At 36.1% G+C, this 121,896-nt stretch overlaps 4 protein-coding genes across 7 annotated transcripts; 2 read left to right on the forward strand and 2 right to left on the reverse strand.

The window, feature by feature from the left end:
- Positions 1-33,597: 33,597 nt before the first annotated feature.
- On the forward strand, positions 33,598-35,581 carry LOC127831532 (uncharacterized). The gene is made up of 2 exons (XM_052356515.1): positions 33,598-33,604; positions 35,196-35,581. The coding sequence occupies exons 1-2, from the start codon at positions 33,598-33,600 to the stop codon at positions 35,579-35,581; spliced, it is 393 nt and encodes a 130-aa protein (XP_052212475.1).
- On the reverse strand, positions 34,476-90,489 carry LOC127880970 (trifunctional purine biosynthetic protein adenosine-3-like). Of its 3 annotated transcripts, none has more exons than XR_008049834.1 (23): positions 90,380-90,489; positions 89,750-89,896; positions 85,255-85,377; positions 82,192-82,339; positions 80,087-80,198; positions 77,213-77,281; positions 75,885-76,010; positions 74,822-74,909; positions 73,653-73,738; positions 67,108-67,276; positions 61,629-61,845; positions 61,424-61,528; positions 60,185-60,299; positions 57,992-58,190; positions 49,685-49,933; positions 46,502-46,704; positions 45,346-45,499; positions 43,062-43,172; positions 41,896-42,032; positions 40,173-40,290; positions 37,494-37,633; positions 36,096-36,353; positions 34,476-35,941 (listed from the first exon to the last, which is right to left on the reverse strand). XR_008049834.1 is itself a non-coding variant. In XM_052428488.1 (22 exons), the coding sequence occupies exons 1-22, from the start codon at positions 90,402-90,404 to the stop codon at positions 36,168-36,170; spliced, it is 3,027 nt and encodes a 1,008-aa protein (XP_052284448.1). In that variant the 5' UTR covers positions 90,405-90,489; the 3' UTR covers positions 34,476-36,167. The 3 variants fall into 3 exon arrangements, 1 of the variants encoding a protein (XP_052284448.1); XR_008049835.1 differs by having other exon boundaries at positions 34,476-35,938; positions 36,093-36,353; XM_052428488.1 differs by having other exon boundaries at positions 34,476-36,353.
- LOC127880972 (uncharacterized) lies at positions 90,467-103,784 on the forward strand. The gene is made up of 5 exons (XM_052428489.1): positions 90,467-90,729; positions 94,566-94,711; positions 95,536-95,643; positions 98,154-98,260; positions 98,903-103,784. The coding sequence occupies exons 1-5, from the start codon at positions 90,580-90,582 to the stop codon at positions 99,073-99,075; spliced, it is 684 nt and encodes a 227-aa protein (XP_052284449.1). The 5' UTR covers positions 90,467-90,579; the 3' UTR covers positions 99,076-103,784.
- An 820-nt stretch (positions 103,785-104,604) lies between these two features.
- Positions 104,605-118,852, reverse strand: LOC127881847 (SUZ domain-containing protein 1-like). 2 transcript variants are annotated; one of them, XM_052429998.1, is made up of 5 exons: positions 118,770-118,852; positions 115,528-115,583; positions 114,022-114,138; positions 111,866-112,003; positions 104,605-110,295 (listed from the first exon to the last, which is right to left on the reverse strand). In XM_052429998.1, the coding sequence occupies exons 1-5, from the start codon at positions 118,818-118,820 to the stop codon at positions 110,181-110,183; spliced, it is 477 nt and encodes a 158-aa protein (XP_052285958.1). In that variant the 5' UTR covers positions 118,821-118,852; the 3' UTR covers positions 104,605-110,180. The 2 variants fall into 2 exon arrangements, with proteins under 2 accessions (XP_052285958.1, XP_052285957.1); XM_052429997.1 differs by having other exon boundaries at positions 114,022-114,141.
- Between the last annotated feature and the right edge of the window lie 3,044 nt (positions 118,853-121,896).

Below are 121,896 nucleotides of genomic sequence, written 5' to 3' on the forward strand. Positions count from 1 at the left end.
TTAATTTTATTTTATGAAATATTCCTTGATTTTAAGTAGTTTTTGCTTACCAGAACAAATACATTCTATATCTCTACGCATGGTTACATTCGTAAGATATAGATTTTAAGCGCTTTTAAGAATGAATTAAAATTATTGTTAAGGTTATTAGATTTATTTATGTAAAATGTCACGTTGTAAAAATCAATGGGATAAATAGAATACTAGGATTAGCGTTGAAGAGAAAGAAGTTTATGTTGCTCGGCTCAAACACCGAAAGCGCTTGCCAAGGCTCGCGCTCCCAGTGTTCTAAGCCTCGCAACATAAACTTCTCTCTATTCAACGCTTACCTAGTATTCTCTATATGCACAGTACATATAGTCGCTAAAACAAAATCGTTACGCAAGCACATGTCAAAGTATGTTGAGTCCATGCTGCTAAGATGCACAAAGCGGCAAACAAATCCATCTAAAACGATCGGTTTTCTCATCTGAAGGGTTTTAATCAGCTGCGTATACACATTATACACATTTACTTATAGGAGTGGAATATCAAATCATTACCGAAACGTATTAAACTGAGTTAAACATGCAGTAAAAGTAACGTATAATTATCATAGATACACATTTTAGCAATTGCACATTACTGTGAACGCCTGAACGATATTCAAGTTACTAGTGTTTGTGTAAGTCACCAAATAATTCTGATAGTTTCCAGATTTTTGCTTATGTGAAGTTTTTGTTTCAATTTGTTGCGATCGACATTTTACTGATATGTGTATGGTAACCGGAAACAAAATGCTCAATTAAAACGGGCAATTAAGAGAAAGCTTCTTTAGTTATAAATATACATATGCTAACTCGCATGTGACTTCAAGGAAATAAACAAGTTTACGCTTTTTTCGCCCCTTCCCACTTAATCCGCATAAGGCAATTATATATAGTTTATAGGTCGTTTACAAGATGTATGCATGCATTTTACATTTATTAATACTTTGTTTAACTATTCCCAGCGCACCAATATTTTTCAATAACCGAAACTAATGAGTAAACAGCATCTGGTTTGTTTCTTTCTAAGAAATGCATTAGCCACATTAGTCAACCTCATTGTTTCTAGATTCCGTTCGCTAACACGAGTTATTCTGAACAATCTCGACCCAGAAACGTGGTTAGGATTCTGTTTTAAAATTATACAAGCGTGATAAATTTTAGTCCATTTTGGTAAGATTGTTTCAGTTTGAAATGTTTATTTGTGTTCGTCTTTAACATAGGATAACTGATTTTTTAATCCTTGACATTTTGATATTAGTACAAAAAATGTATAAGTGTATACCACGTTTTAACGAGCTTAACATGTTTTCATTTTAATCGGTTCAATTTTGATATATAAAATTTACAATGAGTTGGCACCAAAGTGGAGTTTAATGAAACAAAAGGCGTTATCATTTAAAATCGGTAATTCTAAAGTGGAGGATTGTACGACATAATTTAATCTCGTTCTTACGTAATCAGATCAACAATAACTTGCAGGAAACAAAGACAATTTGAAATTGTATGTCGTTTCCCTTGTCCTTAATAGCTGTAAATCCGGATTTAAAAGGTGTTGGAACGAGAAATTTTCCCCGCTTACAATGGTAGTTTCCCCCAACAAAAACGGTTGAAATGGTATGCGATTTTTAAAAGATTATAAATAAATAAGTGCGTTTTGTTTGAACCTGGAGAATAGTGTTGTTTTGCAAACTCTAGTAAAAATGTAGTTCAAGTATTTCTACAGTTTTATTTACGCATAGCGAACTGAAGTCATCATATTTTCAAAGTGAAAACTGTGAAATGTGATGAACGATTTAGAACGTCATAATTGTTTAAATATAAAATCTTAAATTTCAATGGAAATGAAGTAAGTTGCTCTTACTTTGAAACTGCATCTAAGACGTTGATTATCTATTCACTATATATTCTTAATAATTATTTTTCAACAAGTGCATATCCAATATGCGTCATTTTTGTGACACAAAAACAGTATTTATTCAACAAAATGTCCAAATTTCATCAACACGATAAAGGGTGATGATTACAATATAAAGGGGAAATATAAATACAATGAAAACGACTTTATAGGGACGAACATGATTTTGTATAATAATAGATGATGTTTGACACCTAGAAGACTTTATCTTTTAAAAATTAAGTGGACATTTAAGAAAAATAAAATGAAGAAGTATTTTTTAAATAGTAACATAATTATTATTTAACTAACCAATAACGCGACATTCTTTCATCACGGATAATGAAAAGATCGTGGAAAGGTGGGACAAGCACTTCGACAACATTCTGAACTGCGCTTCCAGCATAAATGACACAGCCATTAATCGCCTTCCCTAAGTGCCTATCAACGAGGGACTATATTACCTCCAACATTGCTTGAGACCCAGAAAATTACGCCTAGTAGTCAATAGCAAAGGCTCCGGGCACTGGCGCAATCCCAGCTGACGTGTACAAGAAGGGAGGGAAAGCCCTTACTGCCAGGCTCCATCAGATGTTTCTTCTCATGTGGGAGCAAGAGACTATTCCCCAAAGAAATCAAAGAACCTTCCATCATACATCTGTACAAGCGTGAGGGCAACAAGCAGGCATGCATATCTCTGCTCTCCGTTGTAGGGGAAATGATGACAAGGATCTTGTTTAAACTCCGGATTGCTTATCTTGAAAGTCAGTGTGGATTCCGCAGGGAACGAGGCACCATTTTCATGGTGTTCGCTGCCAGGCAGCTCTAAGTGAAGAGTCATGAACCAAACACTGATCTGTTCTTCACTTATGTCAACGTAACCAAGGCTTTCGCCACTCTCAGCAAAGAGGGTCTGTGGAGGATCATTGCTAAGTACGGATGCCCAAGGAAATTCATTACGCTGGTTCGACAGTTCCAAGGTGCAGACCAGACTTCAGGACAGCGAAAGCTCTTCTGACCCATTCAAAGCTGAAACCGGGGTCAAACAAGGCTGCGTCCTGGCCCCAACACTGTTCAGCCTCATGTATTCCGCCATGCTCACAAATGCCTTTAGAGACTGGGGTGTTAATGTCAACGTGAGATACCGCATACATGGTAAACTGTTCAGAGTTCGAAAGCTCCAAGAAAACAAAAACAAGGTTAAGACATCCATTTTCAGAAATCTGCTGTTCGCTGATGACTATGCTTTTAAATGTTCTCTCAAAAGCCGATATGCAACGCTGTGTTGACATGTTTTCCAGGGCCTGCACACATTTTGGTATTACGGTCAGCACAAAGAAGACTGAAGTCCTCCATCAGCCCGCGCCTGGAAAGCTGTACGTTGAGCCCAAACTTACTGGCAATAACCAGAGACTCAACAAAATGAATCGCTTCATCTTTCTTGGCAGCGCACTCCGTACTCTCACAGAATGTCATCGTCGATCACGAAGTGTGCATCCGTTTTGCTTGAGCCAGCTCCGTCTTTTGCATACTATACCCAAAAGTTCAAACAGAAGAAGCATCATCACCCAGACCAAGCTGAGTAGTGGTGCTCCCTACGCTGCTCTATGCATCTGAATCATGATCAGTGTATAAAGTATCAGGAAAATACTCGGCATTAAGTGGAAAAACAAAATACCTGACACTGAGTTATTTGCTTAGGCTGGTCTCCCAGCATCTTCACCATCTTGATATCTTGATGCAGTCCCAACTTTGCTGGGCAGGGCGAGTTGCTCTCTTGCCTTACGAAAGGATACTCAAACATATCATTTATTGCGAGCTTAAACAAGGCAAATGGTCTCACGCTGGGTAAACGAAACGCTTCAAAGACACTCTTAAAGCCTCACTGAAAGCGTTTTTTATCAACCCAGCCACAAGGAAACATTCCGGAAAGGATGGCACCACCCGGCACTCTTCCATATACAAAGGCAAACAAAGAAACTGCCGCAGAGAATAACAGGCAAGCCCGAAAGGCCCGTGCTACCAACGCACATGGAAACTTTCCGCTAATACAATAGCCGATTTGCTCAAAACAATTTTGTGCCAAGATCGGTCTCATTAGCCATTGCGCACATACAGACACAGGCAGACTAGACCAAGGGTTTAGATGACTTCAGTCGTCCGCGTCGATTCGACGGACGATCGACTGCTTTTCAAAATGTGTGTGTTCCATTATGTTGAGCATATCGATGATAAGTATCTTTTATTCTAACCTCTTTTAATAAAGAACTATGTATACAAAAGGTTCAACAACTGCAGGAAAGATATAATTATTTAAAAAAGAAATAAAATGAAATAAAGGATCTTCTTGTTTTAACTGAAAATATACCAAAGAGAAGAACATAATGCAGAATTAATTTGTTGTATAAGCCTTTACGTTTCGAATGAATTTTCATGTTGCTGAATGATGAACTTTGCCCTTTTTAATGAAGAACGTTCGATTGTTTATAAGAAAATAAGTAATAATGATGTTAGATTTATAGTTATTTTGCTTTTTAATATATGTTTTGATAAAAAGGAACCTTACACGCATTTAGTAATGGAAAAACATACCATAAAAATATATGTCGAAATCATTCTCGAGTAGCAATATACATCAAACAAAAATAATCAATGTCCGGACATCAACTTTAACACTTTATGTTGAACAGCTTTTCCATTTTTTTTTTATTTCTCCTTAAAGTTGTTATTGTTTTCTTCATCTAATTGTTGGATGACAATATTAAGAAACACTGACAACGAATGTAACATCATGTAATTAGCCGGTGAATAATCGTGTTTACATTATTAAAACTTGTTCAAAATTAAAATGGGATTGTGACACAAATGTCGGACTGGGGTCTCGATTGGAATGTGGGATTTTTTTGACGACATTTAGGAAACAACGGTTTAAGTTCTCTAGCAACCAGTTTCTCTTCATTTCTGAAAGTAAGAAATAACAAGTTATATTATGACTCGAGAGAGAATGACTCGACCAGATGCCTTGATAACACTTAGGCGTCTGACTGATTTAATAAAGTAATTTAAAATTCTATCCAACATTTCTCATTTGCGTCAGTTAAACAAACGCGTGATTACTATAACTCTCCTACATACGGGATAGGTTTTTTTTGCAAAGAGCGAACATGAAAAACACACACGCGAGAGTACGTGAACGTGTTTTGGGGGAATTCATTCAACTGAGAAATCTACATTATAAAATGCGAATGTCGAATGAAGGTGCAAATGAATGTACACATATTGTTAAAATCGATAGACAGATTCATTAAACGATACAAAACATCATATAAACATGTTACTCCTTTTGTTTTGTGAAATACATTAATATACATTCAATCGCATCGTGATGCATGTATTATCAAGTAGTTGCAGTTCCCTGGTTACCAATATACAAGACGAAATATGGAGATACATTTATTATCGAGTTGTTGTTGTTGTTGTTTTCAATTCAGGAAACAAACTGTGATATGAAGAAGAGGGAGCAGCAGAAACCAACGAAAAGCAGACATGTTGGACAAGTTGGAAGAAGGCATGTTCCTCTTGTGCTTACATGGCAACACTGCTCACGTCTCGGTAGGTGTAGTAAATGTAGTTATCGCTGTATCACGCTGTGTATTGGTCTTTTTATGTCGTAATAATTATTGTTGTCATAGTATAACGTTTTTATGGTAATTATATGGTGTAATTAGTATAGTCATCTCTGTATCATATTATGTAAGGGTACTTTTATGGCGTAATAACTATTGTTATATCGGTACCACCGTGTGTTTGGTATTTTAATGGTATAATAAGTTTTGTTTTCTCGGTATAACGTTGTGATTGGTCATTTTAGTCGTAATAAATATTGTTATATGGTATCACGTAGTATATGGGTACTTTTATGGCGTAATAGTTCTTATCTCAGTATCACGTTATATATGGGTTTGTTTTTTTACGTAATAAACCAGCATGCATGCTCGACCCGCCCATATCGTCAACAAATTAACGGTATTTCTATTATCTGCCAGTCAGTTAAAGCCACACACCTTGAAATGATGTACATGTAAATCAATATATATAGATGCAATTTGATAGTGTGCAAAATTGTCATTAAATATATAGCCTAGTTAGCAAGTAATTTATTATTTTGTTTGAATTTTAAAACCACAAGTAGGATTTCTATACTTATCCGTCCATTTCGACAAACGCGATTATTTTTAAGTTTTAAAGCGCAAAAAGACGGAGTTTATCTTGTAATCACCAGATATAATTGTAATTTAGATAGATAAAATTATATCTAGAGCCTAGTTAGCATGTAACTTATTATTTTTCAAACGGTTTCGAATTTAACACCGAACGTAGGATTTCTAGACGTATACATCCATTCCGACAAACGCGATTATTTAAAGTTTTTAAGCGCAAAATAGACCGATTTCTACCTTGTAACCACCAGATATACTCTAATTGGTATATATAAAATATGATTCTTATTTATACTTAAATTAACTGTGTCATGTGTTTCATTTCAGGGTGGGTGTCTTTAAGCAAAGCTAATTGTAATTACATTCTCAACCTGCCGTCAACTGCCTTTGTGTTGTCAACATGCCGAGTTTGTGTGTGTATGCTGTTGCACTCATGCGTGATCTACGCTCGAAGAATGATTGTTTGTGAATTTAAACATTCACAATAGCCGCATGGTTCTAATCGTTAAGCAACCATTCTTTTTCCATGATTTTAGTGCCTTGGTTTATAACCAGAATTGAAACTATCGATATTACCAAGCAAGCAACTATCTTTCTGGAAAATAAGCTGCAAACACGCCGTGTGCAAAACTCATTGCTACACCGCACACTTCCGACCAACAACCAATCGTAAATGTATGTACTACTACTACCCCTACCCTTGCCCATATTCCATTCGATATGATTTTGCAGATCTCCTTTGTTAATATTACCGGACGTTTATACTTTACTTAAAAATCTTGCTTTGTTATATTGCCCTTGTTGTATATTGTGTATACCTGGGTGAAATAAATAATCTGTTCTGTTTTGTTATAACTGAGATTTTTAGCTCGCACGTTAATTTTACAAGCAATCGGATTAATAATTTACGGATTTACAATGAGTAGTAAACGATATTTCTTTATGTCAGGAGAACGAGTCAGGTTGAAGAACGTCGCTATAGCTAAGCATATCATAAAGATGATCAGAAAGCTGTCTCAGCTTGAGGATTTTTGTTGATATCGTTTTGATTGAGAATGAGTGTATGTGGTTAATTAAAGATAATATGTGCAAAGCTTGTGGTTGTTTAAATGAAATTATGTTTGTGCACGACAGAAGCTTTCTAAGCTGTTGGTGTTTGTTTATAAGAATGAGAATAACACTATCAGGGATCAACCATCTAAAAAGTGATCACTTGACTGAAGCAGTCACTTTCCAACAGCAGCAACTTTGACCTGTTCCCATGACTGGCTGCTGTTAACAGGTTTGACTGCACACTTAAATACTCGCAAACCGAGTCTTTCAATAAAAGCTTATGCAAAATACAAAACATTTAGCTGTGAAATTGTACTTACACTCCTCAATTGCTAGTAGAAAATATCGACTACTGGCAAACACAGTACTCATGTTGTTACAGAGATTCATAGATTTGATCAGTGTGATCACCTGACATGGTATTTTCTTGATTTTTATACGCTATTTATAAGCTTTCTTGTCGTTATTTCAAAACTGTAAGCGTGCAGTTCCCAATTAATATCTGTTCATCAAATGCATGTGAGTACCTTTACTTCCAACAAAACGTAACCCGGTTGCGGGAATGCCATTTAGGTCAAGAGACAACAAATTGTATAACAGTACATACTCTGCGGAAACGCTAATAATAGTCAATAGTCAGCAAAATTGATGCCTAGTGGCAATGTATATTGCTTATGTTTAGTAGACAAGTCTATTTGATCAAGTTTTAAACCGGATACATAACAATTAACACTTTGCATGTCTTTTAGCGTTGGTTGGCTGTAAAAGTCATGAATGGCAACCGTTCTGCATAAATTGGCCTTTGAAATGATAATTGATAGTGTAAATCAGTTGAAGCAGATAGTTTGATTACTTTTCGAATAGATACTTGCGAATGTGTATTGTTCATTGACACGAACGTGCAAATTACTTGCCAATTAACAAAAGGCTGAAAGCTTACGAAAATATATAATGTCATAGAAGTAACATACAGTGTATGGAGTATAAAGATGTAAACATACAGTGTATTGACTCTATTTGCTTGTTTCATCAACAGTTTATTTGGAAAAATAGGTACTGGTCTATTGTTCAATAACATAAACATGCTTTTCGGTCAAAAGAAAAACGATCTTATCAAATCTATATTCAACTCCTACCAGTTTGTCAAATGAAGTTTACGTATATAAGTAATAGCCGTGTTACAATTCCCACAATGATTACGTATACCGTGTACGTGATTGAAATGGTAATTTGACGCGAAAAATCATGTTAATAGACTATAAGACTCATCTAAAGAATATAACCATCTTGTTTTTATGTTTCAACTATCAAAATGTGATTCAAGTTTACTTTAGTGAAAGCGCACAACCACGCTCATCGTCCGATGCGTAGAGTAGACCGATATTTGTTAATGGACTTATGCTGTGTTTCAACAGTTATACGTGAAATATTACAAAAATAACCTTATTAGAAGTAACCGATATTTTAATGGACTGTTTAATTATATTATGCGGCACGTTATTTATTAATTGCGGTAACTATATAACCATAAACCTTTCATGTGGAATGATAAATAAGAACTGCACGCATGTCGTTCAGATGCAATTTGAATCGATTTACGGTTGCTAACACTGGAGCCTTTCTTAATGATATTAATACTGATTGTTTGGATAGACAAACCCAATAGTCAGCTTTTGCAAAATTTAGTGTAATTTACTAAATCACGTCGATTTAAAAGAAAATCAATGAGATATTAGGCATGATACATTTCTAGTACAGTATAAACATAAATTACGGAAACACTTTTTTTATAAAACAGGTTCTCTTTTTTGGGGGGTAAAAAAATGACGAGAAAAGTGGCTTTTAGTCATAAAAATTACAACAGAATTACAACAGAACATTATTATACGTTACGTCAGAATAAGTTTACATAAAAAGGAATTAGACATGGTATGTAGAGACTTTATATTGACGTTTTGTTAACAGATATCAAAGACTGCGTTCTGGTGAAAATAACGTGTTAATATATAGCAACTGTCAAGTTAAGCATTTTTTGTTTGAATCTTTACCAGTTGACTTAATATTTGCTCAATAGGAATTGAATCATATTAGTAATTTACGTCATCAGCGATGCCACCACCGTCGTCAGAGACAAGTTTCAATTAAGAATGCAAATTAGTAATTCATTTTATTTTTTTGAAAACAAACAAATAGTTACTTAAAAAATAAATCATTAAATTTAGTATAAACGTATTTATTTCAAAATTGCGCAGTATGGTACGTTAAAACATAAGTATTTAGCAGAGTTTGGGACCATAAACATGTACTTGTAAACATCCCAAAATCATTTGCATTGTAATATTTTATTTTCATTTCGTTAAATATTAGAGTGAAAAAAAAACTATATACTGAATAAATTTTGCATTATAGAAAGTTGAAACGAAATGAACAAAGAAACGCAACATTGTTGTAAGCAATACAACAATACAACGTGAAAGGGACATAAACAACGCCAACCAAAATAAAATAATGACACATGAAATGCGCATTTTTTGTTTTTGATCATCTTTTAGCAAAGATAAATAAAATTAACAAACATACATTTACACATCTATTTAAATAAATTGTATAATACATCTTTATCAATAAACTGACTGGCCGCTCATGTTATCAACGACAGCCATCTTAATTAACTTACGTATTTAAAAGAGTACGTATAAGAGCAATTAGACATTTTAAAGTGGACTCAAACTTGTTTTAGGTTTTGCCAGTAAACGGTTAATCAATATAATGCACGCCGTGGAACGATTTTTGGAGTAGAATAAAATATTTTGAACGTAAATGTGGTTTGAACTATTAACAGTGTAGATCGATATGTGGCAACATGAATATGAATATCATTGACATAGTTTTTAAACAAAATGGTTGTTTAAAAATATCAACAAATTGCTCAAATTGAACATAACGGAGAATAAATAACTTGACTCACATACAAATTTCCCTCATTCGGGTATAGATATCTATACAGGTTTAAGTGCATAATATAATCGAGTTTACCGGTTGTAGTTTACTCTACGCACTATAGCTAGAATGGGTGTGGACGCTCAAGAGCTACATAGTCACTTTCAAACAGGACAGACTCGGTGCAATACTATGAACATACAAAACGTTTGCTGTATGTTTCAAATGATTGTGATTGCTTAGCAAATGAAAAACCAAACAATAAATAATGATATAATAAATATAGTTAAGATAATTAAGATAAACGTACGCTATAGAATAATATATAATTGTGTCACACCATAAATGTGTATATATATGTAAATAAAAAGTAAACATTGGATTTCTGTTTCCATGATGTACATGTATTTTTCTTTCATTTCTCAATCTAAGATAATTAGTTTTCTCCTAATGGAAATAATTAAGTAATTTAGTATTCTAACAACTAAGATACTTATTTTGCTCCTCATGGGAATACGTTAGCAATTTAGTCATGGGTAAACAACAAAGGAGCTGTGGTAAAGTCAAAAAACATAGCGAAAGGGTCAAATGAAAATATCGCGATTTTTCAGTCAAATAAACACATGTTTCAAGTGCGTAAATATAAAACGAGAAAAATTCAGAGACTTAAAACTTTTTGTATTATATAAGCAGAAGATCGCTCGTATGTTTAATACTATTCTCTGTTTGAAACCTATAGTTGTTTAATAGAAGCATTTATTCTAAATTTATGTTACATTCGCATATAGGGTATTTACAAATACTTACGTTCCAGCAATATTGACAAAATTGTTTCAAATGAACGTAACAAAAACTATAACATTACATATATATTGTATACGCCTGTTGAGGCGAAGTCACTTAATAAATGAATATTTAAAAAAAATGTTTCGAGGTCGTTAGATTCAGTGCCTTCCTCACATCAGGCTAAGCACGTATTTGCTTCCTTTTTAATTACTGACCTATTTATAAGCATTGACATACATTCATTATTGCATTATGTTTATGTTAATTTGAAACAAATTTGGATATTTTGCGATGTTGTTTCTTATAATGTATTAAATAAAGTGTAATTAATATTAATATTATATTGGCAATTATTTCAAGCGTTTGGTGTTTGGTCGTCAAAATATGCCCATGTGTGCGATACTCTTGACGGAATTGAGATCAACGATAATGTCAGTTACAAACCTATAACATGGTGCGCCTGTAATAGTTGCAAATGATTGCATAAGCCAGTCGGAGAATGGACGACGTTTAACGTAGCAAGCAAAAAAAATGATTAAGCCATAAAGTAATGATTAGGCGACTTATGCTAAAAGTTATTATTTGTCTCTCAAAACGATGACATACGTTGAGCATTAAACACCAACACTGAAAATTATAATAATAAGTTTCAAATGGACATTAAACAAACTGGAAGTTTTTTCATAACAAAAATGTATTATATTTCTAGATTTAGAGCTTGTCTATTTTATGTTTTAAATTACAAAAATATTAAATTGGTTTGCCCCTGTAGGTTTTTTCTTGCTTTATATATATGCCAATATTGCGTTGCACCCTAAGCTGGGCTTTAGAACATCGCAGAAAGTAATATTGCAGTGTTTCGAAATAAACGTCAAACTTGTTAGGGTGGAAGAAGATATAATTGAACACTAGATTTACGAGTCCCTTTCATCGTGTACAAACAAAGCCTCTTTGTTTAGGATTGAACACTCAACGCTAAATATAATATCTGGAACAAACTGTTATAAAATGAATTGCTTTTTTAACATAAACTGAATTGTATTAAAAAAAATTAATAGGTAAATGTAAACACGCATCATTTAATCGCCATCATTGAACAAATTACTGCGATATTTCCATTTTGGTTATGTTGCTGTCGAGTTGAAAAAAGACGTATCGATATTGTGTTATTGTATTCTATATACCTCTTTGTTTGAATCATACATTTGTACCAAAAGTGAAACACCGTTTTCATTATGTTAATATTCATTTAGATCATATGAAATCACTCAACAATAAGAACAGCAGAGCTTTTTTCTAAAGTCAGATCTTATGTATAATGCGACTATAAAATTCATCTGTGTTAACACTGCAGAATGCGGGAACATACATAATAAATTACTAAACTGTGGTACGACAACTAGCTTGGGTATTTGTATACCGTCGCACCTCTTCATTTCGAAGTCGACGAGACCGAGAAAGATACTTCCAAATAACAAATATCCAGATTAAAAGGAATAATAGTTTTCAACATAGATATACCAACTGTAAAGACATCTCGATAGTGGTCTTATTACACTGTATTTTAAAAATAATAATAATTATTTATTGGGGGCGGGGACATTTTAAATGCCTGTCATTACAAAATGTTTGATTTAACCTGTTTTATTAATATTATTTTATTATAAGATATTGGCGTTACATTAAACGATGTTGTAAATGAGTTTCATATTGCGAGCAATAATTGTTACACTTCTATAAATAAACAAACTCGAACAATCAAGTCAAGCTATAGTTAGAAACAAAAGTAATACATTTAAACTTAAATTCGCGATTTGATAAATAAGCATTAAACTCGTTATGGGACCCGATTAACTTGTTCGAAAGGGTGTTATTCAAAATAATGGAATTCGATATATAAATATAACAAATATAAATAAATTAACGAAAGGCACATTCGGGACCGGAAAAATACTAAAAAAATCAGACATTAAATGAGGAAGAAACATTGTGTTCTATATATGTGTGTTAAGCAAAATACATATGAATTTTCTATAATATAGTTTTCTGATCATTTCTGAGGTACTAGTCAGTTTGCAATGCATTAGATACTCTGCGTGTCCTTCAGTTGCAATGTAACATAAGTGTACCAAGCCATTCCGTTTAAACGTTTATATGATATATTTGCTTTGTATGTAGTGTTTGCTCATTAATAACTAATCTTTACAAATTGTTTCACTTCTTTTAGCGCAATAAGAATTGTCTACAACCGAAACTAATAAGTGAACAGCACATTTATTGTTTCTTAAGAAACGTATGTCAGGAATAAGTCACTTTAGTAGATTTCATTTTAAAAGAGCGCGATTGATAACACGCGCTGTTCTTAATTATCTCGACCCAGACACAATGTTAGGAACGGACTATTCTCTTGAGAAATTATACGAGCGTGACCAATATTACAAAATTCAATTTCGGTTCCATTGTTTTAATAGGAAATGTTTATTATTTTTCGTCTTATGCATGGGAAAAATGCATGTTTAATCCTTGTACATTCTAAACAGCTTAATTTTGACATAAAAAATAAACAATGATTTGACTAAAATGACATAAAAAAGTAATATTAGAGTGTATCATAACTTAACATGCAGATAATTCGAACATTAACGAATGTTTTGCATAAGCTCGCCCCGTTGGTGCAAAAAAAGTACCATGTGCCATTAAATTTTAATTACACATGGTACTTTTTGATGGGGCGATTTTATCTCTTTCTAAAGAAATTAGAAACAAAATACTGCCAAAAACATTCTATCTTTTTAAACTCACACTTTTCGAAACACTTATATGATCATTTGCGTTTTAAATCACTGAAAAATAACTAATTGCTAATTTAAAACAACTGTGAAGCATCGCTCGGTAAACTCACATTGACACCTCGCTGATGCGACATTTTATCTCCTCGTGTCTTTCAAAGCTGTTTACTCCGATTATAAACTTCTTTGGAGATTTGTTAAAAACATCTAGTCCATTCCGGTCTTATTACATTACACGGTAATGTCACTAATATATAATTTAATGTTGTACATATAATTCATATAGCCCAAGTTTTCGAATCAAATGTTTGTAAAGCCATAAGCGTCTTGATGAGAGTCAATAACTGTCGTAATGAATCGCGTAGTTTTCATTCACGTTTTAATTATTAATTAGTGCAATTCTATTAGCTTTCATTAATCCGGGGAATTGTCTATTTCTTCCTAATGCAATCGTCTTGTCTTAATTGGGGCCGATGTGCGATTGACGTTATTGTATTTGCCTTAATCCGTTTAAGAGTCCTCTTGTTCATTTTCTCTTTAGCCTTCGGATATGTTAAAAGGAGACATTTATTGCCGGTATTTGTAATCAAACTAACCTATTACGCACCTTAAAAAGAGGTCATTAACTGCGACATGCTCCTGAATTCAGCGCGAATCCTTAAAGAGCTTGATGAATCGATTTACTAGATTTATTTGGCGTACCGGTACATCAAAAGATGCTCCAAACCATGATATGGAGCGGATTGTTTCAGTCTTCACGTGCGCATTCGATCATTACCTGAAATATCGAAAAGGTGATTTCTGAATTGGTCCCTCCCCTTTGAACATTCCATAAAACTTATGTCATATATAATTGCGATGACTTCATTGAATTCCTGCAGCTCAGTCGTGTCATTGACTATAATTCAGACGTACAATGCACGTGTATTAAGAAAGACGAGAACAGAAGTATTATTGTATTGACTGGTATTGTAGATCAAAGCGCTGTAGGCGCTGAAGATGTTCGCTATTGCATAATTTAACACGCAATTCATTTTTTCAAAATCAATCGCAAGTTTGAAATGAACACATGCCATTCAACTTTATAAAGTGTGTGTCATAGCGCACGGGTCGAGTTTTTGTGCACTTTTTATCATCCTTATTATTTCATAGAAATAACTTAGACAAAATAAAAACAACATGCTTTTTGTACGTTCTGAAAGCATAGAAAGTATGATGAAAATGGTAATGAAACTTAATATAATGAAAATTTGCAGTCACCATCATATTTAAGGAATATTTTTCTAATATCAAATAACTATCTCACCAAGAATATAAATTCATAATGAAAGTTCCGTGTACAAAACTTTTGATTTTTGACACCATATACATATTCAAGATATACATTAATCTTCGTATCTTGTATATGGAGGAATAAAAGTATATAAACATTGCTGTTCATGCTTTACTTGTGACCCGAGCAGTTCACACGGTGTCAACAACGCTGACATTAACATAGGTATAGAGCACTAATACGCTTTTAGGCGTAGCTGTTTTACTCAGTTTTCATTTTAGTGACTTTTACATAACGCCAACAGACACGCATGAATATTTTCGAATATTTAATAATCTGAATCGAGATACAACCTCTGAATTTTTTGCTACATCACTGCGTATGTGCTCAATTCAAAGGATGTAGCACTGTTCAGTGTAAGGAATTCCGGACTACTCTCTGTATGCTCAAACGACACAAATTATGGCCCTGTTACAATTACGCGTTACAATCCATCTCGCAGAATTTCACTTTCGCCTCCAAGATGAGAAAACAATCATTAGCGAAATAGTATATTGTCACGATAAGAGAAAATCGTTTAATTATCATACCATAATGTTTGCCGTACTTGGTCAGCACGTCTCGAAATCATTCCTTAATGTGTGGATAGGCTGCCATTATTAAAAAGTTTGCTATTTTGAATTCAATTTTGTATCAAAAAGCATTGTTCTTAAATGTGGCAATTTCAATTCGCAATGAGATTTGTAATGACCCTCGTCATGCGAAAATGGGTCTTATTCCATATGCGCCCATCATATAAAAAGCCCACTCAGCTATCTCTCCTTCTGGTAAGGAGAAACATAACATATTGAGTGATTTTATAGCGAACAGCATCGCCTATGGCCTGACTGCGCAAAAGCACATGTTGATTTTAACAAACGCTTGCCGAAAGGCATTAGACCCATTTTCGCATGACGGCGCTATTGACGTGTGATTTAAATGTGTCGAAAAAAAACTGCGTTTAAAGCAAATATCAACATACGATATATTTCGATAGTGAAGAAAGATACTAATAACAAGGCATATGAGGACAAATATAAAGTGCTCTCCCGTAGTATATTTTTTTTTATTCACACGTATGTGTGATTTAACAATGCTAACACACATTTCATGCGATGAATATGCAACTTACAAGTGAAAAACACATTGTATTCTGTTTAATTGTATTTATTTATTTAGAAAAGTAAATTGCAAACTTTATTTCAAAGTCAGCGTATACGCCGACTACATTTTAAAAGATATTTATTGTTATAAATATATTTAATATAATATATTTAGTTGATTTCGGTTTAACCGATTATAAAGCATTTTCGAGGTTGCCTATAGTACGCCTGTAGTAATTGATGAACTCATATCTAACTCTCTATGTATTGAGAACTGTGAATATAAACAAGCTAAAACTTCTACTAACCATCTACTATTGCGTTGCTAGCACCCGTAAATACAAAAGATCGCCGCTATCTGTTGAGAACCAAAGGACGTTTTCCATAAATACCCGCTGTAGTAGCATGAACGAGGTTACGAAACAGGTCATTTGTATTATTATTATAAATTGTTTGTTATATTCGGGTTTAGCAATTATGAAACATTTTTTTGTTTTTGTCTATCGTATCGCTGAAGTTATTGTTGAACTTATGTTCAACGTTATAAATTGAGAATATAAATAAGCGTTAACTTTTTCCCGAATCTATTAATAGCCTCAATTTACGAATAACCTGTACTACGTCATTGAGGTGTATGTGAGAGCGTAACCTATTGCGTTGTTATCGCCCGTGGACTTGCCTTTGTTTATCGACAGGCGCATCTATTAATAGCCTCATATTATGAATGGACTGAGCAAAAATACTACGTCATGAAGACGCTGCAGAAAGTGGACTTTGTTATTCATTAATAAACAATCTCCTCCGCGACACGTACAATACGATCATTGTTTATTGATTCTTTTCTATAAAAGCACCGTTCGAAACTATTGCATTTAACACGATATTAATATCATGTTTCCATTTGTTAATGAATATAATTGGAGAACTCAAACCTCTTGCATAAATTAAACAACTCTTTCTCGCACGGATACGCGTAGTAAGCGGGTATTGGGCTCCTAGTAGCTAAGGCGGAGTGGAATATTAAATCATTACCGAAACGTATTAAACTGAGTTAAACATGCAGTAAAAGTAACGTATAATTATCATAGATACACATTTTAACAATTGCATATTACTGTGAACGCCTGAACGATATTCAAGTTACTAGTGTTTGTGTAAGTCACCAAATAATTCTGATAGTTTCCAGTTTTTTGCTTATGTGAAGTTTTCGTTTCAATTTGTTGCGATCGACAATTTTCTGATATGTGTATGGTAACCGGAAACAAAATGCTCAATTAAAACGGGCAATTAAGAGAAAGCTTCTTTAGTTATAGATATACATATGCTAACTCGCATGTGACTTCAAGGAAATAAACAAGTTTACGCTTTTTTCGCCCTATATAGTTTATAGGTCGTTTACAAGATGCATGCATACATTTTACATTTCTTAATACTTTGTTTAACGCACCAATATTTGTCAATAACCGAAACTAATTAGTAAACAGCTTCTTGTTGTTTTTTTTTAGGAAATGCATTAGCCACATTAGTCAACCTCATTGTTTCTAGATTCCTTTCGCTAACACGAGTTATTCTGAACAATCTAGACCCAGAAACGTGGTTAGGATTCGGTTGTAAAATTATACAAGCGTGATAAATTTTAGTCTATTTTGGTAAAATTGTTTCAGTTTGAAATGTTTATTTGTGTTCTTCTTTAACATAGGATAACTGATTTTTTAATCCTTGTCACTTTGATATTAGTACAAAAAATGTATAAGTGTATAACACGTTTTAACGAGCTTAACATGTTTTCATTTTAATCGGTTCAATTCTGATATATAAAATTAACAATGAGTTGGCACCAAAGTGGAGTTTAATGAAACAAAAGGCGTTATCATTTAAAATCGGTAATTCTAGAGTGGAGGATTGGACGACATAATTTAATCTCGTTCTTACGTAATAAGATCAACAATAACTTGCAGGAAACAAAACCAATTTGAAATTGTATGTCGTTTCCCTTGTCCTTAATAGCTGTAAATCCGGATTTCAAAGGTGTTGGAAAGAGTAATTTCACCCGCTTAAAATGGTTGTTTCACGAAAAAAACGGTTGAAATGGTATGTGATTTTTAAAAAATTATAAATAAATACGTGCGTTTTGTTTGAACCTGGAGAATAGTGTTGTTTTGCAAACTCTAGTAAAAATGTAGTTCAAGTGTTTCTACAGTGTTTCTACATTTGCATTTACGCATAGCGAACTAAAGTCATCATATTTTAAAGTAAAAACTGTGAAATGTGATGAACGATTTAGAACGTCATAATTGTTTAAATATAAAATCTTAAATTGCAAATTGAAATGAAAGTAAGTTGCTCTTACTTTGAAACTGCATCTAAGACGTTGATTATCTATTCACTATATATTCTAAATAATTATTTTTCAACAAGTGCATATCCAATATGCGTCATTTTTGTGACACAAAAACAGTATTAATTCAACAAAATGTCCAAATTTCATCAACACGATAAAGGGTGATGATTACAATATAAAGGGGAAATATAAATACAATGAAAACGACTTTATGGTGACGAACATGATTTTGTATAGTATGATGTTTGATACCTAGAAGACTTTATCTTTTAAAAATTAAGTGAACGTTTAAGAAAAATACAATAAAGCAGCATTTTTTTAATAATTTACATAATTATTATTTAACTAACCAATAACGCGACATTCTTTCATCACGGATAATGAAAAGATCGTGGAAAGGTGGGAAAAGCACTTTGACAACATTCTGAACTGCGCTTCCAGCATAAATGACACAGCGATTAATCGCCTCCACTAAGTGCCCATCAACGAGGGACTATATTACCCCCAACATTGTTTGAGACCCAGAAAACTACGCCTAGAAGTCAATGGCAAAGGCTAAGGTTGCCGTAGTGTAACGGATATGGAGTTCGCCTAGCGACCGGGAGGTCAAGGGTTCGATCCCCACCGTGGGAGCGTTCTTTAGATCTCCTCCAAAGACACAAAGTACTGGTTCTAGGTCCAGGAAACGGACTCGAGAGCATTTATATAAGCCTTAGGCTTTCGATGCAATCGAGCTAAAATAAATAGGTTTAAATGGCAAAGGCGCCGGGCACTGGCGCCATCCAAGCTGACGTGTACAAGAAGGGAGGGAAAGCCCTTACTGCCAGGCTCCATCAGATGTTTCTTCTCATGTGGGAGCAAGAGACTATTCCCCAAAGAAATCAAAGAAACTTCCATCATACATCTGTACAAGCGTGAGGGCAACAAGCAGGCATGCATATCTCTGCTCTCCGTTGTAGGGAAAATGATTGCAAGGAGCTTAAACGCCGGATTGCTTATCTTGAAAGTAAGTGTGGATTCCGCAGGGAACGAGGGACCATTTTCATGGTGTTCGCTGCCAGGCAGCTCTAAGTGAAGAGTCATGAACCAAACACTGATCTGTTCTTCACCTATGTCAACCTAACCAAGGCGTTCGCCACTCTCAGCAAAGAGGGTCTGTGGAGGATCATTGCTAAGTACGGATGCCCAAGGAAATTCATAACCCTGGTTCGACAGTTCCAAGGTGCAGACCAGACTTCAGGACAACGAAAGCTCTTCTGACCCATTCAAAGCTAAAACCGGGGTCAAACAAGGCTGCGTCCTGGCCCCAACACTGTTCAGCCTCATGTATTCCGCCATGCTCACAAATGCCTTAAGAGACTGGAATGTTAATGTCAACGTGAGATACCGCATAGATGGTAAACTGTTCAAAGTTCGAAAGCTCCAAGAAAACAAAAACAATGTTAAGACATCCATTTTCAGAAATCTGCTGTTCGCTGATGACTATGCTTTTAAATGTTCTCTCAAAAGCCGATATGCAACGCTGTGTTGACATGTTTTCCAGGGCCTGCACACATTTTGGTATAACGGTCAGCACAAAGAAGACTGAAGTCCTCCATCAGCCCGCGCCTGGAAAGCTGTACGTTGAGCCCAAAATTACTGGCAATGGCCAGAGACTCAACCAAGTGAATCGCTTCATCTTTCTTGGCAGCGCACCGCACTCTCACAGAATGTCATCGTCGATCACGAAGTGTGCACCAGTTTTGCTTGAGCCAGCTCCGTCTTTTGCATACTATACCCAAAAGTTCAAACAGAAGAAGCATCACCACCCAGACCAAGCTGAGTAGTGGTGCTCCCTACGCAGCTCTATGCATCTGAATCATGGTCAGTGTATAAAGTATCAGGAAAATACTCGGCATTAAGTGGAAAAAACGAAATACCTGACACTGAGTTATTTTCTTTGGCAGGTCTCCCAGCATCTTCACCATCTTGATATCTTGATGCAGACCCAACTTCGCTGGGCAGGGCGAGTTGCTCGCTTGCCTTACGAAAGGATACTCAAACATATCATTTATTGCGAGCTTAAACAAGGCAAATGGTCTCACGCTGGGTAAACGAAACGCTTCAAAGACACTCTTAAAGCCTCACTGAAAGCGTTTTTAATCAACCCAGCCACTAGGAAACAATCTGAAAAGGATGGCACCACCCGGCACTCTTCCATATACAAAGGCAAACAAAGAAACTGCCGCAGAGAATAACAGGCAAGCCCGAAAGGCCCGTGCTACCAACGCACATGAAAACGTTCCGCTAATACAACGGCCGATTTGCTCAAAACAATTTTGTGCCAAGATCGGCCTCATTAGCCATTGCGCACATACAGACAAAGGCAGACTAGACCAAGGGTTTAGATGACTTCAGTCGTCCGCGTCGATTCGACGGACGAACGACTGCTTTTCAAAATGTGTGTGTTCCATTATGTTGAGCATATCGATGATTAGTATCTTTTATTCTAACCTCTTTTAATAAAGAACTATGTATACAAAAGGTTCAACAACTGCAGGAAAGATATAATTATTTAAAAAAGAAATAAAATGAAATAAAGGATCTTCTTGTTTTAACTGAAAATATACCAAAGTGAAATACATAATGCAGAATTAATTTGTTGTATAAGCCTTTACGTTTCGAATGAATTTTCATGTTGCTGAATGAAGAACTTTGCCCTTTTTAATGAAGAACGTTCGATTGTTTATAAGAAAATAAGTAATAATGATGTTAGATTTATAGTTATTTTGCTTTTTAATATATGTGTTGATAAAAAGGAACCTTTTTACACGCATTTAGTAATGGCAAAACATACCATAAAAATATATGTCGAAATCATACTCGAGACAGTAGCAATATACATCAAACAAAAATAATCAATGTCCGGACATCAACTGTAATACTTTATGTTAAACAGCTTTTCCAATTATTTTTAATTTCTCCTTAAAGTTGTTATTGTATTCTTCATCTAATTGTTGGATGACAGTATTAAGAAACACTGACAACGAATGTAACATCATGTAATTAGCCGGTGTATAATCGTGTTTACATTATTAAAACTTGTTCAAAATTAAAATGGGATTGTGACACAAATGTCGGACTGGGGTCACGATTGGAATGTGGGATTAATTGACGACATTTAGGAAACAACGGTTTAAGTTCTCTAGCAACCAGTTTCTCTTCATTTCTGAAAGTAAGAAATAACAAGTTATATTATGACTCGAGAGAGAATGACTCGACCAGATGCCTTGATAACACTTAGGCGTCTGACTGATTAAATAAAGTAATTTAAAATTCTATCCAACATTTCTCATTTGCGTCAGTTAAACAAACGCGTGATTACTATAACTCTCCTACATACGGGAAAGAGCGAACATGAAAAACACACACGCGAGATTACGTGAATGTGTTTTGGGGGAATTCGTTCAACAGAGAAATCTACATTATAAAATGCGAATGTCGAATGAAGGTGCAAATGAATGTACACATATTGTTGAAATCGATAGACATATTCATTAAACGATACAAAACATCATTTAAACATGTTACTCCTTTTGTTTTGAATACATTAATATACATTAAATCGCATCGTGATGCATGTATTATCAAGTTGTTGAAGTTCCCTGGTTACCAATATACAAGACGAAATATGGAGATACATTTATTATCGAGTTGTTGTTGTTTTCAATTCAGTTAACAAACTGTGATATGAAGAAGAGGGAGCAGCAAAAACCAACGAAAAGCAGACATGTTGGACAAGTTGGAAGTAGGCATGTTCCTCGTGTGCTTACATGGCAACACTGCTCACGTCTCGGTAGGTGTAGTAAATGTAGTTATCGCTGTATCACGCTGTGAATGGGTCTTTTTATGTCGTAATAATTATTGTTGTCGTAGTATAACGTTTTTTTATGGTAATTATATGGTGTAATTAGTATAGTCATCTCTGTATCATGTTATGTAAGGGTACTTTTATGGCGTAATAACTATTGTTATATCGGTACCACTGTGTGTTTGGTACTTTTATGGTATAATAAGTTTTGTTTCATCGGTATAACGTTGTGTATGGTCATTTTAGTCGTAATAAATATTGTTATTTGGTATCACGTAGTATATGGGTACTTTTATGGCGTAATAGTTCATATCTCAGTATCACGTTATGTATGGGTTTGTTGTTTTTTTTTACGTAATAAACAAGCATGCATGCTCGACCCGCCCATATCGTCAACAAATTAACGGTATTTCTATTATCTGCCAATCAGTTAAGCAAAGCTAATTGTAATTACATTCTCAACCTGCCGTCAACTGCCTCTGTGTTGTCAACATGCCGAGTATTTGTGTGCGTGCTGTTGCACTCATGCGTGATCTACGCTCGAAGAATGATTGTTTGTGAATTTAAACATTCACAATAGCCGCATGGTTCTAATCGTTAAGCAACCATTCTTTTTCCATGATTTTAGTGCCTTGGTTTATAACCAGAATTGAAACTATCGATATAACCAAGCAAGCAAATATCTATCTGGAAAATAAGCTGCATACACGCCGTGTGCAAAACTCATTGCTACACCGCACACTTCCGACCAACAACCAATCGTAAATGTATGTACTACTTCTACCCCTACCCTTGCCCATATTCCATTAGTTATGATTTTGCAGATCTCCTTTGTTAATATTACCGGACTTTACTTAATAATCTTGCTTTGTTATATTGCCCTTGTTGTATATTGCGTATACCTGGGTGAAATAAATAATCTGTTCTGTTTTGTTCTAACTGAGCTTTTTAGCACGTTAATTTTACAAGCAATCGGATTAATAAGTTACGGATTTACAATGAGTAGTAAACGATATTTCTTTATGTCAGGAGAACGAGTCAAGTTGAAGAACGTCGCTATAGCTAAGCATATCCTAAAGATGATCAGAAAGCTATCTCAGCTTGAGGATTTTTGTTGATATCGTTTTGATTGAGAATGAGTGTATGTGGTTAATTAAGGATAATATGTGCAAAGCTTGTGGTTGTTTAAATGAAATTATGTTTGTGCACGACAGAAGCTTTCTAAGCTGCTGGTGTTTGTTTATAAGAATGAGAATAACACTATCAGGGATCAACCATCTAAAAAGTGATCACTTGACTGAAGCAGTCACTTTCCAACAGCAGCAACTTTGACCTGTTCCCATGACTGGCTGCTGTTAACAGGTTTGACTGCACACTTAAATACTCGCAAACCGAGTCTTTCAATAAAAGCTTATGCAAAATACAAAACATTTAGCTGTGAAATTGTACTTACACTCCTCAATTGCTAGTAGAAAATATCGACTACTGGCAAACACAGTACTCATGTTGTTACAGAGATTCATAGATTTGATCAGTGTGATCACCTGACATGGTATTTTCTTGATTTTTATACGCTATTTATACGCTTTCTTGTCGTTATTTCAAAACTGTAAGCGTGCAGTTCCCAATTAATATCTGTTCATCAAATGCATGTGAGTACCTTTACTTCCAACAAAACGTAACCCGGTTGCGGGAATGCCATTTAGGTCAAGAGACAACAAATTGTATAACAGTACATACTCTGCGGAAACGCTAATAATAGTCAATAGTCAGCAAAATGGATGCCTAGTGGCAATGTATATTGCTTATGTTTAGTAGACAAGTCTATTTGATCAAGTTTTAAACCGGATACATAACAATTAACACTTTGCATGTCTTTTAGCGTTGGTTGGCTGTAAAAGTCATGAATGGCAACCGTTCTGCATAAATTGGCCTTTGAAATGATAATTGATAGTGTAAATCAGTTGAAGCAGATAGTTTGATTACTTTTCGAATAGATACTTGCGAATGTGTATTGTTCATTGACACGAACGTGCAAATTACATGCCAATTAACAAAAGGCTGAAAGCTTACGAAGGTATATAATGTCATAGAAGTAACATACAGTGTATGGAGTATATAGATGTAAACATACAGTGTATGGACTCTATTTGCTTGTTTCATCAACAGTTTATTTGGAAAAATAGGTACTGGTCTATTGTTCAATAACATAAACATGCTTTTCGGTCAAAAGAAAAACGATCTTATCAAATCTATATTCAACTCCTACCAGTTCGTCAAATGAAGTTTACGTATATAAGTAATAGCCGTGTTACAATTCCCACAATGATTACGTATACCGTGTACGTGATTGAAATGGTAATTTGACGCGAAAAATCATGTTAATAGACTATAAGACTCATCTAAAGAATATAACCATCTTGTTTTTATGTTTCAACTATCAAAATGTGATTCAAGTTTACTTTAGTGAAAGCGCACAACCACGCTCATCGTCCGATGCGTATAGTAGACCGATATTTGTTAATGGACGTATGCTGTGTTTCAACAGTTATACGTGAAATATTACAAAAATAACCTTATTAGAAGTAACCGATATTTTAATGGACTGTTTAATTATATTATGCGGCACGTTATTTATTAATTGCGGTAACTATATAACCATAAACCTTTCATGTGGAATGATAAATAAGAACTGCACGCATGTAGTTCAGATGCAATTTTCATCGATTTAAGGTTGCCAACACTGGAGCCTTTCTTAATGATATTAATACTGATTGTTTGGATAGACAAACCCAATAGTCAGCTTTTGCAAAATTTAGTGTTAATGACTAATGTTCATTGACTTAATACTGTCGATTTAAAAGAAAACCAATGTGATATTAGGCATTATACATTACTAGTACAGTATAAACAGAAATTACGGATATTTTTTGTAATAAGACCAATTCTCTTTATTTTTTGGTAAAATAAATGACACGAAAAGTAGCTTTTAGTAAAATAAAAGAATTACAACAGAACATTATCATACGTTACGTCAGAATATGTTTACATAAAAAAGGAATTAAACATGGTATGTAGAGTTTTTATATCGACGTTTTGTTAACAAATATCAAAGATTGCGTTCTGGTGAAAATAAAGTGTTAATATATAGCAACTGTCAAGATCAGCATTCTTTGTTAAAATCTTTACCAGTTTACTTAATATTTGCTCTATACAAATTTAATAATATTAGTAATTTACGTCATCAGCGATGCAAGCACCATCGTCAGAGTCAAGTTTCAATTAAGAACGCAAATTATTAATTCATTTTTTTTAATCAAATAGTTACTTAAAAAATAAATCATTAAATGTAGTATATAGGTATTTATTTCAAAATTGCGCCGTATGGTACGTTAAAAACATAATTATTTAGCAGAGTTTGGAATCATAATACTTTTTATGGTTACACTTTAAAATAATTAATTTTCATTTCGTTAAATATGGAAGAGAAAAAACACCTCTATACTGAAAAAAATTGCATTATAGAAAATTGAAACGAAATGAACAACGAAACACAACATTGTTGTAAGCAATACAATGTGAAAGGGACATAAACAACGCCACCCAAAATAAAATATAATGACACATGAAATGCGCATTTTTAGTTTTTGATAATCTTTAAGGCAAGATAAATAAAATTTACAAACATACATTTACAAACTTATATAAATAAGTTGTATAATACATCTCTATCAAGAACCTGATATTGACGTTCAGGTAATCAACGGCAGCCATCTTAGGCAAAAAAATAGGTCTGTTTCTAGTCTCTTTGGAAAAAACAGGGTAGGTAGGTAGGGATTTTTTTGTCTTTCGAGTACAAGAATGGAAGGCTACTAAGGCTTATAATAAGAAATACATGTATATATATGCTTTGTTTGCTTGATATTACATATTTTATTGAGAAATATATGTGATCCAACACCATCGATATTCGCTTCATAGTCGAAAATACTCGAAATATAGCCTAGTAGTTGGAAACGGGGACACCCGGTGTTCTTTCTCCTGGCACGAAAGCTGGAAGTGGTTCAACATGCCATGTTACAAATAAGTGACTATCCAACAAAAACAAACAACACTGTGCTGAATACAATTTTATTGAAAGTGTCACGCCTTTTTAGAGACGAAAGTATGGTATACCCCTCTCATTTATTATTTATTCTTTTGCAGCAAATACTGTAATTAAAGCAACAAATACGTTTTGATGCGAGCATGGTATAATTTTTAAAGCCAAAACCGAGGTGGCTAGCAATTGTTGCATGGGCGCAGCCATTTTGTCAAATAATAATAGTATTAGCCAATGAAATCGCCGGAAAGCACAATATACGAAATTGGAGCGGAAAGCTATTAGAAATAAACCGAAATAAACGAAATTGAACGATTTTTGTTGGCGACCCCAATAAAAAGTTGAGGGTCGGTGCCGATTCGGGAGACACGGTCGGGCGACTGGAAAAGGACCTTTTTTGCCTTAAATAACTTACGTTTTTAAAGAGAGTACGTGTACGAGAAATAAGACATTTTAAAGTGTACTCAAAGTTGTTTAGGTTTTGCCAGTAAACGGTTAATAACTGTAATGCACGTCGTGAAACGATTTTTGGAGTCGAATCACTTATTTTGAAAGTAAATGTGGTTTGAACTATTTACAGTGTAGATCAATATGTTGGGAAAATGAATATGACTATGATTGACATAATTTTAAAACAAACATGTCGTTGTGAAAATATCAACAAAATGCTAAAATTGAACATGTCGGGGAATAGATTACTTGACTTAAATAAATATTTCCCTCATTCGGGTATAGGTATCCTTACATGTTTAAGTGTATAAGATAATCGAGTTTACCGTTTGTAGTTTAATCTACGCACTATAACTAGAATGGGTGTGGACGCTCAAGAGCTACATAGTCATTTTAAAACAGGACCGACTCGATGCAATACTATGAACATACAAAACGTTTGCTGTATGTTTCAAATGATTGTGATTGCTTAGCAAATGAAAAACCAAACAATACATAATGATATAATAAATATAATTAAGATAATTAAGATAAACGTACGCTATAGAATGATATATAATTGTGTCACACCATAAATGTGTCTATTTGTAAATAAAAAGTAAACATTGGATTTCTGTTTCCATGATGTACAAGTGTTTTTCTTTTATTTCTCAATCTAAAATAATTAGTTTTCTCCTATTGGGAATACTTTAGCAATTTAGTATTCTAACAACTAAGATACTTATTTTCCTCTTCTCGGAAATACGTTAGCAATTTAGTCCTGGGTAAACAATACAGGAGCTGTGGTAAGTCATAATACATAGCGAAAGGGTCAAAGGAAAATATCGTGATTTTTCAGTCAAATAAACACATGTTTCAAGTGCGTAAATATAAAACGAGAAAAATTCAGAGACTTAAAACTTTTTGTATTATATAAGCAGAAGATGGCTCGTATGTTCAATACTATTCTCTGTTTGAAACCTATAGTTATTTAAAAGAAGCATTCATTCTAAATTTATGTTACATTCGCATATAGAGTATTTACAAATACTTACGTTCCAGCAGTATTGACAAATTTGTTTCAAATGAACATAACAAAAACTATAACATTACATAAATAGTGTATACGCCTGTTGAGGCGAAGTCACTTAATAAATGCATATTTAAAAAAAATGTTTCGAGGTCGTTAGATCCAGTGCCTTCCTCACATCAGGCTAAGTGTAACGTGTCTACCGTTCCTTCGGGATATATATATAATGGCTTTTCCTCGGGCTTTCCTTAGCCGTGCGATTTGATAAACAAATAATATAATTTGCCTCTTTACAAGCCGGTTCCGTATGCCCTGTGCGACTTGGATTGCTTTGATCACTTGGATTGACTTGGGTCGACTCGGGTTGACTTGGGTCGACTTGGGTCGACTTGGGTCAACTTGGGTCGACTTGGGTCGACTTGGGTCGACTTGGGTTGACTTGGGTCAACGTGTGATGACTTGAGTCAACTTGGGTTGACTTGTGTCGACTTGGGTTGACTTAGGTCGACTTGGGTTGACTTGGGTCAACGTGTGATGACTTGAGTCAACTTGGGTTGACTTGGGTCGTCTTGGGTTGCTTGAGTCGTCTTGGGTCGACTTGCACTTATACCAAAGAGTATGCAGTGTCTCCCCTCTGCGTTACGCAAGGAAGACAATCAATGTCCCCCCTCTGCGTTATGCAAGGAAGACAATCGGTCAGTGTTGTACAAGCGACAATCAGTAGCTTGACAGACTCAGGCTGACCTACGAGACCAGACTCGTGCACTGTCTTATATTACCAATGGAGACCTGTGCCCGGACTAGTATGAGTCTCAAGCTTACCCAGCAAGCTATGGTATGTTATGCGCAAAGTTGCTTGGGTCACCCCCACTCAAAAGTATCCAAAGTCACAGATACTGCCAATGGTAAATGGTCTCTAATTACTGCAACGTATTTAACGATGTGCTCTGATCGGCAATCGAACGCAGACTGCTCGCTCCCTTTTTTTAGATCAGAGTTTATTTACAGGTCCTACCGGCCTCTTCACGAAGTCTTTGAGGTCCGACCTGTACTGCTCGCTCCCCATAAGAGCAGCGCTTTATATCTATACTGATATATATACCACGTGACTCGCTTGCTAAAGACATCACCCTACTATTTCATGTAAACACAACCCTACCGTTTCAAACAGTAATTGTATAATACTGTGGCTATATTATGAAATACATATTGTGCATCTTAATAACCGACTTGTATAATTAAATCATCCAATTATGTACATAAAAATACAATGATCAATCTTAAATGCACATACTATGTTCGTGGAACTTAACGAAAAGTTAACGATTTGCCAGCGGGAAACGTACTTTCGTTTTGATGTAAACAATATGAATGTACTCAAAGAATAATGAACCTAAAGACAGTAATATTGCAGTGTTTCGAAATAAACGTCAAACTTGTTAGGGCGGAAGAAGATATAATTGAACACTAGATTTACGAGTCTCTTTCATCGTGTACAAACAAAGCCTCTTTGTTAAGGATTGAACACTCAACGCTAAATATAATATCTGGAACAAACTGTTATAAAATGAATTGCTTTTTTACATAAACTGAATTGTAGAATTTTTTTTAAATAGGTAAATGTAAACACGCATCATTTAATCGCCGTCATTGAACAGATTACTGCGATATTTCCATTTTGGCTTTTTTGCTGTCGAGTTAAAAAAAGACGTATCGATATTGTGTTATTGTATTCTATATACCTCTTTGTTTGAATCATACATTTGTACCAAATGTGAAACACCATTTTCATTATGTTATTATTCGTTTATTTATTATATGAAATCACTCAACAATAAGAACAGGAGAGCTTTTTTTTCTAAAGTCAGATGTTATGTATAATGCGACTATAAAATTCATCTGTGTTAACACTGCAGTATGCGGGAACATATATAATAAATTACTATACTGTGGTACGACAACTAGCTTGGGTATTTGTATACCGTCGCACCTCTTCATTTCGAAGTCGACGAGACCGAGAAAGATACCTCCAAATAACAAATATCCAGATTAAAAGGAATAATAGTTTTCAACATAGACATACTAACTGTAAAGACATCTCGATAGTGGTCTTATTACACTGTATTTTTATTTTATTTTTTTATTTATTTATTGGGGGCGGGGGCATTTCAAATGCCTATCAATACAAAATGTTTGATTTAACCTGTTTTATTAATATTATTTTATTATAAGATGTTGGCGTTACATAAAACGATGTTGTAAATGAATTTCATATTGCGAGCAGTAATTGTTACAATTCTATAAATAAAGAAACTCGAACAATCAAGTCAAGCCATAGTTAGAAACAAAAGTAATACAAATGTACATTAAAACTTAAATTCGCGATTTGATAAATAAGCATTAAACTCGTTATGGGACCCGATTAACTTGTTCGAAAGGGTGATAAATAATGGAATTCGATATATAAATATAACAAATATATATGAATTTACGAAAGGCACATTCGGGACCGGAAAAATACTAAAAAATCAGACATTAAATGAGAAAGAAAGATTGTGTTCTATATATGTGTGTTAAGCAAAATACATATCAATTTTCTATAATATAGTTTTCTGATCATTTCTGAGGTACTAGTCAGTTTGCAATGCATTAGATACTCTGCGTGTCCTTCAGTTGCAATGTAACATAAGTGTACCAACCCATTTGCTTGCTCATTAATAACTGATCTTTACAAATTGTTTCACTTCTTTTAGCGCACCAAGAATTGTCTACAACCGAAACTAATAAGTGAACAGCGCATTTATTTTTTCTTTAGAAACGTATATTTCATATCCTTAATATAAGTACATTCTAAACAGCTAAATTTTGGCATATAATATAAACAATGATTTTGCCTAAAATGACATACAAAAAAGTAATATAAGAGTGTATCATAACTTAAGATGCAGATAATTCGAACATAAACGAATGTTTTGCATAAGCTCGCCCCGTTGGTGCAAAAAAAGTACCATGTGCCATTAAATTTTAATTACACATGGTACTTTTTGCACTGATGGGGCGATTTAATCTCTTTCTAAAGAAATTTAAAAAAATCTGTTAAAAACATTCTATCTTTTTAAACTCACACTTTTCGAAACACTATTATGATCATTTGCGTTTTAAATCACTGAAAAATAACTAATTGCTAATTTAAAACAACTGTGAAGCATAGCTCGGTAAACTCACATTGACACCTCGCTGATGCGACATTTTATTTCCTCGTGTCTTTCAAAGCTGTTTACTCCGATTGTAAACTTCTTTGGAGATTTGTTTAAAAAATCTAGTCCATTCCGGTCTTATTACATTACACGGTAATGTCAATAATATATAATTTAATGTTGTACATATGGTTCATATAGCCAAAGTTTTCGATTCAAATGTTTTTAAAGCCATAAGCGTCTTGATGAGAGTCAATAACTGTCGTAATGAATCGCGTAGTTTTCATTCACGTTTTAATTATTAATAAGTGCAATTCTATTAGCTTTCATTAATCCGGGGAATTGTCTATTTCTTCTTAATGCGATCGTCTTGTCTTAATTGGGGCCGATGTGCGATTGACGTTATTGTATTTGCCTTAATCCGTTTAAGAGTCCTCTTGTTCATTTTCTTTTTAGCCTTCATATATGTTAAAAGGAGACATTTATTGCCGGTATTTGTAATCAAACTAACCTTTTACGCACCTTAAAAAGAGGTCATTAACTGCGACATGCTCCTGAATTCAGCGCGAATCCTTAAGAGCTTGGTGAATCGATTTACTAGATTTATTTGGCGTACCGGTACATCGAAAGATGCTCCAAACCATGATATGGAGCGGATTGTTTCAGTCTTCACGTGCGCATTCGATCATTACCTGAAATATCGGAAAGGTGATCTCTGAATTGGTCCCTCCCCTTTGAACATTCCATAAAACTTATGTCATATATAATTGCGTTGACTTGATTGAATTCCTGCAGCTCAGTCGTATCATTGACTATAATTCAGACGTGTAATGCACTTGTATTAAGGAAGACAAGACCAGAAGTATTATTGTATTGACTGGTACTGTAGAAAACCATGTTGAATGGAATTCAGTTTGTTCATATGATACAACGACCACTTGACATATAAATAATTATATATTGTTTCCGACAGTATCTGTCTTTTTTAATGTTGGTGTTTGATTATGTTTTGTACTTCTAATGATGAGTAAATTCTTTTTGGGGACTTATTTAGCATTTTATGCTAAAACGGTATAAAAATGGTTTTTTTTATTCAAATATTTTAAATTGTAATAATTACATTAAACAGATCATCATCTTGAGTTTTCTGAAAAGGTTACAAAATGATAAAAAATAATTAAGACAAGACAAAACAAATTAAGACTTAATTTGTGTTAACAACTTCATTTGCTCATTTAAAAAATAATGGACCTTCTAATTGCTGAATAATGCTATTTGCCCCTTTTCAATTGCAAATCTTTGGTTGCATAAAACAATATTTGTAATATCGATGTAGCTTGATTTCTTGTTATCGGATTGTTATTATAGTATTTCAATGGATGGATTATCGACACTTAGGAGAGCACGAGATTAGTTCTCTAGAACCCAATTTCTCGGCATGTCTGGAAGCTACCGATAAGAATCGGTATTCTCCAGAGAATGTCTGGACCAAATGCATTGATAACACTCGGGCGTATGTCCCATGAAATTATTTACCATTCCTCTAAAAATGTATAATGCTCGTAATAACTTATTACTATACTATATATGGGGTAGTTGAATAAGACATTGCTACGTGCGTACCCGAACACACACAAGAAAAACGTATATTTAATGTTTTTTAATTGAATGTTCACATCAGTGGAATCGAATTATCTACCACACTAACTGTTTTAAAGTTATTATGCGACAAGTCGTATTGTATACAGTATTTATTTTGTATATAGGTATATGCAATCGATGTTTTGCCATAAACGAGATCTTAGCTTTTATCTCCATTCCTTTGAAATGTTACGTAACAATGCAACGCTATTTTAATAAGTGTTCAATTGAACACCTGTCACCAAAATATCAATACGGTATGACATAGCGAAATTTGTTATTTTGTGTTTCAACAGATTTGTCTAGTGTAGACAACACTATCGTGGAAAACTGTTGAAACCGTCATATCCAAACATCTGTTACTGGTGTACCATGTACTCGTATGCAGACAGGACCCTTTGCTGAGAGGGGATGAAAACTCGAACAAATGCGCGGATAACGATTGCTTCAATATCTTCACGATGGCGTGAGGCTGATAAAATAAAGAGAGTGTTTGCTTTAGATTACATCGATGTTGGGACATTCGATATTAAAACAAAAACACCATCTGAACACTTCTGATACGTCGCTGCGACCAATAATTGTTGTAGTACATGAACACCAGACTTTGATCTTCTTCGTTTTATTGGTTCATGATCACATCTTTAATCAGAAACATGATCATACATAACATGTTTACTTCATTGTTGGTCCACATAGTTTTTACGATATTTTCCGTTCATTTGTCAAGACTTACAACACGATATGCCTAGGATGCGCGTAAACAATCAGTGTTATGTGCATATACTAGTACGCACGTATGCGCCTAACAAAGTTCATCATGAGAGAAGAACGATTCCAGTTGAAGAACGTCGCTATAGATAAGAATGAACATCAATAAGATGGCCAGTGAGCTTTAAATCTCGATGTGATGTATTGATATTGTCTTGATGAGAATGATTGAGTGAAGTCCGAATGATTGAGTGAAGTCCGAATGATTGAGTGACGTCCGAATGATTGAGTGAAGTCCGAATGATTGAGTGAAGTCCGAATGATTGAGTGAAGTCCGAATGATTGAGCATGAGGTGATATGTTAAGAGTATTGTGATTGTAAATGTTCAGGTATCGTTTATTTAAGATAATATGTGGTATGCGTGTTATTGTTTGAATACAAATATGTTTTTGAGAATATATATATATATATATATATATATATATATATATATATATATATATATATATATATATATATATATATATATATATATCGATCCTTACATGCAAAATGTAAACACATTTAGCGTTGAAATAGTAAAAAAAACTCACTACTCCATTGCAATTAGAGGATATCGTCTATGATAAACCTGACTGTCACATGTTCTTACAGCGTTACAAATAGGTTGTGTGGGGCGGGACACAAACGGCCATAAACTTAGCAGTAAACTTAGCATTCTATTAGTTTGAGTGTTCATTCATTCGTTTATTCAGCCATCCATTCAATCAACATACATGTATCATGTTTAGGCACCATTCGTGATTCTTTAAATTACGTCCAATGGCTTATTAAGGGTGTCTAAAGCAGCAAAGCTGACCAACATAAAAACAAACGCACACATCAAAAGCTACTTCTTCATATTTCGAAGTAAATGTAAAATTTTACAACTTGATTTGCTGAAAAGAAAAAAAAGGTGCAAACCAAGTCCATTAAGTATTCCTTTTCAGCAAGTGATAAAAACAGTAGAAACACAATTATAAGCGGAATATTTAAGCAAATGCAAACTTAATACATCAGTATTTTTATTCAATAACATCAAAACAAATGATAAACCGTAAAATAAAAGCACTTAAAAACAATACACATAACACTGGCCTTCTGCGAATAAAGGCAACCTTGCAAATTGCACAATCTGCGATCAACTTGAACGCCATTTATTTCAAACCATTATGGTCAATAAACAGACAGATGTTTTAAATCACCAACAATTGTATATTCCTATATACATGAATTCATTAACAACAGCAACATTCAGCATACACATATTCGTCCAACTGAGTCTCACAAAAACTATGTGATACTTTTCAGACTGATTTGTTTCAGTTTTATATAAAACTGATTTGAAGATCAATTAAAAAAAGACAATAAGATTGCAGCAGTGAACAACTGTGAACACCAGCAGGTAACTTGACCTGCAGTTTATGAATTTAAATCAAACATAACTGTTGAGGTTATCCCTGAGGTTATTTGAGTTTATAACTACAGTACAATAGTAGTTTAGTGCACCAAATCATGAGTAATATAATTGAAATGCATATGTTCAGTTACATATATATATATATACATGTATATAATATACATGTATATAACATGTTATAATATATATATATAAACAAGCAGAATGAACAGTTTATTATACAAGTAAGACAAAACAGTATTGTGATATAGTAATCTCAGTAACACGCAAACATTGCCAGCTTCAATATCCCACTGCATTGCTCCCAGCTTCGCTTGCAAACACCCCTCAACTCTTCCACTGGTCCCATTCTTCACTTGCAAACACCACTCAACTCTTCCACTGGTCCCATTCTTCACTTGAAAACACCACTCAACTCTTCCACTGGTCCCATTCCTCACTTGCAAACACCCCTAAACTCTTCCACTGGTACAATTCTTCACTTGCAAACACCCCTCAACTCTTCCACTGGTCCCATTCTTCACTTGCAAACACCACTCAACTCTTCCACTGGTCCCATTCTTCACTTGCAAACACCCCTCAACTCTTCCACTGGTCCCATTCTTCACTTGCAAACACCACTCAACTCTTCCACTGGTCCTATTCTTCACTTGCAAACACCACTCAACTCTTCCACTGGTCCCATTCTTCATAAAACATACCTCTCCAACATTCCCCTGGTTGCCAGCTTCACTCACAGACACACAACCCAACCTTCTTACTGGCAGCAAATTTCAGTAACACCATTCCGCTTCCCCCCCCCCCCTGGCTTGCTTTCTGGCTCCCAGCTTCACTCATACACACCCATTCTGGCTGCCAGCTTCACTCATACACACCTTTCCTGGCACCCAGCTTCACTCATACACACCCGCTTCACTCATACACATCCCTTTTGGCTCCCAGCTGCACTCTTACACACCCTCTCTAGCTCCCAGCTTCACTAATACCCACCCTTTCTGGCTCCCAGCTTCACCCTTCTGGCTAACAGCTCCATTTGCTCACTGGCACTCAGCTTCACGCACGCACGCACGCACGCACGAACGCACGCACGCACGCACGCACGCACGCAGGCACGCACGCACGCACGCACGCACGCACGCACGCACGCACGCACGCACGCACACACACACACACACACACACACACACACACACACACACACACACACACACACACACACACACACACAACTCCATTCTTCTGCTCCACTGTCTCCCAGTATCACAAGCTGCCAGCTTCACTCACACACACCACTCAACCTTCCCGCTTGCTCCCAGTTTCACTTGCTCACTGGCTACCAGCTCGAGGGCCCTGGGGAAAGCCTTGTGTTCCTGTTGTTTGACACGCTCTGACAGGCGGCTCTCAGTGTCATCATGGTACACTGGAACAGACTCCTGCAGGAGAATCGCCCCTTCATCAACCTCTTCCTGCATGGGAAAAAGTTCAAAACTCAGCATTACAAAAGGAAAAGTTTAGTATTTGCTCTTCAACAAATAGTCTCATAGAGATGGTCTTATGATATACATGTTTAAAATCTTAACAAACCACAGGTTTTATCAACCGATAAAATAAATGTTGACAGAAATAGAAGTACGTTGATTGCTGTTTTCCAATCATGTTTGTAGACGCTAACAAGACATCTTTTTTGGCAAATAATGTTGTCATCATACAGAAAAGAGGAAGTTGGAAAGCAATTGTTCTATTATTATACAAGCAAAACAATGGAAGTGACTGTTTTTGTCACAACAAATAAAACTAAGTCATTGTAAAATTATAATGAAAGGAATATTACACAAACTGCACATATTAAAAAAAGTTGTATGGCGTACATTTACTCAAGTGTGACCTTGCCTTTTGAGGCAGGGAGATGCGTGATTCAGTCATAACTCAGCCTCCTTATGGTGGTTATTAGTAGTAAGTTTGGAGTTCATAGGTGGCAAGTTATTGTTAAATGGCATAAAGCAAGTCAAAACCCACACAAGATTTTAAAAAGCCAACTTTGAACTTTGAACTCTAAGTGTGACCATGACCTTTAAGGAAGGGCGACCAGTGTTACACACAATATATAATCTTAAGATGATTAACATTTATTTAGGCTCTTTATTCTAAAATCCATCAACGTTTGGCAAAAATTTGGTTTTGACAGGAATTTTTTAGTTTTGAAATATGGCAAAATTTGACCTTTGGCCTTGATTTTAATGAATGAAGACAGGCGTTACAAGCAACATGTGGTCTTTAGATGCTTCAAGATAGTATAAGTCCATTAGAACAATCAAAATAACTGTCTTAATAAAACTTAATATATACAAAGGTTATCAAGATTTGTAAATGCCAACTTAAGTCAATGACTAGAAACCACCAGTATGATGCTGATAGTCTGCCCACATGCAAACCGGACATACATCAATCTTATAACCTGGATTTTCAATGTTGTTAAAAAGCTGGTTAAAATTAATACTCAACAATCCATATGACTAAACACAGAGAAACAGATGTTGCTAAAAACACTGAAACTGCATGTTCGAACGGACTAGTTCAACAAGCCTCAGTTATCAGTTATAACTTACTGTAACAAAATGCACGGTGCAGCCAGATATCCTCACTCCTGCTTTAAGGACTTGTTTATGGGCATCTGACCCTTTGAATGAAGGTAGAAGGGAAGGGTGGATATTCAGCATACGTCCTGTCCACTTCTGTACAAACCCACCTGCCAGTTGATCAATGCTTATGTAAGTAAAACCTATCAACATTGACATAACAAACTACAGAGGGTAATGTCTTGAAGTGATAGACAAAGACACAAACAAAGATGGTTTTGTAATACCACACCAAGGGGCACGATTTAACACTTCAACCTACGCGCAGAGATATGAACTTTTCCAGACACAGTTCAACATCAAATCCTTGCCATGATGATAATAATCTGGTAAAATCTGTTTAATTTATATGTAGGTATGAGATCATCATATTTCTAATTTACTTATCATTTTTGGAAGAAGACAACAGATAAACAAGTATCTGTGTTTTTTAAACATTCTTACCCTTGGTTGGTGCTTAATAGCCCATTTCTAAAGGCAAGAGGACTAAAAGGCCCGAGGGCGCTCACCTTGGACACAAATGACCTTAACTTTTCTGAGCAAGAAGTGTTCACTAGCTTTCACTTAGTCCTAATCCCTGGCAATCATGTTATGCAATCAACTGAAACCTTTATAACTTTAAAGCAAATATTCTCATACAGTTTTTATACAATTGTTTCTCTCATGTAACTCTATAATGTTCACAAGGTTTCACTACAGGAGAGCCATTCCATCGCCTGGCAGCCATGTTTCTTTTTCACAAATCAGAGAAATGTACTGAGCCAGTTTTATGAAGACTGTGAATAAATGTAACTTCTTTTTGTGTTTAACAAGTTTTCACAATGAATATGTAAAGAAGTCTGTCCTTATCATAGGCTATATATAATTATATATTATATATCATATATGATTTTTTTTTTTTGATTTTTTGTGCCGGGTCCCTATGGTCCTAATCACTGGAAGAAATGTTTTTTAATGGACCAGAACTCTCTCAAAACTTGGATGAGATACTTTAAGATCAATAAGAACTTAACAACATCCAGTTCTGAGCAAGTGTCATGATACTTTAGCCAACATTTATGCATTGTAGTGTTCAGAGTCATTTTCATCAAGATTCTGCAGGTTCAAGAACAAGTTATGTTGAAAACAGCACAGAAGTAAAATAAGCTTATAACTAGTTTGACACCTGGAAATATTTGTTGTCTGATGCCATTGGTTACTGTATATATATATGGAAGACAACTATTGCTTAAAAAGTGCTCAATATACCTTACAGATCCCACTTTCAATTTACCAGACATACAATCTCAGCACCCACTGCCTCCATATATAGGGGAGGTAACCACTGTGAGGAGTGTGCTCCCCTTACCTGACAGTATCCTCATGAAGCCTGCCAGACACACAATCTCCACACCCACTGCCTACATATATAGGGGAGGTAACCACTGTGAGTAGTGTGCTCCCCTTACCTGACAGTATCCTCATGAAGCCTGCCAAACACACAATCTCCAAACCCACTGCCTCCATATATAGGGGAGGTAACCACTGTGAGGAGTGTGCTCCCCTTACCTGACAGTATCCTCATGAAGCCTGTCAGACACACAATCTTCACACCCACTGCCAACATATATAGGGGAGGTAACCACTGTGAGGAGTATGCTCCCCTTACCTGACAGTATCCTCATGAAGACTGCCAGACACACAATCTCCACACCACTGCCTACATATATAGGGGAGGTAACCACTGTGAGGAGTGTGCTCCCCTTACCTGACAGTATCCTCATGAAGCCTGCCAGACACACAATCTCCACACCCACTGCCTACATATATAGGGGAGGTAACCACTGTGCGGAGTGTGCTCCCCTTACCTGACAGTATCCTCACGAAGCCTGCCAGACACACAATCTCCACACCCACTACCTACATATATAGGGGAGGTAATCACTGTGAGGAGTGTTGAAGCCCTTACCTGACAGTATCCTCATGAAGCCTTCCAGACACACAATCTCCACACCCACTGCCTACATATATAGGGGAGGTAACCACTGTGAGGAGTGTGCTCCCCTTACCTGACAGTATCCTCATGAAGCCTGCCAGACACACAATCTCCACACCTTCTGCCTCCATATATAGGGGAGGTAACCACTGTGAGGAGTGTGCTCCCCTTTTCCTGACAGTATCCTCATGAAGCCTGCCAGACACACAATATCCACACCCACTGCCTACATATATAGGGAAAGTAACCACTGTGAGGAGTGTGCTCCCCTTACCTGACAGTATCCTCATGAAGCCTTCCAGACACACAATCTCCACACCCACTGCCTACATATATAGGGGAGGTAACCACTGTGAGTAGTGTGCTCCCCTTACCTGACAGTATCCTCATGAAGCCTGCCAGACACACAATCTCAGCACCCACTACCTCCATATATAGGGGAGGTAACCACTGTGAGGAGTGTGCTCCCCTTACCTGAGAGTATCCTCATGAAGCCTGTCAGACACACAAACTCCACACCCACTGCCTACATATATAGGGGAGGTAACCACTGTGAGGAGTGTGCTCCCCTTACCTGACAGTATCCTCATGAAGCCTGCCAGACACACAATCTCCACACTCACTGCCTACATATATAGGGGAGGTAACCACTGTGAGGAGTGTGCTCCCCTTACCTGACAGTATCCTCATGAAGCCTGCCAGACACACAATCTCCACACCAGCTGCCTCCAGACTCTGGTGAAGGGCCTCATCAAACTCCTCACGACTGCTGTACCCAGTGTGACTGATCACCTGACATTGAATATACATACATAGTGCTCCATGTCAATATGCAAACACATGGCTCTATGTGAATATACACACACATGGCTCTATGTGAATATACACACACATGGCTCTATGTGAATATACACACACATGGCTCTATGTGAATATACACACACATGGCTCTATGTGAATATAAACACACATGGCTCTATGTGAATATACACACACATGGCTCTATGTGAATATACACACACATGGCTCTATGTGAATATACACACACATGGCTCTATGTGAATATAAACACACATGGCTCTATGTGAATATAAACACACATGGCTCTATGTGAATATACTAGGGATGGCAAAATTATTCGAATATTCGAATATTCGATTGAATGGTCAGCATTCGAATAATAAAAATGATATTCGCATATTCGCATTTTTATACAACCGTAATTTCACCAATATTTAATGACCTGCGATCCGCTTACTAAAAGCAACCGAAATCATCTGGGAGTAACATGTTTGACGTGACGTTCTTCGTGTCAAACTGATAACCCGGCCCGTATCAGTGTTGATTGCGCAATGCAATATACACGCTCTAAGAAAGGCCCCGACTGTTTTCGCCAATGGGGTGCCAATTAACGGTTTCAATTGACTGGCGAATAATAATTAAGTTTTGTGATCACAGTATGTACAGCCATTAAAATGTGTGAATAACTCAAATCGCGCAATGCAATATACTTAATATAAGGAAGGGCCCGAACTGTTGTTTGTCAATTAGGTACCAATTAAGGGCTTCAATTTACTTGCGAATAATAATTTAGTTTTTGTGATCACAGTTTGGACAGACATTTAAATATGTGAATTACTCAAAAGGAACAGATGATATAAACTAAACAATCATCAAGGAATCATAATTCAAATCTGAAAATGCCACCAGCCCCTTCTGCAGTATGGAATACTATACACGGTCTGAGGATAAGAAGTGTAATGTGTAATGTGTGTAAACTTAGTTTTACATATGCGCGGTCTGCTACAAATCTGTGGAATCAATAAAAAATAAAATTCTATGACACGATGTTTTTCATTCTATTTGTGCCCGATCACAGTATCGGTCATAGTATTAGTCGACAGCGTACATTTTTTTTAGATAGCAACGTTAATAAACAGCCTCGTATATAGTAAACGGATATAACTTACAAACCAATGGAAATTAACACATAACATGGTAAAATCAATCCAGCCGTTTTATGCGAATATTCGAATATTCGATTGAATGAATTTGCGAACATTCGAATACCGATATTGGTATTCGATGCCATCTCTAGAATATACACACTTATTGCTCTATGTGAATGTACACACATATGGCTCTATGGGTTGATTGAATAATGGACTTATCGGGATGCAATACTTTGGGCCTAGTAACCAAATGTGACTGAAATTTTACAGTTTAAGTGTCATGGACCTTTGTCAATGACCTGACAATATTGACCACAGGACATGCTTGGGGATTACCATTTATATCTTATGTAAATGTAGCTACATATATATTGCCTGTGTAACTTTTCTTAATTAATATTTTCTCATAATCAAACTATACAAAAGGGCAGAAGTGTCCACAAACCTTTGAAGCAATTCCAGCTTTCTCAGCTCTGACCAGTCCCTCCACCCCGGTCTTGTTGGAGATTACCAGCACTATCTCTGCTGCACTGAAGTTGAGGGGGTCCCTTGTGAAGTCTATCAGGGCCTGCATGTTGGTGCCTGTACAATAAAACAGTGCGTCTGGGATGAGAAGGGGGTCAATAAACATGTATGCCTATAGAATTAATCAACCTGTTTGTGGTTAGAAATGGATAAATACACAGAGATTCCGGAACAATGAAATAGCATGTCTGAGGTTAGAAAGGGGTCAATACAAGGAGGTGCCTGAACGATGAAACAACATGTCTGTGGTTAGAAGAGGTTCAATACATAAAGTGCCTTCATAATAAAACAACATGTCTGAGGTTAGATTTGGATCAATATACTGAGACAAACATAATGACAAGCCGAGTACCAAGTGTGAACAACTTTAGGATCCAACGTTAATAAAGCTCGTCACAAAAGTGAGAAATTCCTCCCTTGGTTTTGAGGAGAATCTTTTTTTTTGCATTTACAAACAGTTACTTTCACTGTTGACAGAGACCAAATGTGTCTCATTTAAAACATAAATGATGTTTCACACCATGTATTTCTATGCTTGCATAAAAATAAATCAATTCATTTGAACATCTTATTCCAAAACCATGTTTCTATATTAAAAAACAAAGACTTTGACCTTGATTCAACCTTTCCCATGTGCTAACAATTGACATCAGGAATTGATGAATCATATTGGAAATATGGGTTTACTCATTTTTGTGTTATCCTTGGTGTTGGTGTGTATGTCATGGTATTTTTTTTTTCTTGTATGTGATTTTTGTATATATTGTACATGGTGTAAATGCCCATGTATGCATTCCTTGCCAAAATAAATCTATCTATCTAAGTTTAACTACAAATGCTAAATTTGTTTTCAAATAAGTACAAACAATTCTTTAATAATTTCTTTCCGCGACCTGAGATTGACTCTGAATATGCAATTCCATGCTAGATTTGGAACTTAGACATTTATGCACATAGTTTCATTTGTTATTTAGGTGTATAGACAATATATACCTATCCTTTCATTTGGCATATACTGTGCTTTGCAACCCCAGTGAGAAATATAGTGGTTTGCAACCCAAGTCATAGAAAAGAGTGATTTTTCACCTGAGCCAGAAATGAGGACACCCACTCTCTTCTTCCTGCTAACCCCAGGGATGTGACGCCATGACTGGATCAGGGCAGACTGCAGCTTGTCAATTACCACACACCTCTCCCCTGAAAAAAGCACCTTGTTTCATTAACATTTAATTTAACTGTGCTCTGGCATAGTGCCTGAGCTTAAAGTACCGCCCCAAGTTAGCCTTGCAGTCTACACAGGCTAATAAGGATTGACACTTTCTCCTTTTATGGAATTTTTGTTTAAGGAAGTCTCTTCAAAAACGAGAATCAAGTCTAAGCAGAAAGTGTTGCCCTGATAAGCAAGTGTGGACATCACAGGCTTATCTTGGATAACAATTAACGCAGATCCGTTGAGCCCTTATTTCCCAACCAGGCCCATATGTACCGGTATATAATTACACAACTCCAGAGTGGGATTTTAACTAAAGAGAATTCACGAGAATAAGGTATATATTGGCAAGCTATTTATCATATTTTCATAGCAACATGACCTGCACCTCATATTTTTAATTGGACATCTAAAGACCCCAGCAAACAACATTTTGGCTTCATAGCTGCTGTAAGTACATGTATTGGGATGGTTTATTTTTAGTATACATTTATCAATGAATTCTACAAATTGAGTGAGGTTAAAAATATATAAGCATAATTATATACGCACAATTGGAATTTAGGTAGCCCCTAGGTTCTGGACATTGCAGTAATTAAACAAGATATGTGTTTGTCAGAAACACAATGTCCCCTTTTGCGCCGCTTTGAAGCTATATATATGTCCTTTGACCTTGAAGGATGACCTTGACCTTTCACCACTCAAAATGTGCAGCTCCATGAGATACACATGCATGCCAAATATCAAGTTGCTATCTTCAAAATTGCAAAAGTTATTGCAAATGTTAAAGTTTGCGCAAACAAACAAACACACAAACCAACAGACAGGGCAAAAACAATATGTCCCCCACTATAGTGGAGGGGGACATAAAAACCAATTATTTTAAAAATGTGTTGCGGTCCCTAGATTTCCTGTGAAAACTTGTATGATCTCTTTATACAAAATATTACATTCAAAAACAAAGGTAGGCTACCAAAATGTTTGTATCCTTACACGGTATTATATTGTCAGCAAACCATTACACCACATCTGCTCCAGTAAAGAGATACAACATTCATATAACAACAACTAGAAGTAAACTGGATTTGCACAAATTTGGGAATTAGTATACCATACAGTGTGTCGTTTTTTGGTCAAATTTTTGGACCCATTCCAAATGTCAAAAAGTATTATTTTTTTTTCAAATGACTTCCATAAATTCTCCATGGAAGGTTTCAGAAACAAGGGACAAAATTGTCACAAAACCAGGTTTTCATTGTGGAAAAAAATCTGATAAAGGGAGAAAACTCAAACTGAACTTTTGAAATGAACAAACAAAATTAACCCCCTTTGTAAGTTTGTTTTTAAAAAAAATCTATTTTTAGTCGTGGCGACCTTGACATTGGAGACATTGACGTGATTCTTTCTTGCGACACACCGATGGTGAACAAATGTGCCAAATGATTTTAAAATCTCACAATGAATGACATAGTTATGGCCAGGACAAGCTCATTTATGGCCATTTTTGACCTTTGAACTCAAAGTGTGACCTTGACCTTGGAGATATTGACGTAATTATTTCGCGCGACACACCGCCCAATGATGGTGAACAAATGTGCCAAATGATTTTAAAATCTGACAATGAACGACATAGTTATGGCCCGGACAAGCTTTTCCGCCCGCCCGCCAGCCAGCCCGCCAGCCAGCCCGCCCGCATTTGCCAATCTAATAACCAGTTTTTTCCTTCGGAAAACCTGATTAATAAACAAGAGCACCGCATAACAGGTGCTAACACTCGGCTGCTGGTGCAGTTTTGAATAAATGAAAGATTGTCAGAAGTTTATTTTTTATTATTTTTATTCAGAGGTAAGTGACCTTGACCTTTGACCTAGTCACCCAAAAATGGGTGTGGTGTGTAGAACTCATCAAGTTGCATCTACATATGAAGTTTCAAAGTTGTATGTGGAAGCACTTTGAATTTAGAGACAATTGTCAAGGTTTTAGCACCACGCGGAGTGCGGAAGGCAGACGCCGGGCGGCGAGCTGGCTATGACAATACCTCGGGTTTTCGCCGAAAACAGCCCAGCTAAAAAACCACTGATTTCCCAATTTTAGTTAAAACTATCTGATTCCCAAAATTGTTTTTTTTAAACAACACTGAAATATAAAACCTCAGCTTACCTATTTGCTTGACCACATGACCAATCACAGATGCAGCCTCCCCGTTTTCCAGCAGCTTCTCAGTGATGGGCCCAGCCAGAGCCGCGTCCACTATGAGCACCGCACCGACCCCACAGTTGAATGTACGAGCCATCTCACTGTCAGCTATGTTGCCCTGTTTGTTATATAATTAATAGCTTTGATTTGTACAATTACATTCTTCTTTAAAATGTTAAACGTGAACGCTTCAAGCGAAAATTAGTATTATGCCTGTATGCTATTATTCAACATTACATATAAATTGCATCATGTGAAAACGGGTATTTTGATTTAGCGACCAGCATAGCGCCAGACCAGCCTACACATTTAGCTCACATAAATTGATTGCCAGTTTTACACAAATTGATTGCCAGTTTTACACAAATTGATTGTCATTTTTACGTAAATTAATTGCCATTTTTACATAAATTGATTGCCATTTTTACATAATTGATTGCCATTTTTACCTTCATTGATTGCCAGTTTTACACAAATTCATTGTCAGTTTTACACAAATTTATTGCCAGATTTACACAAAATGATTGCCAGTTTTACACAAATTGATTGCCATTTTACATAAATTGATTGCCATTTTTATGCAAATTGATTGCCATTTTAAGTAAATTGATTGCCATTTTTATGTAAATTGATTGCCATTTTTCCATAAATAGATTGCCATTTGTACATAAATTGATTACCATTTTTAAAAATACAAACATCTTTGTACAAGACCCTTTAAAAGTTGTCCAACTTTAAGAATTGTGTTTGCCACCCCCCCTTTCAAACCTCCCATTCTCCCTCCCCCCACACACACAAACTAAATCAACAAAATTTCTTTGACAAACAAGCAATAACCCTGGGTAGGGATTGCCAAACAAACAAGTGTTTAACCCATTCAAACTCATATGAAAAGTGAAAATGGCAATATAAAACTAGCCAAAAACCAAAATAGCCTGCCAGTAACTCGCAGTATGTTCAGGTTTTATGCTGTTTGCTGCTCATCAGTATCTCAGGGTTGGAAGTGAAGCCTTTGAAACTTGTGTCTAGTAAGAGAGTCTTCAATTAAATTTGATTTTCTTAGTGACTACAATGCGTAAAAATGCGTACATGAGCATTCAGGGGTTTAACCAAGCCCTACCTTCTCTGCCAGCCAACCAAAGACTGAGTGCATGTGCCAAGAGGTGGCGTCCAGCTTCACGCCAAGCCCCTCGGGCATAACGCGAGGAATGTTCTCCACAAGACCTCCCCCTGTGATGTGTGCGAAGGCTTTCACATCACCATTCTTCATCAGCGGTAGCACAGAGCTCACATAGATCTTGGTTGGAGTGAGCAAGTCCTCGCCTTTGAGATTAACAAACAGAATACTCTAAAATCATTTATAATCATCTGCATGAAATGTTAAATTTAACAAGCAAATTCGTTAAATTGATATCCTCACCCAATTTTGTGACAGACAGAAGGACAGAATAACAAATGGACAGACATCTTTTATACTGTATCCATTCACCTGTAGGAGGGGGGGGGCGGGGGGGAATAGAAATTCATTGATTTCTACCTTGAAGAAAAAAAGAGGAATTTGCTGAGGTCATTTTCTGATGTCTTTGTTTTAAAATAGAGGATCGATAAACACACAAATGAGCGAACATTCCAAGGATAAGAATGCTTAACAACAGCATTGCATAACGGGTGACACGCTCAGCTGCGGGTGCAGTTGTGAATAAATGAAAGCTTGTCAGATTTTATTTTTTTTAAACTAATCAAGGTGCAGCTTCATACCAAGTTTCAAAGTTGTAGGTTGAAGCACTTTGATTTTAGAGCCAATGTTCAAAACCTTGACAAAATGTAAAGGTTTTAGCACGATGCGGACGGCACGACGACGGACACGACGAGCTGGCTATGACAATACCTCGGGTTTTCTCCGAAAACAGCCAAGCTAAAAAGGGTTTTCTCCGAAAACAGCCAAGCTAAAAAGTACTTTAACCTTATAAACACTCCAGCAGAATGTTAATCAATTGCAAATGTGGGGTGTTAATAAAGATTAGTAGGAGTGAACATAGTAACATTTTATTATTATAGTATACTTAATATTATGTTATGGAGAACTGTATATTTTTTTACTGTGTAGCTGGTAACCGAAACATTTCAGTAAAAAAAACAAGAAATGTGTTTGTCAGAAACACTATGTCCCCTTCTGCGCGGCTTTGATTTTTTTTTTGGGCAGGTTCAGATAATTATCTCCCTTTAAAGCTTATAACTTCCCTTGGATTTGTTTTTTTTACCTTTGATCTTAAAGTTTCAACACTCAAAATGTGCAGCTCTATGAGATACACATGCATGCCAAATATGAAGTTGCTATCTTCAATATTGCAAAAGTTATGGCAAAATGTTAAAGTTTGGGCAAACAAACCAACCAAATTAACCAGCCAACAGACAGGGCAAAAACAATATGTCCCCAAACATATAAAAATGCATTTAGCAATAAAGCAAGATAAAGCATTAATTTCGTATGGACTTTCATGAGCTATTTAGCAAAATGTATTTATTAAGGAGTGTACAGTGAACATATTTGTAATGACTCTGTGGTACAAATGCGAAGGAAGTCTGAACCTCAACTATGCAATTATCTAAATATATTGTGCAGTAATTTTCTTTTGTGCAAGCATGATGTCATACAATAACAGCAGCTGAATCTATTTATCCAGATCTTGCTTAAGATATGTATCTGTTATGTAAGTTTTGGCTCAAAGTTATCAAAGTTCCAAGTCAGACATGACATGTCCAAACTTAAAAACCATTAATGTAGAGGGTTACAAGTATATGCATCTATTTCAATTGTCATGGATGGGACATAAACAAAAAATTGGAACTTGTGCAGGTTCATAGTAGCTTTTGATTTCCTATTTAACTTAAGTTTTTCAACACTGCAACTCAACAGATGAGCAGTTTAATCATATCATGACCCAAATAAAACTTACTAATAAACAAAAGGGCCATGATGGCCCTGAATGGCTCACCTGACTAATCAAATACAATCAAAACCCAGATTTCATCAAGATAAACATTCTGACCAAATTTCATAAAGATTAGATGAAAACTGTAACCTCTATTGTCTACACAAGGTTTTTCTATTATTTGACCTAGTGACCTTGTTTTTAACCCCTAGTGACCCAAATACAATCCCAACCCAGATTTCATCAAGATAAACATTCTGATCAAATTTTATAAAGATTGGATAAAAACTGTGACCTCTATTGTCTACACAAGGTTTTTCTATTATTTGACCTAGTGACCTAGCTTTTGACCCCAGATGACCCAAATACAATCCCAACCCAGATTTCATCAAGATAAACATTCTGACCAAATTTCATAAAGATTGGATGAAAACTGTGACCTCTATTGTCTATACAAGGTTTTTTATTATTTGACCTAGTGACCTAGTTTTTGACCTAGTGACCTAGTTTTTGACGCCAGGTGACCCAAATACAATCCCAACCCAGAATTCATCAAGATAAACATTCTGACCAAATTTCATAAAGATTGGATGAAAACTGTGACCTCTACTGTCTACACAAACAAATTGTTGACGGTTTTTCTATTATTTGACCTAGTTACCTAGTTTTTGACCTCAGATGACCCAAATACAATCCCAATCTAGATTTCATCAAGATAAACATTCTGACCAAATTTCATAAAGATTGGATGAAAACTGCGACCTCTATTGTCTACACAAGGTTTTTCTATTATTTGACCTAGTGTTTGACATAGTGACCTAGTTTTTGACCCCAGATTACCCAAATACAATCCCAACCCAGATTTATCGAGATAAACATTCTGACCAAATTTCATAAAGATTGGATGAAAAATGTGACCTCTACTGTCTACACAAGGTTTTTCTACTATTTTACCTAGGTTTTGACCTAGTGACCTAATTTTTTACCCCAGATGACCCAAATACAATCCCAACCCAGATTTCATCAAGATAAACATTCTGACCAAATTTCATAAAGAATGGATGAAAACTGTGACCTCTACTGTCTACACAAACAAATTGTTGACGGACGGACGCACGCACACACGCACACACATACGGACGCCGGACATCACACGGTCACATAAGCTCACCATGTCACTTCGTGACAGGTGAGCTAAAAAAAATTGCCACCATAATTACTACCATTTACCTATAATTTAAACAAAATACAACTGCAGTTTTCACCATTTTTACTGGGCCCAAAACCTGTCAAAAATGTAAATAAATAAATATATAATAAAAGGGCAAAAAACAATCACAATGTTAAATCAAATTGGTTATCCTTCTCACCTAAAGATTTGCCAGACTTGAAGGGTGAAGGCTTATCGTACTGCAGTTCCAGCTTCTCCACCAGTTTCCTCACAAGACTGAACCCGTTACTGTGGAGACCGCTCGATCCAAGGCCAATCACCGAGTCACCCTCCGCGATGTCCTGTACGCGGGGTAAGATCTTATTACGCTCTACCGCACCCACTGCGAAGCCAGCAAGGTCATAGTCCCCTGGCTGGTACATGCCGGGCATCTCTGCTGTCTCACCACCTTGAAGAAGCATTAAGGCATGTCAGCCTTGGTCTGCAAAATTTCCGCTAAGGCTAATCAGGAACAATACTGTCAGCCTAAACTAGACATCACTAAGAGACTAATCAGGAACAATACTGTCAGCCTTAACTAGACATCACTAACAGGCTAATCAGGAACAATACTGTCAGCCTAAACTAGACATCACTAACAGGCTAATCAGGAACAATAGTGTCAGCCTTAACTAGACATCACTAAGAGACTAATCCGGAACAATACTGTCAGCCTAAACTAGACATCACTAACAGGCTAATCAGGAACAATACTGTCAGCCTTAACTAGACATCACTTACAGGCTAATCCGGAACAATATTGTCAGCCTTAACTAGACATCACTAAGAGACTAATCAGGAACAATACTGTCAGCCTTAACTAGACATCACTAAGAGACTAATCAAGAGCAATACTGTCAGCCTAAACTAGACATCACTAAGAGGCTAATCAGGAACAATACTGTCAGCCTAAACTAGACATCACTAAGAGACTAATCAGGAACAATACTGTCAGCCTAAACTAGACATCACTAACAGGCTAATCAGGAACTACACTGTCAGCCTTAACTAGACATCACTTCCAGGCTAATCAGGAACAATACTGTCAGCCTAAACTAGACATCACTAAGAGACTAATCAGGAACAATACTGTCAGCCTTAACTAGACATCACTTACAGGCTAATCAGGAACAATACTGTCAGCGTTAACTAGACATCACTAAGAGACTAATCAGGAACAATACTGTCAGCCTTAACTAGACATCACTAAGAGACTAATCAGGAACAATACTGTCAGCCTTAACTAGACATCACTAAGAGACTAATCAGGAACAATACTGTCAGCCTTAACTAGACATCACTTACAGGCTAATCAGGAACAATACTGTCAGCCTAAACAAGACATCACTAAGAGACTAATCAGGAACAATACTGTCAGCCTTAACTAGACATCACTAAGAGACTAATCAGGAACAATACTGTCAGCCTTAACTAGACATCACTAACAGGCTAATCAGGAACAATACTGTCAGCCTTAACTAGACATCACTTACAGGCTAATCAGGAACAATAGTGTCAGCCTAAACTAGACATCACTAACAGGTTAATCAGGAACAATACTGTCAGCCTAAACTAGACATCACTAACAGGTTTATCAGGAACAATACTGTCAGCCTAAACTAGACATCACTAAGAGACTAATCAGGAACAATACTGTCAGCCTTAACTAGACATCACTAAGAGACTAATCAGGAACAATACTGTCAGCCTTAACTAGACATCACTAAGAGACTAATCAGGAACAATACTGTCAGCCTAAACTAGACATCACTAAGAGACTAATCAGGAACAATATTGTCAGCCTTAACTAGACATCACTAAGATACTAATCAGGAACAATACTGTCAGCCTAAACTAGACATCCCTAAGAGAAGGCTAATCCGGAACAATACTGTCAGCCTAAACAAGACATCACTAAGAGACTAATCAGGAACAATACTGTCAGCCTAAACTAGACATCACTTACAGGCTAATCAGGAACAATACTGTCAGCCTAAACTAGACATCACTAAGAGACTAATCAGGAACAATACTGTCAGCCTTAACTAGACATCACTTCCAGGCTAATCAGGAACAATACTGTCAGCCTAAACTAGACATCACTAAGAGACTAATCAGGAACAATACTGTCAGCCTAAACTAGACATCACTTACAGGCTAATCAGGAACAATACTGTCAGCCTAAACTTAACATCACTAACAGGCTAATCCGGAACAATACTGTCAGCCTAAACTTAACATCACTAACAGGCTAATCCGGAACAATACTGTCAGCCTAAACTAGACATCCCTAAGAGAAGGCTAATCCGGAACAATACTGTCAGCCTAAACAAGACATCACTAAGAGACTAATCAGGAACAATACTGTCAGCCTTAACTAGACATCACTTACAGGCTAATCAGGAACAATACTGTCAGCCTAAACTAGACATCACTAAGAGACTAATCAGGAACAATATTGTCAGCCTTAACTAGACATCACTTACAGGCTAATCAGGAACAATACTGTCAGCCTTAACTAGACATCACTTACAGGCTAATCAGGAACAATACTGTCAGCCTTAACTAGACATCACTAAGAGAAGGCTAATCAGGAACAATATTGTCAGCCTTAACTAGACATCACTAAGAGACTAATCAGGAACAATATTGTCAGCCTTAACTAGACATCACTAAGAGACTAATCAGGAACAATACTGTCAGCCTTAACTAGACATCACTTACAGGCTAATCAGGAACAATACTGTCAGCCTTAACTAGACATCACTAAGAGACTAATCAGGAACAATACTGTCAGCCTTAACTAGACATCACTAACAGGCTAATCAAGAGCAATACTGTCAGCCTAAACTAGACATCACTAAGAGGCTAATCCGGAACAATACTGTCAGCCTAAACTAGACATCCCTAAGAGAAGGCTAATCCGGAACAATACTGTCAGCCTAAACAAGACATCACTAAGAGACTAATCAGGAACAATACTGTCAGCCTAAACAAGACATCACTAAGAGACTAATCAGGAACAATACTGTCAGCCTTAACTAGACATCACTAAGAGACTAATCAGGAACAATACTGTCAGCCTAAACTAGACATCACTAAGAGACTAATCAGGAACAATACTGTCAGCCTTAACTAGACATCACTAACAGGCTAATCAGGAACAATACTGTCAGCCTTAACTAGACATCACTTCCAGGCTAATCAGGAACAATACTGTCAGCCTTAACTAGACATCACTAACAGGCTAATCAGGAACAATACTGTCAGCCTAAACTAGACATCACTAACAGGCTAATCAGGAACAATACTGTCAGCCTTAACTAGACATCACTTACAGGCTAATCAGGAACAATACTGTCAGCCTAAACTAGACATCACTAAGAGACTAATCAGGAACAATACTGTCAGCCTAAACAAGACATCACTAACAGGCTAATCAGGAACAATAGTGTCAGCCTTAACTAGACATCACTAAGAGACTAATCAGGAACTACATTGTCAGCCTTAACTAGACATCACTAAGAGACTAATCAGGAACAATACTGTCAGCCTAAACTAGACATCACTTCCAGGCTAATCAGGAACAATACTGTCAGCCTTAACTAGACATCACTAAGAGACTAATCAGGAACAATACTGTCAGCCTTAAATAGACATCACTTACAGGCTAATCAGGAACAATAGTGTCAGCCTTAACTAGACATCACTAAGAGACTAATCCGGAACAATACTGTCAGCCTAAACTAGACATCACTTACAGGCTTATCAGGAACAATACTGTCAGCCTAAACTAGACATCACTAACAGGCTAATCAGGAACTACACTGTCAGCCTTAACTAGACATCACTAAGAGATAATCAGGAACAATACTGTCAGCCTTAACTAGACATCACTAAGAGACTAATCAGGAACAATACTGTCAGCCTAAACTAGACATCACTAACAGGCTAATCGGGAACAATACTGTCAGCCTAAACTAGACATCACTAACAGGCTAATCGGGAACAATACTGTCAGCCTAAACTAGACATCACTAAGAGACTAATCAGGAACAATACTTTCAGCCTTAACTAGACATCACTAACAGGCTAATCAGGAACAATACTGTCAGCCTTAACTAGACATCACTAACAGGCTAATCAGGAACAATACTGTCAGCCTAAACTAGACATCACTAACAGGTTAATCAGGAACAATACTGTCAGCCTTAACTAGACATCACTAAGAGACTAATCAGGAACAATACTGTCAGCCTTAACTAGACATCACTTACAGGCTAATCAGGAACAATACTGTCAGCCTAAACTAGACATCACTAAGAGACTAATCAGGAACAATACTGTCAGCCTAAACTAGACATCACTAACAGGTTAATCAGGAACAATACTGTCAGCCTTAACTAGACATCACTAACAGGCTAATCAGGAACAATACTGTCAGCCTAAACAAGACATCACTAAGAGACTAATCAGGCACAATACTGTCAGCCTAAACTAGACATCACTAACAGGTTTATCAGGAACAATACTGTCAGCCTTAACTAGACATCACTTACAGGCTAATCAGGAACAATACTGTCAGCCTAAACTTAACATCACTAACAGGCTAATCCGGAACAATACTGTCAGCCTAAACTAGACATCACTAAGAGATTAATCAGGAACAATACTGTCAGCCTAAACTAGACATCACTAACAGGCTAATCAGGAACAATACTGTCAGCCTAAACTAGACATCACTAAGAGACTAATCAGGAACAATACTGTCAGCCTAAACTAGACATCACTAACAGGCTAATCAGGAACAATACTGTCAGCCTAAACTAGACATCACTAAGAGACTAATCAGGAACAATACTGTCAGCCTTAACTAGACATCACTTACAGGCTAATCAGGAACAATACTGTCAGCCTAAACTAGACATCACTAAGAGACTAATCAGGAACAATACTGTCAGCCTAAACTAGACATCACTAAGAGACTAATCAGGAACAATACTGTCAGCCTAAACTAGACATCACTAAGAGACTAATCAGGAACAATACTGTCAGCCTTAACTAGACATCACTTACAGGCTAATCAGGAACAATACTGTCAGCCTAAACTAGACATCACTAGAGACTAATCAGGAACAATACTGTCAGCCTTAACTAGACATCACTTACAGGCTAATCAGGAACAATACTGTCAGCGTTAACTAGACATCACTAAGAGACTAATCAGGAACAATACTGTCAGCCTTAACAAGACATCACTAAGAGACTAATCAGGAACAATACTGTCAGCCTTAACTAGACATCACTAAGAGACTAATCAGGAACAATACTGTCAGCCTTACAAGACATCACTTCCAGGCTAATCAGGAACAATACTGTCAGCCTTAACTAGATATCACTAAGAGACTAATCAGGAACAATACTGTCAGCCTAAACTAGACATCACTAAGAGACTAATCAGGAACAATACTGTCAGCCTTAACTAGACATCACTTACAGGCTAATCAGGAACAATACTGTCAGCGTTAACTAGACATCACTAAGAGACTAATCAGGAACAATACTGTCAGCCTAAACTAGACATCACTTACAGGCTAATCAGGAACAATACTGTCAGCCTAAACAAGACATCACTAACAGGCTAATCAGGAACAATACTGTCAGCCTTAACTAGACATCACTAAGAGACTAATCAGGAACAATACTGTCAGCCTTAACTAGACATCACTAAGAGACTAATCAGGAACAATACTGTCAGCCTTAACAAGACATCACTAAGAGACTAATCAGGAACAATACTGTCAGCCTAAACTAGACATCACTAACAGGCTAATCAGGAACAATACTGTCAGCCTAAACTAGACATCACTAAGAGACTAATCAGGAACAATACTGTCAGCCTTAACTAGACATCACTTACAGGCTAATCAGGAACAATACTGTCAGCGTTAACTAGACATCACTAAGAGACTAATCAGGAACAATACTGTCAGCCTAAACTAGACATCACTTACAGGCTAATCAGGAACAATACTGTCAGCCTAAACAAGACATCACTAACAGGCTAATCAGGAACAATACTGTCAGCCTTAACTAGACATCACTTACAGGCTAATCAGGAACAATACTGTCAGCCTAAACTAGACATCACTAAGAGACTAATCAGGAACAATACTGTCAGCCTAAACTAGACATCACTTACAGGCTAATCAGGAACAATACTGTCAGCCTTAACTAGACATCACTAAGAGACTAATCAGGAACAATACTGTCAGCCTTAACTAGACATCACTAAGAGACTAATCAGGAACAATACTGTCAGCCTTAACTAGACATCACTAAGAGACTAATCAGGAACAATACTGTCAGCCTAAACTAGACATCACTAAGAGACTAATCAGGAACAATACTTTCAGCCTTAACTAGACATCACTAACAGGCTAATCAGGAACAATACTGTCAGCCTTAACTAGACATCACTAACAGGCTAATCAGGAACAATACTGTCAGCCTTAACTAGACATCACTTACAGGCTAATCAGGAACAATACTGTCAGCCTAAACTAGACATCACTAACAGGCTAATCAGGAACAATACTGTCGGCCTTAACTAGACATCACTTCCAGGCTAATCAGGAACAATATTGTCAGCCTTAACTAGACATCACTAAGAGACTAATCAGGAGCAATACTGTCAGCCTTAACTAGACATCACTAAGAGGCTAATCAGGAACAATACTGTCAGCCTTAACTAGACATCACTAACAGGCTAATCAGGAACAATACTGTCAGCCTTAACTAGACATCACTTACAGGCTAATCAGGAACAATACTGTCAGCCTAAACTAGACATCACTAAGAGACTAATCAGGAACAATACTGTCAGCCTAAACTAGACATCACTAACAGGCTAATCAGGAACAATACTGTCAGCCTTAACTAGACATCACTTCCAGGCTAATCCGGAACAATATTGTCAGCCTAAACTAGACATCACTAACAGGCTAATCAGGAACAATACTGTCAGCCTAAACTAGACATCACTAACAGGCTAATCAGGAACAATACTGTCAGCCTAAACTAGACATCACTAACAGGCTAATCAGGAACAATACTGTCAGCCTTAACTAGACATCACTTCCAGGCTAATCAGGAACAATATTGTCAGCCTTAACTAGACATCACTAAGAGACTAATCAGGAACAATACTGTCAGCCTTAACTAGACATCACTAAGAGGCTAATCAGGAACAATACTGTCAGCCTAAACAAGACATCACTAAGAGACTAATCCGGAACAATATTGTCAGCCTTAACTAGACATCACTAAGAGACTAATCCGGAACAATATTGTCAGCCTTTACTAGACATCACTAAGAGACTAATCAGGAACAATACTGTCAGCCTTAACTAGACATCACTAAGAGACTAATCCGGAACAATATTGTTAGCCTTAACTAGACATCACTAAGAGACTAATCAGGAACAATACTGTCAGCCTTAACTAGACATCACTTCCAGGCTAATCAGGAACAATATTGTCAGCCTTAACTAGACATCACTAAGAGACTAATCAGGAACAATACTGTCAGCCTTAACTAGACATCACTTACAGGCTAATCAGGAACAATATTGTCAGCCTTAACTAGACATCACTAAGAGACTAATCAGGAACAATACTGTCAGCCTTAACTAGACATCACTAAGAGACTAATCAGGAACTACACTGTCAGCCTTAACTAGACATCACTAAGAGACTAATCAGGAACAATACTGTCAGCCTTAACTAGACATCACTAACAGGCTAATCAGGAACAATACTGTCAGCCTAAACTAGACATCACTAACAGGCTAATCAGGAACAATACTGTCAGCCTTAACTAGACATCACTTCCAGGCTAATCAGGAACAATACTGTCAGCCTTAACTAGACATCACTAAGAGACTAATCAGGAACAATACTGTCAGCCTTAACTAGACATCACTTACAGGCTAATCCGGAACAATACTGTCAGCCTAAACTTAACATCACTAACAGGCTAATCCGGAACAATACTGTCAGCCATAACTAGACATCACTAAGAGGCTTTCTTTAAACCAAAAACACAATAAAAGCGGAAAGTGATGTCCCTGCAGACTGCAAACCTTTAAATTGTACCATGTTCACCTTGAAATAGCACCATGTATGATAAATCTCATTAGACTAACCATAGACCATTTCAAACTAGAAATTAATTTATGTTTGTATTGTACTGGAAAGCGTATATTTCTACCGGTAAGTAAAATTAAACAAGAATATACATGTAGTTTGTATCTTAAGCATTTGTCTTAAAGAATGATTTTGTATCAAATTACATGTTAACAATAAAAACTTTCAAATTTATTTCACTCTTCAATGCATATTAATAAATCTAGGATAATCAACAATAAAAAAAAAAGTCAAAGTCAGTAATGACAAGCACACCCACCTACTAAAGCACAACCAGACATGCGGCATCCGTCAGTGATTCCTGCAATGACCTCCTTAGCCTGGGCCACGTTGAGGTGCCCGGTAGCAAAGTAGTCCAGAAAGTAGAGGGGTTCAGCCCCGTGTGCCAGGATATCGTTCACACACATGGCCACCAGGTCGATGCCAATAGTCTTGTGGTTCCCAACTGCTTTTGCGATCTGAAAAGAAAGCAGAAATCACACTGGGCCTGGGAAATCCCTAAATTCACTGAAGCATACTTATTTAATTGTTAAGTGTATTTTTCACAAGGAGAAATTTATGTTTACCGTAATAACTCTAAGTTTTTGGACGCTCTAAGTTTTCGGAAACCCTCTTTTTTAAATAATTATTTTTGTGACGCTTAATTTTCGGACATACGGGTATTCGTCCTTAATTAATATCTCTAAATTGTTGGACAGTATATTTTACAGCGCTATTCTAGAGACTTCTGCCCTGTTTTCACGTATCTTGTGACACTTTGAGCATGGATTTTTACAACCGGATTAAGGTCATAAAACTTGGAAGATGCATGCCTAAGGGCCACGGACCATAACATGTGCCAAATTGGGTAAATAATCATGTATAAGGGTAGACAACAATGGATTCACCCAACAGCATTTGAAACAGTTTCGTCCTATTGAGGAAGCAGAATGTTATATGTTTTTACTTTTTGGTTCTATCATTTCAGGCAAGTTAGCAAAGCAGTGAAATTGTATTCATTTTAAAGCAGAAAAGAAGAGTCGATTACAATACAATTATTGTACACTGATTTATTTTTTTATTTCAATATAATTAAAATTTTTGGACACCTTAATTTTTGTCTCTATATTTTAGGACACCTGTAATTTTTAAATATTTTTCGAACCTTAATTTTTGGACAGGGAAAAAAATAACTATTTTTAATTGTCTGAAAACTGAGAGTAATTACGGTTATACTCTAAAATTTATGAATGCAGGAGAAATGCAGAGAAATCAACTGTTTTCATTTAAAAGTGAATTTTTGCATTTTTTAGTGGAATAAATTCACAAAAAATGAAGACAAAATATGGAGGCATTAATACAGGAACGTTAAATGCTGATTAAGACATTTAATACACTTTTTGAGAAGAGTTATTATAAAATGTACTTATATATCCTTAGATCACGAATTCCCCAAAAATTCCATTGATTTTGAAAAATTCTGTACAAATATTTTTGATGTGCCCAAGTCCACCAGATGGGTAATACATTTGTTATGTGGGATTTTGAATCTTAGTTCTAAATGACCAAATTCTTGGTTCAAAGACCACTTATGGCTTGCATAGGATTGTAGAAAATGTATTAATTAAGAAACAATATTTTTTTATCATGGTTTGTTGTTGAATAAACCACAGTAAGGAGAATAGATGCGTAGGAATTAAATCACGAGTGCAAGGCATCTATACTCCTTACTGTGGGTTTTTGGACAACAAAACATCATAGAAAATTATTATTTCGATTCAAACATTATTCTGATTGATTTGGTTCAAGCTTTTGGACGTGAACTATATTTTTTAATACTCTGCCCTTCTTAGTACAAAGTTCACTATTTAGTGACATCATTGAATTGTACAAACATAAGACGTCGTTTTCATTCATAAATATTTTGCAAATTACATCACTTTCATTGAGAACAAAAATTGTAGAAACTAAATGACGTCACTTTTATTGATGCTACTGAAAAGCTGACGTGCTATTAATGTTTTCTTAATAACGTTTCCTAACAAATAACATTCTTTGTAGGCATGGTTATGCCACTTATCACCAAACATACAATTTGTTGTTTCATTACATTCATATACATGCTACATTTATTAAATTTCTTTAAGAGCGGGTTTTAGCATGTGCATTTTACTGCAATATTTTCTTTATTCATTCGGAACTATTTTCGAAAAATTAAGCTCTGCCCATAATTATTGCAGAATAACCCACACTTGATTTTCTTCTTTGTCTATAGAAAAAAGTCGCATGCAATGTTAGAATATTATATAAAAAGCACTTCTTACGTATAATTGTTTGTATCTCAAACTAATTGGATAAGTTCTTAGTGTTAAATGAGCATTTGTCACACTTTTTGAGATACCTCACTGAAACACAGCATACACCACAAAATACTGAACTTTTTCAAATGAAACTGGCCAAAATGGAGGTTCACCTTGAGTTTGGTTCCCACTCCATCTGTGCCTGACACAAGTATGGGGTCCTGGAAACCAGCCGCCTTTAGATCAAACAGGGAACCAAACATGCCCAGGCCTGCCATACAGCCTGGCCTGTAATAGAACTATGGATAATTAAGTGAGTGGATGTGTGCAACTTTCTATAAAAATGTGTCATTGGCAATGATTAACAAATAATTTCTCATCAATTAAATATGAAAATGAAAGATTTCTGGTAAAGCTACTCTCAGTATGGTTATAACCAAGGACTACATTTTAAAAATGTCACAAATTGTTTTAATTAACAAGAGCTGTCAGAGGACAGCGCGCTCGATTATTCGAGTGTTTGACAGTATAACGTAAACCATCATGGAGAGGGGGGGGTATAATGTGGGTGTGTGGTCATTTAATAGATGATCTTTCGAAAATAAGGAAACAACTATTTTATTTTTATTTTGGGGGGGGGGGGGATTCTGGGGTGGGGGCATGGGGGATGGTTTGGATGGAGTGCATTGTGGTATGTCAGGTAAGTGTTGTTTTGTCAAAGTATGATTCAAATGTGATCATAAATAAAGAAGTTATGGTAATTTAAGCAAAATGTTCAATTATCTAAGTATAAAAGGGGCCATAATTCTGTAAAAATGCTTGATACAGTTGTCTGCTCTTGTTTATAGATTGGGATCATGTTGGTAAAGAAGTATGCAAAATATGAAAGCAATATGTCAAAGGACATAGACAATATTTGAGGTGGTACGCAAACTTTAACATAGATTTATCAATAATATGCATATTCTAAGTATAAAAGGGGCAATAAATCTGTCAAAATCCTTGATACAGTTGTCTGCTCTTGTTTATAGATTGGGGTCATGTTGGTTCAGAAGTATGCAAAATATAAAAGCAATATGTCAAAGGACATAGGAAATATTTGGGGTAGTACGCAAATTTTAACATTTGCACGCTAACGGGAACGCTAACGCTAACGCCGATATGCCCATATACCATTCCTTGGATGAAAGTCCCATACAAATTCAGCTATCATCAATTAACACATCAAGCACATTTTACCATTCCTTTATTGGGATGCGCACAAATCATCACTAATCGTCAATAAACACTTCATGCCCATTTACCTTTCCTTGGATGGCAGTCCCATAAAAAGTCACAAATTTTCACTTAATCTGTAAATGTACACGTCACCCCATTACCAAACCCATTATGATGACAAGACATTCTCCCACCTGCTAGATGACTCTGCTAGTGGTTTAATGGCCTCTACAAGTTTGTCGCCCACTACGATGTCCACGCCCGAGTCCTTGTAGCTCAATGGTGGGGTGTGTAAGTTCCTGGAGAAAACGGGAGAAAATTATGCTTCCAAAGTATAGTTCTTAATGAAGTTTTAACCTTACTCAAATAACTCAACCAGTAATATGACTCTGTTTTCACCTGGACACAACTCTAAGGCCAATATCCTTTCTGTGGAAGGCCCCCTCAAACTTGATCATGGCTGCACCCTTCTGTGCCACTGAGGTGGCGGTCTCAAAGTCAGACTCTGTAGCCACCACCGCCAGCACTCGCCCCCCACTGGTGACCAGGCCCGCTTCTGCAAGGGTCGTGCCTGCTTGGAACACTGTCAATCCAAGATTCTGGGCTTGGTCTAGCCCTGAAATATGTGCATTCAGACTGATGAATGTGAAACTGGTTTAAAAGATTGACAATTCATTATGAGATAAACTAGTGTTGCGCAGTAATCTCTCGGCATAATTCATTGGATATCTTAATGTTATTAATAAGTTGAATTGATGTTGGCCTTGTTACATTGCTGTAGACCGGCATATTAGTCTGAGGCCAATGGCTTAAACCAGAGTCTAAAGTATAATAATCAGACCAATCTGAATTGAAAAAATAACAAGGGACAAAATTGTCACAAAACCAGGTTTTCATTGTGAAAAAAAATCTGATAAAGGGAGACAACTCAAACTGAACTTTTGAAATGAACAAACAAAATTAACCCCCTTTGTAAGTTTGTTTGAAAATTAATCTATTTTTAGTCGTGGAAACCTTGACATTGGAGATATCGACGTGATTCTTTCGCGCGACACACTGTCTAATGATGGTAAACAAATGTGCCTAATGATTTTAAAATTTCACAATGAACGACAAAGTTATGGCCCGGACAAGCTTGTTCCGCCCGCCCGCCCGCCAGCCTGCCAGCTAGCCCGCCCGCATTCGCCAATCTAGTAACCAGTTTTTTTCTTCGGAAAACCTGGTTAAAAATGAAATTTAGTAAATGACATTATAACCTTATGCTGCCTTAAATACACTGTAACTCTAATATGACGCGGATGACGGGGTCCAAGTCACAAGACAGCATTATAAACGGATTTGCGGTTATAAGTTATTAGCATTCACAAATTATTGCAAGGTTGTGTTGTCATTCGCCAATATATGCATATAAACCCTACCGTATTGATAACTGTATACATACCGCTTTTCTAATGTGCATATATATCCAATTATCCTATATAATTATTAAACCAATTTAAAACAAGAGCACCGCCTTGCGGGTGCAGACCGCTCATCTATTTTCTTTTTAAAGGTGAAGGGACTCACAATTTCAATCACAAAGGAGGGAGGGGTGGAGTGAAGAGGGGTGTATAGTGTGGGGGTGTGGACATTTATTACACTATCTTCCAAAAATGCGGAAAAAAATGCAAAAAATGCAACAAAAAAAATCTCAGGAGGGGGGTGGGGGGCGGGGATTCTTGGGTGCGATGGTTGGAGGGTATTTCAAACATAAAATAATAAAAATAAATATTTGTGTTTTTAACCGTTTCAACAAAAAAAAAATTGGGGGGGGTGGGGTGGGGTGGGGTATAGTGTGAGGGTGTGGTGGTCATTTGTGAGATGATCTTAAAAAAAAAAAAATTTAGGGGGGGGATGGATTCGAGGGGGGAGGGGGGTGGGGAGAGATTCTTGGGTGCTATGGTATGACGGTATTTCAAACATAAAATAATAAAAATAAATATTTGTGTTTTTTAACCGTTTCAAAAAACAAAATGGGGGGTGGGGTGGGGGGGGGTATAGTGTGAGGGTGTGGTGGTCACTTGTGAGATGATCTTAAAAAAAAAAAAAAAAAAAGGGGGGGGGGGGAGTCGGGGGGGGGGGAGGGCACAGGGATGGTTTGGGTGTAGTCTATTGTGGTATGTCAGGTAAGAGTAGTTTTGTCAAAGTATCAATCAAATCAAATCATAAATAAAGAAGTTATGGCAATTTTAGCAAAATTTAATAAGTTTACCTTGAGAGTCAAGGTCATTCAAGGTAAAATTCAACTTGCCAGGTACAGTAACCTCATGATAGCATGAAAGTATTTGAAGTTTGAAAGCAATAGCCTTGATACTTTAGAAGTAAAGTGGATCGAAACACAAAATTTAACCATAAATTCAAAGTTACTAAGTCAAAAAAGGGCCATAATACAGTAAAAATGAAAACCAGAGTTATGCAACTTGTCCTTTTACTGTACCCTTATGATAGTTTGCGAGTGTTCCAAGTATGAAAGCAATATCTATGATACTTTAGGGGTAAAGTGGACCAAAACACAAAACTTAACCAAATTTTCAATGTATAAGTATAAAGGGCCCATAATTCCGTCCAAATGCCAGTCAGAGTTTCATAACTTTGCCTGCACAGTCCCCTTATGATAGTTAATAAGTGTTGCAAGTATGAAAGCAATAGCTTTGATACTGTAGGAATTAAGTGGACCTAAACACAAAACTTAACCAAATTTTCAGTTTTCTAAGTATAAAAAGGGCACATAATTCTGTCAAAATGCCAGTCAGAGTTTCATTACTTTGCCTGCACAGTCCCCTTATGATAGTTAGTAAGTGTTGCAAGTATGAAAGCAATAGCTTTGATACTTAAGGAATAAAATGGACCTAAACACAAAACTTAACCAAAAGTTTCAATTTTCTAAGTATAAAAAGGGCACATAATTCTGTCAAAATGCACGCCAGAGTTATCTAACTTTGCCTGCCCAGTCCCCTCATGATAGTAAGTAAGTGTACCAAGTTTGAATGCAATAGCATTGATACTTTCTGAGAAAAGTGGACCTAAACGCAAAACTAAACCGGACGCCAACGCCGACGCCGACGCCAAGGTGATGACAATAGCTCATAATTTTTTTTCAAATAATAGATGAGCTAAAAATTATTCTGACCATTTATGACAATAAATGTGTTCAAGGATTTCATAAACAACTCATTTCATAGGCCATTTTTCAGAATTGTAAAATGAACAGTGCATTCTGGGACAGGAGTTTTATAGGGCATTGTTCAGATTTAATTGTAACAACCAATGGATGAGTGACTTTAAATTAGATTGAATGCAATAGGATACAATACAATTTTTTATTGTGTAATACTCAGTCATGCAAAAAACATGCTTCCCAGAGATTTTCTAAAAATTGCGCGAAAATGGAAGTAAATGTCTGTAAACAATAACCCTAAATTGGATGAAACTATTCATCTTGATTGCTTATTTCTCTTTGCCTGGTACGTTTTCAATTGCATTTTAGCAGACAATATTTTAATTAATATTGTCCTCAAATAACAATGATTTGAAACATGAATCGTAAAACGTGTCAAAGCTGCCAATGATTAAAAAGATCGATCGCACATACACGAAACAGAAACTATTCTCACACCTGTACTGCACCAAACAATAGATAATGACACTTAAAATGTCAAATTCCCCAGTAATGGTTAGTCTCTTATCGATTAAAATTGAGCCATTATACAATCGGCGCATCTGACGCCCCTATATTTGAATGTCAAGAAAAGGCTCTATAACGGGAGCCAAGACCCATCTGCGTTATATTGAATTCAGCATTACAACGGAGCGTGTTATATTGGAGTTACAGTGTAGTGTAAATGTAATATCCAATGCATTTTAATTTGAATATTGAATAATATCATCAACACATTCATTACAAGATCTTAAACGGACTCTGCAATTACAGTTTTAAGGGAAGTCATTCGGAAGCAATTCATACCAGCCAAAAGTTGAACAAGCCATGTTTCATATGTAGACTATTGCCAAAACATTAAAGCTATCAATTCATTTTTAGGAGTTGGCATTTTATTTTTTTTTAGATCATCTATGAAATCCAAAATTATTTACCAAGATTATTTTCAAGATGGGGAGCAAAACATGTCAAATCATGCTAGCTGACCATATTATGAATTTGGATTAACTAATCTTGTATTGGCAGCGTTTTTTTCTCTATAAGCCATGTTTTTCTTTATTGGCTGAGTTTTTTCTATAGTGGCCATGTTTTGTGATTTATTGGCGAGGTAAATGCTGTACCGGTATCTGGCTAGCAAACAGACAAACATTGTCCCAAACCAAAAGGCTCTGTCACTCTTCCAACAAGAGCACCGCATAACGGGTGCCATGCTCGGCTTTGGGTGCAGTTTTGAATAAATGAAAGCTTGTCAGATATTTATTTTTTTTATTTATATTTTTAGAGGTCACAGTGACCTTGACCTTTGACCTAGTGATCCAAAAAATTGGTGTGGTATGTAGAACTAATCAAGGTGCAGCTACATATGAAGTTTAAAAGTTGTAGGTTGAAGCACTTTGATTTTAGAGCCAATGTTCAAAACCTTAACAAAATGTTAAGGTTTTAGCACGACGCGGACGGTGGACGACGAGCTGGCTATGACAATACCTCCTTTTTTCTCCAAAAACAGCCGAGCTAAATAAGGTGAAAAAACACTGACCTGTTATATGAACACTTGTTAAATCACATACAAAAAGCACCTTTTATAATAACATCAGTGCCCCAGATAAGTTGCGTATCTGCGTCATTCACCCTATTAAAATGTTTAAAAACACAAAGAAATACAATATCATGCGTATTGAAAGCACAACCAATTTGACTTTTAGCAAATTCGTCTAATTTGATGCATACAATACAATAGCTTTGATCTAAAATGTTTTGCTCATTTTCGGTATTTTCTCTTTGGAATTAGGATCGTAACGCGGGGACGCTTTCATTCAGCAAGCGACTGGATGGCGGAGCAGGAAAACAGTTAAAGTTATTCAAACGCTCTGCAGACTATATTTCATAGTTAGATACCATGTCATACATGTGTTTTCAATCTGACTAAATCCATCACTCATTGTGCATGTATTTATAATGCCTCTGTACTTTCAGTTTCTATTACGATGCGAAATAACAAGAGCACTGCATAACGGGTGCCTCGCTCGACTGCGAAAGCTTGTCAGAATTTTTTTTATTTTTTTTAGAGGTCACAGTGACCTTGACCTTTGACCTAGTGACCCAAAATGGGTGTGACGTGTAGAACTCACCAAGGTGCATCTACATATGAAGTTTAAAAGATGTAGGTGGAAGCACTTTGATTTTAGAGCCAATGTAAATGTTTTAGCACGAGCCGGCGGACAGCGGACGGCTGACGGTGGAAGACGAGCAGGCTATGACAATACCTCGGGTTTTCTCCGATAACAGCCTCGCTAAAAATGATCTGCCGAAGGGTGCCTTCAATAAGTGAACAATTTCTAGAACACGTTTATATGTTTGACTGTTACAAAGATGTCAGTTAACATCATTTTTTTTAATTTAAATATTATATTATGGACAGAGACTCAAGGATAAAAGATGTTATGAAACGTCAGTTTATTAAAGTTAATTATTATAGTTTACAGTTTTATTGAATCAATACAAGTGTGCAGCTTCAACAAAGGTAAAGCAGCAATGATTTTAAGGTATGCATTTTTATTACTAATTTCACCCTATTTCAAGAATGAAATAACCCTATTTTTCAAAATCAATGTGTGAAAACTCTATTTCCCAAATAATTATCTGGGGCACTGCAACATGACACCTGCCAAATAAAAAATCTACCTGTAATAGGCAAGCCTTTCTTGTACTTGTCAGGGTAGCCGCCAGACACCATCACCACGGCAACGGTCTTCTTCTGAGTCTCAAACTGTGGGGGGTCCTGGTGTAGGGAGCCTGACACACAGGCCAGGCAGGTCCTGTAGAGGTCACTCTTCATTAGGGGCAGGATCGCCTAGTGCAACATGTAATAACAGCTGTATTCTTTTATCTTAGTTTACCACTCAGATACATAATTTGACGATTGTGTAGTTTCTTGGAAAATCTGATTAAATTTAAGACTTTTCTTAATAGTTTCAATTGTTTAAGGCTTCATTCCCAGATACTGATGAGCAGCAAATGGCACAAACTGTTAGATACTTGCAAGCTATTCTGGTTTTTATGCTGGTTACATATACCCATTTACACTTTGCTTCTGAGAGGGTTAAGTGGAATGAAGAGACTTCAATAAGGCTTTGGTAACATACTGGAAGTTGTATGCCAAGGGATCAAGAGGTCACGGGTTGTTAGAAGAATAACAGGCATGCAACTTGTAAACGTATGCGAGTGGTTCACCAGAATAAGAAGAACACAATTGTGCACACAACAAAAAAAAGGAGTTGCATAAGCAATCCCCACACAATATTACATTGCTATGCAGTGTAACACTATTTGATGAATTTTAACAAGGGACAAAATTGTCACAAAACCAGGTTTTCAATTTGAAAAGTCTGATAAAGGGAGGCAATTAAAAATGTGCATTGTTACTGATTGTTACTAGTTACCCCCTTGTGTCAAATTCAATATATATTTTAGTCGTGGCGACCTTGATTTCAATTTGAAAAAAGTCTGATAAAGGGAGACAATTCAAAACGTGCATTGTAACTGATTGTTCCTAGTTACCCCCTTGTGTCAAATTCAATCAATTTTTAGCCATGGCGACCTTGACCTTGGAGATATCAACATAATTCTTTCGCATGACACACCATCAAATGATTGTGAACAAATGTACCGAGTAATTTTAAAATCTCACAATGAATGACATAGTTATGGCATAGTCAGACAAGATCAATTATGGCCATTTTTGACCTTTGAACTCAAAGTGTGACCTTGACCTTGGACATATCAACGTAATTCTTTTGCAGGACACACTGTCCAATGATGATGAACAAATGTGCCAAATGATTTAAAAATATCACAATAATCAACAAAGTTATGGCCCGGACAAGCTCATTCCGACCGCCCGCCCCCCTGCCAGCCCCCCCACCCGCCTGCCGACATTCGCAAATCTAATTACCAGTTTTTTCCTTCAGAAAACCTGGTTAAAAATGTCAAACTGGAGACATTCTTGCATGACAGAGCCCAACAAAAGACTGTATAGTCTTTCAATATTTAATGATTTTTAATAATGTCAAAATCAAACAGCTTGAAAAGAAATAATTAAGAACCAGTTCTAAGACATCTTTCACAAGACATGGTTCGCCCACTCCCTGAGTCATTGACCTAACGGTTACTCAGAGCTTGACAATCCATAGAACCGAAGTGACTACAAATTCATCCAATGAAAGACCAGTAATCATAATTTTAACATCATCGTATTACCTTGCTAATTTAGGAATGGTATTAATGGTTGCAAGTACAAATCTTCTGTGACAGATCAATGAGATTGCCTGTCATAAAGGACAGCACAACCTGAATGGATCAATTGTAGGACGACCAATCGTGTATACATAACACATGCATATTGCCAGACAGCTACCTGGAGTGTGTGTCACCTGGGTCTCTGGATCACCAAACCTACAGTTGAACTCGAGCACAGTGTGTTACCTGGGTCTCTGGATCACCAAACCTACAGTTGAACTCAAGCACTTGTGTTACCTAGGTCTCTGGATCATCAAACCTACAGTTGAACTCAAGCACTGTGTGTTACCTGGGTCTCTGGATCACCAAACCTACAGTTGAACTCAAGCACAGTGTGTTACCTGGGTCTCTGGATCACCAAACCTAAAGTTGAACTCAAGCAATGTGTGTTACCTGGGTCTCTGGATCATCAAACCTACAGTTGAACTCAAGCACTGTGTGTTACCTGGGTCTCTGGATCACCAAACCTACAGTTGAACTCAAGCACAGTGTGTTACCTGGGTCTCTGGATCACCAAACCTAAAGTTGAACTCAAGCAATGTGTGTTACCTGGGTCTCTGGATCATCAAACCTACAGTTGAACTCAAGCACTGTGTGTTACCTGGGTCTCTGGATCACCAAACCTACAGTTGAACTCAAGCACAGTGTGTTACCTGGGTCTCTGGATCACCAAACCTAAAGTTGAACTCAAGCAATGTGTGTTACCTGGGTCTCTGGATCCCCAAACCTACAGTTGAACTCAATCACTGTTTGTTACCTGGGTCTCTGAATCACCAAACCTACAGTTGAACTCAATCACTGTGTGTTACCTGGGTCTCTGGATCACCAAACCTACAGTTGATCTAAAGCAGTGTGTGTTACCTGGGTCTCTGAATCACCAAACCTACAGTTGAACTCAAGCACTGTGTGTTACCTGGGTCTCTGGATCACCAAACCTACAGTTGAACTCAAGCACTGTGTGTTACCTGGGTCTCTGGATCATCAAACCTACAGTTGAACTCAAGCACTGTGTTACCTGGGTCTCTGGATCACCAAACCTACAGTTGAACTCAAGCACTGTGTGTTACCTGGGTCTCTGAATCACCAAACCTACAGTTGAACTCAAGCACTGTGTGTTACCTGGGTCTCTGGATCACCAAACCTACAGTTGAATTTAAAAATTAAACGAGACTTACCTTTGTTAAGTCGATGTTTGATTGTAATTCTATGAGGATATAGAATTATGGAGGGATTAAATGAGATGTGTGCGAATGCGCAATCAGTCTTTAAAGCTCTTTTTTGCCAGTATTTCTACTTTCTTGCAAACTGAATCGTAGATTAAACTCTGTCGGGAGGGGGTGTCATTTAATCCCTCCATAATTCTATATCCTCATAGAATTACAATCAAACATCGCCTTAACCAAGGTAAGTCTCGTTTAATTTTTAAATTCTATTTTGCTTATTAGAATTACTACGGTATTAAATGAGATTTTAAAGCAAATAATGGCAAAAAACATACCTTAACACTTCAAGACAGTTTTGTCAAATGTGTCTTCCTTGATCACTTTTTTATAGTAGAACTTTGTAAATGTACTCTGATTTGACCAACCAGCTTTACTAAAAATTTCCTTGATTGGAACTCCACGGAGATTTGCCTTTGATACAACTGCACTTCGCGAACTAAGTGGTGTAAACGTATCACTAACACCAGCCCGAATCATTACCGTCTTTATCCATCTAGCAATCGTGTCTCTGTGTACAGGCTTAAATGGTTTGATATAGCTGATCAAAAATGCACTTTCAGTTTTACTTCTTAACATTTTATTCCTACATAAATACTCCTTTAAAACTGTGTAAACACAAAGCCTCCTATCTGGAGGGTAAGCCTTCAAATGGAACAATGAACAAACAAAACCAGGTCTGCTTTGCTTAAGCAAACTTGTAAACTGTAAAATAAACTCAGAACGTAACTTTTTAATGTTATGTACACTAAGCAGATGTATTGTCTGCACTCTCGCTGCATTCGTAAGTACCATTTAAATAGTCAGTTTTAATGTCAAATCTTTCAAAGTTAAATGTTTCACTGGTGAGAGTTTCCTTAAAAACATCAGTACTTTATCAACATCCCATGTGCATGAATATGCTGGTTGCGGTGGTTGTGAATAAAAAACACCTTTCATGAACCGTACAACTGTAGGATGTGTTCCTGCTGTATGGGATCCAAGTACTATACCAAGCGATGACAACGCAGCCCGAGCAGTGTTAAGAGAACTGTAGCTCAATCCTTTATGGAATTCCAATGTTAAAAACTGTAACCATCTTGAAATATACACTTGATACTCGCGTTTTGTGGAACCGCGCCATGATGACATGATAATGTCGGTAGCCTTGTCTGAAAAGCCTCATTCTCGGAATGATTTCCGGACACTTTGCATGCAATAATTACCAGTTTCTGCAACATTAGATGCTTTAAACCTTTGTCTGGCGCTTTTAGCAACTGTGTTGTCCTTGGTAGTATAACTGGAAAATCCACCAGTATCTTCATTAATAAACTGAACCATGCCTGTGTTGGCCACAGTGGTGCAAGAAGAATTGCTCTGGCCTGATCTGTTTGAATCTTGCGAATGCAACGAGCTAAGACACTGAAAGGAGGAAAAACATATCCAAGTTGAAATGTCCCCCAGTCAACTGTAAACGCATAAATATACAAAGCAAAAGGATCAGGTTTCCACGACCAATAAACTGGTACTTTATTGTTCAACCTTGATGCAAAAAGATCAATATCGCATCCTGGCCAAATTTTACAAATATCTTGAAAATATTGACCTTTTGATTCCCATTCTATTCGATCATTGAACTGCCAAGAGGGAGTATCTGCCTCATTGATTACACCTGGTATATGGGCACATTTAATCCAGATGTCATTTTCTTTGCCAAACAGCCAACTGTCCTTGCTAACCTGATTGCACTTATCTGACCTAATTCCAACCATACTATTGATGTAGCACGCTAATGTAGAGCTATCCAATAATATTTTAACATGTTTCTTTCTCAAATACTCAACCAGTGTTTTCAAAGCAAAGTATATAGCTTTCAGTTCCAAAACATTAATATGTTCATTTCGTTCTTCAGTATTCCATCGACCACCAAATTTTTGGTCTTGAAAAACAACACCCCATCCTAGAAGATACTGTCAGTTTGAATTTCCAAAACAGGATTTGCCCTGTGTATCGGTCTGACCTGAGAATGGATATTAAAAACCCACCATTGTAATTCATGTTGCATTGGCTGTGTTATATGCACATATGCCTCAAAGTTTACTTTATATCTTTTTAATGTTTCTATTTTCTCTTTTTGAGCTCTCTATAAAACAATTTTCCAAACTTGACAGCCGGAAAAGTCGACACCAAAACACCAATTACTTGGGCTTCTTCCCTTACTGTTGTTTTATCAGCCCTTAAAAGTTTGTTGCACATGTCAATAACCTTATCTTAATTTTCTTTAGGCAATCTAACAACCATCAAAACAGTGTCGATAATAAAACCCAAATATAGCACAATCTGAGAGGATATCAAAACCGACTTCTCTTCATTAATAATGAAACCTAAATTTTGCAACAAATTTCGAGTTACAGACACAGAATTGGCACATTCTTGATAAGAAGAACCTCCTAAAAGACTATCGTCTATGAAACCTGTGCAAATATGGCCTTCTGCTGTAAGCTTTGCAAACACTGGTTTTAGCAATTTGGTAAACAACCTAGGACCATCTCTATAGCCATTTGGAATGCAGGTATACTGATATATTTTGTCTCACCACTGGAGCCGAAAAAACTTTTGATCATCATTTGCAACTGGAACTGAGTGATATGCATGTTTTATATCAAAAGTACACAAGTACATGCCTTTTCTGACCACAGTAAGTGCAGTCTCGAAAGTGTCCATTTTAAAATGATGGTAGGATACATCTTCATTAAACTTTTTCAAATTTTAAATCATTCGATACTCCTGATTTTTCTATTGTCTCAAGAAAATTGGGAAAATAAACTGTTTTTCATGCCAATTTACTTGTATAAGAACTTTCAAGTCTATAAGTTTCTTAATTTCTCTGTCAATTATCAGTGATTCTTGTACATTAAAATTTTGCCGTGCAAACTGATTTTGAGTAGGTGGTGAACCTTTCCAATTTATATGACAATGCTCAACAATGTCTAAAATGAATGGATCATTTGTTATAGTTTTCCATACGTCAACAAAATATTTCAATCTACCAGCAACAAATACTTCACTAACCTGTGAATTTACATCCTCCTCACTCCCCCTCGGCGTTGGGATCTTTTTGGCCATGGCCCGTCAGCAGGTACGTAAGCACCACGTCCTCTAAAAGCACCACGACTCATTTTTGCCCCACCACGTGTGGCAAATGTTTTTGCAAATTTAACTCTTTGAAATAAATGTCAGTTTTCGTACTTCGTACAAACTTGTGGCAATACCTTTAATTATCAAGAAACAACTCAATGCGTACGAACTGCGTTTGTTTTATGCCACTATAAACTCGAAAATATCGACACAAAATACATACATCTTCCATTGACCGGAAGGGCGGAGCACACTGATTGCGCATGCGAACACATCTCATTTAATACCGTAGTAATTCTAATAAGCGAAATAGAATTCAAGCACTGTGTGTTACATGGGTCTCTGTATCACCAAACCTACAGTTGAACTCAAGCACTGTGTGTTACCTGGGTCTCTGGATCACCAAACCTACAGTTGAACTCAAGCACTGTGTGTTACATGGGTTTCGGGATCACCAAACCTACAGTTGAACTCAATCACTGTGTGTTACCTGGGTCTCTGGATCACCAAACCTACAGTTGAACACAAGCACTGTGTGTTAACTGGGTCTCTGGATCACCAAACCTACAGTTGAACTCAAGCACTGTGTGTTACCTGGGTCTCTGGATCACCAAACCTACAGTTGAACTCAAGCACTTTGGGCCCTGCATCAGTCAACATCAGACCAGCGTACAAGACACCTACAAAAGCAAGAACAAACTACACAGAGACCAAAGTAGATAATGACTGATAACATGGTATGACAGATTTAAAAGCAATACAAGAGTCCCATACAAGTGACAAACCATATCAAACAAGAGATGTGTTTGTCAGAAACACAATGCCCCCTACTGTGCCGCTTTGAAGCCATATATTTAACCTTTGACCTTGAAGGATGACCTTGACCTTTCACCACTCAAAGTCTACAGCTCCATGAGATACACATGCATGCCAATTATCAAGTTGCTATTTTCAATATTGCAAAAGTTATGGGCAATGTTAAAGTTTTCAGACAGATGGACAGTTTAACTGCTATATGCCACCCTACCGGGGGCATCAAAAGTTAGTTTGTTCTCTGGAGACAAACATTATGTCCTGCATAATCCTCACATTGCTTCATGTATGTATATTATTCCTCAAGTACTTTCTGCACTTCTTTAGAAATTGCAGAATCCAATTCCGCTGATGGACAGATCTACATTTGTACAGACAGACATGACAGAGAGCAAACCTGTAGTCCCATCAGCTGAAACAACAGAGGTGTAAAAGTTTACTTGCGCTTAACCCATTTATGCCTAGTGGACTCTCCCATCCTTCTAAATTGGATCAATTTATTTCCAAAATTAGGGATGTCTAGTATATTTATTTCTATATTTAGAATATTTCTTACAGAAATTCCTTTAAGCAAACAGCGCAGACCCTGATGAGACACCGCATCATGTGGCGTCTCATCTGGGTCTACGCTGTTTGCCAAGGCCTTTTTTCTAGACGCTAGGCATAAATGGGTTAAATTTGATACTTAATTTTGATTTGGATTAACATGATAAGTGAAATACTGGCCCAACCAGGCACCTCTCTGTTCAGATCATTCAGCATCTTTTGTTACAGGTGCTTATCTAAAAGCCATGTTATCTGTGTTGATGCTTGCTAGCATTGATCATGCTTGTTACAGAAACCAGCTGATAACTGCATTTAGGGCACACTGCACAGGCTTATCTTGAACAACAATTGATGTACATTAAGCCCAGTTTACACTAAAAGAGGCTCAAATTGTTATCAATTACCAACATAAGGTGCTCCTTCCTCTCTCATTCCATCCACAGTCTTTTGAAGTATCTCCTCTTTGATTCGTTTTAAATCTGAGAATCCTAGCTGAAAAATACACAAGATAATTATAAACTGCACAAGCTATCAATAAAACAAGAGATTGCCAAGCAATATGGTCCCATACCAATGAAACTCCACCATTGTCAGTAAACAAAAAATTATTTTTTTTTATTTATTTTTACATTTGTTGCCATAGCAACCAGAATTTTTGATGTAGGAACAAAATGAAATGACCTGCATAGTGTCCATATTGCCATCTATCCAGTTTTTAAGTTTCATGAAAAAATATTAAGAACTTAAAAAGTTATCGCAGGATCCAGAAAAGTGTGACGGACTGACAGACTGACAAGACAGACTGACACACAGAGCACAAACCATAAGTTCCCTCCGGTTTCACCGGTAGGGGACAATAATCATGCCAAACACCACAATAACAGTTTTTTAATGATTAAGTAATAAACTTACTGTAATTAAAAGGTACATATACAAAACAATCTTTAAAATTCCTTCATTCAAACCTTATTTTATAAAGAAGAAACTTTCCTTTTTGTAGTATTCTTGACCTTACCAGCGGGTCCAAAACAGAGTCATAGGCGAGGTCTGCATGGAAGCTACCGACGCACACGATTTCAACACATCTCCATAAAAGTTCTAGTTATTGGTTGGGCACTGTTTTTCAAATTTTTTCAAACACTGACCTTGGCCCAAATGGCCCGTGAATGCAATCCTTAACTAGGTCTGCATGTAAGCTTCCTACACCCACACAAAGTTTCAGTGCAATCTCCATGCAAACTGAAATTATTGGCCAGAAGCCATTTTCTATTTTAAGGAACAGTGACCTTGACCTAAATGACCCCAATTACAATCTGCATGTAAGCTTGATGGTTCTTTTAATTTTGGTCTTTTTATGTTGAAAAACTTGAAGCTTAATACAATTTTATTTATTTATATATACCATAATCTTAACTGATAAACTTTGCAGATTGAAGCAGTATTTGAACATGGCTGAATGTGTGTTACCTTTGGGTAAGGACAGACTACTCCCATGCCCCCTGTGTTGGGCCCCTCATCACAGTCCAGCAGTCGCTTGTGGTCCTGGGCTGGGGGCATCAAACATATCGACACACCATCAGTGAACGCAAGCACCTGAAACATACAAGGTAATAATCATGGATTTGCGACTACAGAGTGCATTAAATTAAGATTATGATGTCATGAAAGGCTACAAAGTACATTTAAAAACAACTATGATGAATAAGTCAAGCAGTACATTAAAATACGATTATATTGAAAACAGTGGTTTTCTGCTTCTGTCCTTGATCCAAATAAAAAGGAAACACACAACATTAAAAAATATATAATAAGTTAATACACAATACATGTTTCTAAACTCTGCATAAATATCATAGGCGATTGAAGGGTAAAGTAAAATTGCACCCCAAACAGATTTATGTCTAACAAGGCCATATTGGACACTAAAGGCCAAGGCCGACTTTGCCCTTCTAAGGAAGAATTCAAACATACAGATTTTATATGAAAATACAGCACTCATCTACAATGATTTGTATATACATTTGAACAAGGGCCTACTTGTGGTTAGTTTACACAATTTTCAGAAAAAACAAGACTATTGCCAAGCTATAAAGTCCCCTACCGGTGAAACTCCACCATTTTCAGCAATATTACTAGTCTATTTGTTGCCATAGCAACCAGAATTCTTGACGTAGGAAGAAAATGAAATGGCATGCATAATCTCCATATTGCCATCTATCAATGTTTGACGTTTCATGAAAAAATATGAAGAACTTTTAAAGTAATCGCAGGATCCACCATTTTCAGCAATATTTCCAATCTATTTGTTGCCATAGCAACCAGAATTCTTGACGTAGGAACGACATGAAATGACGTGCATAATCTCCATATTGCCATCTGTCCATGTTTCAAGTTTCATGAAAAAATATGAAGCACTTTTAAAGTCATCGCAGGTTCCAAAAAAGTGTGACAGACTGACTGACTGACAGACACACAGAGCTCAAACCATAATTCCCTCTTCAGTTTCACCGGTAGGGGACTAAAAACTGTTACTATTAATCAGCCCAGGCACTAGTTATATTCAAAATATAGTCCATCAGGATATTCTGTTGCAATGTCATGGTATATTCAAATTGTGTAGAGTAAGATTTATAAAACAGAATGATAATAGGAAGAAAGGCATTATAATGGGATAAACCATGAAGATAAACATGTTTCAATTCTTTTCTTAAAAACAAATTGAGTCATAATTTTGCAATGTGAAGAGAAACCACTCCTCTTACAACAACAACAACTTGATGGACACACCTACTTACTGAGACTTCCTCTCCGCTCAGAAGTTCTTCTACGACTACTGTCTCTCCTGCTGAACCAAATTTCCTTGCCTGCAATCAAAGATACATTAAACTTTAAAGTTATGATAATATATGGAGCAGCTTTAAAGAAGACTGCATTGTACAGCCCATGATGTTGTTGAAAACTGTATTCAGCAAAGCACACCACATTCGCCTTTTCTCAGCCTCCCAGAATAATTTTGTCCGTCCCAGCACCAACTATGTATTCTGTACAACTGGACCTCTGTTCCAAATATTGCTATGTAATTTTGTATTAGCCTCACTAGCAAGCTCAATATAACAACAATCTGTGTTTCTATACAAATTCTAATGTTTCTAGACATCATTCAGTGTTTCTAGGGTTTATATTCAAAGTCAAGGGAAAGAAGACATTTTGGTGTTTCTTTATAAATTCCAGTGTTTCTAGACACATTTCAGTGTTTCCATATTTTCTATTCAAAGTCAATGGACACACGTAATCTTGGTACAACATCTTCCTTGAAAATATTCCGTGTAACAAATCACCATCCAGGTTAACTACCAAATAGAAAACTGCGACAAAAGGCTCTTGTAAGTGATGACTTATAAGCCTGTTGTGATGCGCTCAAATGAATATTTTGCATTTAAATAGCATGCAAATAGTCTATGATTAGTGACCATAGGTTTTTAACCTCATATAACACCCACCATTTAGAGGCGGCTACCCCCAGCAAAATAAATGTATCCACTAAAACAAATTAAAATAGGTATAGGATCTCAGAATCGAGATTTGTTTGAAACATGGCAAAGAACAATATTGAGAAAAGAGCTAATTTCTGAAAATGCAAGAGACAACCCTCAAAGAAAATGGAAGCAAAATATAAGCCATCTGACGTTTAAAACACAAACGTCAGTTAATTTTCAGCAATGTGACATGAACTTTCTCACAATTTCAAGGAAATAATTGTACAAACTGCATATTCTAAATGTAAATTCAGTGTTGATTTTTCAGTAAAACTGAATATAGACACCAATCACTTTATGTGCTTTGCTCATGCTAAGTGGGAATACCCCTGTCGTGAAAGGGCGTTAATTATGCCTGATCAAATCTTTAAATAGTGATACACGCCAAGAGTCTATTGATACTTCAAGAAAATGGCGAAAGATTGTTTGTGAAATTCTTTAACACATTTTCATCAATATAAGCCAGAATTAACTTTTAAAAATGGAAATCATTCTATCAAGGTTTATTGGTGTTTGATAGCCAGGAAAAGTGAGAGGAACGCATAAAATAATACCGATGGGCGTTTGCATTATGTATTTGGGAATTGGTAGACTCAGGATTATACATATTGGGAAAAGGGTTTCAAACAATTTTAATATTGAGTTATAAGTTTAAGCTTATAAAAAGGAAAATGAAAATGACTAAAGTGTAACATTAAATCATTTGAATTTTTATGACTATGCTGCTATAATAAGTATGTAATAATGTGACTTAAACCAATTTCCTTTTAATATTTTATCCATACATGCCATAATTTTTCAGACCAATTCCGGGACATTGAGTTAAATTGTCCGGGACTTTTGACGATTTTCCGGGACATGTATAAAATGTAGCGATATTTATAGACATATGCATTTTTGGTACGTTTTTTTTGTTTCGCATCGTTAATTGCAAAAGTTCAAAAGCCTATCCGAAATACACTTGATCTATTAACGTCAAATTAAACATTACTACTTTTGTTACTAGATACAAGCCACGTGTTTTCAGTGTAAGCGTTCTAAACATAGATGGTGACGTCACTGCGTTATTGTTATTAAGACATGACATGGCGAACGCAATTCAAATTCACTTATTATTTATAACATTATGTTTACTGGGGGTTTAGAACAAGACAATAATAAACCTAGTGAGGATGACGTTTTTATATGCTTACTTTTTTACTCAACTTCTTTGTCGGTTAAACGTGCGAACACGTGCGGGAAATAATGACGTAGTAGATCAAAGTCAATTAACAACCACATTAAACAATGCCGCCTTTTCGCTTTGACTGCGAACGTGAGACAATCGATATGCTAACAGGACCCCTGTTCATTGATCGATTTTGACACGTAGCGTAGTCTGCCTATTCGGGTAGGCATTGTCATGGAGACGCTGCAGATATGCACAGATTCGAGGTGCAGTTAAGCCAAAGATAAGGTACATGTATATATGAATTTTGTAAATTCCGGGACATTTGACAGATTTCCGGGACAGTCCCGGACAATCCGGGACGTATGGCATGTATGTTTTATCTGATTCTGAATTACTATTCACTTTGATGTGCTTTTTCATTGAAAATTTTATTAGGTTTCTGAAGTGTTTCTTTCAGGGATTTTTTCCTTTCAATAATTATGTACCGTGATTATAAGTTATTTGTTTTGTGTGACCATATAATATGATGTTACACTGGATGTTAAGATTTAGATTTTTTTGGTTAAAAATTATTAATGTTTCACATTGTTGTTTCAGTAAAAAAAAGATTTACATACTTAAATATATCTTACATCACAATTGCCCACTTTGGAGGAAACAAGTATTGTTTTACACCCCATAGCAACTTCGGGTGATTAAATATAAGGCACGAGGCCTTAAACCCTTTGTAACCACTTCTACAGGCTAATTGAAACAGTTTCCAGAATGGTAAGCATTTGCGCAATGACATGGGGTTTCTTAAAGTTTTAAAATTGTGCAAATGATCTTCAAAAGTAAATAGGCTTTATACAAAAGCTCCGAAAAGATCCAAATGTTGATAAATATTTATGTCCTTAGGTCCATGTAGCAGAATGATGCAATACCAGTCTCAATGACCGGCTGCATCCCATCCCCTAACCCACCTTGAGACAGTCTTGCACAGCTGCCTTCGCCTCTGCTCTATTTGTTGCCACAACGACACCTTTGCCTGCCGCTAATCCACTTGCCTTCACAACCAGTGCTGGGAAGCCGGCCCTGAAAACATGCAGCATGTTAGTATTGGGTTTCATCTGCTATTGCCACAATAGACAAGGGCTGTTTGTAAAACTTGCATGCCCCCCATATGGGCTGTCAGTTGTAGTGACAGCCATTGTGTGAATACGTTTTTTGTCACTGTGACCTTGACCTTTGACCTAGTGACCTGAAAATCAATAGGGGTCATCTGCCAGTCATAATAAATTTACCTATGAAGTTTCATGATCCTAGGCCTAAGTATTCTTGAGTAATCACCCGGAAACCATTATACTGTTTCGAGTCACTGTGACCTTGATCTTTGACCAAGTGACCTGATAATCAATAGGGGTCATCTGCCAGTCATGATCAACATACCTATGAAGTTTCATGATCCTAGGCCTAAGCATTCTTGAGTTATCATCCGGAAACCATTTTATTGTTTCGAGTCACTGTGACCTTGACCTTTGACCTAGTGACCTGAAAATCAATAGGGGTCATCTGCCAGTCATGATCAATGTACCTATGAAGTTTCATGATCCTAGGCGTAAGCATTCTTGAGTTAACATCCGGAAACCATTTTACTGTTTCGAGTCACTGTGACCTTGACCTTTGACCTAGTAACCTGAAAATCAATAGGGGTCATCTGCCAGTCATGATCAATGTTCCTATGAAGTTTCATGATCCTAGGCGTAAGCATTCTTGAGTTATCATCCGGAAACCATTTTACTGTTTCAAGTCACTGTGACCTTGACCTTTGACCTAGTGACCTGAAAATCAATAGGGGTCATCTGCCAGTCATAATCAATGTACCTATGAAGTTTCATGATCCTAGGCGTAAGCATTCTTGAGTTATCATCCGGAAACCATTTTACTATTTCGAGTCACTGTGACCTTGACCTTTGACCAAGTGACCTGAAAATCAATAGGGGTGATCTGCCATTCATGATGAATGTACCTATGAAGTTTCATGATCCTAGGCGTAAGCATTCTTGAGTTATCATCCGGAAACCATTTTACTATATAGAGTCACTGTGACCTTGACCTTTTACCTAGTGACCTGAAAATCAATAGGGGTCATCTGCCAGTCATGATCAATGTACCTATGAAGTTTCATGATCCTAGGCCTAAGCGTTCTTGAGTTATCATCCAGAAACCATATGGTGGACGGACCGACAGACCGACAGACCGACCGACAGACCAACTGACATGTGCAAAACAATATACCCCCTCTTCTTTGAAGGGCAGAAGTTTCATGATCCTAGGCCTAAGCATTCTTGAGTTATCATCCGGAAACCATTTTACTATTTCGAGTCACTGTGACCTTGACCTTTGACCTAGTGACCTGAAAATCAATAGGGGTCATCTGCCAGTCATGATCAATGTACCTATAACATTTAATGATCCTTGGCCTAAGCGTTCTTGAGTTATCATCCTGAAACCATCTGATGGATGGACCAACAGACCGACGGACCGACCGACCTACGGACCGACATGTGCAAAACAATATACTCCCTCTTCTTCGAAGGGGGCATAAAAATGAAAAGCTCCCAATAACTTCATTAAAATTTGACGGCTAAAAAATATCCTTTATAAAATCCCGAGAAACATCCAAATAAGAATTTTATATAAAATGGTATATTTGACAACAGAAAATGTTACGCCTATGGGAAGCTCTGTGTTTCTTTGTTTGTATTTGTGCACAGTATTTAAACCAGTATTTATGTAAGACATATGGTGGCAGTTAGTTAATCTGCTCCACACAACAATGCACTTGGACATTCAAACGTATTAAATATGCGAGGACAAGTACCTTTCATAAAAAACAAAGGTCAGTGATGACATTTGCAGGTTGCAAAACATCAAGCAAGTGCATGAATATAATAAACATTTAAATATTACAAAATGTAAATTTAAATTAAATAAGACAAAATATTTCCACAGTCCAATCCGCCACAATGAGACAAATGTTTTTCAAAGTACACCTTCAAGTCCATATTTTATCAAGCACACTTACTCTTGGATGAACTTTTCTGCTGCATCAACATCTGTAAAGCTGCCATATCTGGCTGTGGGGATGCTATGCCTCTCCATGAACTTCTTCGAGAAATCTTTACTGGCCTCAATCTGTGCTGCCTTTGCACTGGGCCCAAAACACTTGATACCTGAATGTGCAATAACACTTGACACCTGAGTGTGAAATGATCAAAACACTTCATACCTGAGTGTGCAATCATCAGAACACTTGATATATCAGTGTGCAATTATCAAAGCACTTGATACCTGAGTGTGTAATTATCAAAATCCTTGTTTCATGAGTGTGTAATCACCAGAACACTATATACCTGAGTGTGCAATAATCAAAACACTCGATACCTGAGTGTGCAATCATCAAAACACTTGATACCTGAGTGTGCATTTATCAAAGCACTTGATACCTGAGTGTGCAATTATCAAAGCACTTGATACCTGAGTATGCAATTATCAAAATCCTTGACACATGAGTGTGCAATCATCAGAACACTTGATACCTGAGAGTGCAATGATCAAATGACTTGATACCTGAGTGTACAATCATCAGAACACTTGATACCTGAGTGTGCAATGATCATAGCACCTAGGTGTGCAATAATTAAAGAACTTGATACCTGAGTGTGCAATTATCAAAGCACTATATACCTGAGTGAGCAATTATCTGAACACTTGATACCTGAGTGTGCAATCATCAAAGACCTTGATACCTTATCAAAACACTAGATACCTGAGTTAGCAATCATCAAAACACTTGATACATTAGCGTGCAATCATCAAAACACTTGATACCTGAGTGTGGGATGATCAAAGCAATTGAGACCTGAGTTTGGGATGATCAAAGCACTTGATACCTGACTGTGGCATTATCAAACAACTTGATACCTCAGTGTGGGATCATCAATGCACTTGAGACCTGCGCGTGGGATGATCAAAGTACTTGATACCAGAGTGTGGCATGATCAAAGCACTTGATACCCGAGTGTGCAATAATCAAAGCACTTGATCCCTGAGAGTGCAATAATCAGAACACTTGATACCTAAGTGGGCAATGATCAAAACACTGGATACATTAGTGTGGGATGATCAAAGAACTAAATACCTGAGTGTGGGATGATAAAATCACCTGAACACTTGATATCTGAGTGGGCAATGGTTAAAGCACTTGATGCCTGAGTGTGCAAAATGATAAGAACATGATATCTAAGTGTACAATAAGCATGACAGTTGATACCCTTGTGCGATATTATCACACTTTATACCTGAGTCTAAACACTTCAGTGTTGTTTTTTCAATATTTGGGTCCCTTTGGATTGAGAAATATTGCGTCCTTTTGCCTAATATTGGAAAATTAATGTTGTTGATTCTATGCTTACAAATACTAACAAGAGCACTGCATAACGGGGGGTGCCAACGCTCGGCTGTGGGTGCAGTTTTGAATAAATGAAAGAATGTCAGAATTATTTATTTTATTTTTTTAGAGGTCACAGTGACCATTGACCTAGTGACCCAAAAATGGTTGTGGCATGTAGAACTCATCAAGGTGCATCAACAGAATGAAGTTTCAAAGTTGTAGGTGGAAGCACTTTGATGTTAGAGTCAATGTAGAGGTTTTATCACGCCCGATGCCGGACAGTGGGGGCCGGACGACGAGCTGGCTATGACAATACCTTAGTTTTCTCCGAAAACAGCCGAGCTAAAAATTGATAATAAAAGTGATTTGATTGTTATATTTACTAACGTTCAACTTATAGAGCTGGATTTGGAGATGAATTAAATGTTCACATTTATGAAAAAATAAAACAAGAGCACCGCATAACGTGTGCCATGCTCGGCTGCGGGTACAGTTTTGAATAAATGAAAGCTTGTCAGATTTTATTTTTAATTTTTTTTAGAGGTCAGTGACCTTGACCTTTGACCTAGTGACCCAAAAATGGATGTGGCATGTAGAACTCATCAAGGTGCAGCTACATATGAAGTTTCAAAGTTGTAGGTTGAAGCACTTTGATTTTAGAGCCAATGTTCAAACCCTTGACAAAATGTTAAGGTTTTAGCACGACCCGGACGACACCACACGACACGACGAGCTGGCTATGACAATACCTCGGGTTTTCTCCGAAACAGCCGAGCTAAAAATGAAACCTTTTTGGGGTGATTTTTAGATCCCCTTTAGGAAAATTTTATACTTTTACCATAAGAAATGGGGTCCTCTATGGAACCCAAATTTGAACACCAAAAATACAAAACTGCACTTCATACCTGAAAATTAAAACACCGAATACCTGAGTGTTCATTAATTAGAATAATTGATATTTGAGTCTGCAATAATCAGAACACTTGATACCGGAGTGTACAATAATAAAAACATCTGATACTTGAGTTTGCAGTAATCAGAACACTTACTACCTGAGTTTGCAATAATTAGAACACTTAATACCTGAGTTTGCAATAATCAGAACAATTAATACCTGAGTTTGCAATAATCAGAACACTTGAAACCTGAGTTTGCAATAATCAGAACACTTGATACTTGAGTGTGCAATGATCCAAACCTTTTATACCTGCCTGTGCATTAATCAGAACACTTGGTACCAGCGTGTGCAATAATCACAACACTTGATACCAGAGTGTACAATAATCACAACACTTGATACCTGAGTGTGTAAAACACTTGATACCTGAGTGTGTAAAACACTTGATACCCAAGCATGCAATTATCAAAACACATTATATCTGCTGGTGCAATAATGAAAACAAATGTCTTGATACTTACCAATGCAAACTGCAATGATCAAAACAAGTGATACCCGAGTATGCAATAATAAGACCAATTGATTATGAAATGAACGCTAAATACCGGAGTGTGCAATTATCAAAATACTGAACATTTAGATACTGATGAGTGGCAAACAGACTAAAACCTGATAAGTTTCTTGCAAGCTGTTCTGGCTCTATGCTTTTTGCACATAGCCATTTTCACTTTGCTTCTAAGTGGGAAAGGGTTAATTGCAGGGTACTCAGCCCTACAAATAATGAGAATATGATATACCATTCAGAGCCAATTGGTCTGCAATCCCTGCGGATAGTGGATCTTCAGGACCCACAACCACTAGGTCAACACTGTGCTCTTTACACCAGGTGACTACACTGGCAAAGTTGGCAATGTCCAGGTCTGTACAAAGAAATTAAGGAAAAATGTTAAGTTTGCAAACCTATAACCCCTGAGTTCTTGCACATGTCATGGCTTTTTTCCTTCTTAAGCAAGAGCCTTATTAAGGCCCCTTCCCCCATGAGAAAGGCCCCTTCCCCAAAGAAAATTTCTTTAAAACAATGTGATTTCACCAAATTTCAAGCTAACTTTAAAAAAAATTCATTTCTCAGTTTTGTCAATAATTTTTTTTTTTAAACGTAAGGCCGGGCTTATTCCGAAAATCAAGAAAACAAGAGTTGTGTTTGTCAGAAACACAATGCCCCCAACTGCGCCGCATTGAAATAAAATTTCTATTTATCATTTGGCAGGTATAGAAATCATCTCCCTTTAAAGGTTATTACTTCCCTTGAATTTTGTCCAATCCAACAAGAGGGGGGGGGGGAGGGTCTCACAGTCAATTATGACCATTTCAGACATCACTGACAACCAAGGCCTGTGGTTTAAAAGAGATCATAGCCAGAGTTGATCATGTATCTATGGACATAAGTCCACAGGTATGTAATGAACATCGAAGAAATTATAATTATATCATTTTAAAAAATACTTTGAAAAATCAATCGCTTTGGTTATAAATAATCAAAATAATAAATCTGTACAGTAACTGTGAAAAGAACTTCTATTCTTTGTAAGGAAATATAAAATATGAGATTTATAATTATATAAATTACTTCCCTTGAAAATAATTGTCTGTAACAAATCTCTATTTTTAGTAGCAAATAATTAAAAGCCAATACCGTGACTGTAGATTCACCACTCAAAATGTGCAGCTCCATGAGATACACATGCATGCCAAATATATAAAGTGGCTATGTTCAAAATTGAATAATTTTCTCCCTTTTTAAAGCTTATTACTTCCCTTAAATCTGTATTTTTTACCGTAGACCGTAAAGGATGACCTTGACCTTGAGATTTTACCACAATGTGTTTGTCAGAAACACAATGCCGCCTACTGCGCCGCTTTGATTTATTTAACAAAAATATATACGTGGGCAGGTCAGATAACTATGTCCATTTAAAGCTTATTACTTCCCTTGACTTTGTTTTTTCAACCCTAGACCTTGAAGGATGATGTTCACCTTGAAATTTTACCACTCAAAATGTGCAGCTCCATGAGATACACATGCATGCCAAATATCAAGGTGCTATCTTCAATATTTAAAAAGTTATGGCCAATGTTAGTTTTTTTCGGATGGACGGACAGACTGACATACTGACTGACGGACAGTTCAACTGCTATATGCCACCCTACCGGGGGCATAAAAAGCCCAGCATGTGTTTTACCAATGCTTGACACATATAAGCTAATATTCATCTCTTCTTATGGATATAATGGTTAATCTTACAAGTGAGGCGTAAAACAATACTGTTACAGGACATCAGTATAAATGCGTTTTCATCTTCATCAGCTAGAAAATCATCCTATGCAAATGATGTTATTATACTTCTTCGTAATTAAAAGAAAACAATTTACTTCAATAATTTGTATTTTTTACTTTTTTGGGGTAAGCAATTATCCTTGATATAAAGAATATGCATATGAAAATACAATACTTGCTGCAAAAGGGATCTACAGACTATGATTATGCAAATATAGCACTATGGTAAAAAGGTATACAAATACGAAACCAGGGCTTGAAACTAACTTTTACAGATTGGTGTCCACAGAGAATCCTGCCTAGTAAAATTAGAGCAAAATCTTGGAAAAACTGGTGTCCCTCACCAAAATTTGGGGGTCTTGGGTTCCCGGGACACTGTTAGTGTCGAGGCCTGGAAACTAGGACCATATCACGCCGGGTATGCGAATACTTCGTTTACGGATGGCACTTCACTAACAGAGAACAACAAACGCCACGCGCTAGAGGTAAGTTCCTCTGTTTTATTTAAAGTTATATCCTAAAGATTCGTTTTTAAGACAAGACACATGGTCGAGTTGATAAATGGTGTATCCTTTTGTATTGGGAATACACAATTTCACGGAAGAATGGAACAGTTTTGCCCAAAAAATAGAAAATTTGATCGGAAAACAGCATAAACTGGATGAACATTAAACATTTTAACAAAATAAAACTACTTAGAATTATTGCAAGAATTTTTTTGCTATTCCAGCATGTAGAGTAATCACTGTGCTTCAAATACTGAAATTTTGATAGCAGTCAATGAAATATAAACAAAGATAGTACATTTTGTAATAGGTGGCATACATAAAGTTGCAGCCACTTTGTTTACCGATAAAGGGCACTTCAGATTACGGAGACTTGCAACAAAGCGGGCACTCTAATAACTGAGTTTTATCTTCTACCTCAAATGCATTTATTTATATTATGGCTATTCATACGAAACATTTTTAAAATATATTTTTCAAAAATCACATGACTATTAATTTATACTATGTTTATTATAATTGCAATTTTCAAATAAGATAATATTTATTATTAAATAAATGTGTACGGATAATGCGAATCAACACAATCGTGTTTAATTTTACTTATAGCAGGGCTCTAGATAACGGTAGTAAAGGGGTCTTTATGACGCAAATACACATTTGTTCTTTATAAAATCCTATGTCGGTTGTGCTTATTTGAATCGCATCATCAAGACGATACTTATGCGTAGCAACAAAATTAAAAAGAGAATGGTAAAACTCCCTGTATTTTGAGCCCTGCTTATAGGGAGCACTTCCCTTTACGCAACGCTAACGTTTGCTCGAAGTGCGATTCACCTGACCCTAAATCACTGCATTGGTTGAGTTTTAAGAATCACGGTTAAAATTAAATCGTAAAATCAACTGATTCTGGAAAAAAAGGAATGCGTACATAAAATGTTTAAATGTCATATTATGGAGTCAGTACTTAGTATACCCACACAAACGAAGTTTAGGGTGCTATATTGGATAGAACTTCATATGCAGCATGTGTTGTGTTTATATTTAAAAAAAAGACGGATATGCATAATTTTTACACCACTATCGTGTGATTAAATCAACCCCGCTCGTTCTTTTATTGCTATTTTCGTTTATTGGCATTGAGCCAAAAAGTTCCAATAGAATTTCGAACCTGCATCGCTGCTGATATTAATCTCTGAGAGACAGTTTAAGCAGAGTGATTATTCATGACATGCTATCTAATATAAAAGAAAATAGCCTTAGTACCTTCATTTGGACATAAAGATAAATGCTTTAGATCAACCGCTTAGAACGTAATTTTAAATATATGGTCATATAGATTTTACTCATTAGACATATCCAATTTGTTTTACATTTATCTTTCACGTTTATACCAAATCACAATCATATTTCAAAGGGATAAGAACATGCTTCGGTTATTCGTTTTTTATTTGCGTACTAAGTACATACATTTTTATTTATTGCCTGCTTACTTTAACAGTATTCCACAGCGAATTCTGCATTTTTGATTAAAAAAATACGAGTGTGTTATATCTGGAAAAAAGTGTCTAGATGTCAGGAAACGAAGTGCCATTGTTTTTTAGATGATCGGTAAACGAAGTGCAGATGAAAAATGTGCATGCGACTCTTAAAACATTTGAATTTTCTCAAATACATTAGTAAACTAAAATGTAACATGTTGTAACATTACTGGATATATTGATCTTTTATTTCGAATAGTAAGCACGTTCTTGATTTATTTCCAAGTATGTTTATTTTGTTTAAATATGTACTGATCATTCAATTCATGCTGATTATCGATTAAATTTTATCGTTTTTTTTAAATAATTCACCGTTTTTCCGCGAATTTCTTTCTTCGCAATACGAAGTGCTATACCATTAATCACCCAAACAATGTTCTGTGTCTAAAAACCAAATAAACAGAACATAAATACAAAAAAGCTGAAGAACTCACCTCTCGCGCGTGGCGTTTGTTGTTCTCTGTAAGTGAAGTGCCATCCGTAAATGAAGTATTCGCATACCCGGCGTGCATATATGGTACAAATAGCTAAAACAAGTGCTGTGCTTGTGAAACACAATGCCTCCTACTGCGCTTTGAAGCCACATGGCAGATTTTTTTAGAAACAATGTTATATTTTGAATGTAAAGGCCACAGTGACCTTGACCTTTGATCTAGTGACCTCAAACCATGTTTGATGGTAGATCTCAATGAGATGCATGCACATGTGAAGTTTAAAGAACATGGACCCAAGAGTTTTCATTTTATGAGAAAGGTTAAAGTTGGACAGACACACACATACAATGACAGACAGACGGACGGACGGGCATGCGGGCTGTCAGGCAGACAGGCCAAAAACGATATACCCCCTGATAATTCGATCTGGGGGGGCATAAAAAACCTTTAAAATGATTCTGTGAATTAGTTCTTACCAATATTGCTGCCGCATTGGCTAGTTCCAGCGTTACCAGGGGCGATGTAGACATGCTTCACATCAGGTGACTGTGTTAGTTTCCAAGACAATGCATGTTCCCGACCACCACTGCCAATTACTAGTACATTGGCAGTCATTCTAGAAACTGACATGATAAATATCCTTTACAGCATTTCCACGTTTATGTGACAAGTAATTTGTACTATGTTAACATAAGCTGAATAAGTAGGTCTTTGTTTGCTCATAATAAAATATTAAAAAACCTCAAGAGTTAATCTTTTTTCTTAAGTTCAACTTGATTTAAATTTATAGTTATTATTTTTATACTAATCTGGAGACATTTTCTTCCTAAATGTATATGTATAAATAATAATAAAGTTAAAAATTATCAATGAATGAAAGTCATACACCGGGCATACACCGGTCATTCTAGCTGATATGACCGTGATACATTCGTGATACTTGTTGAGGGGTTATTGAAGCAATGTTGAGGGATTATTGGAGCAATGTAGGCCTAAACTTAAATAAAAAGATGTTATGTGACATGACATGCGTTCCAATCTAATGCATTGCGCAAAGGAATGTGCATATCAATACATTAAACAACTGTCATTAAAGTTAAACCAACCTGTATCAGTTGTTCCTATAAACATTATAAAAGTTTCGGTAAAAAGTATTACGATTTCCACGCCAAATGCAGCGAATTCCACAACGCAAATTTATGTGATAAATGATGACGTCATATAACAACAAGAAAGCGTCAAAATGGCGAATGTGTGTTTATAAATAAGTGTTCTTACGTGCAATCTACATTAATAGTATAGGGCCATGCCGAAGAAAGGGAAGAAAGGAACTAAAGGGAAAAAGGGCAAGAAAGGGAAAAAGAAGTCATGCAAAAAGTCAGTAGCAGACTCATCGGCATCAAACGATCCAATGGCGCCTTCATACTTCCAACCGCCACCAAAACCTGGCGAACAGGTCTGTTATATTTACTTTTGTGTAGATGTATACAGGCTTTTACACAAAGCCTTTCAGTGAAGTTGCATCTATGTGACTGAATGTTCACATCAGTGTAATCTTTGACCGAATCTGCAAAACAGCAATAGTGTAACAATCGCGCACTCTACCACCGTCGAGTTAAAGCCAGAATTGGTTTCTTGGACGTCACCATCCAGATCCAGATCTGCTATACTTTTATTAAATAAAATACAAATTATACATATTTTTCTTCAAGTTAATTTGACATATCCTCTGATTACCATGTAAATAGCACTTAAGGAAACAAATAAAATAATTTCTGAATTAATGCAAACAAAGCCGCAACAAACGATTTAGCGTTGAAGATTTATTGAAATCCTGTTATATCCATGCCAAAATTAATTATTTACATGTTTAACCATGCAAAGCTGATAGTTCCATCAGGGGTTTTTCAGCACTGTCTGCGCCTCCGGAAAACGGAGGCATTCCCAATGAAACAAATTTTTGCTTAATTGTGAAAAGTATTGATACTGTGCCAATCAGGAAAAATTAGTGCAAACAATCCGGAAATTTGGCAAATTTGTGTTTTGGAATACCCCGATTGGGAATGATGGCCCTTGTAAATTGCCTGGTACTAAGTTGCACAAACCCATCTTTATGTGCTTTTATATGCCTTTTTGCCAAATTGTACAGTTTTAATACTAATTTTAATTGTTCACTTGCAAATAATGCGCTTTTGGAACAAAATTGTTTGCAGCTTTTCTGAAAAAAACTGAAAGCTGAAAACTAACGTTTGGGAAAATTTTTATGGCAATACCAAACTTTAATTTGTCAAATGGCTGTGGTTTTAACCAAATTTAAAAATCAAGCTGGAATAATGACATCATTTTGTTAAAAAATGACGTCATTTAACATTTTAACTGTGAAAATTTATCGATAATTTTCACTGATATTTTTCACTGTTTGAAACAGTGAACTATCAGTTTTAATTCACTGATATTTCTCTATAAACCACCGGAAAGCATAAAATAAAAAGGGTTAAAATTTAAATAAAACACTTTTCAAACCTAACTTAATTTTCACATCTCCCTTTGGCTTACTTGTATATGAATCTGTTAATCCATTCATGACCCAGACACTTTGCTTATACCAGTAATGACTAGTCTGTTTGATACGAACAGTCATTCATTGAAAACACTCAACAAACTTACTTTGCAATGTTTTTAACCAAAGTAATATTAAAATCATAAGGCATTCAAATTATTGTTAATCCATGCTAATGTAAAATTGCACCTTATTCTAGGCTCAAACTAACACAGCCCTTTTAACAACTGACCTTCAGGGCAGGTTGCTTTTTAACCCATGGTTTGTACACTCTGACCCACCATTAAGTCATTTAGGTCCAAGCCTTTGGCACTGCTGCTTTGCACAGGTGGTTAGTGTGTGGCTATGATATCAATTAGTGAAAACATCATTTTGAATGATAAATTATTATATTATAACGGAAAAGCAACTTTTCTGAAAAAAATAAATCACTTTCTAATATATATATAACAAGGTATCCAACTCAAAATCATCCGCAAACGGGGTGCATCGTTTTGAATAGCCATTACTTCATCAATTTTGCAGCGATTTTCATTACCCGGTCTTATTCAACGCAGAAATGAATTTCCTTTCTGGAAATGTATATATCTTGTAATATTTCTACACAGGCTGGGTCAAATTTTAAGAAATAATTTGATACACAATTCGCTTGACCCAGTTAACATCGATCAGACCGTATTTATGAATGAAATGTCCAGTTGTAAAGACACACCTTTGCATTGGACCAATGAAATCACTTGTGTGTTTAAAATGTCAGTTAGTTGAAATGTATGTAAACAAAGGTTTCAAAATGCGCTGGACAGTTAGTTTTTATGCATAATGCAACGGCAAGCACGGTAAGAATGTTTTTATGCTCCCCATATATATATATATGGGGAGCATATAGTTGCCAGTTTGGGGTTCCTTCCTTACTACCTTCCTTCCTTCCGTCACACTTTTGTTACCGTTTCTCATAGCGCCTTCAATACTTTACCGATCTCTTTCATATTTGGCATGTAGGTACCTTGCATGGACCTCTACCTTTTGATGAGGTTTGAGGTCACTGGGGTCAAGGTCACCGAGGCTAATAATAGATTTTCCGTCACGCTTTTGTTACAGTTTCTAATGGGGCCTTCAATACTTTACCGATCTCTTACATATTTGCCATGTAGGTACCTTGCATGGACCTCTACCTTTTGATGGGGTTTGAGGTCACTGGGGTCAAGGTCACCGAGGCTAATAATAGATTTTCCATCACCCTTTTGTTACAGTTTCTCATAGGGCCTTCAATACTTTACCGATCTCTTACATATTTGCCATGTAGGTACCTTGCATGGACTTCTACCTTTTGATGAGGTTTGAGGTCACTGGAGTCAAGGTCAAGGTCACCAAGGCTAATAATAGATTTTCTCAAGGTCACTGTACTTTGGTTACAGTTTCTCATAGCGCCTTTAACATTTAATCGATCTCTTATATATTTGGGATGTAGGTACCTTGCATGGACCTCTACCTTTTTAATGAGGTTTGAGGTCACTGGGGTCAAGGTCACTGAGGCTCATAATAGATTTTCTCAACGTCATACTTTTTTTCCACACAATTTAACCATATATCGACAAAGCATAATTGGGGAGCATCCATCAGTTTTACTGATATCTTTGTTTCATACGTTTTATTGAATTATGGTATCGAGGTCTGTGAACTTTGCAGGGAAAATGCCCTTAACTCCATGAACATTTCAGTCAAAAATACGGTCTGATCGATGTTAACTGGGTCACGCGAGTTGTGTATCGTGTTATTTCTTAAAAGTTGACCCAGTATTTGTAAAAATATTGCAAGACATATACATTTCCAGAAAGGAACTTCATTCCTGCATTGAATAAGACAAAGATCGTAAAAATCACTGCAAAATTAATGAAGTAACGGCTGTTCAAAACGATACACCCCGTTTTCGGGTGATTTCGAGTTGGATACCTTGTTATATATATATTTGATAGTGAAATATTTTTTTCGGAAAAGTTGATTTTTCGTTATAATATGATAATTTATCATTCAAAATGATGTTTTCACTAATTAATATCATAGCCACACGCTAACCACCTGTGCTGCTTTGTAAATAATAGCTAGGGATTGAAAAGAAGACTTAAATATCTGATTTAATACCAAACCAGCAGACAAACTGCCATTGTATGGGAGATATCACTTAAAGTAGACTACTACAGTGAGTCAATCATGCCATCTCTGGTAAAGTTGTCAAATGCATTACTTGCCACCAGGCCTGGTAATCTGTCAGATAAAAGAAAAACAAGTAGCAGGCATAAATTCTACAAAATTAAAGCTCAGAGGATAATTGTGTTCACTGCTGGTATTGAACCTACATCCATCAGTTAAAGATTTATTCTGGAACTAAGATTTTCTTCAACGGGACTGCATTTGCATTTCCCCTGTTGAACAAATGTAATATGTATAGTAAAAACTTAACATTGAAACAGGGTCTAACTTGTTATGCTACTCATGGCATTATTTAGCAGGCAGGTATATAACAAACCATGGGCATAGTTAAAATAATTATGCACTTGCTAAGCCAGGCCAGTTTCTCAGTTGGTACCAGACAGTCAATGCTGTGTTCATGATGTTGCAATGAGTGCATTCCTGTTACAGTATTTTGGTAAAATGTGCGAACCTTGTTCATTAAAACCAATTGATAAGTAAAAGCATGTTCTTTATGTGTAATAATAGTTCCTTTTTGTTTTCAGTTGATTAAACTCCTTACTTCACATCCAGTAAATGAAAAAGAAATTCACGGGGTTAAGGTCTCCACAAGAATCCTGGACAATCTCACACCACAAGAAATCAGAGATCTCAGGGTTGTTTTTGAGCTCTTTGACACCAATAATGATGGGTAAGATAATTATTACTGCTAGGTTTAATTTTGAAATGTATCATCAACTAACATTCTATCTATGCAAAAGTTGCAAAATAATTACTAGGCACCAGGTCTTGTAAACTATTAATGGCACAATTACTGGCCAGTCAAATGCAAATTAGTACTTTATCTGAATATTTTATCAGCCATACGGGCATGTACTCTAGATATAATTCCTATGCCTTTATGCACCAAACAAGTATTAGACATAATATTAAATAATATTCTTTAAATTTGAATATTCGATAATCGTTTTACTTTCGAGTTGAACTGAGCATTACCCACCTCCATTATTCTTTGTTTAGAACATTTTGTTAATGACCTAATCTCCATTTGTAACCTGTAAATGTTCAATCACCGGACTTTTTATTCTTATTATTAATAAGTTGAAGTTTAGTTATATGTTGGTTTCAACTGGATCTGTAATGAATACAGTTAGGAAGTATATGTTCAAGGGACAAACAAAACCTGTCATTTTATTGATGCTAAATACAATATAGTATTAACCTTAATTCTAGAAACTGTTGCAAATTTAACGTTGAACTTTATTTCCCGCAAAAGAAGCTTATTAATTATTGCCTGCGTGTTGAAGTGATCTGAAATATTATATAGCAGGACTAAAGTTTACTAATGACATAAAAAAACAATAAGCTACTTGGTAGCTACTTTACCACAATCTTTCACATGGATAGGAAGGCCAGCATTGTAATCAATATCAGTGGGCCTTGAACAGTTTTACTGTGTTTTTTACCTTAGTCTGATGGCCATTACAAAGACTGAATTTGTCCTTGATTTTCCAGATTCTTAAGTCCTCCTGAGTTAAGGCGTGCAATGAAAGCATTGGGTTTCAAGGTGAAGAGAGAAGAAGCCAAACAGCTTGCAAATGATGGAAGTTTGAAAGGACTTGGGTATGTCACTGTTGTAATTTCAACAGAGGTGTCAATTTTCAGGATTATTCCTGAATTCAGGATTTAAGCCCTCAATGAAAACTTTTGATATTGATAAAAATCAGAGGATTGTTTTGGTTATTTTAAGCATTCTTCTCACAAAATGTCACTCTTAAACACAAGTTATTGACCTTTGGCATATTGTTTACAAAGGAAACATAATTTAATGAATCATTAAAACTTTTGACTCTGGCCCCCAAATTCTAGGATGATTTTCAGGATTTTAGATTTCGGCAAATTGACACCCCTGTGTAAAATCAGATTAATTGTATTACCATTTATTCAATGTTCTAAACAGATAACATTTCAGCTTATTTGTATGCACCCATAAAGAAAAATAAAAAAATTGACATATAAGGGGCAAATCTTTGATGTTGGTGGTGAAGGAGGGCCTGTGGGCTTAAAATCTTGGTCAAGTACAATAACCAGCCATATTATCTGAACAACTTGTAAATTGGATCCTTTGAATATTATGAAAATGCCAAACTTATTTTGTCAACTCAAAGTATACGTTTAAAATCATAAAACTTGATAGATTCAACCCAGACCTTTAAATGGGAGTAAAAGAAATCTATGAAACTGCAAGGGTCAGGGGTTGATACAGTGAAACAAATCTAATTCGTCAAACAAACATTTTCTTCTATTTCTTCAGTAGACCAATTGATAAGTTAATGTTCCTAACGAATAATTTTGTCAATTGTTTAAACAAATGTTGGAATGAATTACTGTTAGGATGAACCACATTAATATCCCACATAATCCACACATACATACTGCATCTGTTTTAATTAAGATAAATCCAGTTATGACACAAAAAGAATACATTATTCTTTGTATTTAACTGAAACGTTGCATTTTCTGCAAAACACTGCAGTAAAGCTGTAAAACTTCTGACTTTGTTTACCAAGAATACAATGTAGTAAGGATAAACACTAATTGTTTATTTCTTAATTACTAATGTGTGTACTGTGTACTTAGGGGATGTTGCAGATTATACAGCCAACATGCAGCAGATCTGAAACAAAGACAATAAACAAAATTAAAAGATAACGATGTGTAATCATCACCTTATAACAAAAGACTAGTAAATTGGCATGTGATAAACAGGAACCACCTCCTGCACGTGACACCAAAGTTACCCTTTCTCTCCCCACCATAAAATTATTGCAATTGCAAACAGTATTACAAACTAATCGGACATTGACTGACGTCTTTTTTTTCAAAATCAGTAAAACGCATTTTTAAGGGCTGACTAAATAGAAACTTGACCAAAAAAAAGACAATTTTTGTGCTGATGAAAATAAATGGTTTCACAGTATTTGGTGTGTAACATCGCTGTGTAGCCTCCTCAAAATTTGTTCAAATCATGCTCCTGGAATCAAAGCTAGCAATGCCCCAAGGGTTATATGATTTATAAAGATTTATATTGTAAATAACTTGAAAAATGGTATTCTCTGAGACCACAACAGTTAAGGGTTTTGATATAAAGTGTGCGACATGGTATGGTGGCTATCTTTTAAGTTTGTTGAAATCATGCTCTTTGGGTCAAAATGTGCTGTACACTTGGGGTTATTTGTTATCCCCCGCCAGAGTTAAGGGATATTGTTTTGGCGTTGTCCGTCCGTCCGGCCGGCACTTTTGTGTCCGGAGCCATATCTTGGAAGTTCTTTGGTGGATTTCATTTAAACTTGGTATGAGTATATATATGCATAAGAGGATGATGCACGCCAAATGGCATTGTACACCATCTGTTAAAAACAGACTTATGGCCCTTTGTATCTTGAAAAAATGCTTTTTAGTGTCCGGAGCCATGTCTTGGAAGTTCTTTGGCGATTTTCATTGAAACTTGGTATGAGTATATATATGCATACGAGGATGATGCACGCCAAATGGCATTGTACACCATCTGTTCAAAACAGACTTATGGCCTTTTGTATCTTGAAAAAATGCTTTTTACTATAGGCACTTTTGTGTCCGGAGCCATATATCTTGGAAGTGCTTTGGTGGATTTCATTTAAACTTGGTATGAGTATATATATGCATAAGAGGATGATGCACGCCAAATGGCATTGTACACCATCTGTTAAAAACAGACTTATGGCCCTTTGTATCTTGAAAAAATGCTTTTTACTATAGGCATTTTGTGTCCGGAGCCATATCTTGGAAGCGCTTTGCACCCATCCTCAAACAAAGCATATGTTGCGGGGGATACCTTGGGTCTTTCAGGCCCTCTTGTTTTTTATATGTTTATAGAAAAAACTGAAATTGTCGCAGACCACATACATTCTGTGTCATACAGAGTAAAAAATCGTAGAAAAAAACACAGGTATTACAGTAACTTCACAAAATCTGCACATAACCAGTTAGTCTTTAAATATCCTAGTGAGATACCTTGAGCTTTTCGGCCCTCTTGTCAATCTAATGATTGTCTGTTTTCTTTGTTTGATCCACATTTTGTCCTTTGTTTTCAGAATGCTTGATTTCAATGAGTTCCTAGAGACCGTGATTGACAGACAGGATCCAGACTCCATAGATGCCTACGATGAAATCAAAAAGGGGTTTTCAATGTTTGACAGAGGTATCTTTAATTTAGTTTTGCTATTTGTACTTGTAACCATAGGTTGAAGAGTGATACTGTTACAAAATAATTCAATATTTGTAATAAATGTAAATGCCAAACTATCAGTATTACCATATTATAGATATTGCTTATGTTAATCTACATAGGATTGAGTTGTTTAACAAAATACAAAAATATTTTGTCAAATTGTATGTATTTAATGAATTAAATTCTTAAAATTTATTTTAATGTTTACAACACAGTATTTTGAATTATGAGAATGAAAGGGGAAAATGTCAAAATATATCATCAAATCACAACATCTGTGACACTTTTGACGACAAAAAACCAAATATTTATTATTTTGTTGAACATTTTATCACATGAATACATTGTAGCTTTATATATGCAATGCCAGCTTAAACATTGACAGCCTTGCAATTGGTTTGTTTTATCAAGGAAGGAAACGTGAACAGTACTCATTTTCGAGAATATGAAAAGGGTCTTTTGTTGAAAACTCCTTTGCTGTACCCTCTTTATAACCACAATTCATGTGAGCACTGCCTTACCAGGGTAAACCCATAATTTAAATGTTAAGCATTTGCAGATTGATCATAATTGCGTTTGAAATTGTTTTCATTAAAGCATGTTTATTTGCAGATAAAAAGGGAGCAATATCATTTGACGATCTTCAACAAGCCTGTTTAGATGCCAAGGTTAAATTTAAGAAAGAAGAGTTGCAGGAAATGATTGAAGAGGCAGATACTAACGGTGATGGTTTGATAGACGCGGAAGAATTCATGACCATAATGCTTCAAACAAACTTGTTCTGAACCCAAAGCAATATCTATGCATAAAATGAGGCTTGTTCTGAACTGTGAAAGCAGGATTACATGCTCAAATATAAAGTGTCATCTTGAATCAGTCTGTAAAGGATGCTAATCAACTATAGGCGTAAAGTGCCATCTTGGAGGATCCTCTTTAGAAGGCGTAATATGATATTTGGCAGCATGTAAAGGAATTACCTTTTCATGGGCTTTTGCCATGACCTTCCTCGTTTATTAAGAATCTTTTGTATGGAATGACTGTAAAGAAAGATGACGCTACCTTTGTTTCTGTCATTCTAAAATCTTTGTAATATTTATACATTTTTATAAATATAGGTGTTACTTTTTATAGCTTAATAAATACAGAAAACCCTTGTCAATATTGTATAAAGATCTTTTATGATTCAACTAAATGTTGTGTCACTATTAATTTGTATCCATCATACTTGACGGATATAAAAATACATTCCACTGATTTTGTATCTATTTATTGAATTGGAAAAAGATAATACAATTATAGACCATTTTGAAGTAAATTTGTAAGATATAGAATTGTCCTTGTTTTTTAGCACCATCAAGAATGGTCATCATGTTCTCAAATCAAACATTACAATATTAACTTACTTGTGGTCTTTGGACAGAAATTGTTTTATACACACAAAACTGCAGATTAGATTGAAAGTTAACTTGTTCAGGATAAATGCATCACTGCATGATATCATGTTTTCATTCAAATATATATTCAATGTGATAAAAACTTATTTGTAATCATGTAAAGGGTATTTGAAAGTATGCTTGCCTTTCAGATCTGATGGTTTATTAGATTGTATAATAACATCAGTAAAAACGGTACTTTATATGTATGTGTGTTTTTAAGATCGATTCTTATTTGTTCTTACTTCCACTTTTAAACAGGGTTTCCCCAAGCACAATATGGCTTGTTGCTGCCAACATTCAATCTCAACCAGGAGTGTTATTGCTACATCCCTTAATTGCTGTGATATGCCACCTGATGTGTCATGAATATAAAGCTAAATACTTACTAAGTGTGAGAGAGGGCCCTGATCTTGCAGGTCTTAATTTCACAGTAACCAAATAAACTAAAAGGTCAATTCATCTTGTTTTGCTGGGGTAAACCCTGCTTTCAAATATACAGTATGTTCACATTTTTATGTCCCCCACTATAGTAGTGGGGGACATATTGTTTTTGCCCTGTCTGTTGGTCTGTTGGTTGGTCTGTTGGTTGGTCTGTTGGTTGGTCTGTTGGTTGGTTGGTTTGCGCCAACTTTAAAATTTGCAATAACTTTTGCAATATTGAAGATAGCAACTTGATATTTGGCATGCATATGTATCTCATTGAGCTGCACATTTTGAGTGGTGAAAGGTCAAGGTCATCCTTCAAGGTCAAAGGTCAAATATATGGGTCAAAATCGCTCATTTAATGTACACTTTTGCAGTATTTCAATATTCAAGATAGCAACTTGATATTTGGCATGCATGTGTATCTTATGAAGCTGCACATTTTGAGTGGTGAAAGGTCAAGGTCAAGGTCATCCTTCAAGGTCAGATGTCAAATATATGTGGCCAAAATCGCTCATTTTATGAGTACTTTTGCAATATTGAAGATAGCAACTTGATATTTGGCATGCATGTGTATCTCATGGAGCTGCACATTTAGAGTGGTGAAAGGTCAAGGTCATCCTTCAAGGTCAGAGGTCAAATATATGTGGCCCAAATCGCTAATTTTCTGAATACTTTTGCAATATTGAAGATAGCAACTTGATATTTGGCATGCATGTGTATCTCATGGAGCTGCACATTTTTAGTGGTGAAAGGTCAAGGTCATCCTTCAAGGTCAAATATATGGGTCAAAATTGCTCATGTAATGTCACTTCTGCAATATTGAAGCTAGCAATTTTATATTTGAAATGCATGTGTATCTCATGGAGCTGCACATTTTGAGTGGTGAAGGGTCAAGGTCATCCTACAAGGTCAAGGTCATCCTACAAGGTCAAACGTCATATAGGGGGACATTGTGTTTCACAAACGCATCTTGTTGTTAAAAGAATGATTTGTCAAATATTGTTTTTCACTTTATTTTTACTTTATGTCATGTTGCAATTAAATATTACACTCTTTAAAATTATGTTTTTGTAGTAACTCTCAAATAAAGTGAATGTACATTCCTGTGCATCTTAACAAGGCTGTGTTAATGATCTGATCTGGGCTGTGTGAAGGAGCTGATTTGACCTGTTTGAAGGAGCTGATTTGGCCTGTTTGAATGAGCTGATCTGGGTTGTGTGAATGATCTGGTCTGGGCTGTGCAAGTGATCTGATCTGGACTGTGTTTCTGAGATGATATGGGCTATGTGCATGAGCTGATCTGGGCTGTGTGAATCAGATGATTTGGGCTGTATGAATCAGATGATCTAGGCTGTGAGAATGAGCTGATCTGGGCTGTGTAAGTGATCTGATCTGGGCTTTGTGAGTGATCTGATCTGGGCTATGTGAATAAGCTGATCTGTGCTGTGTGAATCAGCTGATCTGGGCTGTATGAATTGGCTGATCAGGGCTGTGTTAATGAGCTGATCTGGGCTGTTTGAATAAGCAGATCTGGGCTGTGTTTATGAGCTGATGTGGACTGTGTGAATCAGCTGATATTGGCTGTGTGAATCAGCTGATCTGGACTGTGTGAATTATCATATCAGAGCCATGTGAATGAGCTGATTTGGGTTGTGTGAATGATCATATCTGGACTGTTTGAATGAGCTGATCTGAGCTGTGTGAATGAGCTAATCTGGACTGTGTGAATGAGCTGATCTAGGTTATGTAAATGATCAGATCTGGGCCATGTGAATGATCAAATCTGGGCTTTGTGAATGAGCTGATCTGGGCTATGTGAATGATCAGATCTGGACTAAGTTAATAGCTGACTGATGCTGTGTTGATGATCAAATCTGTGTTGTGTGAATGATCTGATCTGGGCAGTGTGAATGAGCTGATATGGGCTTTGTAAATGAGCTGATCTGGGCTGTCTGAATAATATGATTTGGGCTGTGTGAAAGAGCTGATCTGGGCTGTGTGAGTGATCTGATCTGGGCAGTGTGAAAGAGCTGATCTGGGCTGTGTGAAAGAGCTGATCTTGGCTGTGTGAATAATCAGATCTGGGCTGTGTGAATGGGCTGATCTGGGCTGTGTTAATCAACTGATCTGGGCTATGTGAATCAGCTGATTTGGGCTGTGTAATTATCAGATCTGGGCAGTGTGAATGAGTCTATCTGGGTTGTGTGAAGGAGCTGATCTTGGTTTCGTGAATGATCAGATATGTGATGAGTGAATGAGCTGATCTGAGCCATGTGAATGAGCTAATCTGGATTGTGTGAATGATCCGATCTTGGCTGTGTGAATGCGCTGATCTTGGCTGTGTTAATGATCAGATCGGGGCTGTGTGAAAGAGCTGATTTGGCTTGTGTGAAGGAACTGATCTGGGCTATGTGAATGAGCTTATCTGGGCTGTGTGAGTGATCTGATCTGGGCTGTGTGAATCAGCTTATCAGGGCTGTGCAAATGAGCTGATCTGGACAAAAAATGTGAACTATCAGATCTGAGCTGTGTGAATCAACTGATCTGGTATGTGTTAATGAGCTGATCTGGGATGTGTGAATCAGCTGATCGGGCTGTGTGAATCAGCTAATCCAGGCTGTGTGAATGAGTTGATCTGGTCTGTGCGAATGATCAGATTTGGGCTGTGTGAAGGAGCCTATCTGGGTTTTGTGAAAGAGCTGATCTTGGTTAAGTGAGTGATCACATATTTAATATGTGAAGGAGCTGGTCTGAGCAGTGTGAATGAGCTGATCTGGGCTGTGTAAAGGACATGATCTGGGCTTCCTTAGTGAGCTGATCTAGGCTGTGTGAATCAGCTGATCTGGGTAGTGTGAATGATCTGAGCAGTGTGAATTATCAGATCTGGACTGTGTGAAACAGCTGATCTGGGCTTCATGAAACAGCTGATTTTGGCTTTGTGAATGAGCTGATGTGGACTGTGTGAATGAGTTGATCCGGGCTGTGTGAAGAAGCTGATCTGAGCCGTGTGAATGATCAGATCTGGGCTGTGTAAATTATCATATCATATCTGGGCTGTGTGAATGAGCAGATATGTGCTGTGTAAATTATCATATCTGGGCTAAGTGAATGAGCTGATCTGATCTGCTTCAATGAGCTATTCTGGGCTATGTGAATGAGCTGATTTGGGCTGTGTGAATCAGCTGATCTGGGCTCTGTGAATCAGCTGATCTGGGCTGTGTGAATGAGTTGATCTGATCTGTGTCAATGAGCTGATCTGGGCTCTGTGAATGAGCTGATTGGGGCTGTGTTAAATGAGATAATCTGGGCTCTGTGAATCAGCTGATCTGGGCTGTGTGAATAAGTTGATCTGATCTTGTCAATGAGATGATCTGGGGTGTGTTAATAAGCTGATCTGGGCTGTTTGAATGAGTTGATCTGGGCTTAGTTAAGGAGCTTATCTAAGCTGTGTGGAGGAGCTGATCCAGCAGCAAGATAAATATTAGAGTACGAATGCATCCTTGGTAAGTGCTTCGTGTATAGGATCACAATGGGTACAAGTATGAGGACTGAAAAATGTATTGGTGAAGATTAATAGTGATACTTGCCATTAATTGCGGAATGTTACATTGCAATAAACAATATCATGTTCATCTAAAGTGTGGTTCTTTGAAGTACTTGTTTATTACCACTGTTTACAATTTATTGCAATCATCAAAAATTCTATCAAACTGAGTTCATACCTCATTTAACTTCTTGTGACCTTTTGTGAAAATCTGTGTAGTACTTTATACAGTGATGTCAATTGAATGAAAAGTTCTGCCACACAACTAATTCCTCAACATGGTGTTTTGTTTGAGTCCTCTATGTAAACTCCTGACAAAGCTTCCTATAATCCCCTTCTGCTTTACAACAAGGGTTTAACAAGATAAGAATTGATGCAAAGCATCAAAGGGCGTCGGAAATTTTAGTGTAAAAGGCACTCAATGAAGTTACATGGAACGATTTTTTGTCTACTGTAAATATAAATATATTGACCGATTATTTTAAACAAAATAGAAAAAGATATTGGTATAACCATTATCTATGATTTTGTGTTATAACCCCCAAATAACCATTATCTATGATGTTGTGTTATAACCCCCAAATAACCATTATCTATGACTTTGTGTTGTAATCCCCAAATATTTCATAGTTCATTTTATTTACTTTGGTTTCCTTTTTTTACTGGCAGTTTTCATTAATGGCACAGTGTAGGTTTTAAAAAATCTGCTTCATCTTGTAAGCGTAATTTCATATTTTTCTCAACTTCAAGGGGAGATGATTCTGAACTTATTCTTACGTTGCTCATTTACGACAGGGGTCGAGTACTCATTGATATGAAAACACTGTAAAAGTTTTAATGTGTTTACGAACCCCCCCCCCACCCTCTCACACATATATTTCATGGGCATAATAAAAACAAAAAAACAATAAAACAGCATATTTATTTAAACTAAAATGTCTACATCAAAACAAAAAGTTAACATAGAACACAAATAAAATCATTTGATTTTACTGGGGCTTGAACCATGGGCCTCTCACATGTGAAGCGAGCTTGTAACTACCGTAATTACTCTATGTTTTCGGACACATAAAAATAATAATTTTTTTTCGTGTCCGAAAACTTAGATACGAAAAATATTCACAAAATACAGGTGTCCGAAAACTTACTGTCGACAATTGAAGTGTCCGAAATAGCGTCAATTGTATCAACAACTAAGGGTAATAGCACGCGCTTGTAAAATACCATGCCGTATAGTATAAATTACAGTTATATGTATTTGCACTGCATTTTAAATAATTTTAAATGCTTAATTTATTTGACAGATCGTTACTACAAGGTTGTACTTTGACCAACGAGTTCAAAGAAGAGCATGTGATGTACCGATACTCGCTAGTATGAACCTGTAATTAACGCAAAAAAGCAAACAATGAATTCTTTGTTGGTTTATTTCCGATAGTTGTTGTCTTACACCTTCCATTGTTCGTAAAACTTGCAATAGGGAGCATCACACTTTGAAGCGTTTAGTATTTGTCAGTTATTTTACTGAGAAGGGGAAGTACCATTGCGGTAGATAATAGCACAGTTCTGCTGTGACGTCACTAATTGCTAAGCTGACCGATACATAGGTCACGTGGTTTAACCACAGACAAAGGATTCACTCATGTGGATTCACTCATATTAATTGGCACTACCCCTGGTAATTGTCATAACGCTTATGCTATCGGGCGAAACCATTGATTCATACCGGTTTACAAGGTTATTTACCCTATAACGCAAATGTAATGGTCCGTTGCCCTCAGGCATGCACCTGTCATGTTTTATGATGTTAATCTGGTTGTAAAACCCCATGATCGAAGTGTCATTAGATATCGAAAACAGGACCGAAATTTGGTAAAATAGCGCTGTAAAAAAGACTGTCCGAAAACTTAGAGACATTAATTCTGGACGAAAACTCGTGTGTCCGAAAATTAAGAGTCACGAAAAATAATTATTTTTGCTAAAAAACGGGGTGTCCGAAAACTTAGTGTCCGAAAACATAGAGTAATTACGGTACTACACTACGGAACCGCGTGAAAAATTACCTTCTTACTAAGATATTAATAAGCTATTAATAGTCGGTTTAAATGTAAACCCAGAAGTTTAAACGCTGGATTGTGAGTGGGGTTAAAGGTCCATACCAAAGGGTCCATACCACTGGCAAGATACGGGTCAGGCCTGCGGCCTTCTATATGTGGTTCTTAAAAAAAACAACCTGTAGGAGGACTTGATAGTAATGAGACTCGGGTGCTGTGATGGTGCTCCTCATTGATAAGCGGCTGCTTCCTTTATCAAGACTCACTATTACAATTAATAATAAGTGTCGCGCTTCGTGCTCTATATTGCCTTTATTAGTAACTAGGTGGTTGCTAGGATAGTGGAACAAAGAAGTTTTGTTTTTATACAAAACCAGAAAGTTTCATCGGTTCGTGTATTTGCCCAGTCCATGTGATCCTTTATTATTGCCCAGTCCCTGTGATCAGTTATTAATTAAAAGAATTAGCTTTGCATTATTGGCGATAAATGTTGTAGTAAATGTAATAGGCACAAATGCAGTACTTATTTACACGAATTTACACAAAAAATCACCACTATGCAAGATATTCTGACAACAAAAATATATTCATTGATCTGTAAAATAACTTCTCCTGCCATAAGCGAAAAAAAAAACGTATTACATACTAGTCGCCGCACTTCAGTGCGACGCCAATAAAGGCAAATGAAGCTGAATAAATGATACACATTGTGGATGTAGCTGCAAACATAATGCAAATCCTCTGTTGGCCATGTTTACTGATTCAATTAATAGAATATTGTAGCAGAATCTCGAACTTGAGTATACACTGCTTCAGTGGGATTTGAACTTGTCTACACAAATCATGCACTTAATCATAAAACCAACACTACTATTGGATATCTTACCCCACTGTGTGTCATTGAGACAACTTTTTATAGCTAAATGTAAATACCACTTTTTCATATATTTATATACTTTTCATTTTTTGGTTCCAATTTTGTCATTCTTTATTTAACTTAAATTCAATTCTATTCATTTTCAATTCCCCATTGATAGGGCTCTATAATTTATATCGTATTTGCCATCCAATTTATAATAATCAAATTAATTATCTTTAATCTGCTCTGAAAAGAATTTAAGCCAGAACAATAAGGGGAAAATATACAAACACTTGTGCACCATTTAAACCTTTTAATCACAAAGCATGGGACAGCATACAATATGATTGGTGGGTTTCAGATTATACTCTGAATAAAAAGCTTTACTACTGGTTCTTATGAGAAGACATTTATTGCTTGGTTTTCATTATAAATGTAATCTTATGAATAAACAAGAGATGAGTTTGTCAGAAACACAATGCCCCTTACTGTGCGCTTTGATTTATTTTTGATTATATCCCTTTAAAAAATACTACTTCCCTTGTAAAAATGATCTGTACCTGCCAAATGATAAATAGAAATTATCTCACTTAAAAGCTTGTCACTTCCCTCGGATTTGTGGGTTTTTTTACCTTTGACCTTGAAGGATGACCTTGACCTTTCACCACTCAAAATGTGCAGCTCCATGATATACACATGCATGCCAAATATCAAGTTGCTATCTTCAATATTGCAAAAGTTATTGCAAAACTTTAACCAAGGTTAAAGTTTTCCACAGAATGACAGACAGACAGGCCACAAACAACATACCTCCCATCATTCGGTCCGGGGGCATAAAAAAAACATTTTGTACAAATAAAAGTGTAACGCCATGTAATGAAAGAAACATGTTAATCTACTGGTATTTGAAATCGATTCTCATTTAGGTATTTTGAAGTTTTATAAATAAAAAAACATAAGGTGGATAAATGGAATATAAAATACAACCACAATAACTCAAAGCAAGTTATAACTACATATATAGCATGACAGCAACTGCCGTTTACAAAATGTGAACGATAAAGTAACCATTATTACACTATAGCTATGTTGTTGTTTTAAATTAATTTTATTATTGGTATGTCTTGAACATGTGTTTAAAAGTTGCTGGAATTTAAAATTATTTTATATCTGAAGAAAGTAACTACACTTGTAACATGGTGCAACAGAATGAGCTGCTTTAACATACATAACAAAAGTATCATTCCTCAAGTCTATTTCTAAATAATTAAGTTGAAATATCAATAAAATTCTATGACTTTCAAGTCTGTTTAAAAAAAGCATTGTCATAAAAAAGCATCCTCCTTATGCAACAAATGCATTATCACCCAGTAAAAATTTTCTAATCAAAACACGAATCAAGCATGCGTAAAAAACGGATGTTGGCATCTATCTTTTATACCTTGATTAGTTGTAAATGGGGGTAGACAGAGAACATTAGAATAGTTTATTTCAAAGTACTATTTCGTTCTGTTTTGTCACATTTGTTATTGATATTGCAACTTTAATTACACAAATTTCAGTACAGCAGTCAATGACTATAAGTCGCAAAATTCAGCAAAAGTATTACTTAAAACAGATGCAATATGGTAAATTAATTTGCTGGTACAGAAGCATGAATTACACACATAATGATTAAGATTTATTACATAGAAAATAAGAAAAATATCATATCTATATAACAAAACCCAAGACATGATAAATTTAAAAAAAAAGAAAAAAAGAAAAGCTACCCAAACAAAGATAAGCAGCCTTTTTCAAAGGAATAAGAACATACGTAACTGAATACTCATTGGAAACATTTCTTCCAGTATTAAATAATTAATATAATTAATTAATAATTCAAGCACATGTTATCATATTTAAAATGAATGGCACAACCAGGCCTTCATAAAAAAAACTCTGTCCACGAAGCATTACCGTTACCTATATACATTGAAAATGTAAATTAAGAGCTTCACAATCCCACATCTCTCTGTAAACTGCAGGGTCCTGTTGTTCAAAACTGTAATAGTTGGTTACAATAAATTGTTAACAATTGAAAACAAATTTCTCTTTCTGAACTGGCATAAACTTAGCTATGAAGGCTGAACTCTGCAAAATTGGTAACTACTGTGTACTGCTTAAAACAGATGTTTTTATACCAAGATAGAATATGTGCATTTTAAAGTTTAGCATGGTTATCGTTAAACATCATGTAACCTTTTTAACAACTGAGCCCTGGATATCAGTTACGCTAAAACTCATTCCAACATAAACACGGACATTCTTTCCCATACAATACATTCCATCGATGTCAGATTTAAAACATCTGTTTATGCAGGTTTGATACAGATTGTAAAGTTCTATACTGAGTAATCTGCACTTGCAATAAAAAAATCTACTTAATGCACTGCCTCTGATTAAAATGTCAGGCACACACTGTATGGTAAAAATTTAATACATTTGTGACATACAGGATAATGCATGTGCACTCAATCTTATCTGATTACCAGCTTAAAATACATCACATAAGGTGACAATCTAAGCAATATGCACTGACACTCTAAGTCATTCTAGATCATTGTATTTGTAACATGTACCTAAATATTTCACAAAGGGATCCACTGACAATGTTAGCCAAGTCCAAGGGCTTCCACAAGCTCAAAATTTTCTTTAGCCAACTTTGCCTCACTATAGAAAACTCTTATTTAATTTGGGCAATTTATGGAGAAAAACTTGCAGCGAAATAACATTTTCTTTAGCCATATGGCCAAAGTTCCTTTTATATACATCTTCGCAAAGCCTGTTGCTTTCTCACTAACTTTTTGTCATGCTAATCTCTTTATCTCATCAACAAACTTGCGCATAAGGGGTCAGCACATCCCTTGAGAACCACACACTAATTGCCTTACGAAGTCAAAACCTTCTGACAGTGCTCATACAGAGATACAACTCCTACTCCCCATCAGCAACTGCAACTAAGGTATCAAGGCTTGGCACAACAGTCTTGTGGCACATTCCTGTTCATCAGGAATGTGTGTACCCCTAATGCACACGCACTCATTTTCAGGCCTTGATCTGTATAACCTAAGTGCATTCATATCATGTAGGGACATAATTAAAACCCTATCCTCCCTCTATCAAATTCCACCATCTTTCTTACAAACAAAGTGTTCATGGGTTGAAAGAATTGAATTTGTTCACAAATGCTCTTAATACTTTGTAAATATGATGGTATAATGAGTATTCACCTGGAAATCTGTCATACTCAGCAAAAATCTAAAGTTAGTATTTAATTAATATTGTGTTACATGAACATCAGAAACTATTTTACAATCATTATAATTACAATAAATTTTGTTTGTATTAAAATATGTTTGATAATCAATTTGTGAAAATACTTTAGGTGAAGGGTATACACAAATGTTTAAGGAGGAACAAATTTTCACATCAACCAAAAACCAAACGATCTCTCTCACACACAAAGCGTGAGAGAGAACATAGGGTTAGTCAGGTTACATTATCAACCAATGGTATTAGTAGACTAGTGCTATCTGTGTTGGTCAAAGCCCCGAGTATCATCTGGCCCTTTTGGATCACGCAGTATCTGAACTTTGCCTGTCTGCATCTTGGAACCATCTTCTGGCTTCACAATCTTCATGGGGCTAATTACAGAACATAGCATGTGGATTACAATTATGTAAACCATGAATTTCATACATCTGATTAAGCAATAGGAGAAGAAATATGGGACAGATTCAATAAGGCTTTGACTGTATTGCAAGCCATACAGGTTCTCCCTACCATTTAAAACCTCCACTAATAAAACATTGTGCACTACATCCATATTAAAACTTATATCTACATGTGTAAAATTTGATAAACTTATGTGATTTCCATTTGACACATAGTATTAAAGGTTTAGTTTTTTAAACTATTTTTCTTATAAAGAAATTTGACCTGGTTTTGTGGGTTCTGTGCATTTAAAAATAATTACTTTTTTTAATTTTGGACCATTACTTAATATCTGCCCTGTTGGACAAACTGCCATACAGAACACAGTTTCATTGATAGCTAACAAGCAAGATGCCAAATTTTATCATTTTTACGTATCCATTTTAAACATTGATAATAAGTAAAATTTGATATAACAAGAGATTGCCAAGCAATATGGTCCCCTACCGGTGGAAATCCACCATTGTCAGAATTATTTTTTTTTATTTGTTGCCATAGCAACCAGAATTCTTGACGTAGGAACAAAATGAAATGATGTGCATAATCTCCCTATTGTCATCTATCCATGTTTCAAGTTTCATGAAAAAATATAAAACTTTTAAAGTTATCGCAGGATAAAATATTTTCAGCAATATTTCTAGTCTATTTGTTAATATTTCTAGTCTATTTGTTGCCATAGCAACCAGAATTCTTGATGTAGGAACAAAATGAAATGACGTGCATTATCTCTATAATGCCATCTATCCATGTTTCAAGTTTCATGAAAACATATGAAGTTATCGCAGGATCCAGAAAAGTGTGACAGACTGACTGACTGACTGACAGAGCGCAAACCAGAAGTCCCCTCCGGTTTTACCGGTAGGGGACAATAATAGCACAAGACAGATGCCAGAAAAAATTTCACTATGATAAATGTTTTGCCCGAAACATACAGGAAAATAACTTTCTTTCCTGAATGTTAACCCGCCGTAAGTAAGCAGAACAATGCTTAACTAAACCCCTGGGTGTATTAGACTTCAGGTTGGTTCATTGAAAGGCATGATGAATTTTGCTACTTGTGGATGATCATGGGTTATAATACTGAATGCTATGAATATTGCTACCAGGTTTTATATATATGTATATACATGTAATTATTGTTTGTACTTCTAATTGTTATAATTTGTTTTCAATAAAAGCATTTGTTAAGAGTTTAAGACTGAAATTAGTTACAATACTATAAAACATTCACCTATGCCTTAACATCTAGATAGCTTTCTAAACAATCACAGAACTGATTTTGGAAACAGCAAGGAGAGGAAAATGCCAAAATGTCCTTACAGAATTCTCTTAAACTCTTCACTTTATAGTAATCCAGATAGTTAAGATATAGGAGGCAAAATGTCACACCTGACAACATAGGTAAAACAAAGGAGGAGAAATCACATCCCTGACATTGGTAAAATATGAGGAGAAATCAAACCCCTGACAATGTAACAGGTATGTAAAATCTAGAAGTACCGTTGCTGTGGTGAAGGCTGTGTGGCGTTGTTGTTGGTGTTGTCTGCGCCTGTGTAGCCCTCCCCCAAGATACGTCTCCTGGCCTCATTGTACTCTGCCTCACGTTGCTGAATGCTCTTCTGAGGACCTTTAAGGTTCCTGGAGTCACATCAACAAAACATCTTAATACTTCAGTTCCCAAAAAATAACAGTAATTTCATTGAGACGCTTGTTCTATAAGTTTAATACAGTCTAATTTTGCAGCATACAAGCCGTGTTAGTATATAAAGTATTCAAGGCTAAATAGTCAATGTCCAGCCTACTAAACAGTTTGGAGTTTCCAAAGGATTTCTTAACCACAGTTAAGGTTAAACTTTGTGGGAAAACTAAAATCATTTCAAAGTTATTTAAAAAAAATTACAAAACCAAATTGATTTTTATTTATTAAATTAATGTTATAAACAAGGGCTGTTTGTAAAACATGCATGCCCCCCATATGGGCTCTCTGTTGTAGTGACAGCCATTGTGTGAATATGTTTTTTGTCACTGTGACCTTGACCTTTGACCTAGTGACCTGAAAATCAATAGGGGTCATCTGCCAGTCATGATCAATATACCTATGAAGTTTCATGATCCTAGCCATAACCCTTCTTGAGTTATAATCCGGAAACCATTTTACTATTTAGGGTCACCGTGACCTTGACCTTTGACCTAGTGACCTGAAAATTGATAGGGGTCATCTGCCAGTCATGATCAATCTACCTATCAAGTTTCATGATCCTAGGAATAAGGGTTCTTCAGTTATCATCCGGAAACCATTTTACTATTTCGGGTCACCGTGCACTTGACCTTTGACCTAGTGACCTCAAAATTGATAGGGGTCATCTGCGAGTCATGATCAATGTACCTATGAAGTTTCATGATCCTAGGCATAAGCGTTCTTGAGTTATCATCCGGAAACCATTTTACTATTTCGGGTCACCATGACCTTGACCTTTGTCCTAATGACCTCAAAATCAATAGGGGTCATCTGCAAGTCATGATCAATCTACATATCAAGTTTCATGATCCTAGGCATAAGCGTTCTTGAGTTATCATCCGGAAACCATTTTACTATTTCGGGTCACCATGACCTTGACCTTTGACCTAGTGACCTGAAAATCAATAGGGGTCATCTGCCAGCCATTATCAATCTACCTACGAAGTTTCATGATCCTAGGCATAAGCGTTCTTGAGTTATCATCCGGAAACCATTTTACTATTTCGGGTCACTGTGACCTTGACCTTTGACCTAGTGACCTCAAAATCAATAGGGGTCATCTGCGAGTCATGATCAATCTACCTATAAAGTTTCATGATCCTAGGCCTAAGCGTTCTTGAGTTATCATCCAGAAACCATTTTACTATTTCGGGTCACTGTGACCTTGACCTTTGACCTAGTGACCTGAAAATCAATAGGGGTCATCTGAGAGTCATGATCAATCTACCTATCAAGTTTCATGGTCCTAGGCCTAAGCATTCTTGTGTTATCATCCGGAAACCATTTTACTATTTCGGGTCACCGTGACCTTGACCTTTAACCTTGTGACCTCAAAATCAATAGGGGTCATCTGCGAGTCATGATCAATGTACCTATGAAGTTTCATGATCCTAGGCCCAAGCGTTCTTGAGTTATCATCCGGAAACCACCTGGTGGACGGACCGACCGACAGACCGACATGTGCAAAGCAATATACCCCCTCTTCTTCGAAGGGGGGCATAATAATCTGTAATTGCTGATGAATAACAGTAAAACTCTTTTTTAACATTAGTGTTACATTAAACATTTAATGCTGGACAAATTTATAGAACTGTGAACAGAAGACGAATGAGAATTGTTATTTGCAGCCTGAATTTTATGGTACCTGTGAGGGTACATGTCCAGGTAGAAGAAAAGTACGGAAGATAGATATTCACTATATAAAGGGATTATTTTGTGAAGTTATAACCGACATAATATTTTTGCTTTGATACAATTTTGCATGCTAGCATTATTTGAAACTGTGTATGAAGTTAAGTTTTCTTAAATTGAAGTGTTTTTGATAATTGCAAATAAATCATATAAATTCAGGTGGATGGCTATGTTCACTTAATAATAGATCAGTGTTAAACATTCTTTGTAATCCCTGATTTATTACCTGGCACGTTCTGCATTGGTTGGTGCCTTTTCATTCTTCCTTTGCAAGATTTTCACCTGAGGGGCATACTGAGTCCGGCTTGATTCCTCTCTCAACTGTGTAACAGCTTCACCATTGCTGCTGTATAAATATATATGAAACTAGGGAAAAAGTTGTTAATGGTTGTGCACAAAGTTTTGTCCCAGATTAGCCTGTGCAGAGACACCACTTTCCGAATATACGGAATATTTCGTTTAAAGAAAGTCTCTTCTAAACAAAACATACATTCCAGACTGAAAGTGTGATCCCTGATTAGCCTGAGCAGACTTGAGCTACACCAGGATGAGAGAAACAGTATTATATCATGTGCCCCTTTAATTATTTGAAATTACCTATTGACAATCAGTGAAATACAAAACTGATGTAGTTAACATTGCACAACAAACACACAAAGTTGCAAATTATGTGCATTATTGTTGTCATAAAAAATTAAAAACACTTCATGCTATGAAGAGAGCACCCTGCCAACCCAAAGTTTGATCCTGCCCTTTTGGAACCCCACCATGCCCTATTGATGATCACATTATTACCGGTATACAGGTTATCGTATTTGAAGTTTAAAGAAATTAATTCAATTATCACATTCAAACAAGTTTACCAGTAATTAATTATAGAAACAGTTTTTCAAATAAAAATACATGTATCACAGGGCCCTCAATCTATTAAATCTGCCGCCGAAATTCGGCGGCAGTCCCCCACCTGAAAAGTATACTTTTTTCCTTTTTTGGGAGGAAAAATTTTTTTTTTTTTTTTTTTAATAATAGAAAAATGTGTCTCATGATTATTATATCTCAATTCTATTCAATTTAATCTTTGCAAACATACTAAGTTATGAAAAATGCAATGAATATAGTGCAAACATGTACAAATGTAATAATGAGAGAGTAAGTAAAAAAATCCCCCAAAAAGGGAAACGCCGCGAAAATTCCCCCTCCTAAGGGCTGCGGACCCCTTCCCCCAAAGTAGTGTGAGGGCGCTGTATCAAATATATACATGTACTTGTAAAACACACGTTATATTGAGAATATGCCACAGAAATAATAATATCTGAACATGCTAAATTTGCTATTTGACAAATAAGCACCCTACACTTTTCAAATCTTAGCCAGAGCACTGAGACATGAACCAATTTGATGCAAATGTATTTGACATCCCAGGGTTTGTAATTGTATGGCTTTGTCTGTCCCAACTCTGCACAGTATTGTCCCTTTCTTAGTTATATCTACCGGGTAAGCTACATACAAGTGAAAATGGGTCTTATGCCATATATGGCCAGTGTAGTTCTGGATTAGCATTATAAGATCCAATTGTCACATGTCCATGGTCATATATGCCAGTTACTAAGCTTACATTATCATCTTAATTGATCCAAAAGGTTAAAAATTTGAATCTCTTAAGCTATACTTAGTTTGTATCATGTAAGCATAACCAAATTATCCATTATAATTGATGTCCTGAATTTTTTACCAGCCATTTGTTGTCCTAGCTGAAAGTTTGATGTCTTGCAGTTTTTGCTCCAGCACCTAGTGAAAAGAAAAGATTTCATTGGTCAATGTAGCACACAGTTTTGATACAAAAATCACTTCAACAACAAATGTGAAGCAGATAAATTGGTGTTATGCTTATACAAAGGTCAATATGATTGCTTTTCAAATAGAACATTTAGGATTTAACTGATTTTAAGTTCTGTTACATTATGTGTTATGTTCTGATTCATTATGTGTTTATGTGAAATAACTAGGGATGGCATCGAATACCAATATCGGTATTCGAATGTTCGCAAATTCATTCAATCGAATATTCGAATATTCGCATAAAACGGCTGGATTGATTTTACCTTGTTATGTAATAATTTCCATTGGTTTGTAAGTTATATCCGTTTGCTAAATACGCGGCTGTTTATTAACGTTGCTATCGAATAATTGTATCGCTGTCGACTAAGGGTATCACGTTTACAGATTTTTCTAAACGTTTAAACGGAATGAAATAAACGAAACGATACCGTTCAAACGGTATCCAGACGTCCGTTTTAAAAGCATCAGTGCCATCACATTTCCAAACTGAAAGAAGTGATTATTTCCGGAAGTTATATTTAGTTCATAACCCATTTGCACAATGACGTCATATTAAAACCAACTGTTCTCGTCGTTTTCTAACCATTGAGTTACGCGTTTTCTACTTACATGCCGTTATATTTTGTAACAAAGATGAATTAATATTTAACCCACATTTCTTCAATAAGAGCACACCGGTGTTAATTGTTTTTATTGTTTTACTTAACAAGATGTACATCAAAACGAGTATCTGTTCATTAAATTAAAAATGAATGCCGATGAATAAACTGCGGGAAATTTTATTCATGCACTTCATGCCGACGCGCGTTGAATTTTCAAGACGATTAGGGGCATGATCATGCAAGAAATAGCGGGAAACTTTTCCCGAGCACTTCGTGCCGATGCGGGTTAAATATTCAAGACGTCTAGGTCGTACAGGTATATTGTTATGTCTACGGTACTGTGAATAAGGGCCATCTGGCGCACGTGATACAAATACGAGTCTTTTTCAGCAGCTTTCAATGAGTTTTGCAACATCGTAATGTAATGAATTAAATGAATTCTGTTGACATTGCCTGTCGTTTAAACGTTTATTGTTTTTGTAAACGTGTTTGAGCAAAACACGAAACGCAATCAATTAAACGTTTAAACGTGATACCCTTACTGTCGACTAATACTATGACCGATACTGTGATCGGGCACAAATAGAATGAAAAACATCATGTCATAGAATTTTATTTTTTAATGATTCCACAGATTTGTAGCAGACCGCGCATATGTAAAACTAAGTTTACACACATTACACGTTGCGGTCTTCTTATCCACAGACCGTGTAAAGTATTCCATACGACACCATTCCATACTGCAGAAGGGGCTGTTGGCATTTTCAAATTTGAATTATGATTCCTTGATGATTGTTTAATTTATATCATCTGTTACTTTTGAGTAATTCACACATTTTAATGGCTGTACATACTGTGATCACAAAACTTAATTATTATTCGCCAGTCAATTGAAACCGTGAATTGGCACCCCATTGGCAAACAACAGTCGGGGCCTTTCTTAGAGCGTGTATATTGCATTGCGCAATCAACACTGATACGAGCCGCGTTATCAGTTTGACACGACGAACATCACGTCAAACATGTTACTCCCAAGTGATTTCGGTTGCTTTTTAGTAAGCGGTTCGCAGTTCATTAAATATTGGTGAAATTACGTTTGGAAAAAAAATGCGAATATGCGAATATCATTTTTAATATTCGAATGCTGACCATTCAATCGAATATTCGATTATTCGAATAATTTTGCCATCCCTAGAAATAACCAATAAAATATATGCAATACATTACATATAGGACTGGCATTTCAATATCCAGCCTAACAAATATGCAATTTGGTTTCAGTGTCTTTAAAGGAAAATACCAGATTCTCGCAATAAGATAAATTTGCGTTCTAAATATATGATATTTCATTGTTGCTAAAAAGTGACAGGGTGGAAAGACCTGTGTGGTGATCTTTAATCTGACATAGTAAATTGGCATAAAGACATTAATTTGATCAATATTTTCACACTTTATATGTTGACAAGAGAAGAGGGACCAAAAAAGAGAAGGGAGTATGCTGCTATTTCACCCAGAAAATGTCCCTATTCAAAGTTTTAAGGAATACAAAATGCACAAGGGCAAGTCCATTAATGCTCGATTGGTCATTGTCGGCTCGGATACTACTTACATGTACCCCGGGTACTCTTAAGTATACTTACATGTACCCCGGGTACGGTAAAAATACTAAAATGTACCCGGGAATTTAAACGCTAAATCGGTTGTTGTCGGCTATTTTTTTAAATAAATTATGTCACATGTATGTCAATTTTCAGTTAAATGGCCTCTATATTATCGAAACTCATACTCAAACAGCATGTTGATGCAGTTTGTTTTTTTTAAATTGTTTAAGATAAACAATACCGTTTTAAAGTAATAGCGCGTTTTCCGACATCGGATTTTGGGCGGGAATACATGTACAACTTCAACTTATTTACTGTACCCAGGGTAAATGTAAGTATACTTAAGAGTACCCGGGGTACATGTAAGTAGTACCTGAGCTGAAAATGACCAATCGAGCTCCATTCATCATGATTCTGTATATCAAATTTTATAACAGTAAACTTCTTCTTTTTTTCTTCTTGATCACCAAATTCATTACATATGTTCATTTCAAACCATTACAGTAAAATCAATACTTATTTAACAGTGGCAAAGTGTTTGCAAACTGTGGCAAATAGTTATTGTGGAGAATTGTTTCTAATTCTAAATAATTAATTAAAGGCCCTGGAAAAAATGTTGCATTAAAGCTAATATTTGTTTCTCAAATTTTAAGTTTTAATTCAAGATATGTACAAAAAATGCACAAATTCAGATAAAAAATGTGATCTGTTTAAATTAAATAATAAATAGCGAAAATGATCACTGTCAGGTATACTTTGTTTGTTTCGAAATTAACTTTTTATTAAGCTCTTTCTTTTCCGATCAGATATTTGGTTTATTTTATTTAATAACCAAACAATTTTCTGTTATTGTATCAAGCCAATTCTTTGATAATAAATTGATGTCCAACATTAAGGTATAAACACTACAAAAACTGCGGTATAATACCAACATTATCATTTAATTCTTCCCAACTTTCTAAGATATCACTTTCGTCAGCCATTTTGAAAATTGCTTTTTGACGGTTACTGGTATTACCGGATTATTCAGGAATGTATTGCAATCTAAACAAGAAATATCTTTAAAAAAGATATACGGCGTAAATAGTTTAATGAATGAGATCAAGGATAGCGAATGTCTTTTTCTGTGCAGTTCTTAGCTGCATCACACGCAGTACGGGATGTTACGGGGAGTTTTCGCGGCTTATTTTACATTATAACATATTGCTGGTCATAAACCTATAGATACAAAACAGAAAACCAAAAGAAGAATGGAAGTGAAATTTAAACATATAAGTCAACCGGCCACACGAGAAGTATCCGTATTTATAGGCGCGTTCTTCGAACAAACCTGTTTCAGTGGATTGTCGGGCATTGCTATTTGATTCGATTATTAACAGTATCAATTATCATCGTGCAAATGCTTAAAGTGATATTATGGGCATTTTGCACTGTTGAATTGAGCTGAAAAGAATTAACAGGTCAAAATAGTTAGTTAAAATGTGGTTACTGATTAATTATCTGCAACTCACCTTGCTACCAGTTGTTTATAAAAATATATTTTATATTCGATATTCTTACGTGACCCACCCAGTCCTGTAAGCTGAAATGATCCGTAAAACAATTTCGTGTCTTTGTGTCGTATGAACAAATCTGCACTAAAACTAAATTTAGGTTCAACTCGTAAACGCATGATCAGTTGTCAAACGAAAGTACGGTTGATATTCAAATGCATTATTTTTCTCTTTCTGGTATATTGTTTTAGTATGATGATGCTGCATTAATTAATTTAAGTGTATATGAAGTAGAAACATCAAAAATAATCAACGGTTGCGATAGACACCTATAAACTGTTACATGCTCATAATATCACTTTAGTACATTAGGCAATATGGACGAATAATTATTGTTAAATTTATCAACAATAATATTTATCATTGTATTGTTGAAAACACATTAAGAATCTATTATTTACATACCATAATTATATTGCTGAATATCTTCATTTAACATATTTCTGGTCTAAAGAAAATTCCAGGTCACCTAGTTCACGGATAGCGTCTTTATTATATAACGATTATTTTACTGGCCGCCAACTCCGGTGATGACCTGTATATAAACTCTGAATGTCCGCGAATTGACCCGATATACCTCGCGGGTTGAAATGCAATGCTTTAAAGTGAGGCCTCGCTTCCATTGCTCTTTATACTTTTACATGTTAACATGTTGACAGGAATAAGGAAGTAAGTACTAAATATGAGAACATAGCCTTTTAAGTATAAACGCTCTTGCGCTGGTAATACTCTGAAAATAAAAGGTGTACGCACAAACTGTATTGATGTCGAGAATTGAGTGTAAAACTGTTCTATCTATTAAGCCTTTTCATTCGAGATAAAATTGTTTCATACAGTAAAACAGTGTTACAAAGACGCGGATATGTTTCCAATGTTCTGGTGGTATACTCAAATCAGCCAATGGAATAAATGAAGTGCATTCATTCGTACCTAGCCGCGGGAAATTTTATTGGAATTTTATTGGACACTTACAAAGGTCAGGCTAAGGTGAAAAGCTGGCTTATGCAGCTTACGCCGAATAAAAATACCGGATTTTACTTAATACAAAATAATAATTGATTTTAGTAAACAAAGTTTCGATATTTATAATAGCGTTGATATATTAAATTTGATTTTAAAATGATACGAAGCATATTTTTAAAAATGTTTGTCTCTGAACCAATAGTATGCACACATACGTTACAATAGTTTTTTAAGGCCGAGTTAACTTTTTTTACCAGAACACCTTTCAATAAGCAATGGCCTAAAACTTAATTAGTTGTTTTGGGAAATAATGCTTAAAGTATAAGTTTAAAGAGGATATCAAATTCTATAGTCTACAACTTAATGTTATAACGCTATTTTTTCGAATATATAAAAGAACGATTGGTTCAGAGATTTCAGGCTGATTTAGACTATTTAACCTTTTCCGAAAACTCTATTATTTCTTTATTTTTCTAGTACATGTTAAATGTTAAATGTAATATGCAAATCTATAAGCATAAATAAATTTGTGATTTTAACTTTAAATGTTCTGACGATGATCAATAGAGAAATTTGAAACATTTCAGGCCGATGCACATTTATTGAAAAGGATATATGTGCTTTTAAATTTTACTATTTCCTAATTTGTGTTTCTTATTTGAATATATACCATTTTTAAGGTAATAAAAAATCTATATATACAATGAAGTTTATGATTTTAACTGCAATAGCACCGTAGATATTCGGTATTGAAATTTTGAAAGTTTTCAGGCAGAGTGAGACAAATGTACAAAATTGTCTCTGCCTACAATTTAACTATTTCTTTATAAATACTATATGATTTACGTTTCGTTTAAAAGGTTATATAAACATGTGAGGGTATAAAACAAACTTTTAATTTTAACTTGAATTTTCCAGGACATATTTATATGGATCTTTGTAAGAATTTTGAATAATTCAAATTTTCTTTTGGAGAGTTACATAAAAGCCTTTGCCCTCATCTTTACTATTTCTCAATTGAAATTCATATTTGAATATTAATTTAGAGGTGTAAAAAGCTATAGAAAAAAAATAACTTAGCGATTTTAACTGAAGTAGTTCATAAAATATTCAGTACAGAAACTATTACAGATTTCAGGCCGAAGCGAAGTCTGCCTTTGACTTAAGCTGTTATTTTGTTTATGTTTCTTAATTAAGTATCATTTAAAAATAACATCTTAAATAATCTTAAGGCTGAAATAAAATTGATGAATTTATATTAAAGGGACCGTCAACCGCAATTGAAGAAAAAATGAAAAGCTCTAAAATACCGTATTTTTTACAATTATTAGTTTATATTGATTAAAATATCACGACTGGTATATTACATTACTTGAAAAAAGTTGTAAATTTTCATATTTTCAGTATATTCGGTAATAAATTTTACTGGGTATGTCTACCAGGTAACTACCAGTTAACTATAAATAACGCAAGTAGACTGATCATCATCGTCACGTGGTAAACCCATGAATGCAAATTGTGCATGCGTAGTGAATTGTATGTA

The sequence above is a fragment of the Dreissena polymorpha genome, chromosome 5 (assembly GCF_020536995.1).
Source record: "Dreissena polymorpha isolate Duluth1 chromosome 5, UMN_Dpol_1.0, whole genome shotgun sequence".
In the NCBI taxonomy this organism is placed as follows: domain Eukaryota; kingdom Metazoa; phylum Mollusca; class Bivalvia; order Myida; family Dreissenidae; genus Dreissena; species Dreissena polymorpha.

What these genes read in the sequence shown, in the direction of transcription:
- LOC127880970 (XM_052428488.1), bottom strand. Translation starts at nt 90,404, where the DNA reads ATGTTTATAGGAACAACTGATACAG. An exon ending in GCAGAAAAGTTCATCCAAGA is followed by an intron (nt 80,199 to 82,191) that starts GTAAGTGTGCTT and finishes GCATGTTTTCAG; the next exon opens with GGCCGGCTTCCCAGCACTGG. An exon ending in CAAGTCTGGCAAATCTTTAG is followed by an intron (nt 46,705 to 49,684) that starts GTGAGAAGGATA and finishes TTAATCTCAAAG; the next exon opens with GCGAGGACTTGCTCACTCCA.
- LOC127880972 (XM_052428489.1), top strand. Translation starts at nt 90,580, where the DNA reads ATGCCGAAGAAAGGGAAGAAAGGAACTAAAGGGAAAAAGGGCAAGAAA. An exon ending in CACCAAAACCTGGCGAACAG is followed by an intron (nt 90,730 to 94,565) that starts GTCTGTTATATT and finishes TTTTGTTTTCAG; the next exon opens with TTGATTAAACTCCTTACTTC. An exon ending in TTTGACACCAATAATGATGG is followed by an intron (nt 94,712 to 95,535) that starts GTAAGATAATTA and finishes TTGATTTTCCAG; the next exon opens with ATTCTTAAGTCCTCCTGAGT.
- LOC127881847 (XM_052429997.1), bottom strand. Translation starts at nt 118,820, where the DNA reads ATGGCTGACGAAAGTGATATCTTAGAAAGTTGGGAAGAATTAAATGAT. An exon ending in GGGAAGAATTAAATGATAAT is followed by an intron (nt 115,584 to 118,769) that starts GTTGGTATTATA and finishes TCTTTTCACTAG; the next exon opens with GTGCTGGAGCAAAAACTGCA. An exon ending in GCTAGGACAACAAATGGCTG is followed by an intron (nt 114,142 to 115,527) that starts GTAAAAAATTCA and finishes ATATTTATACAG; the next exon opens with CAGCAATGGTGAAGCTGTTA.